This window comes from Hirundo rustica, chromosome 14, assembly GCF_015227805.2.
Source record: "Hirundo rustica isolate bHirRus1 chromosome 14, bHirRus1.pri.v3, whole genome shotgun sequence".
Lineage (NCBI taxonomy): Eukaryota > Metazoa > Chordata > Aves > Passeriformes > Hirundinidae > Hirundo > Hirundo rustica.
Window position 1 is genome coordinate 8,637,128 of NC_053463.1, and position 114,992 is coordinate 8,752,119.

Genomic DNA, 114,992 nt, shown 5'->3' on the forward strand with positions numbered 1-114,992 from the left:
TCCAGCACCGAGGAGAGCGTCCAGCGCCGCGGACAGCGGCCAGCACCGCGGACAGCACCGCGGGCAGCGGACAGCACCGCGGACAGCGGACAGCACCGCGGGCAGCACCGCGGCCATGGGCTGCCGCGGCCGCCCCGCGCCCCGGCACTGAAGCGGAGCCAGCCCCAACGCGCACATGTAAGATGCTGACCCGGGGGTGCTGCCCCTGCCCGAGCCCTCTCCTCTCAGCTCCTCTGAGAAGTGCCTTGGCTCTAATGCCGCTCCTTTGTTAGGCATTGGGAAGTTTTGTGGGGGTTGGAGACGTCTCGGGGTGACGCGGTCTCCCGCAAGCCCGAGCTGGTGAGAGTGAGGCGGGTTGGCCGCGCGTGAAAGTGATTTGGCTTTTTACCTTTCGAATTTGGGCTTGGTTTCAGTGTAACGCAGAGGGCTTATTGTTTGTTACCAGCCACATGGCTTGGAGTCACGCTGTTGTCTTCTTTCGTAGCTGGGTGAAATGTTTAAGGGTTTGTTTTTCGTGAAAGTGGTGCAGACAAGGTGAAATAAAAAAAAAAAAAAAAAAAAAAAAAAAAAAAAAAAAAAGTGAAAGGGGACACTGTATCATGCCTGTTACAGCTTGCAAAGTCTAATGGTTGTCAGGAGTCCTTCTCCCACGTTGTTTTCTGTCTTGAGATAACTATGAAGTGAGCATTGAGAAGGGTGCATCAGTAGAGGAAAATTAAATACAGCCAGAACAGAGATTACTAGTTCTTTGCAAAGCTTTTCTTTCTCTTTTTAATAGAACTGCTTGTTGAAAATCAGCGTTACACTGCCCCCTGCTTGAACAATTTGAGATTTTTTGTTGCTCTCATCACTAGTAAAATTTTATGAATGAACAGGTATTTCTCTGTTGTGTTCTCTAGTATCATCCAAGCCTGAGCTTTGAAGCACTTCAACAGTGAAGGCAAATTATTCCTAGTTCCCAAAGCCAGATTAAAAAAAAAAAGAAAAAAAAAAAAAAAAGGTAAAACTCATTCTTCTTGTGACAGTTTGCTTGGTGGTCAAAGGTAATAATGAATTAACAGCATGACAGAATGTAAAAATAGCCTTAATTTTGGTACATCTTTATCATGGGTTCTGTGATAAATTTGTAATAACTAGCCAACCTCACAACCAGAGATAAAAAAGAAGCAAGTGGGGGGGGGGGGGGGGGGGGGGGGGGGGGGGGGGGAAGGGGGGGGGGCGAAGAAAAAGCAACTTAGTAATTATTTTATAACACAAGAAGAATTTGAAAGAATTTGAATAAATAACCAAAGGTTATTATTTATCCATCTCTCCTGCTGTAAAAGACTTGTATTGGTGCATGACATTTCTATGGGATGGGAAAGAAAATGCTAATGATTAGTTTATAAGAAAGAGTAGGGTGAGACAGCTGAAAAGCAGTGGATTACTTTTTTTTCCTGCAAGATAGCAGGTAGAAAGCCAAATTCCATTTCCTTTTTTTTTTTTTTTTTTTTTTTTCCCAAACCACAAGACAGAGCTGCCTCCTTTCTAAGAGAGACCAGGGAGGATTTGAAAATGTAGCTGCTGTTAAAGATTTGCTAGTCTGTCCTAAATGTTTCTCGGCTGTTGTCCTCAGACCGTATGCTTCATGTCATGAAGATGCTAAGTGTTCGTGTGTGCCATTGATCAGCATTTTTTAATGGCACCAGAGGCCTGGTTTGTCTTTCTGAACATTCTCATGCTGCCATTCCCTAAAAAGATTTGAAAAAGTGTGGTTTTGCTAACTGCTCCTGTAATTGCACAAGGAGAGAGACCTCTTTCCAAATTTTTCTTTTATCTGTATGAGCAGTGGGAGTGATGTGGAGGGGATATTACTTCCTGCATCTGTTTTGTAGGGCTGCTCTGCAAATGAATGAATATCTGTCTGCATAGGATAAAAAATTCTATTAATTACATCTAAAAATCTATTAATTAAAAAAATCTAATAATACATCATGTACTCAACTTTTCGTGTAGGAGAATGACCACATTGCTGACAGTATTGAATTGGGGTTTTCAATGTTGGTCACAATCCAAGAATAAATGAAGTGGCACTTCAGCTTTTCAAAGCATAGAAAACTTCAGAATTAACTACTGTCAATCAAGGCAGCCATCCCAATTTATCCTGAGTCTGTTTACATTGTAAATCAGCAATATGTGTAAAAGGATACTTAAAAGTCTTGTCTTACAGGGAAAAAAGTTCGACTTAAAGTAAGATTTAGAAAGCTGATTAAGATATTTTCCGGGAGAAAAAGGGGGTATCAGAGGACTCTGGCAGTACAAGGCTGTGCAGCTTTTGGAATGCCAGAGTAGCCTATTGTATATGGGATAATAAATGCATGCAGTTTCATTCAGTCTGTGCTCCTCGCCTGAAGTCTGGAGTATACTTCAAAATAAGTTGCAATTTTTAATTAAATTATTTATCATCCTACTATTTTTTACTTGGAACAAATTGAAATGTTCTTTGTAATTGATTGGTTTATATATCAGTTTGTGTTTGCTTTTAGAAACCAATTTTCTTCTTTTTTGGTCATGTTCATAGCATATCTTGGCTGGGCAGGTTTTCTGTACGGAACCAAGGGTTAACAGAGAAAAATGGTCCTTTGATATATAAGAGCTGTGTCAATTCCAAAGAGACCTCAGGGAGTCTGCAGCCTTTATGTGCCCTGATTCTTTTCAGAAGTATTGATGTAAGTAGAAAGAAAAATAATAAGTAAAGTGTCAATTTGACTGTTTCTGAGGCTCTGCAGGAACTGAGGGTAATGCTTTCAAAATGGCTTTCAGAAACTGAAATTTTCTTTTCAACAAGGCAGAGTCAATGTCTTATCAAAGCTTGCTCTGATGGGTGCTTATGGAGCTTATAGAGCATAGTAATGGTTGCATATCCAAAGTCTCTTCTGTAGTTTCTGGACAAAGAGGGCCATTGAAAGGGCACAGGGAGACTCCTGCAACGTCTCCCCACTCAGTAAAAGAAAACCCAAAGTGTAGTCAGAGACCATATGCTCCTGAAGCTGCCTTTGTAAATGTCCTGCTTGATTTTTAGGCTTAAAGACAAGTAGAGGTTGACATCACCTGAGAATTCCAGAAATGCTGTAGTTCCTAATACCTATTGATTTCAATACCTTTTATAGACTTCAGATGTTTTAAAACCTCAAGCAGGTACTATTCAGCCTCTCCTACATACTTTTAAAGCTCTGGTTCAAAGTCATGTGTGAAAACTCCAACTCAGCTTTTTAAGGCACTTGCCTCTTTGAACATTTTTTCCAAGCCCCAGCTCCAGGTGGTAACCTGGTAATCTTTTTGTGTGGGACTAGAGAGGTAGAAGAAAGTTTGGATGGCAGAGTCTGGAGCACTATGGAAAGGAAGGTCAAGGAGAGGCTATTTGTTAGAATAAGCTCAATGTGAAACAGCTCAACTTCTTTCTTAAGTCCACCCTGTCCTACATGTCAGCACTCAGATCAGGAGAATTTCAGCTTCAGTGTGTTTCTAGTGCCACCACACTAAGAACAAATCTCATGTTATGCCATGTTCCCCTCTCAGACACTGAGTGTCTCAGCACTGTCAGAGCCAATTGCAAGGACCTGCTCTTAATCACTTTAATTAGAAACTGAAATACTCCCAGAGGAAGATTTGTTACAAGCTAAATCACCTTTCAGAAAGAGCTATTCTTCTCCATCCCCACAGGAGTCCAGACATCTTGTGGCTCCCTCAGCCACGGAAAGCTGGATGTGCTTTGCTGCAAGCAGTACTCTGTCCCTGAAATTTTTAATTTTCTTTTCCTGAACCATTTTGTCTCCAAGAGCACTGCATGCATTGGCATCCTTTCCTAGAAAAACACAGTATTTAACTGCAGTGCCTGATGATTCTGATCACTAGCTGTCTCAATAAAGTATGCAAATACAGAGCCATTTCAATCCAAAACACCTTTGAAGAAAAATGACATGATAAATGCAATCAAATCACAATTACTTTTATTAAGTGAGCACATTACACATGCTCAGTAAATATGATTAGTTGTAAATCTGCCTGCACATAACTGAAAAACAGAATAGAACAAGGTGTGGAGTACAGTCGTGACAATGTAGTAGGGTTCAGTTTCCAAGAGCTTCAGCTACTGCATACATTGCTCTTTGCACTACTTCTTCTCTTGTCATGATTCAGTGTTCAGGTCAAGCATAATTATAACCTTTTTTTCAGAAGGGGCTTTGACAGCTGAACATATCTAATGAAATTATTTGAAGTTAAAAGTGTAAATTTTTTATTCATATCTACTTCTCTATAAGGATGATAAAGTGTGATAAATGAGATATTGATCTTCTCTGCTGATGAGCAAGGACAGGGGGGACATAATTCATCTGAGGTGAAGCCCTCTGAATGATGGTGCTCTTGCCCTTACCTGCAGGGAGTGGAGATCAGCTCTGTGCTGTAGGGACATCCCTGCAGAACATTTATTGCAAGATAAATATTGGATAATTGCTATCTCTTCAAAGAGCAGGTGTTCTTTCCTGTTTCCTCTTTTTTTCTGATGCAATTTCTGCTGTTAGAAACTGTATATGGATCCAGTGTTCTCTCTGAATTGAAGGAAGTGAAATGAAGGTCCTTTTTCTCTGGCCTGATATTACATACACAACAAACAGGTGTGAATTAGCTCTAGGCAAACTCTAACCTCTTTTTAGGGCAAAAATCTTATCTAAGCCAACAGTAATATTTTATGTGGGTTTATGTTTACTTTAGGTGTGATTATAAGATTATCTGTCCCATCTATCTGGGTTGTTCTTTAGAGGTAATAACATACCTGAAGAAAAAAAATTTTCTAACAAAAAAAGTAAAGTATCGAGAACTGCATTTCTACATCAGGAAAAATATCTAATAGATTCCTAGCTGTTGGAAATTATAGATATTTCTGAGTTGCATCCAGTACTGACACTTTAATGTAACAACAAATATGAAGTTGCCAAATGTCTTACCATACATAGGTTTTGAATATCAAAAAAGCCCTGTGGAATTCCTCCAGCTTGAATCAGCTAATAAAATTAACTATCCTAAAATATTCAGGCATGTGCAATCCTGCTGCACTCATGGGTGATTACTGAGCACCTACCTGAGCTGGACTGGTTTCCACTTGAACCCAGCAGTGATGGCTGGAGTCGTCACCAGCTTGTCCTTTTAAGTTGCTTAACATTTTAAGGGATTTAATTCAGCACTCAGGAAGTCCGAAGGCTATAATTTTTTAAAGTGCTTTCTGGTTCTATAACTCCCCACATAACAAAGTCACAGTTCAGAAAAGTTTATTTGCATGTGCAGTCCTTTTTTGAACTCAGAAAAGTTTCACCACATGTTTAAAATGTAAATGCTGTCCTGAGTAGCTAAGGACAGGAGTTCTGGTTTAGAAAAGCATTTGTACAAATGGTTATTAATTTCATTTTAACCACATGTTACTCATCTCAGCTTTGCTGGAACTGTTTTGGAGATAAAAGCTAATTGCTGAGGAAAATATATATGTGCATGTGTATATGTTTCCAAAATTTGGACTCCACTGAAATCAGTGAAACTTATCATGCTGACTTCAAAGAGCCCCCAGTTTTATCCCAGGCATTTTTCAGCTTTAGAGAGCTCTATATCCCCCTCAGATATGTTAATTGCATTCTTTGTTTATGTAGCTGTTATTGTTCCCTCTTAGAGTAAACTTCATGCAGTCTAGGGAATTAATTCACTTAACTATATCTCCTTCATTATTCTTGTATCCCTCCTCTCTGTGTACTTCTTCAACTTCAAACCGTGCTGGAAGGAAATAGTTTTAAGATTCATACAGTACTTTATCTCTCAGTGGAGCCTGGAATGATATGTTTAGCTCCCACTAGCTTTTATTAAGTTGCTACAGTGATGTATCAAAGCTTAGGGGAAGAGGTTCTTGATCATGAACCTCTGTTTCAACCTTGTGTAGTCACAAAACTGATTTCTCAGGATTTGTTTAACTTTTAATGTAACTTTAAAAAAAATCTGTAAAAATTGTTTGAAACTCTTCAGTCCAGATCAGTACAAAAGTGATGAATTAAAATGAGAAATATGTATGTTTATGTTAGTTCTGTAAGAATAGCTACCTTGAGAATTTTGGTGTTCTGGATCTTTAGGTATTTTGGGTTTCTCATAACCCTGTGTTTTACTGGGTTCTTGCTGGTTCCTTTACTCTTTTGTTATCTGCTCTTGAAGGCAATGTACCTACTCCACTCTGTCTCCTGTCACAGTTCCCTCTCGTCACTCACTGTAACACTTTCCAACTTCTGTAGTAATTTTTCAGAGCAAGACATGAACTTCTCATTGGCTGAAGGTCATAACTGACTTGGAGAACAGATGGAGTGTGGAAGGATGAACCTTTGCCACCCACTGAGCATTAACACCTGCTTATTTCTTACATCTGTCCACTGCAGCTCAGACCTTCATGAAGATTTTACCCAAGTTATTCAGGATTTGCTTTTGAGCTGAGTGCAAATGCTGCCTGTGAAAGTGGTGTCATTTTACCTTTTTACTCAGACTGCACATTCTGTGGGCTTTGGATGGCAATTAACTTCACATGCTTAGACTCTAAAAGGCAATATAGATGTGTTGAAATTCTGCTGCAATAAAATTTTTTTAAAAGAGCAGCATTGAGACAGCTCTGAATGCAAAATGTGAATGCTTTAAAGGCAAATGCATTTAGGATTTCCATTTTTTTTCATACAACAGTGTGTTTTCTCACCCATGAGACCAGCTGCACATAGCATAGCATTCTTTGGGACTTCCAGAGAAGGTGGAATGAGAATAGTTTGTCTTCATCTCATCAGCTCCAAGTGAAAGACATTTCAGCCACGTAATCAGTGGGGAAATTTATGACCCTTCTTCTCCTGCCCTCTGTGGTGAGAGGCCTGTGTCTCGTTTTGCTGCAGTAGCTCTCTAAAAGGTGCTTCCTGGGGACTGGCGTGACACTATATCAGGAGTTATTCCTGTGTTTTTCTAAACTCTCCCCTGGACTTGGGTATTTGTATTTGGAGTAACCACCAACTGTATTTCAGTAAGAAGTTAGACAGTTCATTATTAAACTGCTCTATATCAGGAAGCAGAAAAAATTTTACTATGTACCTTGAAAAAAAAAGCAGGGAATGGATAGGTGGTTTGTTTGTACCAGCTGAATCTTAGCAGAATATGCAATGTAATTATCCTTGTTACCATGTGTTTAAAATTATAGACATGGTTTTCAACTTTATGGAACATAGTTTATAGGCCTGATCCAATGTCTATTGAAAAGGAAGAGTCCTGCTAAATTTATTTATTTAGTTTAGTTCTAATGTTCTTTTCGTGCCCTCGAGGACAAAATTCAAGAAGAGTAATTGAGAGAAATATTCTCTTGTGTATATTGATCCAAAATACGATTTAATGATGTTCTAAAAAATACAAACGGAAATTGGGTGTATGTGCATTTCTTTTTCTATTTGTCAAGTCAAGAATGTGCTGAACATCCTTGTTGCAACCAGGAATGGTGAACAAATCATAGGAGAGTTTGTCTTTTGTTCAGAAGCTAATCTCTATTACATGTGTGTCCTAAATGATTTTAAGTAACTGGCTCAGGCCATAAAAAGCTAGCCATATCTGTTTGTAATGACGCATTTCCAACCTTATTTCAGGTTCTGTGAAATGATGACTCTGCTAAGATATAACCAACATTCCTTTCTGGTTTTCTGCAGGCTGAGACACAGCAATTCTAAAGACATGCATCGGAGGCACGCGACCCTTCGGGAGAAGGGCCGGCGCCAGGCCATCCGGGGCCCTGCCTACATGTTCAACGAGAAAGGCACCAGCCTCACTGCAGAGGAGGAACATTTTCTCGACTCTGCAGAATATGGCAACATTCCTGTTGTGCGAAAAATGCTGGAGGAATCCAAAACCTTGAACTTCAATTGTGTCGATTACATGGGTCAAAATGCCCTCCAGCTAGCGGTGGGGAATGAGCACCTGGAGGTGACAGAGCTGCTCCTCAAGAAGGAGAATCTCGCTCGAGTTGGGGATGCGCTTTTGTTAGCCATCAGTAAAGGATATGTGCGCATTGTGGAAGCAATATTGAACCACCCAGCCTTTGCACAAGGACAACGTCTCACACTCAGCCCTCTCGAGCAGGAACTGAGGGATGATGATTTTTACGCTTACGATGAAGATGGAACTCGGTTCTCCCATGACATTACCCCCATCATACTTGCTGCCCACTGCCAGGAGTATGAAATTGTTCACATCTTACTTCTAAAAGGCGCACGGATTGAGAGGCCACATGACTATTTTTGCAAGTGCAATGAATGTATGGAAAAGCAAAGGAAAGACTCCTTTAGTCACTCTCGCTCAAGAATGAATGCCTACAAAGGATTAGCCAGTGCTGCTTATTTGTCTCTATCCAGTGAAGACCCTGTCCTTACTGCTCTAGAGCTTAGCAATGAATTGGCCAGGCTAGCCAACATTGAAACTGAATTTAAGGTAACTCACCACTGTGGCTTTTTTCTTGGGCTGAGAGTGTTTAGGCTATTGTGTAGTTTTTATGTTTGATCAAATTTTAGGTTGCTGTTTGAGGGACGGGGGAGAAAGACTGGCAGAGGCTGCCAGATGTGTTAGCTATGCATAGATTCAGATCACTGTCATTCTCCAGTTAATAAATGCTTGGAACTGAACATTGCATATTACAGCAGAAATTTAAGTTTTCTGTGTTGCACACTGTGATTGCTTAGACTCTCTAGTTTTTAGGAGGAATAAAAATTAGATTATTCAAAAAATGGAGACTCATTTTTTGTGAGAAAGGTAAGCCTTTTAATTGAGCCATCTATTTCAAAGGCAGAGTTCTAGAGGCAGTTTTAAGAATCCAGTGCATCTAGTTCTGCTACAATGATAAAAGGCATAAATCAAGAAATTTTGGTTCCCTCTAAAATAATTTAAACTGCATTAATGGTTTGGTGCTGCATCTATACATGATGGATTTCATGAAAAAGGAAAAGAGAAACAATCAATAAATTTTTATGAAGATTATCATCATGCCAAATGTAAGAACAGAGCTTGTGGAACTCTCTTACAAGTTATTTGAGATTTCCATTATCATAATGAGTTTGTAAATGTCCAATGTAATTTGTAGTATTTCTCTAAGTCATTTGCATGACATAAAGAGCATTGACTCCCTTTCTAATATAAATTAGTCATTGAACCCCTCATTTTCAGTTGCTCAGCCATCAACATAAGACTTTTTTTCTGACTTATGGCTATTGTGCAGCTACAATCATGATCAGTGACTTTGGGGTAATAAAGTCCAAGTTGTGAGTACACTGGGGTAGGATGCTCACCAGGAATCCATTATTTCTAATTTAGAAAACTATTCATGTGATGAAGCATTAACTTCAGGATTTGTATCTCTATACTGCAAAGGACTAGGGAGGAGACTATCTCTCTGCACTGGGCATTGGTAAGGCCACCTTGAATCCCAGGTTCAGTTTTGAGCCCCTCACGCAAAGCAAGATATTGAGGTTCTATAGCAGGTCCAGAGAAGGGAAACAGAGCTGGGGAAGGGTCTGGAACAGAAGTGCGATGAAGAGCAGCTGGGGGAGATGGAGGGGCTGAGTCTTGGGAAAAGGAGGCTCAGGGGGCAGTTTCTCACTCTCTCCAGCTCCCCGAGGGGAGGCCAGGTGGAGATTGGTCTTTTCTCCCAGAGGACAAGCAATAGGAGAAACAGCCTCAAGATGTGCCAGGGGAGGTTTTGGTTGGATATTAGGAAAAATCTCTTCACAGAGAAGGGGGTCAAGCTCTGGAGGAGGTTCCCTAGAGCAGTGGTTGTGTCACCATCCCTGAAAGGATTTAAGAGATGTGTAGATGTGTCACTTGGGGACATGGTTGAGTGCTGGTCTTGGCAGTGCTGGTTTTAAAGCTGGATCTTAGAGGGCTTTTCTGACCTAAATGGTTCTATGAATCTATGCTCTCCAATTTAAAAGTAAGAAGAAATCATATTGTCAGGCTTTGTGACCCTTCAGTAACTCTTACAGGAAAAAATTCCCAAACCACTGAGGTCTTTTGGGCAATAAACTTAGGGTAAAATTCTGCAAACCCTTTTCCCCCATGTGCGTCAGAATTGAAGGACACAATAACTTGGGGGAGAAGTTTTATTTGGATTCAGTCTGACTGAAGCAACATCCTTGGGCTGACTGAATCTGACTTCTTGAGTGAGGGTTGCTCTAGTGTGAAAGCACTGGAAGCTCATGCCCACACTCACCAACATTAATATCTCATTAATGCTGTGGCTTCTTTTCATAGAAAATTGTATATTGAGAGGAGCATGAGCAGCCTCAGCATTGCATGCCTGTCAGTCCTGATAAGTGTCTTGCTGCAGAAGAGTAAATGTATTTCTACCAGAATCCTTCCTTCAGTTCCTGGAGCTGCCAGCAGGGTCTGGCACTGGCAGGTACACGAATTCTCCAGGAGCAAACCAACAATCAAATGTTGAAGAGTTTCATGGTGGTTATGCCTCTGCACTGGCAAACAGATGGGAATAAATCAATACCAAGAAAACCCCAAAACATTAGAAACCATTTGTCAAATGAGTTCAATTCCAGGTTTCCCAAGTTCATTGTTTTATTGGAAGTGGCTGTGTAGCACACATCCATGTATATTAGTGAAGTACCTGCCCATAACATTAGTTTTGTTTCAAAGATTTCACATTCCTTTAGCATATTAATTCTTCCAGAAATAAGAAATTTCTCAAGACTCTTATGCACTCTCACTGTAGGAAAAAAAAAAAAAAAAAAAACCACCACCAAAACAACACCCAGAGGTATGTATTTATGAAAAAATATTTGTTCTTATTAACATAATCAGTGTGATATGAAATAGGGCATTAACAAAACAGCAGGGGTGGGGGGGTTCACAAGACATGACAATTTAGGAATTTATTTTGAGAATAGAAGAAAATTGCTGAAAACTTATTTAAGAAGCCCACAAATGAAGAAAATTTATGAAATTAGACAAGTTCTGGAGAGGGTTTTTTTTGTGACTAGAATAGTACTTTCCCCAGAATCAGATTCCTAAAGTTCTGTAATTAAAATGAGCACTCAATAGATTTATAAAATTATCACTTGGGATTATTTAAGAACCTTATTTAAAAATTATGCGCTGTTGCAGGAATACAGTTTTAAGGAAGTAGGAAGAGTCCTTGAAACTGAAAGACACAAATTTTAACAATGTAGGTGGACAAATAGTAATTTAGTAACCTCTGAAAAAACTGCTAGCATGAGCTAATTAAAACATAAATGCAGTGCCTCTCGCCTGCTGCTTGCTGCTCCAAATCTCTTACGCAATAGCACCTTTCAGCACATCAAAATGAGAAGCCAATACATGTGCTATTTTTTTTTAGAGAACGTGAAATTTTTTAAGCAAGTTGCCTCTTTGTGCAGAGAAATGTGAAACAAAACAGCCACACAGCCCACTTTGAAGAAGAAAACTTGTGTTACCTGTGGTTGGTGAATTTATCCCATTCTTTTAGTTTTTTACTATGGCAGAAGCTGAATAGATTTTTTTATCACCTTAAATTGTTAAGATTCAGTAATATGCTGCAAATCTGATGAAACAGCTTTGCAAAACATTGCCAAAAAGGAAGTTTTCTTATTATTTGTAGGAAAAAAAAAAATGCTGTGAAATAAGTAGTCCATTAGTCTAGAAATCAATAAGGTCCCTTCCCCAAAGTAAAATGAAAATATGGAAGCAGCTGTTTCTATGAAAATATATGTAGAAATGGGGTGGGTGGGAAACCCCTAAGAGATAGATTTCAGAAAAAAAGAGAAGTAAACATCAGAGTCTTGTTTGTTTGCAGGTCTTTATGTAGTGATAATCTCTTGTAGTGGAGGCAGCCCAAGCTGGAAAAAAGATAACCTTAATTAAGTGCTTTGTCATTTTTGTATATCCCACTTGAACGCTCAAAATTAAGAACCAGATCATTACTTTCTCTCTCCCTCTGGTTTTAATTTTGTGTTTAAAAAAACCCCAAACCAATATGCACTGGAGCAAAGGCAGTACAGACTGGGGGTTGATGAGAATTGCTCTCCTCTTTGGTCCAGAGTAATTAATCTCCCCCATGGCAGCTTGGTGTGAAGGCTTATGCAGATGTCTGCACAGTTACCAGCTGTTCACAGCCAGGTGACTCATTTCTAAGACTGGAATATTAAAAGCAGTCATCAGAATCGTTTTCTTATGTCCATCAAAAGCCTTAGGAGACTGAATTTCTAGTAAACAACCTGCAGGAAATGCCTTTGCAACTGTCTCTAATAGCAGCATCAGCTTAATATTACTGTCCACAATGTGGAAACTGAGTGAAACCCATAATAGTAGTTCTGTTTACTTTTCCTAAAACTGTGACTGTGTACTCCTTTTTCTGGTGAGATCCCACTCCACAGTCAGGACTGTTTTACAGCCTTGCATGCTCTCAAATTAGACCACGTGCTTGAGTTTGTCAGGAAGCATCCTTGTGATGAAGTAAATCAGGCAAATCATTCCATTCAGCAATCCAGACAAATCAAATTAGAGATTCACAAAGGAGGCTTAAAAAAGATCTCACCAACCATAAGCAGTAAATCAGATATTGGCTTCTCTTGATGAAAATGTTACTAAATGCAAGATGAAAATCGCCACCTGGAAGACATATGGTGGTGGGTCTTTGTTTACTGCTCCCACCAGCACTGTCAGTGCATTTACTACAGCATACCATGGTTTGTTTCTCACTTTTATGTTTCTTACTGGCTCTTTTCCTCTAAAGCACTTTCTCTAAAAGCTGTTGGGTTCCAAAAGCAGGTCCTGGCAGTGGGCCTGCTCTCATGTGCAGGTGAGCATCAGGTCCAGGCTCAGCTGGCTGAGGGGCCGTGCGTGGCTGTGGGTGGGTGGCTGGTGGGCAGCAAGTCAAGTGTGTGGACGCCTGCAGGGATGAGCCTGCTGGAACTGCCTCTTGTCCCACTGGGGCAGCAGTGATGCAGAGCAGCTGAGGCTCAAATCCCTCCATTCTCATGATGTTCAAAGAGTAACAAAACAGCCCTCGAGATTCAATGACTTGTAGCTATTAGGGATGATTCCTCTTGCCTCAGTGAGTCGGCTCCAACTTTTATTCTACTTAACTACAAATTGCTAACTTCACAGGACATGCTTAACTCAAAGATCATAAGAGAAATTACTTTGTCCATTTTCTTGGTATTTCTGGCTCCATGCTGCAGGGAGTTAAAAAAAAAAAACATTATTAGACTATTGGTCTTTCAAAATGAGTGATAAAAAGATAGAAAATGGCATAAAACATTGACGAGTAAAATAGTGGGAAGGGGAAATACTTTGAGCAAATGGAGGATAGCAGTGAACTTGAAAAGAGAAAAATACTTGAAAACCCTCAGACTGTAAACCAGCAAGGCTGCATTTATAAGCTGCTTCTTACCCAGACTGAATGCTCTTGGATTTGTTTGCTCTCAGAAGTGACCAATGGGAGCTGGTGCCTGCAACTCATTTTTCACTGAAACCAGAAACTGGCATGGGAGCCTCCCTAATTAGCCTCATGAATATTCTTGTAAATCCATCAGTTAATATTTCCACTCTGACCCATTCTTCCTTGAGTGATCTTTTAATCTTTTCTTAATCTCTGCCCTCATCATATTCTCTGGTAAACATCTTTCTTCTGTTATGTTTGGGAATACTTTTTATGACTCATATTTATTATTTCAGCAAGCTGCTCTTAAAGGCTTTACTGTGTTTACATGGCATTTAAGTTTTCATTTAATTTTCCAGACATTATGATCTTTTCTTTATTTTTCTTCCAGACAGGATTTGCATATTTTAAAAAGATATATTTTTTACTCAAGCAGCTTTCATTTTTGGCCTCATGTTTTACTTTTCTGAGTTTTAAGTTGAGAAGGCAGAAGGGAACTTCAGAAATTTGGTCTGGTAGGCAGAATGTATTCATTGCCTTTTACTACTGTTTTTATTTTCTCTTGCACAGCTTTCAATCTTACCTAGTGCTTGTTTTGAAAATTAAACATCACCATTACAAATACTTATATGAACAGTCACTACTTCCAACTGATTGTTTTTTGAATATTGATTTTTCCAGGTCAATCTTTAGTAATACTATTATTTCTTCTTAGGGATGGAGTCAAGGATGTGGTTTGGTGGTTTTTAACCTTTCAAAGGAGCTGATCCTTTTTTTCCCTTCTCACCTATAAGCCAATTTTCCCTACTGCCATGAAAGCACGCACATTTAGAACCTATGATTTTTTTATTTTACTTTTCACTTGTGCAAAACAAATGCATAAACAGGTACAACCAATTATCCAACTTATAATACAGGAAAGAATCAAGTCCCAGTAATGCAGAAAAACAAATTTCCTATTGTTAGGAGTTTAACTTCTTGTTGGAACAAATTAGGTATTAAAATAAGAGAGGGAATCAAAAGCAATAATGGATATAGCCTGGGAGAAGGAGAATGTATTTAAGCCTTGTAGGGAAATAAGAGTTTGGCTCGCTGAGTAGGACTCGCTCTGTGCAGAAGGAAATCATTCTCTACACTGTTCTTTTTCAGAGACAAATTCACTAATAATAGATGTTACACCAGCTTCGTCTTGAGAGCAAAATTAATTAATTGTGGTTACATTTTTCCATGGATATGTAGCAAAGACTGTGGAAAAAGGATATATATAGTCTTTCTGCCCTTAAAACCCACCAAATTTGTGACTTTTGCATTGCTCCCTTTAAATATTTATAAATTAAGAAATATCCTTTATATTTTGAGAGCTGTTATGGAAAATGCTCTTTTTAGGTTCTGTGACTAAATAATTTTCTGTCTGACACATTGCCCAAGAAAAAGGGTTTTGAAATGTTGCATGAGAAGAGAATCTTCAAAGCTTTTCACAGGGGTGTAGAACCACTGCCAAAGCTGTGATATCTGGAGCTGTCTTGAGAAATCCAGATCTGTATCTCTGTGTGTGAAGGTGCGCTGGCATCTGTCTATGTCTGCTCACAGTCAAACAGAGTAGTAGTGGCTGTGATTCATAGTGAAGGGTATAACTCAGTCATCTACAACCCACACCTGTACCTGGAAAAATTAGGACCATTTTTCATGGAAGTTGTAATTCTGTAGTGGCAGCCCAAGCCATTTAGCAGTCACACAAAATTGGATAATGTCTGCTGCCCACAAGGTTATTTCACCTACCTTAGGAGTGATACTGTTGTTGAAATCTCCCAGGTGAAAGAAAACCTCTTTAAAGTTATCAAAATACTTTATATGCAGGAAAATGTTTTCTTCACTTTCCTGGGGAACCAGCCCATTACCTTTTTTGAAAGAGGGAAAGGGGAAAAAAGACTCTTTCTACACATCAAAGCATAAACAATGCACTAGTGTAAGAAAATGTAATATTTGAATTAATGCCTCAAGGGTTTTGCTTCCCTAAAAAAACCTCCGAAATTTGAAGGCAACTTTCAACATTTGAGGATGGCAAGACAGATGCAACCCTGGAAATATTTGACTCTCCCAGAGAGTATAGCTGGGATACTTTTGTTTCCTGTGATGCTACTGCAAGAGAGATTTTTGGCAATGCCAGCGTGTACACCATCAGTGCAATGTTTATTACCTTTTATAGCTCCCTGGGAAGTCATTTTTAGTCCTACTCAGTTAAGGATGAGCAACATTGCAACGGCAGCATTTACATCTTACTGCTTCCAGCTTGATTGAACACTTCCCTGGAGCAGGATTTTAGTTTAGGTGAGCAACAGACATGATCATAAAAATATAAAATAACATGGAATACTTTTATAATCATTAAGGGGAGAAAACATCTGGGAAGTAGAGAGCAATATAAAATGTCACATAAGGAAGTAGCACAGCAGTTGCCTCACCACTGCTGAGCAATTTAGAAGCATTTTTACATATAAAACTTTTAAGCAAATCACTGTGATGTTTTAGCCAGGTAAAGAAATAAGTGTAAAATCTGGAACCAGCTGAAATTGCTTTAGAGTAATTTTCCTCCTGAGGTTGCAGTGTTTCCTCACAAATAAGCAGCCCATCCTCCATCATGAACACATTTCTGAGGAGCTGGAAAATCCCTGTTAATGGATATATTTTTAACGAACTTGAAAAGCAGCATCTGGTAAGGTGAGCAGAGTGAAGTCCCTTACACATAAATAATCTTCTGTAATAAAATAAGGGGAAGAAATCCAGCAATATAAATGTGTTTGTTCCTCCCCTGACAGAAACATCTGATGTTAAACTCCAACCTTTCAGTAAAAAGGTTGGACTAGGACTGCCAGTGTGTTTCTTTCTGTATACATGGCTGGTGACTTTTATTTTTTTCCTTCTCTAGACTGATGTAATGACTATATTATTTCCAGATTTTCCACACAGTTCTTAAATTCTGTATGTGATGAGGAATTTGGAAGTTAATTTTTCTGTTATGTGAGATGACTTGTGGTAACTAATTTTACTGAACTGTAATTTTCAGAAAATATATTTGTGTATGTGACATCTCACATACAGTAACATGAAGCATATGAAATGTGTTTAGAAGGAGTTTAGAGCTCAGGGATCTCCTTTTCATCCTTTTTAAACCTAAACTTCTGTTAGTGAATACAACAGTAATTTACCTTTGCTAAAGGCAGTTGCTGAATATTTTGTAGTTAGGGTGATGTACAATAAAGCTTGTAATGTGTCATTCATGAATGTAAAGAATTTTTAGTAAATAGAAGGAAAATAAACACTGCCACTTTGAGATAATTTGTTGTGTTTAAGGGGGACTTGTGTGAAGGCAAGGTTACATAGTTACATTAATTAGTGTTACTATGATATAAAGGAAGTGAAAAAAGGTTAAATTAAATTAATATAACGTCCATGTGTGTTGTGTAGTCACGTATACTACATATGCTGGGCAAAGGACAATAGGTCACTGCTGTGAAGATTTAAGTGGCATTTAAGTGGCTAATGGGAGCTCTTGTAGCAGAAGTGATGTTGATACCTGTTCCTCAGCCAGTTTCTTCTTCTCAGAGACAAGGAGTTAAGAAAATTCTTTGGGTTTAGAGATTATTTTGAGTTTAGGAATTAAGATGACCTGCCTGTATTGTGCCTTTTGTGTGCAAAGCACTACTCTACAGCAGCTTTTCGAGTACGGATGCTTAGAAGGTTGACTCTAACAGATACGATGACTGTAGCAGAGAAGCAACAGATAGTTCAGAAATACTTTCAAAATTTAAATGCAAAAAGGTCTGCTTACCACAATCTTATTATTTTCATATTTTAATCTTTATAACAGCTTTAATATGGGAGAAAAATTCAATAGCTGGCAAAATCATGACCCATTTGACCACTGAGTCCTCTTCAGATTTGTTGGAGCCATGATTCTCTCCTCACCCTTTGAAAGAATGATGTGCAGTGGAGCAGTGGGGTGACCAGCAGGTCTGATCCGAGGCTGACCCCTGCTCATGGATTCCTCTCTCTACACAAATGAGGAATAACACATCTCATCTCCATCACAGCACGGTGTGATTGGCTGGTGTATCGGCAGGTGGGATTTATCCCTACCACAGTCTCTCCCAGTCATCTGGATTGTCCCACAGAAGGAACATTTGTCTCCCCAGTCTCTAAGCAAAAAAGGTGAGACAAACTCCTCTGTGCCACCTCCTGCTGTTCCTTAGGCTGCCCTGTCCCAGTGCCAAGGCCTTTCTGTGGTGCTGGGCAGGAGCCCTCGCTGCCGCTGCAGAGCGGAGCACCCGCTCTTCCCTGCCAGGTCTGCTGCCAGCTGCTCAGAGAGCTCTGATCTGTAGGGAGAATGATTTGGCCAGTTGCCTATGTTTAGTTAACAGTGACAGAGTGTTTTCCTTTCTTGCCCACAGAGTGTGGAAGACAAAATGAGTCCTGGTACTCAAATTAGTGCATGCACTCGATGGCAGTGCAGCAAGGAAGGTTCCTGCTGCCCTGAGCTGGCTGCTGGAAAGGAAAGACTTACTGGGTCTTTGCATCCCAGTCACTGGGTCCTCTGCAGGGAATACAGAGCTCATCTGGCTCTGAGTTTGCCCTTACACATTCCCCATTCATCTAAGACAGCTTTCTCAGCACACTTACTGATAAAAAATGACACAGCAACACAATTCCCTTCTTCCTCCCCTCAGCAATGAGTGGGAGGGGTCCACCTTTGAGCACTAAAAATGGAGATATTTTTCAGAAAGCCAAAATCCAATCCTTGTTGAGGAAAACAGACAGAAAAGACTGCGATCACCACTGTAATATCAGTCCAATACAACATTGGTAAGCTTTGCATTTAATTAGTACCACCAAATGGCCAACAATTCAGCTGGTATCAGCACTGGGGGTTTGGGAATAGTTAGGAGCTGGGAGGTTTATTATGAGGAGATGACTGCTTTCCAAAGAGTGCTGCTCATTATTCATGTTGGGAAGGGATATCTACTGGAACTACAAATGAGAGTAATTAGGATGACTGCTCTGAATAGAATAATGATGTTAGATCAGCAGATGGGAGAATGGAGTCAGGTACATTTACCCAAGGCACTGTAGGGAATCAATATCATATTAATGAATGTAAACGTAGTAATGCATTCTGAGGATTTCAAGTCTGACATCAAATAGAATACAAATGGGAAGTGATTTAGTTTATCCCTCATTATGTTGTTAATTGTTGTTATTGTAGATAATTATGATGAACTCACTGAGTCCAGGCAGACTATGCAGACAATTGTGGTTAAACAGTAATGGTCTACAAACAATTTCATAGAGCTTTAAAATGGTGCTAGGTACTGTAGTATCTATGGGGGTTTGGTGCTTACATGATCAAAAATGGCAATTTTCTGGAATATAATTTGTGCAGGGAAATTGTGACCAGTGAAGCATGGAAATAGCTTGTTGCTCACTGGGTGTCATTTCATTCTCACAGTCCAAATCCCAGGATCTGAACTCATTTCAGAGCAAAGAGATATAATTATGCATTTTTTATATTCGTATTTCTGCTCAAGAAGGTTCTTCAGCATGGCTTCCAAGTCTGCTCTTCTTAGAGAGAGGACAATTTCCATATGGTCAAGAGGGGTCTGTGCCAGACTCAGCAGCTGGGATCACATTTTTCCAAAGTGCTTGGTTGCTGATTTTGTGCTGTGGGAACCAGAATTTCATCCACTCTGATGCTTGAGAGCAGTTTTACAAGAAGCTCTCCTTGCTGGATATTGAGAACTGTGGTAGTTGGCTGTTTCAGACCTGGGAAACATCAGGTTATTTTAATTATTAATATCACTTGCATCGTGGCTCACAGTTAAGCCAACATTCACTTGAAGGATGGATTCAGGAGGAGTCATTTTCCTGATATGCATGTGCTGCTTGTAGCCAAAATTCCTATGAGACAATGGACTCATAGCACCTTTGAACATGTGCGTTCCTTAAGCAAGTTGTAGGTGTCAAATTTACCTCAGCATAAGGGATAAATGAAGCTGTCTTGAACAATTACTTTGAATTTAGATCCATTATTTTCTCGTGGTGGTGTTTTTTGTTTGTGTTTTTTTTTGTTGTTGTTGTTGGGGTTTTTTTGTGTTGTTGTTGTTGTTGTTTTTTGTTTGTTTTGTTTTGTTTTTTCATCTGATTTTCAGGAAACAAAGAGATTTCAAGCAGCTGAGCTGAAAAGAGCTACAGAATTGAGGGAGAGGAGCTAATTCTTTTAGTGCAAGGAAGCTATTCCATCTTGAATTGTATATTAAATAGAAATCTTCCCCAGTGAATCTTGTAACAAAGAGATCAAGAATGCAATATACATGGGAAAATGTGAGAGAGAAAAGGTATGGATAGCATGGGGAATGAGAAGCTTGGCCCAGAGGTAACTTTGTGTTTTGATAAACCTCTCACACTAGATCTGCAGAATGACCTGAAAGGAGGCTGTGGTGAGGTGAGGATTGGCCTTTTCTCCCAGGTAACCAGTGATTCTCAGTGCCACATCCCCACAAGGAGCAAACAAATACTTGAATGTCATGGAGAGGGATTTGGAACATTGCACTGTATCATCATGAGCTTGATTTTACTGCTGACGTGAACAGATCCTAAACCCTTCTTCAACCAGAAAATTATCAGAGTATTATTTTGAAATGCACAGTTTGCATTTAAAGAGAAGCTGTTGACAGGACATAAGACACAGACCTTCTCCTTGGCTGAATTTGTGTATTCCCCATATTTGGCATGCACATTTCATTAATACCTCTGTCTAGCCTGTCCTGTTTATGTGACATCCAGGGACATGATAATTTATCTTCTGAAAACAGATAAGGAAATATTTAGCTAGAGAGAATCTGCAAGAAAAAAACACCTTTCACTTTGTTCAGGAATGCAAAGCTGTGGTTTATTTGTGGTATGTGTTTTAAAACAAGCTGAGGTGATAGGAAGGAGAAGTACATCAAGCATTAAATGCCATCTTATGTTGAAAAGTTGCTATGCCAACCTTGAGACTAGAAATATTTTCATTAAAAAAAAAAAAAAAAAAAAAAAAAAAAAAAAACACCAATATAATTTCTGTTCTTGGTTAATTAAATATTTTCAGAGACTTGGAATGAGGTGGTGGTTCTCTGCTGAATAACACTGATGTTCCTACACAGGGATGCTCAGTAATGGTACCTGTCAGGCTGAAGGTGACTTTGGGGGAAAGGAGTAGAGAAGATGGAGGGTTTTGGGGTTTTTTTTGGAAACTCATTAGGTATGAAAAGAAAGACTGTATTCTGTTCAGGGTGAGAACTTTGGATGAGTTAAGTCATCCATTAATTTCAGTGTAGAGGGAATTCATATGTACAGGAAACTTATTTTAAATTTCACGTTGTAAAGAAAATCAATGGAAGTAATAAAAAAGGCTGAGAGTGGACTGATTCTGGAATTCCTTGTGTTAGGGAATCTAAAACTTTGGTTGAAGAGTGAGGAATTGTACTTAGTCTCAGTTCTTAACTTTCTTTAAGGATTTTGTTCAATTCCCATCTTTGCTCCCCCAAATAATCCATCCATTAATTTTAGATTTTAAAAACCACCCAGACACCTTTTAAAGGAATTGTTCCAAGGGGAAGTCAAAGTAAAGTAATTTTCCTTTTCTAATGTTTTTATTGATGGAAAATTGGCTCCTAAAATTTATTCATTAGTTTTGGTCCCACAGAAGCTGCATTTATCAAAAATATGAATGATTTCCCAGAAGAAATTATTGGGAGAGTTGATAAATTCATAAGAGCTAGAGCAGAAACAAGCTAAAGTACAAAACAGTAGAAACAAACCAGGGAGGTGCAAACTTGTCCTTTCTACTGCTTTTGACCGTTCACTCTTTAAAATTCTTGGAATACTATTGCTGAAGATTAAACATATATCTGGACCTGCAAATGATGCTGCAAAAGCATGGTAATAAATTCTAAAGGATTTTCAACTCCACAGCTAGAATCATTACCACCATCTTGTCGAGCTTCTTCAAAGGATTTGACGTATCTACCAGGTATAAGGTAGATACATCTTGTATTTTATGTATCAATAGGTATAAATCCAAAGTGGTTTGCTCAATTCCTTACTGCTGTGTCACCTTGGTGGAGGGATATGCTCTCTTAGACGTGAGCTTCTGCAGTGTACATGAAGTGATGAATTACAGCTAGAAAGGCGAGGAGAATAAAGAGACACCAAAGAAAAAAAGGTCCTATTGTAAAGGAGTCATTGCAACTGCCATTGAAATCCTTGCCCTGATGCAAGGGATGTTATATCCATGGCTGATTGGAAGTCAGAAAATTTTTGCTCCTCAATCAAATGATCCTTTTGTATTCTGGGTTTCATTGGAGAAGAATGTCAACACAGACAGCACTCTGGTTTGTCCTTGGGCTCTTATATTGGCCGCATCTCTTAGTGTCTCCTGACAGAATCTAAAACCCCTCTTTGCCTGGAGGCCCCTCTGCTCTGCCATGCAGCAACCTGGCTCTGCTCAGAGGGAAAACCACAGCCATGTTTGCCTTGGCTCCATTTCGAAGGGTCCAAATTGCTTGGAAAGCAACAGAGCCACACTTCTGAAATGTCAAACTCTCGTGTATGAACAGATTGCATATTATATTATGCTCGCTGGACATTTAGAGGTCAAGGTCTGAATCATTTTAATAATGAACCAGGGCATCTGTTCCTACTTCTAGAAACATTTAGCAACCTGCACCTGCGTAGGGAACCTGTTCCCTGAATAGGGAAAGCCTAGTATAAGTGAGAAGTGGGCTTTAAATTCAGAGCCATGTCCACAGGTATGGCACAATGTACCCAGAGCTCCAATAATTCTCTGATATGCTACCACTTAAGAAGCAAGAGAACATAAGCCAACTGGATGTGCTTTCTGGAAAATTAACTGTACAGCCTTGGCATAGACTGTGCATGTAGGCATTTAGTCTGGAAACAATAAGAACACACTCAACTCCATTCAAAAGTGTCAGCAGCTGGCAAAGCTCTTTGGGAGGGGTGCTTAGTGCATTTCAGAGGATAACAAAGTTATGTGGTCAGGATAGCGCAGGGCCCTTCCTCAGCATCGTCTCTCATCACCTTCCCTCCCACAGGCCTCGTGCTTCTTTTCATTCCCAAGCATATGGCCAGGCAAAGACACTGCAAATACCCAGAAGAAAATCTGTCCCACAGCTTTTCTATGCAGGCTTGTGCACAACCCATGTGATACTTAATTGATAAATATTTATAAGCATTTTGAATATTTAACATGATGGTTTATTTAACAATTTCATTTCAAACCTTGCATGAAATATTTCTGCTTTTTGTCTCCCTCCTTTCTCAGTTTTGTTTTCTTTCTACAATAATTTTCACTTGGGGGAGTTTTCTGTTCATGTTTACAGAATTGCCTCTCCATATTTTTTTTTTTTACTGTCTCTTCTCAAAATGCTAATCTAAGCAATGCAATATTTCTCTCCTTGATGTATGTGTATGTGTGATGTAGATTAAATGCAAAGAGCCAAGCGCTCAAAGAAACATAAAAAGAGACTCTGTGCAATGTGCCTACAGCTTTCATTTACACAGCAAATTTAATGCTACCCAGAAATGCCAGATAGGTTCCTTGTCCTAGTTTTTCTAATTTTACTTAGTTTTTACTCAAAATCCATCCCTCTGACCTGAAACAGCTCTTTTCTGAAAAAAATCTGGTTGGTTTTGAACAGATGTGGAGACATGACAGAGTTCATTTTGAACATAATCAACAGATAATGATAGGGTACTCGGAGAAATTGCAGTGAATGACAAGTACCATCAGCCTTTTCAAAACAGCAAAATTAGACATTTTTAACTCGACATGCACAACAGTGTTAGAAGAAGCAGGAAATGACTAATTTGGAATGCTTTTATTACGTTTTAGTTTTTAAAAAACTATATTGTAACATTCTCAGGCATTATCCTGATTCTTCTCTGCTCGCTGCCTCTATTGGAAATAAAATTCTCTTCCATGTCTTATTTGAAACAGACTGTCTCTCTTGCCTACTTAGTTGTAACCCTCATCTTCCTCCCCGAGGCTTGACAGCACTCAGCCTGTGCTCAGGCCCCAGCCTCTCTCATGTGTGATTTGCAATTTTCATTACTGTAAAAATCCATCTGGTTTATGAGCCTTGTAAAGCTCGGACTTCCAAAACATGGCACCTAATTGGGGTGCTTGGGAAGGTTTGGGTTATTGTCATTGCCTGTGCCTGTGTCTGTGCGTCATTGTCATTGTCTGTGAAGGTTTGGGTTATTGTCATTGAACTGCCAGGAGAACTGAGCTGGATTTTGTGTCTCCAGCCCTGAGTTTTTTGTTGTGGTACAAGTCTGACCCTGCTTGCCACGAACTGCCTCTCCAGGCTTGCAGCCAGGATGGTTCTCCACAAAACTTATTTAGACAGGAAGGCCATGGAGTGCCTGGTTTAGGGGAACCTAAAACCTGGCTGGCAGGGCAGTGGTGAAGTGGGGACTGTCCCTTGGCACCCCAAGACACAGTGGCCATCTGCCTCTCTGTGTCCTGGCAGAGTCACAGGAGCCCTCAGGGCTGTGATCTTCAAAGACCTTGGTGTAACAAGAACCACAGAGAATCACAGAATCACAGAATACTCTGAGTTTGAAGGGACCCACACATATAATCAAAGTCCAGCTCCTGGCCCTGCAGGAGAGCCCGAAGAATCCCATCATGTTCCTGAGAGTGTTGAGTTTCTCAAGCTCTGTCAGGTTTGGTGCTGTGACCACTGCCCTGGAGAGCCTTTTCCAGCACCCAGCCACCCGCTGGGTGAAGAATATTTTTCTAATATCCAAACAAAACTTCTTGTGACACAGCTTCAGGGCATTTCCTCAAGTTCTGAAACTGCTCACCAGTGTCTGAAACTATCTGGAAATGCGTCCTTGTTCTCCTTCACCTCTTCCTCCCACCCCTTGCTAATCTGTGCCCTGGGTGGCAGCCTTCCATCCATTGTCCCAGCACTCCTTCCTGAAGGAAAAGCAGCATCTTGGATGCTTCCAAAGGTGTGAAATACAGACAAATATGTGAAATACACAGTGCTGGCACAAACACCGATAGAGCCTGGATGCTGCTTGTAAATAAATCTTCTTGGCTTCTTTGGGATTTTTCCCGTGTATCAGAACTCACAATTCAGGATTTTAGATGCAGGTACGGAATTTCTGCTTGTGTCACAGAACTGTGCTTTGCAAACCAGGATCAGGAGAAGCTTGGCTGTCAGACCTCTGATAATCTCATCTTTTCAGTAAAGAATAATGTGTGCTTGAGAGAAATACGCTGACATGAGGAGAGTCATTGAGTGTGTTCTCACCAGCAGGGTGATCAGGATTTTCTATGATGACTGTGAGCACTAAGGAAGCCAGAACAAAAGATGACAAATGATTTTGTAAAAGGGATCATCAGAAGACACAGCAGGTTCAGTGATCTTTGAGGCTTGTTTTAACAGATGAGCAGACTCCTGAGAGATGTAATCTACCCTCCTGCCTGGTTGCAGAATTGCTGGAGGGCAGGTTATTTTATGTTATTTTATTTTATTTTATTTTATTTTATTTTATTTTATTTTATTTTATTTTATTATTTTATTTCATTTCATTTTATTTCATTTCATTTATTTTATTTTATTCTATTTTATTTTATTTTATTTTTATTCTTTCTACAGCCTATACCTTGGATAGGATGTATGGCTGTTCGTGTCTACTTAAAAATTGGAGTAAAAAAACTTTGAATGAGGAAATCATCCATAGTTTCTACAAATGTACAGAACTAGTAAAAACATTAAGCTTGGAGACGTGCATAAAGTTGGGTCTTGATAGAGTTTGCCAGCTGGGAACATGCCATTTGCAGGTGCTTTGGAAGCAGTTTCCTGGTTGCTACTGAACATATTTCCTTAAAGAAAGAAGAGGGAAAATAATCTAATTTAATACAAACTAGTAGCTCAGATGATGTGGAAGTGCTGATGAGAATTACCTAAAATGTGCTGGTTAAGACGTAAGCTTGTGAGTTTTGCAAATATTACATAGAGATTGGTATTAAACCTCAGCAGAGTTCCCACCCTTGGATTTTAAAAACTGCAGGGCTAATTAAGCATCTCCATTACCTGTGGCAGCAAGGCATTTTATTCCCACCCTACACATGTATTCAGATCTATCTGTATTTGCTGTCCTTCACTATTTCTGTAGTTATTTTGAGGCTGATATTTTTGTTGGGCCATCTATTCTCTCAGTGAAGAGGCAAGATTTCAGTTTATTGAAATTCATCTTGGTGTGGGGAAGATTAAAGCATGGAATTGATTTGAGAAGAGTGCTTTGAAGCCAAAGTACAATCTGTCTTTCATTTACATTTCAGACCTTACCTCACTCTGTATTTGAAAACATTTACTCCACAAATCCCATCTATCTCCACATAATGCTCAGGTACTAGATTTAGACGTAAGTGGACCATCATTTTCTGCCTGAGACATAAGGACATCTTAAATCTTAGTGCTCTAGCTTGGCACATTTATGGAAGTCTTGGTGCCCCAGTTTCTGCAATGGAGCATTCACCCAGATAAAGATCTGCTTGTTGTACTCCTGTCTCCTCTAAATGAAGATTTGAAGTTCCTGCTCCTCTCCATTAACAACACTATTAGAACACCTGGTCAGATTAGAGCACTCAAGGACAAAAAGAGGAGCTCAGATCTAAACTTTTTTAAACATGAGAGGATGTAAATATACAAGTTTCACCTCACAGAAGGTGTCAGCAGTAAAATCCCTGCTACTCCCCAGCTGTCTTCAGCCTTTTCTCCTAAACATGGATCATGAATGGCTTGTTCCCTTTCTTGTGATTGCAGCCCTGAGGGGCTTTCTGGTTCTCTGTGATTACTCAATCATTCTGTGCTCTGCCCAGCTCCTCCATGCATGAAAAGCAAAGCTGGGACACGCAAACACATTCGCGGTAGAAGTAACCTCAGACCTACAACAAAGTCATTAAACCAACTGATTAAAAAAACTCATTATCATCTCAGTTCTGACAGGGAAAAACTGACCAATGAAGTTAAGCCACCTCTAATTACATATTTTAGACAATGCTGTTCTAACTAATTAGTGAATGTTTGTACAGTGATTTGAGATCTTTGTGTAACAAAGAAGGCTAATATGTTGCTATGTGTAAATGATAGAATTGATAATTTAGAAAATACAGAAGCACAGAGCCGGGTTACCCTTATCATTTCATCAAAGCCAGGTTTAACTCTCTTCTTCTTTTGGCTGCTGGCTTAATTAGATAAGGTACTGAATTTAATTAATTCATCAAACCTAATTTGAAAAGATCTCTCGAGTCAGTTAGAGCTTGTCTTATGCCTATTATTCCTATTTGTTGCATCGAGCCTTTAATATCATCATTTTGCTACAATGTTAATGGTAGCTTTAATTGTGTTCTAATTTACAACATTTACTCAGATGGTGGCACTTTCCTCATTTTTTAAGTGTCAAGCATGTGAAAATCTATCACAATTTAGTTTAAGGCAGGGAAATTGCTCTTCTAGCCCTCGGTCAAGTCAGGTACAGGTTATCTCTTTCCCCACGAGTGTAATTCGGGTTTGTAAGTGAAATTATTTCACAGGAAATCGTGTTGAGTTTCTGAAGTTCCATTACTTGGAAAGGTGTTGTGGCAATGATCATCTGGATGCTCTTTCAGGAAATTTTAACTAAATTCTAAGGTTTGAGGCTGAAGTTGGTATTATAACTACGTAATTCATTTGAACACATCTGTGTGTGATGCTCCAGCTTGTTGTACCTGTTTGAAACTTCTTGAAATTACAAAAGAAAGCGTTATCAAGAAATAACCTAAACTGAAAATTTTGCTGTATATTTTAACCAGTTAACAGGACTCTTTTTTTGGCCGTATTTCTACATTCCTAGAGAAACACCACACAGAGAGCAGAGATCGCTTAAAATCAAGATTTCCCTGGAAATTATTTACGTGGTCTGTAAAACTTCTCCTATTGTCATGCAAACTGTGCTGCTGATAGAGACATTGCTAATTAAGTCTGGAGGAGTTCCTGTACTTCTGTGAAAAGCCATCAACACGCTGTGTACATCAAATGCTTTCTCACTCTCCCAGGCACTAGTTTTGCAGAAGTAACCTTGTTCACAAAAGCTCTCTCTTCCTTTTCTTCATTTACCTGTTTGCAGCCCAGTTTTCCAGTGCACAATTAAACAACTTTTTTTCTGATTTCCCTCAGAACGACTATAGGAAGTTATCTATGCAATGCAAGGACTTTGTCGTGGGGGTGCTGGACCTGTGCAGAGACACTGAAGAAGTGGAAGCTATCCTGAATGGAGATGTGAACATCCATTTGTGCCCTGAGCACCACCGACCAAGTTTGAGCAGGATTAAACTTGCTATTAAATACGAGGTCAAAAAGGTAAGCTCTTCCTTTGGGCCCCTGGGGAATACATCTTCACATTTAATTTTGCTTCCTTGATGCCATCTGAAAAATATAAAAAAAGTAGATTTCAGTGGGACCAGGACTGTCCCTAGAATCTGAGCAACTTATGGCTTGATTTGCAGTTTCCCACATCCCTCAATATGGAGAAGGTTATCTGCAAAGTGAAAAATAAATTCTTCTAGAAGTATTTGAAACAACAATTCAGCCTTACAGCAGTGTGTTGTGTGAGTGGAAAATGTTATTCTGGCAAATTTTAGGCCTGGGTGGGCCCAATAAATTGCTCCTACAATATGCATTGATGGAAACTGGGCTCCTGCTACAGGACTCGAAGAGTGTTCCAATTTTTCAAGCTAACATCTGCTCTCTCTTTGCCCTCCCAAACCCACCACCTGCTTCATTTTGCCTCTTGACTGCTCTACTGTGCTGGCTGGAGAAGGTCTTTTCCTGTTATGAAAGCCATTAATTAAAGAGAATCTTAAAATGTATTTGAAATTAAAAGCTTTCATGCAGGAGCACGCAGTACCAAGCCAAATATTTTCTCCTAGGACGTTGTGTCTCTGTTTTGTTCCACCACCAAAACCAAGTAGAACATCTCAGCTGAACGTCATCAGTTCACTCCCAGTCAGATGTTCAACAAGCTGGGTCAAGTTTAGTTGTTGAAATTGTTGCTTTGGTAACAGGAGGCCAAACTTGCTCTGGGGCTCTTTCAGAAAATGAATTAATCTAAGAGATACAGATAGTACCTCATCATGGAACAGTGCCCAGCGATCCATGGCCTGAGAATCATCAGCCACAGGATCACAGAACGTTCTGAATTGCAAGAGACCTTTGTCAGAACCCCAAGCCTTTTCAGTGTGTGAATTCTGTGCTACTTTGCTCACTTATCCCTCTAAAAATTTGCGCCATCCTTTTGATACCAAGACCACGAGCTGGAGTTGCTGTGCTGTTGTGAGCACTTCCACCCTGGCTTACCTGGCTCCAGAGGGACATTCCCCCATTTCTTACCCTGTCTGTATGTGCGACTTTTCACAACACATGAACATTGACCTAAAGCACCCATGGGAGGTCATGTACAGTTGATCTTCTCATGTATAAATATCTTCCTAAGCCCAGGAAAGCTGAGCATCATTTCTGGATCACAGCAACTTGTTGCACACTGGTAATAACTGTTAAACCAATTACAGGATATGAACAGGAGCACTCAGCAGCCTTGTGATGACTCTCAGGTCAGCACTTTTCAGCACATTCTTTTCAGCAGCTGGTGTGTGTCTATGTGTAAGATGAGTATTTAACTGCTAACTCGAAAACAAGATAGTTCAATCTGTGGGAGGCAGAGACACTCAGACAAATGGCTTTGGGCTTTGGCAGTGATGTGGTAATAGACTGATGCTGGTCACACTTGCTGAACAAAGATAGTGTGTTATGGTAACAGGACAATTAATTACTTAAGAGGCAATGCATTTCAGGTGCAAGCTTTTTATTCAGTTTAGAGATATTTAGGTTTATGTGTACCAATCCTGTGCTTTGAAATCCATTTTCATTTTAAGGAAATCCTATAATAGAGAGGGGTCAGAGGGAGGGTGAAGTATTATGCATATTTAATAAACTGATTCTTGGACAGAGTCTTCAGATTTCAAGTCACTTTTTCAAAGCTAATGACTCATCCTGACTAGACCTTGCCCAGTTTTGGGCTCCTCAGTACAGAGAGATGAGCAGCTCCTGTAATGGGTCCAGCAGAGAATAAAGATAATTAGGGGACTGGAGCATCTTTCTTATGAGGAAAGGCTGAGGGAGCTGGGTCTGTTCAGACCTGAGAAGAGAGAGCTGTGAGGAGGCCTCATCAATGTCTGCCAGTGTCTGCAGCGAGGCTGTTGAGAGCATGGACCAGGCTCTGCTCAGTCTTCCAGGTAACAGGACAAGAGACTTCAGAGAGAAACTGATGCCCAGGAAGTTCCACCTGGATATGAGGAAGAATTTTTTTTCTGTTCATGTGACCAAGCACTGGAACAGATTGACCAGAGAATGTGGAGTGTCCCTCACTGGGGATATTTAAGAACTGTCCAAAAATAATCCTGTACTATGTGCTCTGGGATGACCTTGCTTGTGCAGGATTTTTATATTGAGCAACTTTAGGGACTTCAGAATGGTCTGAAAAAGAAAAAGAAACAAACAAACAAAAAAAAACCAAAAAAAACCCACCCCACAAAGGTGTTAGTGGTTATGAGTTATTTTTTTCGTTAAGTTCATATCCAAACTGAATATTTACACTTGCATAGAAAAATTTAAGAAATATTTGATGTTTCAAAAATCTATTTCTGCCATTAGCTTCTTAATTCACATTTCCATATTAATATGAAGTGCCTACAATAGGCTTTCTTTGATGAAAAATTGCACAGAACCATGAAACGCATTGAAAATTATTATTTAATATCCATTATTTTACTTTTACAGCTGCTGATACAGCCTGTATTTCATCACATTTTTATTTCTAGACTCTGGGAAAGATGTCAAGGACTCCCACCCTCAGACAGAAGATAATGTCTTCAGACAGCAATTGCATCTTCAGAGTTTCATCAGCCCTTTACAAAAATCTTTTAAAATCTTCTTTGTTCTTCCAAATTTCTTTGTTACTTCACTGTCCTTGTACAGTGCAGTTACTGCAGTCACAACTGTGCAAGGAAAATCTCATGTTCACGTCAGGGCTGAAGCCTTCTTACCTCCTCTGCTCAGTAAACCTGCAACTGGTGCCTACAGCATGTTTTTTTCCATGCCCTAAATTATCTCTCTGCATTTTTCCTTCTGTGCTTCCAGTTACGGTCCCCTGTTACTTCATTCATTTTTGACTTCAAAAAAGCTGTGGTTCAAATTCTCTGGTTAAGTGAAAGGACAGGGTTTGATTGATCATTATCTTTTTTCTTAATTTACAAAATTTGAGATGAATCTTGTAAAGTCATTCAAGAAAGCATCAAAATTTACAGGCTTCACTTGTTGGTCTCTTTTTTCCTTTTCTTCTGCAAAGCATGCTACTAATACATAAGAGATGATGGTGAGAGGCCTAAGGCTTTAATTCAAGGACTTTCTGGAGAAGATATTTGCAGAATTAAGAACCTCTGCTTTTACATATTTTGCAGCAAGGAGAAACCCCAAATTACAGTAGTTTACAAGGTTGTTTATAAAAATTCTGCATTCCTCTTATTGTTCACACTTTTTGAAGGAACTAAATAATCACTCTGTACCCCAGGATTTTTGGAAAAAATCACTCAAATGTACTCTGCCCAAGTTTTCCAGGGGAATTTTTCCATTTAGATCAATGGTCTTAATGATTTCTTGAAAATTATTAAAATGGAAAGAGTTTGTGAAGATCAAAACAAACAATTTTCAAACACTTAAACATTTACTGAGTCCTGGATTCTTTCCAGGAACTGAACTTTTAGCGCATGTTATAGAATTGTTGCAAAGAGGTTGGAACTACCCTTGGAGAGCCAATGGTGAGAAAATTAGAGTTTTGATGTCTCACAACAAAACCATTTTGCTGCTGTATATCAGCTGCACAAATGCCTTAATATTTTATGTTCTCATTTTAGTCTGTACCAATACGATCCTTTCTTGTTTCTCTTTAATGTTGGCAGGGGACTTGTGTCAACATTTACCTTTAGGTGTAAAGCTGCTGCTCCTCTGTAGGAGGTGACATTCATTTCCCTTCTTTCCCAATGGCAAAATTATCATTGCTCTATTCTTTTAATTGCAAATGTTGAGTGCCCAACTCTGTCTTCTCAGCAGCTCTGCTCATAACCACCACAAAGCAAGAGCACCTTTCTCTTTCATGAGTTTTAACTTCATTAACAGTAAGACACACAAATTGGGTTGGGGAAAAAAAATTAAACAGAACACCAGATGGCTGTGTAAATTCTATTTAAGACAGAGCTGGAACAGGAACTTTTTATAACTATATTATTAATAATTAACATATGGAGGATGCTCTGAACAGAATACTCGTGGCTGCATTAGATTATAACTTTTCACTGCGTTGGTCACACGACTCAGATACCCCAGGGCACGAGAAGTTCCAGTTCTCATTAACGGCTGCAGCAGCCTGAATGGGAGCTGGAGAAGGTTAATCCCTGAATGGACAAGAGAACCAGCCCTGCCTGTGCTGAAGAGACAGTTTTGCCCCCTAAAATGTGCAGTAACAGACACTGCCCCAAACACAGCTCCACCAGAGCATCCTTAGGTTACCTGGGACAGCTTGGCTTTTTCTCAGGAAGCACAGGAAAATAAGGTGGAGAGCAGAGGACAAGAGAAACCCAGAAGTGACAAGAAGCTCAGAGAGCAAGGAGTGTATCTGTGTCACACCATGGTGGGAGAGATCTGTGTGCTCTCAGTTATCCTGCATAATCCTGGGGATGCCCTGGGGAGGGAGTGCTGCAGGAGAAAGGGGAGAGGGACCAGGGCCTGGCCCACAGCCTGCACACCAGCCTTAACACCAATGGAAAACTACACTGGGGTAACCCAAATGAAGTTATTCACATCCACACCTTGAATTTAGGAATTTCTGGTAGGACAAACAGTGAGCGTTCAGTGCCCCAGTGGCTGTCACATGCACAGATATGGCTTGGAAGAGGACAGAGTGGTTTACCATCTGATGAGAAGCCTCAGTCAAAAGGGCTTTCAGAAAATTGTATTTTTGTTTCTGCAATCATCTTTCCCCCCGCCCCCACCCCTTTTTTAGTTTCAGGACTATTTAACTGAGGTCTTGTGAAGTCACTGATGGCTTGGACAGTGGTGGTGGGGAGAGAAGTATCTATCTCTTGATTCTCTCAGGCGAGCGACAGTGAATAGTGTAAAATGTAATTTAACATCAGTGGAAACACTGTGGTCATTCTGGACTCTAAATCTTATCCATGTGATTTTTCTTTTTACATTTTTAATTGCATGTTGCAGATGTTTTGACAGAGGTTGGAAAGGGAAGGAGTTATTTTCTTTCCTCACAAAATGCATTTCTATATCTGAGTATTTCATTAGCAAGGTTCCTTCCTCCCACTAAAATCTGTGACTCTGATTATTTCCTTTTTCCCAGATGTTTTAATTTCTTTTCTTTTCCTTGATGAATCTCATTTTGTTATTTCCTGCACATCCATCCATCCTCTTAAGGTTTCAGTGAATCATTTCTCCATCCTGAACGTTGTCTGCAATATTCCCAGTTTACTGTAATATGCAGACTTAATTATTTTCATTTGCAGAATGTCACAGGGTCTTAAATGTCTGTCAAGATACTGACAAGTAAGCACAAGAACACATCAAAACCATCGTGTCACAGATGAAAGGACTTAAAATTACCTTTATTAATAATTATTAATAAAATTCCCATAGAAAATAGCAAATTATATGCTTTGCTACAAATCTGACCTTAGCTGACTCCAGTTTTGACTTTTCCTAATTCCCCATAGGCAATAGACCTGTAAAGGTGCATTTGGGATGGAAAGTCAGATATGGATGTGTAGAACCCTTAAAATAAATATAAATAAATCAGTATTTCAAGCTATTGAGGGTCTTTTATCTAGTGGTGTTCAAATGTGGATCTTCATGGACACTGTCCCAGGGTGAGGCTCCCTGTGTGAGCTCCTTGTCACACACCTGTAGAGGTCTGCATTAGGGCACACTTTTGGGACTTTATACCTGATGGAGAGAGAAGTCTCATTCTATGAGTGAGTCTGTCTACCCATCATTTATTCCCATTCCTGCTGGGAATAAATCCATCTGCACTAGAGGCATCTGAGCCAGAGCACCAGCCCAGTGTCTTCACCATGTAGCCATGGGAAAATAATTCCTGGCTCTCCTGAGGGAGGAAGAGGTTATGGCATTTTAAATATCTCCTTCTGTGCCCTCTGTGGCTGTTTTTTTAGACACCAAAGGGGCATTTTTGTTCAGTAGTTTTTTTATAGTGGCATGTTTTCAGATGAATAATTCAATAATAAGGATTTTCAAGTGGTTTTGATTTTGCACAGATATGAAAATCCTGGAATGTTAAAGGCTGGGACTTGCAATTCCGTTTTCAGATAAATAATTCAGCTATAAGATTTATTCATATATGTAAAAAGACGAGAAATCAGACAGTAACAATAAATCTCTTCAGAAAACATGCAGCCCAGTAGAAGAAGAAGCTAAAGTTTTCCAAAGAGTCAACCAGCTTATTCCCTACCCTAGAGAAGTATGCTAAGCCCAAAAAAAGCCCAATCTTTGTCTCAAGAAAGTCAAATTATAAAGAAACTTAAGGCAAAGCAAGGTTTAAACTGAACCAATCAAAGAATTTGTGCAAACTCTACAATTTCTACTTACACACATCAAACAAATCAGACTTGCCTTTTCATTTCATATGGTAGAAAATTAACAGGAGAACAACAAAAGTCCCCTCCATTTTTATTATTAATTTTACCTTCCCAGTCAGCACTGAAGAACATTAGTGTCAAGGGACAAACTGCATTTGCAGTGGTCTTGGCAGTTTTATTTACCTCATTAGACTAATTTATTTTTATTGGGTTTTAAGTTGTGCCTGGTCAAAGCCTGTTTCCACCCACATCACTCACCCTTGCAGGATCATGCCGTGCCCTTTAAAGAGCTGAGCCACACGGGGGCTTTGGGGCAATCACAGCAGCACTGGGGTGACCTTCATGCCCTGGTTCTGTCCCCTGTCACCTTTGCAAAGTGAGATCCCAGTCCTGCTCATGCACTCACTGATTCAGCAGTGGCAGATCTGCCCCACCACTCCTGTTTTATAGAGCAGAATGAGTCACAGGAAGGAGATGTGGCTGTAAACTGGAGCTATGTGAAGGTTTGAAGTGTTCAAAATTATCATTTTGTACTGGGTAGCACAGGTCATCCAGCAAGTGGATCCGGATATTGGATTTCAATAAAACTGGGGGATGTGTGAGTATCCTGGGTTTTGATGTATTTGCCCTCTGCCAAATGGCTCTAATAAGAAAGACATTTTGGTTCAGAAGGAAACAAGGTGAAAGGTTTTGTGAAAGGTGTAATTTCTTACTAAAACTGTACTAAATCCTTGTGGGTCTATGCCTTAAAAGTAACTCAGAGGCTGAAGTTTCACAATTAGATGGGTTTTTTTCCTGATAATCCTGGCTCATCCGAGCCTGGCTTACAAACACAAATCTTTTCCCTTTGCTACAGGTTTAAAGACACTGAAGTTAGACTCCAGGTAGCAGGTCTGAATATTCACCAAGCCTGTCACAAAGCCCATCTGAGGGATGAGCAAGAACCTCATGAATATTTGTGAGATGCCATTAGACAGTCAAATGAACCCCAGGGACAGAGGGAAATCTGCAGCAATCCTCAGGGCAGGGAAATTTCCTTGTTCTCTGGGTGTCTGCAGCAATATCTCGGAGGACCTTTTGTCTGAGAGTGTTTCCTTTTATGCCATGCTTAGATCCCATTGAAACAAGACTTGATAAGTTGGACTTTCTTTCATCCATGGAAATATTTCTTTTGCATCTGGACAGAGGAATTTGGACCTGTTTTTACTCTCTCTTGTAAGGTTAGTCTGGTGCAAAGTGTTTTTAAAACAGGGCCCGTGGCCATAGGTAGAATTTAACTAAAATTAGAGCAGGTCCTCTTTTGTGAAAAGGTCCCAGTGTAAGAGCATTGATCTTTGGAATGGAACTTTAGTTGTTATTTTTAATTCATTAGCAATAGGGCATGTACTTTTCTATTTCTTAAACTTTCTGCAATTTTATATGCCTCTCTTGCAGCCACAACAGCAAAGAGTGAACCAAGTTCCAGCCAGATTTACCTTCCCACAATTTCAGCTGTCAGACTGTAATAGCACATGCATTTGCTAAAAGGAAAACTTTTTTTTGCACTCCAGAGCATGAAATAAATACATAATATAATCTACAATATCCCACCTGCTTCTGCTAAGGTCTCAGAATATCTTCTACAAAACAAAAGGCTCTTTGTTCACTTGGAGGTTCAGAGAGCAGAGTACAACGTGGAGATAAGGAAAGGCTTCTGCCTGTGCTGGTCTTTCCCTGCACTCTGTGTTTTCCAGCAAACTTCAGTAATTCCCACTGAGCTCTGTAATCTTCTGCTCTGCATCAAGGGAAACGGCTCTGTAATGGGTCTTTTACTGGATAAAAAAAATGTTTTGACACATTTTCCACCTTTTTTCCACCCCCAAAAATGTATGTTTCAGTTCAAGAAAAGTATTTTATTCAATGTAAATGCAGACCCTTCATTTAGACTTCAAGTCTTAAAAATGCCTATAATACAAAAGGAATTTTCAAAAGGGAAAAGCATTATAAAAGCAAAGAAACCATATTTTGTTTTAATACACTCATTGATTTTTTTTTTTCCCTGTCATTTGCATGTGGGCATATGTTTAACTCTTAATTCATCTGATCCTCTCTGGTGAAACGGCAGTGTATTCTTCACCCTTCAGGGGAAGAGCAGTGATATCCTGCTTTGACCTTTCCCTGAGATTCTCCACCCCTGCCAATGTTCGCTGATACTCCCACAGTCTCCAGTGACCTGCTGAAAAAGGATGATTTCATCTCTGCTTTGGTGAAGGCTTTGCTGGGAGAAACACGGCACTGCCTGTGCAGCAAGCCCAGCTTCCCCTCCCTTCCTCCCTCCCTCCCTCTGGTTCTGCTCAAGCACAGCAAAGCTGCCAAGAAAACAATTCCCCTTCCAGACCAGCCCTGGCTTTGGTCCTGCTGGGAACGTGAGCATGGCAAGCTCAGCTCAGGCTGCGGCTTTTTGTGAGGTGTCAGGAAATCTTCATGATAATTCTGATGTACTTTCAACATTCCAGAGCACACAGTGTGTGTGGTTCAGATCCCGCCTGGTTTTTCCAATGTGGGGATCCCTGCAGGAGCGCTGCTCCTCTGCTCCTGACAGCACAGAATCATGGAATGGTTTGGGTTGGAAAGGGACCTTAAAGACGTCCCAGGTCCAAACCTCCTGCCATGGGAAGGGCTGGCAAAATGAGAAAAGCCACATATGCAACCCCTTCTTTTTCACTTGTAATTCAGGGGCACAAGGGGACAAGTGAAACCCTTTGGATGACTCATTTGAGTCATCATTTTCCCTGGGATTTCTGGCATTTGAAGCATTACACACCCAGCCCAGGGTTCCTGTGAGCAGGTGCTGCAGCCTAAAACGTGTTAATAGATGTAGATGTGCAGAAGCAAAGAGCTACATCAAAAGATAAATGCTTAATAATGAACCCAGAAAGGTTGTTCCAAGGACATGAAGGCAGCTACATGATGGAGAGAGAAATTGCTCCTCTCTGCCTCTGCCAGTGTCTCTTGACATCCCCAGTGTTCTCTTGAAAGTCTATTTATGCAGCTCCTTTTATCTCACACTCCGTGATTAAACACACTGAAGTTTGCCATAAAGCTGACAGGGAAGGCACAAGCTGAGAGGACCCAACAGGAGCACCTCAGGACTTCATACTCACAGGTTCACGAGGCTAGTTCTGATATGCAGGGTTTGATCCATTTTCACTGCCTCACTGATGAGTTTCGCCTTCCTCCCACAGCCCCTGGCTATTCAGTGTAGTGTACATTAGCTAAGTGAGCTGATCTGAGTGGTGAAATCTTTTGCCTCAGTGGTAGGTTTCTGTAGTTTTAAGGGGAATATAATTATTTCAGTAATAAAAGAGATACTGGTTTCTTTCTGCACGATCAATTCCAATCATCCGAGGCTGACCTCTGTCTCTTAGCTGTCTTGCTGTAAGTTTCCTTGTTTCTGCTGGCACCATTTTGCTGTCCAAGATAGAGCCTCTCCTCTCCTCTCCTCTCCTCTCCTCTCCTCTCCTCTCCTCTCCTCTCCTCTCCTCTCCTCTCCTCTCCTCTCCTCTCCTCTCCTCTCCTCTCCTCTCCTCTCCTCTCCTCTCCTCTCCTCTCCTCTCCTCCCCTCTCCTGAAAATAAAAAATAGAAGTCTCTCTATTTCAGTGTTTTCTATCAGGAGTAACTTTTTATATGTTTATACAATATAAAGGTGCTTTACCATCTGTGGAGTGAAACTTCTGCTTTTATGAACAACTGTTCTAAGGAAAAAACTCTCATTCTGTTGTAAGAGCTCATAAGTGTTTCCCTACAATGCATACAACATGGTAAGCTACTAGAAAGAGCTGTCACATCAAATTAGACAGAAATGTGGAAAAGTGATCACTCAATCCACAGTGGTATCTGAAACACCCTCTTTATTCCTATATGTAAAACTCTTCCTTTGAGTCCTTTCAATTCTTACTGTAGCCTTCAGGAAACTTTTTTCCATATTTCAGATATATATTCATGTCTCTCATTTAATCCCCTGTAGCACAGGACAGGGGCTTTTGGAGGTGTCAATACTTCCCTGAGCCTTTCACTGCCTCACAAAAATAGTGGCTTCATTATTTGAACTGATTGATATGTGGTTTTATTATGGGTTTTTTAGTCTTTTTTAACTTAAAAAGCTGTGTGACTGATAGGCTGGAGGGAAGAACAATTTCCTTCCTGTATCAAGAGGTACCAGGAAAAACCACTGCCATCTGCTGGGGTCCCTGGGCCAGGGGACCAGCAAAGCTTCCGCCGTGGTTTCTGAATGCAGAAGCACTGGAAAACATTTTGCTTGAGCTCACAGATCCTGATGCATTACCTTACTGGCTCTGCCCAGGAGATAAAGCACTCAATGCTTTTAAGTGGTTGGTTTTGGAGCCAGGCAGTCCCCTCCACTGCCAGTGCTTCCATTTCAATCAGAGATATCCTGCCCCTCTGCACAGCCCTGGTCACACCGCTCTTTCTTGTCTGCAGCACAGGAGCAACCATGGTTTGTCTCTAAAAGCTCCTCGCCTCATTTTCCAGCACTGAAGAAAGGAAAATAGCGTTTAATGGGAACATTGAAAAAGCACTGCAGCATTCAATCCTCTGAAATTCAATATCACACATCACCATTTGTCATTGTGCTTTGAAGCATTCTGCCTTGAAGCTTTTGTCTCAAGTTCTGTTCTTCTCCATGCCTAAGTCGCTAACCAAAGCATTAGTGCAATCTTTAACTTGGCATCGGTGCCCATTCCCAGGGAAAAGAGAAAATTAAATGCTCTGTAACATCTCTGAAGAGTTCTAAGATCAGTTTTTGAAATGTTGATAGAGAGAGGGCTGGCAATGCCCAAGGGTCACCGTGTGTTTCATTAATGTCTGATAGAGAAAACAATGAAAACTGTACTGGTTGCTGTAAGCAAAATACAGAACAAATCTCATTCATGCTCAGATCTTCCTGATCCTTAACTTATTTTTCCCTCATTTTTGTAATAATCAGAGTAAGATGATGTCCTGGGGTGACTTTATGATGCTGAATTGTATCCCCATTCATCTGTTTAGCCCAGAAATAAGTTTTGTGCCTTTAAAACTAGAGCCCAGAGCAAAGGCAGGGAGAAGGAAAAGCAGTGGAATTTTTTCACGGTTGAATTCAAAACCACAGAGAACCTCAGCTCTCTCCCTCTCTCGGACTGTGCTGTCTGCAACACAGACAGGGAGGAGGAGAGAGCTCTCCTTTGATTTTACTTAGGTATTTTGAGTTAGCTGAAGCCAGGAGGTTTTTTGGAACTCTTCAGCTATTGTTCAGTCTGGGAACACCAGGATTATCATCCAGAGCCCCCCAAGCTGCACTGTGGCTGGGACACCAGACTCAGCCCTGGAGAGACTGACAAAATACTGAGGACACACCCTGGAAAAGGACACTCTCTCTCGGATCCACAGATGGAATTTCTGAATTTGCCACTTCTTCAGAACAACGAGTGGTTCCATTGTTTAATATTATTCATTATTTCATGTTTGCTAGTTAAATAAACAGCTTTTTTCCACTTCTCTCCAAGGAAATCTTTCCCAAACTGGTGAGGAGGAGGGTCAGCTTGAATTTTGCTTTCTAGAGGGACCCATCCAAAGGTTTCCTCCCAAATTTGCCCTAAACCAAGACAAATATTTTCTTGGAACCCAGTGTGGGGACAGAAAAGATCCTGTCCTGATTGCATTTTGGTTTTACTTACTCTGTATTGGGATAAAGCAGTAGTATCTATGCTCCTTGAATTCATGATGTCTCTCAGGGTGGAAACCTTCATGTGTCTCTGGTCCCTAGGCTTTTTTGATGTTTTAATACCTGTCTGGTCCCTAGGCTTATTTTCTTATCTGGAGATAACTCCAATATTGTCCCTAACACGTGGTTTTTACAGTAGAGGGGCAGAGATTTGAGTTGCTATTGTGCTGGGCTCAGTGATAATGATTTATAAGGAGTTTACAAAGGTACTGGAGTTTGTTCAAGATATGAATGGTTTATGGTTTCTTCATCCTACCCTGTGTTCCAGTAGCATGTTTTGGGGGTTTATTAATAATTGCACTCAGTTTGTTAGAGGAGGAGCAGGGGAGGAAGCTTTTCAGATTTTCCTTTCCTTCTTCTTCTTTAATCTGTTACATCACTTGTAGAGAAGGTTCAGCTTCCCCTGAAGGTTAAAGAGATCACCTTCCTGGTATTTCATCTTGTGAGCTTTCCCTAAATGGTCTGCAGTGTGCCCAGAGTGAGGGCTGGTGTGTCCAGAGGAGCTGATGAGACCCCTGACCCAGGAGTGGACCCGGTGGTGGCAAATCCGGAGTGGTGTGGGGAATGGGAAGGTATGGGCCAAACAGATGACAGATGAACACCATCCAGGCTCTATGGTACTCTGCCTGTTTTTATTGCCTTGTGCAAAATGAATTGTTCCACTGAACTGCGTTTTATGACCATTCCTTCTCAATTTTCCTATATTTGTGTTTTCATTGTAACTCTTTCCAGACAAAGTGAAAAAATGGACAGATTAAAATGTCTGATGAAGTCTCTGAAATGTCAACCAGAAGCCTTTGACTGTCTTATTGCCAAGGACAACTGAATTTCTTTGAATCAATTCTCATAATGCAGTAAACAATTGCAAGGAGAAGAGGAAGTCTGGATATTACTTGTGCCCTTCATCCCAGAAGTCTGCATATCCACCAGTGTCATTTCCCTTTCTATGAGACACTACGAGTGTTGTTGAATTCATGATATCTGAAAATAAAATTTGCAGAAGGGATCAGTTATCTACTCAGCTTCTTTTCATTTTTCTATCCATTTGCCAGGAAGATAGCAAGTCCAGGCAGCATTAGGACAAACATAAACACCAGGCATTAGGAAATGCCTCCTTGTAATACTGCTGGCATCACCTCAACCTTAAACTTTAAATGCTCAGAAGGACTACGACTCGTGATTTATAATTACCTTTTTTTGAAAGGTTTCTTTTTCATGAAAGCAGCTTAAAATAAAGCATCTTAAAAAGCTAATATTTCCAAGAAAAAAATCTAAAAACAAAGGAAGTTAAAAGTACCAATCAATTTTCTTTGTTCTGATCGATTTATTCAGTGGAAGGGGTAGAGTATCATTTTCTTCTCTCTCTCTCTCTTTTTTTTTTTTTCTTTTTTTTTTTTTTTTGGGGGGGGGTGTTTTTTTAAAAAATGTAGACCCCAAAGCCCAATTCAACTCAAAAGCATATTTTAAACAGCTGCTATGAAAGAAAAGTGTTACTCCAGAGCAATCCTAATTACTGTGCCACTGTATTTCCTCCTAAACAATAACAGTTTTGTTATGCAAACATCTCAAAAAGAGTCCATTAAGTTCCCAAATCGATCATCATTCACAGACAGTGAAGACGAAAGCATAGTTAGAATTTTCCTCTGCTTTTCAGTCACAAGAAAAATACAGAAACTACAGATGACAGCTGAATTCCTCCAGCCGGGTGACTCTTAAAGGGCTGATCCAGGGCGAGGGGCAGCTGCCAGGAGTGGTCCCTGTCCCTGTCCTGTGGCTGCCAAGCCATCAGCATCCTCTGCTTTCCTCCTCTCTTTTTTCTTGACCCCCTTCATCCTCCCCTTCACCTCCAGAAAGTTCTGGTCTTTGAAAGCTTAGAGCATTTTACATTTCCCTCCTAGGAATATTTATTCAGCCACTGCACTAAGAAATGAAACCCTTGGTTCTACTAATGCAATTAGCTGCATCAGCAACATATTTATTTTTCATTTTATTCTTTCTGTTATTTTGCATTTTAATTATCCTTCTTTGTGATTAAAGATAGCCACATTCTAAATTCAATCACCTCAAAGAACAGTAAGAACTAACAAAGTTTAATCTTTTATTATAAAACTGTTAGGTAGGATCTGATGGTGCTGTAATTTTGCCATTAAGAAATTGTCTTTTTCACTTTTCTGCCACTCACCTTTTACCTCTTTTTTTTTTACTTCTGAACAGTAAACTAAAGAAGAGTCTCAGTTACAGGGTACAAATCAGGTACTTTCTGTACCAGAGCACCACAGCTTTTCCTTCTCCTTTTGAATTTGTCTTTTTGTCCCATCAGTAAAGAATGAGCTGTCATATTTTGAAAGGTACTCTGAGATAAAGCATTTAAAGTAGCAAAATACCAGCCAGATCTCATAATTTGCAGGAGAGCCCTGCAGAACAGCTCCCTTTGGGTCTTTACAAAGTGAACAGAACAATATAAGATTAGCGCTGTGATAAGCTGCTGTGTCAATGGCCTCTGTCCTTAACAAAGTCATCACGGTGTTTTTCAGCTTGACTTCTGAGCACCTCTGTGTCTTTTCTGAATCTCAGGGTACACTGTCTTACCCCAAGAGGTGACTTGCTCTGAGGCAGTTTGGCAGCGCTGACCACTGATGGATTTTGGGGTTTGGCTCAGATATTCTGCTTTTTAATCATACAAAAATAGCTTTTCTCTAGGGAAGACAAGGAGCAGAAGCAATGCACATTCTGCCCGTACCTGTGTTCCTGTTTTGCAGTTTTCTGTTTGTTTGTTAGACAACAAAGACATGACCTGTCGTCTTCCATGGGCAAGTCGAGAAGGTTATTCCCTGAAATCTCACCCTCTTCAGACAATGTTACTGATGCTTCTGTTTCTGGTTTCCTTACAGTTTGTTGCTCACCCCAACTGCCAACAGCAGTTGCTCACCATGTGGTACGAAAACCTCTCAGGCTTACGGCAGCAATCCATAGCTGTGAAGTTCCTGGCTGTCTTTGGGGTGTCCATCGGGCTGCCCTTCCTCGCCATAGCCTACTGGATCGCTCCCTGCAGCAAGGTACAAACTCCTGAGGGTGGGTGGGCTTCACAGGGCCTGGAACAGAACCCCAGAATTTCTATAAAGCTGTTGGGAAGTGGTTCATGCTATCCTCTAGGATTGCCCCAGGGGAGAACAAGCTTGAGGTGTTATTGATGGACACAAATGGAACTGTCAAGGTTTGAGATTCGTCTTTACAGGGAAAAACATTGGGGTAGTGGGCAAAGAGAATGAGGGAGTGGGTGACGAGAAAACAAAAAGAAAAACAAATGTATAGGAGATCACGACATAAGAGTGGAGTGAAGAAAAATAGAAGAACCACCAAAACTGGAAATAACTAAAGGAGAAGATTCTTGCTTTAGTTAACTCAAACGTTTAAATTCTTGTTCTTTTATGCACTTTTTGTTGTGGATTCCTCCCTTCTCCAGGGCTCCTTTGTTACCTTTCCTCCTTCTTTCTGAGCTTGTAGTTTTAATTAGTGGAGCATTATTTTGGTTTTACTTAATGCAGCATTATTGTGGTTTTAATTAGTGGAGCATTATTGTGGTTTTACTTAATGTCAAATTATTGTAGTTTTAGTTAGTGGAGCGTTATTGTCGTTTTAGTTAACAGAGCATTATTGTGGTTTTAGCATTATTATGGGCCTGAAACTTTGGAAACACATGGGACTGAAACTTTGGAAAGCCCCAGGAAACTTTTTAGTGTTGCAGCAAAGACTAGACTAAATCATAAAATCTTTATGGTTTTGAGGGAAAGATGATGAAACTTGGAATACTGCTGTATACCTAAATATAGATCAGATGGAGGAGGAAAGTTTGTTGAGACCTGGAGGTCAAAGGACCAGCGTCCATCATTAGCTCAGGTAAAATCTCAAGTTGTTTGTGGTATGAAATCTGCAGAGGTTTCAACCTGAAAGGGTCTGCTTAAACAAGTGGAGATAAATCAATGTATCTGAGTGATAAATAGCTTTGTCACTGCTCTTGCCACAGAAAAAGAGGTGGCAGGGGAGATCATTTCGCATTCAGCAATAGCCAGCAACACCATCCCTTACAAGGTAGATGTCTTCTGCAGGAGGCTTGTCTCAGGTACTTAAATTTGATCAAAATGACTCCTGGCACTGGTATTGTATTCAGTCTTGAAAGTATCTTCTCCCATTTCTTCTAAAAACTGGTGAGGAATCCTTTTTAAATTTATCAAACTCAAGTAGTTATAGATCCGTCAATTAGTATTGAGGAAAGGCTATTATCTGAAATATATTCATACAATCAGAAAAACAGTCTTTTAATACATCTGAGATAATAAAACATGTTTAAGCCTTGGTCTCCTCCAAAATAGCTCCAAGAGGAGTACTTAGAGTGTACGAGGATGTAACTTCATCTCCTCGAGGTCTGTATCAACACAAAGCCCCTCATTTTTCATGGGTATCAGGCAGGACTCCAGGGGTGCTCACAGAGGAGTGCATCTGGAAGCCAGGCTGTGCTGCGGGTGGTTTTGGCTGGGTTGTGAAGGGAATTATGGTGTGGAATTACCACCTTGATTCCCTCATGTCAGACCCCATTCTAGCAGGGATTTATGAAGCTGTCTAATTTCCTTCACCTCTGTTGAATGTGTTGGGAGTTGGCACACCAGCCAACAGCAACATTTGCGGCGTAGTCTCAGAATTGCAGAGGCCACATTTGAATATAGCAATAGGTGGGAAGAACAGTTATATCAGAAATAAGTGGAGAATTTAGAAAAAAAAAAAAAAAAAAACAAAAACATAAAAACTAAGGGGAAAGAAAATGAGGCAAAATCCCCTTAAAACTAAAATAGTTTTACATCAGAAGCAAGAAATTATTGAGAAAGTTACTTGGTTTTAATTTCTTGAGGCAGGTGTATTAAAATTTAAAAATGGAAGTGGGGGGAATACTGAACTTTTCATCAGCTTTGATTTCATTACCCTAAACCTTTCATGCATTCTCATTCTTCAATGTTTCCTCCTTTTCCCCCCACTAGACTGTGAAAAACCACATGTAACCTTCTAGCACAAAGTCCAATTGGAATTTCTTTCAAACGGGTATTTTCTTCTAATGCATGGATTTGCCTCAATCAGAACAATGTGGTCTTGATTTTTGATTGGGGCCCGTGATAGAAATAACTGAATAACAAATGCAATTTTTCCCCTAAGAATTGGTACCTCACCCAAAATCATGACTGTTAATTTCAAGGGCTGCTGGTTGATCCAAGAGCCTGGTATCCTCCCACTGTGTTACTGCAGAAAATTCTACACAGGCAGCTTCTCCACCGTGAGCAGCCCAGTTTTGTCCTGGTCAACTTTACAAGTGTTCTATTGGGTTTTTTTTACTGATGGAAGCAATCTTGATGTTACACAAGTGGCAAAGAAATAATTTTCCCACAGTAACAATCAGTTAGGATATTTAATTTAAATCAGGCCTCTCTTCAGAGACACACAGGTGCCCAGGCATGAGTCAGGGGCTCATTTCTGGGCCAAGGAAGTGAGAAAAATGAAGGTAATCTCTAATGTGGAATGCTGAAATAGGAGCTGTCCTGAGAAACACTACTGTGTGTCACGTTCTGATGATGATCAAATTCTGCAGCTTCCATAAGGTAATAGAGGAATCCATATTCAAAATTCTTGCACGGATGTACAGGAATAGCAGGAACATACTTTAAAGCCTGTCCTCCCCTACAGAAAATTTTCTTCAATAAAGCTCTGTGGGGTTAGAATTGGGACATAGTATTGACTGGAGTTTGTACCTCAACCTTACTTTTTTTTTTAACTTTTTTTTTTTTCTTCTTCTTTTTTTCTTCTTTTTTTTTTTTTTTTTTTTTTTTTTTCATTCAGTTCCACAGAGCTGACTTTATTAAAACTAATTTTAGTATCAGTTAGTCATTCATTCACTTCTGGAAGCACAGACAGTTGACATGACCATGAAGTTTAAGCCTATCCTATCCTGAAATATCCTTGCTGACTCATTCTTGCCCTGGAGACCATGACTGAAATAAACTGTTGTTTTATATGTTAGTCTCCAAAATTTTTTTCATTGGTGATCAAAAGAGAAAAGAAATTGGATTAGAAAAATTGCACAGTTTGTTGCCCAAAATTGTAATGACAAGAGCAAGAGAGGCTGTTTGGATTGTGTGCAGAGCTTCAAGATGTATTTTCTTTCTTCTTGGGTTGGTTGAAGTGCATATTCAAACACTGCAACACTGAGAGGTCAGTCTTACACCGCCCTCATTGCCCGGGCTGTTCTCTCATTTTCCTGAAGCCACTCTGGGGATTTGTGACCTGCAGCTCCCACTGCAACAGACTCTGCACTGTTTAAGCACTGGAACTTTAATGGTTGCCTCTGCCTAAGCCATATCTGTACCTTTTTACCCCTAAAATACATGAGATCCCTACAATAGTATCCCTCATGCTTCTGCTGTGGGCATAGTACTGAGCATAGTAATAGATTTTTTTTTTTGTTCTGGTGTTTCTATCCATTTTTGTTTCCATCTCTTTGAGCATTTGGAAAATTTTGTAATGATATCACACCATGTATTTTTTGTTTTGACATGAATGTATGCTTCATTATTTTCCTATCATAGAGATAGGATACTAAGTCATGAAATGATCTACTCTCTTAAGAAAGAACCTTTGTATTCACACACTGTCAGTGTTCCTATCTTAGCAGTAACAGCCAGACATTACCCTGCAATCCTGCTTTGATGAAAGGTGGCATTTTGATTTTCTAAAACAATCAAGAAATTGATACAGTCATGCAGTTACACACCTTGAGTTTAGCTGCATCATGTTGTTTGAAAAATCATATTGCTATAAGGTGTTTGGCTGGAGGAATGGACACTTCATTAATTTTTTACAGAATATTTTGGTCAACACCTTCTGTAGCTCTTTGCTAAAAATCAGATTTCTGAGGAGATATAAAGAGCATCAGCTCAAGAAAATAATGGTAAGCTTTCTGCAGTAATAAATGGGACAAATGGCTGAGGTAATGCTAACTAAATGAAAATTTCTGTGAAATCATGAGAGAAGTAAGGGTAATTACCCATAGAATTCATTTGGTTCTGTAATACCCAGGATTATTTCTCTGATAACTGAGACTATGCTACTTTAATCTAAGGCCTTTACTTTTTACGTTTCTATAGACAGCAGAAAAAGTCTAATTATGTGGAGAGGATTCATGATTCAATAGGTAATGCTTTTTCTCTTTTAGTGGATTCAGGGTAGAAATGAGTCTCATACAGTTTGCAAATGCACTTTTGTAAAAACTTCTTGCTAAGTATCCATGGCTGTTCTTACAATTTGCTCTTGCAATCTGAACCCTCTCAGGTCATAGGAGGAAAACATCTGAGATTATTACTGTGTGATTTCAGACCTATCCCATCACCCCATCAGCTCAGTACTGGAATTATAAATTCTACTATAAAGCATAAATCTACACAACGTCAACCATAAAAACTGTTGAGAACTACACCAATGGTGACAGCACTGGAGGTGAACCAGAACTGCAAGTGCTGAGACTGGTTTTAACACACTTCATCCGCTCCTATGTCTGCCATATTATTCCCAGACAAGATTAAATAAACTTGGGTTTCAAGTCAGTGCAATATCTACCCAATTAAACATGTCCTTATGGACCTCAGAGAATGTTAATAAGGACCTCAGGAAAGAGCAGGTATTTTCATTTTCTTTAATGGCAAGTATCTCCAGTATATAGAAACATGTACATTTTCCAATAGGATTTCCTATTCTGTCAACTTTATAAAATATTTTATTGACATTTTAAAAACTCTGATAAGAAAAAGAAATAAACTCCAGAGTCCTAGGACTTCCTTTATTTCTACGAGACCTAGAGATGTCTGGTTTTGAAATATTTCCTGTTCTGCCATAAGCAAAGACCAGGCCTCCTTGGGATTAATCTGCTATTGAAGATAAATACAAAAACAAGTAATTTCCTTTTTATGTTTGTTTTTTTTTTTTTTTCTATGAAGTTTTATTATCAAATCAGTGGATATTAAGGAAAAAAAATGGATGATACCTTAACATCAAGGGGAATGAATCAATTAATAATATACTGAAAAAAAAAGAAAAAATCCAGTCTTTGAGGGGAGCTTGGAAAGGCCCCATCCAGGCCATTGCCCTCTGTTGTGTTCAACACTACCGGCTTCAGCTCTAGTGCTCCTGAAAATGCTTCTACTCTTTTCTGTCTTTCTGGAGTAATGTTTCCTTGGTTCACAGAAAACATAAAATTAAAAGAGTTATATTTAAATTCATTAACAAAGAAAGCTTTTCAGGAAGAGCAGAACAATTATCTGTAGTGAAGAGACCTTCTGCTCTTGTTCTTGGCTTAGTGACTTGAAATAAATCCTTGTGTTCTGGGAGTAATTCTCCAGCTTTTATACTAATTATCATAGCAAAGCATATGAAAAGCTTTACTAGAGAATTTTTAAACAGAAGGCTATTTCTTACACGTTGATAATGAACCAAGAATTCACCATTAATAAAAAATTCTAACATATTATAATGATTTAAGGATGAGGATTGTGTCCATCATTAGGATTTATATTGACACATAAGTGCATTCATATAACACATACACAAACAAACATGTCTCTCATATAAATGTCCTGTCTCTTCATTTTCCACTCACCATATGGCCAGGACAATTAGATTTCACATGTGGGTTTAAAGGGGCACTGTAAGACATTGCCATGCATAGAAAATTACCCAATGCATAATGTCTAGGAATAGCAAATAGCAACTTGAACAAATCTAAACCCTATTTAGCTAATGATCCAGAATCAATTACTGAATCCTTTTCACTGTGGGCAAAAGGTTTCAAATTTTTATAGTGAAAAAACTTCTAGGAGGTGGGTAAATAACCTTATGACTGTGTCTCTTCCATTGCAGCTGGGACGTACCCTTCGAAGTCCTTTCATGAAGTTTGTGGCTCATGCAGTTTCTTTCACAATCTTCCTTGGACTGTTAGTAGTGAACGCTTCGGATCGGTTTGAAGGAGTCAAAAATCTCCCCAATGAGACCATCACAGACCATCCAAAACAAATATTCAGAGTCAAAACAACCCAGTTCTCATGGACAGAATTGCTGATCATGAAGTGGGTATTGGGTAAGTAAAACCAAAATGCCTAGAAGTTCTTTGTGGAAATCCAACCTCATTAGGAATAGCATGATACACAGAGACAAGAAAAAAAAACAAACAAACAAACAAACAAAAACAAAATAACCCAAACAAAAAAAACCAAAAAACAAAAAAAAAAAAAAAAACAAACAAAAAAGAACCAAACCAGACAAAACTCCAAGCTAAACAAACAAAAAAAACCAAAACCAAGAAAACTCCCTAAAACTGGAGCAACCCACTATGAGTCTAGAGGTTGATGTCAAGAGTTTTGATTAAAAGAGGAGCATTGAAGCCTTTGATCTTGGTCACCACTTTTGGAAACATTGAATGATGCTTAGTAAATTCTCATTGACCTGATTTTTCTACTTTCCATCATAAATGCTGTGGACATTTCTTATTTACTTCCGTTGGTTTAATCATTGCATCTTAAAGAAGGTAGTAATAGAAACTTGTGGCTTCTCCCTGGGACAAAGTGAGCAGAAAGAGGTGTGGTGAGTCTGTGTGATTTATTACCCTGCTGTGCTGTAATTCACTGAACCTCAGTGTCTTTGTCTGCAAAATTAGTATAATGTCATTTGCTTTTTTGTAACACACTCCAAGATCTAGTGATGACACCTGCTAGGCAAGTAACAGCTGGATTTTTTAAAATTCGTAGTATGAAATTTTTACTGGTGAGAGGACAATGCAGTGCTCAAATGTTATAAAAGAAATTAAGTTATTCAACAATTACAAAGTAAGGATTCAAGTGGGGGAATCCTTTGAGTACAAAAGTGTGCCACACACACAAGTTAAATTTCTAAGGAGTTTCAGACAAATTCATATGTCTCTCTTTTCCTACAGACATCATTTACTCCTGGCAGGTCACTTAGTTTGAACCAGTAAGCTAAACAAGCTCAGGAGAATTTATTGGGAAATTGAGCTTATCAACTCTGTAGAATCTTTGTCTACCTCTTCTGTTGCTATTTTTGCTCACCACCATGATTCTGATTCTTTTCTTGCAAAAAAGAATTCCACTGTTCCATAAGTATTGATGGCATTAAATTCCCCTGAAAAATAGGATATGGCTGCTCTATCTGATGACTTCCTGGCCAATGTTTCTTTGTTCCCTGTCTCCGTGATAATCAGAATCCCATACAGGATATTAGGCTAGAAAATACTGAATAGATGCCAGACTAGATGGAGTAAGACTGTAAGATATATTTTTAAAATTATATTAAAGCAGTTGGACAAGATGATTAGATTTTAAACTAGGTATTCTTTTCTTATAGGCAGTAGGTATCTGTCTGCTTGTTGAGTTCCTGAGAGATGAAGAAGAAAACATTTCATTTAAAGTGAAGGTTTTCACTTTTCTGGGAGAAGAAAGGTGATTCATTGTACAGACTTCTGAATATAATGAGATTTTCTAATGACTGTCTACATTTGTACTAACAATCTTCTCTGGCCATTTTACCTGCCTGTCTCCATAAAGCTTCAAGTAATGTTTCAGCAATACTGAGGTGAAAGTTTGGTGCACCTGGCCTGCAGACACTTGCCCTTGTGGAGACCCTTGTGTGACCTTGAACTTCAAGGATTGTAAAAGCACTAAGGGTAGCAACTTCTGGTGTTAAAATCTTACAGTTATTATAAATACCTATATGCAAGTAGAAGCATGATTAAAGTGACCAACACAGACCTCCCTAGTGGCCTTCTCTGATGGAGGGACAAGTGCACAAGGACAGGCTGCAGATGTCATGTAACTGGACTTTAACTGGACTTCTGTAAAGCGTTTTTCATGGATCCCCACAACATCCTTCTCTCTAAATCAGAGAGAGATGTATTTGATGGTTGGACTGAGAGATGGATAAGAAAGCTGTTGGAGGGTTGCGTGATCTGTGGCTCAGAGTCCACTGATGGCCACAAGTGGTGTCCCTCAGGGGTCTGTACTGGCACCAGTGTTATTTATACCAGCATTAATGACATAGACAGAGGGCTCAAGTACACCCTTAGTGAGCTGGCAGAGGGTAAATGCTAATGCCGACACACCTGAAGGATGGGATGCACCATCCAGACAAGTTTAAGGAATCATGGGGATTTCCTGAGGTTAAACAAGACCAACATCTCCTTTGAACATGGTGCACAGCAATTTTGGCTCATGGATCCAGGGCCCATGACACACCTTGGCTGCCTCTTCCTTGTGGACAGGTCTTCCCATCTCTTGCCTTCAAATGAGGAAGGCTGGAATATCCTCATGAACAGTATGGACAGAAATGTGCACTGAAACCAGAGGGGTTTATTTCTAAATCCCCATTGCAAAAGCAGCCAGGTTAGCAGTTAAACTCTGCACAGATGCAATCTGAGAACTCTTAATCTCTTAATCCAATAGCCTTTGGTGGACCCAGGAAGGCTCAAAGGCAGCTCTGCAGCATCAGCTGCTCCCGATTGATGTATCAGGCCAGAGGATATAAAAATCTGACAAACTGTTCCTTTTTGTGCACAGGTGGTGAACAGCACTTCTTGCACACTCCATTTTTCTTCCAGATGGGCTGTGCCTGTATCTTGACTCTCCTTCCCCTGCTGAAACCAGAGCTGCCCATCAAGGTGGCATTTCTGATTATCCCTGCTGTGGGAATGAGAGACATGCAGAAGCAGGACCCAGGGAGCTGCTCATATCCTGCATCTCTGAGTATCAAACTCAGTGAAATATCCCCTGTCAGAGCCATTGGGGGCCTCAGAAACGCCACACTGGAATGCAATCATATCCTGGCAGACCTGCTTTGTCTAACAGCTTCTCCTTGTTTCTTAAACCTCACCTTATGCGTTATCCGCTGAATTTTATCTGATTTTTTTCTTCTCAATGCTTTTACTAAGGGCAAGTTTGGAATCACTCTCTCACAATGTGTACACAATTACCCAGCAGTACTGACCAAGTAATCACTGTAAATTTTCTACTTGTCCTGAATAGACATTTTTAAAAAATGACTGCCACATATTTGGGGGAAAAAAACACGTGGAAATTATAGGCCAATAGCATGTTACTTTCACGGAAGGATTCTAATTTTAGTCAGACTCCTCAGTTTTAGACTCTTCTTACTTCATTAATCTGTGATTTAGTTATATTACGTGAGCAAGATTAGAAATAAATTTGGATGGGAGTCATTTCTGGTCATCAGTGAACCAGTGTTTTGTTGAGTAATGCTGCCATGCATGTGATATTTCCTTAAGTGCTTTAGTACCTTTATAAAACACGTGTGTAATGCACAGGGCTAATGGCTCCTATCCACCACTACTAGAATGCTTTTTTTAAAAGCTAGAAGTGTTTCTTTAATTATTCATCCTCGCTCCAGGAAAATTCCTGAGAAACCAATTCTTCCACCTTCTCCCTTAGGCTATTTATTATTAAATCTCACTCATGGTGAGTGACAGTGTGGGATGAAGTTCCTGCATTTACACAGCCAGGCACCGCAGGGGAGGAGAGCTGGGAACTCCTCCTGCCCTCCCTCTGCCTCTGCTCAGCATTCTGCAGATCTCAGCCTCTCTCCCAAGACTGCACTAGGATAACCTATATCAGAGTGTATCTCCAGGGACATTCCAGGGCTGTGGGGGCCACGGGCTCACTGTGACATTGGCTGCTATGGATAGCTCAGCTCTCCTTTTTCCCTTTAAGTCCTTCCCCACGCACAAGGGCTGACAGCAGCATTTCTCCACTCCTCCAGCCTCAGGGTAAATTCCCACTGACCTGTTTCCCTCCCTGCAATCCGGCTTCCCCGTGCACCTCTGGGGACACCCTGCGCTTCCAGGAGGCTCAGAAGTAGCCAAGCATATGCATTTACATGCCACACCATGAGAGCTTCCAGCAGAGAGGATGAAAGAGTTCACAGAAAGGAGAAGATTGCAGGAGGTCACATGGAAATTGGCAAGCCCTGCTCCGTCTTGATTAAATGTGAATTTTTCTGCTGCTATGGAAACAGGACTGGGTAGAGCGCCAGAAATATTTATCAGTGGGTTAAATATTCCAACACTTTAGCTACTCAGGAGCAAGATTTCAGCCCTGGAGCCCTGCTGGGGTTGAAAATTGGGCAGATTGGTGAATCCGACCTGGGCACTTTGACTGAATTCACTTGTCCATCCCAGCTCTTTCCAGGAGGACATGGATGTCAAATATTTGAATTCACTGGATTTGGCATTTGGGTGTATTTCTAAGTCTGCTGTCAGAAATAATAAATTACAGTCAAACTCAGTGTTTTCAAAGTGGTAGATCACACTTTAATATATGGAAATTCATGAAGACAGAAGCCTTTATGAAATTAGAAGGACAGAACTTCTGTCTTATCCTTTTTTAATCATACTAAACTTACTCTTGAACAGTTAGTTCTGTTTGCATTCTCAAAATGAACACTCCCACTATTTTAGGGAAGGAGGAAAAGAGCAGCAGAGCAAACAGTGCCATCTTTAGTGCCCCAGTGGAAAAAGGTCATTCTGGGGACAAGAGAGGAACTCTACATTTTTTCTCATTATATAAGCAGTAGAATTTTCTGGTGTCATCAGAATTTCTGAATGGCGTTTTTTTCTGTCATCATCATCAGAAATCAGCCTTTCCATTGATTTATATAGTGACATTTTGAGAATTCTGCTTCATAAGAACAAAAGGACATACAGACTAAAAGGTTGTATTAATTTTTAAGAAAAGATGACATGAGCGAATCTCAATAAATCTGATTAATTAAAGAGCCTTTTGCTTCGGTCTTAGAAGCCACTGCAAAAAGGAAACAGATCCGTCTGAATATAAAAACTCCTTCTGTGATTGCCAGTTAAAGATTCTCTGATCTCTCCACAGGTATGATATGGTCAGAGTGCAAGGAGATCTGGGAAGAGGGCCCACGTGAATATGTGGTGCATCTCTGGAATCTGCTGGACTTTGGGATGCTGTCCATCTTCGTGGCATCATTCACTGCCAGGTTCATGGCTTTTCTTAAAGCATCAGAGGCCCAACAGTACGTAGATCAGTACGTTCAAGATGATGACCTCAATAATGTCACCCTTCCCCCTGAAGTTGCTTATTTTACCTATGGTAAGATGCTTCTTTGCTATCTAATATTTCCTGTTCTTTTAGGTTAATGTGTGGCAGATCTGAAAGCAGCTTTATTTTTGTGATATTTATATAGTTTTTTTGGAAATAATCCAAATTATTTTTTCCCTAGAACTACCCATTCCAGCCATCTTCCTAACCAGTCAGAAAAGTTCTGAACCTCATTCAGCCTCTGCTCTTGTGCTACAGCTACATTCAGGTCAATCACGTCCTGAAAATGTAGCTTGAGCAACAGATAATCAGGAACTCAGAGTGAGCAGAATTACAGATTTATTAATCTGCTTGGTTTTCCAAATGAGAGAGAAGGGAGATGTATGAACAAACACAGAATCTGAGGCTGCAGTAACAGCATTTATGTTACATCCAGCATCTCTATAAAAATAAATTAAAAATATCAATACAAAAAGCTGCTGCTCATCAAAATCTACATTTTTGTAGGGCCTGTGTCATCTATAAGTGCTGACATTGAGAAATGCAAGCTGCAGCAGTGCCTTGAAAATGGTATTTTGGATGGCTGCAATGGTTTTCCTTTGCTATACAGAAATGAGTAGAGCTTCAGACCTGTGTGGGGACTGGAGCCACTGCACACTTCTGCAAGCTCTAGATGGCACCCTGGGCAAAATCCATGGGGATTTCTGCTCACAGGGGGGCTGCAGGAGCTCCAGAGCTGGGCAGCAAGGGTCACCACTTGCTCCTTAGGGCTGTAGGGGGGTTGTTCTAGTGCTGAGCTTGGGCTGGAGAGGAGAGCTGGGGTAGCACTTCCTCCACTGTAGACAAGGCTCACACAGCCCCAGAGCCATTGCCTGACCCACTGCAGTTCCAGAGCCACAGGATCTGGGTGGCCTCACCAGCTCAGGCTCTTGCATCCCTCCCTGCCCACACAAGCAAGAGGCCAGGGAGACAATGTTGTGGCTTCTCCCTTTCTGGCTTGCTGCTCACACATTTAAAGTGAGTTCATGATACAAAGGTGCAAAGGGTCCAGAACAGAATATCCGAATGAGATCCTGTGAATTCCTCCATCTGCTGCTTCTCCTTTGGTTCAGATTATTGCAAATAATGCCTAAGTTTACTGCTGTGGCCCTGAAGATGTCACACGTATTGATTGTGAGTCACTCTTTCCATCAAGAACCTCAGCTGATGCAAGGACAATTACAAGCCATATTAATATTAAAGTTTACATTTTGAGCAGCTTAGGTAAATGATGAATATCTGAAGCTTTCTAAAGTAAAAATATTAAAGTAACTAGATTTAAGAAACAGGTTTTAATTTAGAGATAACATGAAACGGTACATGGTGTATACCTGCTTTATCTGAACAAATCCTAACTTTCTTATGTAATGGTGGGGATAGGGATCTTGGTCTCTCTAATGCTTCTTTTCCAAATAATAACAGTGTCCTGTATCCATATACTCCACTGTGTTGTGGTTTTGGTTCTCCATCTCAAGAGCTTCAAATAAAGAAGACACAGCACTGATATTCAGCTAGGAAACAGAAAATATCAGGGTTGTTTAAAATCATGCTGGTTTTTTTCACTGTGTGGCTTCAGTTAATCCCAGTGGCTTGGTCATTTCCTGCCTTTATCATGTGAAAAATACAACTAATTCACCATATTTATACAGCATGTTGTAGTCCTGCAAACAATTGCCCCAAAGTTGTTTATTTTTCTCCTTAACTCCCACCCAAATGCAAGATTGAGTCTGGAAAAGGGTCATTTATGGCAGCAGCTTCCATCTAACCCTTTCTGTTACTAACACCCCGTGTACGTGTATTGTTTTAGCCAGGAACAAGTGGCTCCCCTCGGATCCTCAGATCATTTCAGAAGGCCTGTATGCAATAGCTGTGGTACTCAGCTTCTCCCGCATTGCTTACATTCTTCCAGCCAACGAAAGCTTCGGCCCCCTGCAGATCTCTCTGGGGAGGACTGTGAAGGATATCTTCAAGTTCATGGTCATCTTCATCATGGTGTTCCTAGCCTTCATGATCGGGATGTTCAACCTTTACTCTTACTACCTTGGTGCAAAGTACAACCCTGCGTTTACAACGTGAGTACCCCTGGGAGAGAGGCTGCTCCACCGCTCTCTGTCCCTTCTGGTCCACTGCTGGTGCAAGCTCTGCTCGGGTGGTTTCTGCTGCAGCTGCGTGGGGAAATCACACCCAGGTTCTGGCAGGGAGACTTGTACCACAGCCTGCTGCCCTGGCAGCCAGCTGGAGGCCTGAGTGTAGGGAGAGGAGCAGTTCACAACTGGTTATTTCTGGAAATCAAAATAGCAGATCTGGGAAATGTTTTGTGAGATGTTCAGTTCAATGTGTCAAGAGAAGCAGGGGAGGAGTTAAACCTAAGATTACTGTTCTTAAACCTGTAAGATTAAATGCAAGTAAAATAAGGAAGACTTTGCTTCTCTGAGAGCCAAAGTTGTGGGTTCAATTCCCACAGGCGCCATTCATTTAAGAGTTGGACTCAATGGTACTTGTGGGTCCCTTCCAACGCAGAATGTTCTATGATGGTGTGATCTGTTTTAGGACATCATCTGAGTGCAGTTGTGATTATTGGGTGTCCTTCTGAGATTATTGCATGTCCAGCTACTGGTCATGGTACTCCAAACAGAGCAACACCACCCAGGGTGCCTGGGATGTGGGGTTTAAATTCTGACTGGTAACTCCTCCCATGTGAAAGCTGCACAGAGCATCCCAATAGGTTCCTCTCCACAGTGGATCTGCCTGGGCCATGCTCACAGCCCTGTAGAGCTGTCTGTGCAGGGTGTCCCCCCTTCACCTTGTCAGGGATGTTGGGAAGAGATTGGCAAATGCCAATGGAATGAGGTTCAGAGTGAGACTGTTTTTAAACTTACAGCCCTTTGGTGACAGGACAAAATGTAGTCTCGATTCTCCAGGACCCCAGGAACATTAGTTCCAGTCCTGTGGAGGAGAGTTGAGGTCCTGAAGGAGTTTTCAGGGCAGGGGACAGTCCTGCTGAGTGTGAGGGATGTGTCCACACATCCTGGGGAAAGCCTCCTCCCTTGCAGGGCAGTGTGGCACCAGCACAGCTCTGAGACAGCCAGTTTTGTGTCTCACAAACCCAAACCCACCTTGACTTGCCTTAGGGCCACAGTGTGGGCTTTCCTTCCCTCACACCTCTCTGTGGGAAGCTTGGCATGATGTTTTCCCCTTGCTGTGAGCTGACTTCCAGGAAACAACTGCAAAGCCACAGTGCCTGAGCCCACAGTGGTTACTGTGTGCACAGCAGACATTCGATGCTGCGTTTGATGTGTCAGTTCTGGAACGTGTCACAACCTGAGCCTGGGGCTAAGCTCATCACTCCTCCTGGAGAAATGACATTTCCAGCATCATTTCTGTCCTGCAAGTGGCTGTCGCCTTCCAGTTTTACCACACCACCCTTTTGTGGGACTTGTAACCCATAACACAATGTTTACTTTCCCTTGTTGAGACCAGTTTTCCTTCCAGACCTCTCCTAAAGCCTCAGGGTGCATTTTAATGGAAGGGTTAGTGAGACCAGATGCATTTACATCTATCTGTGCTCAGCACTTAGGGAGAAGAGAACTGAGTGTGTGACTTGCTTCAGATTTGAAAAGAAGAAGATGCCCTTGAAGCACAAGACTTAATGAGAATCAAGTCAGCACCATCCCTGACTGCCTGGTGGCACAGCAGCCCTCACTTGTGGCACCCCCCAGGCACATCCCTGGGGGACAGCACTGACAAATTCCAGTCGCTGGTGCAATTCAGCGCAGGAGCTCTCTTATTAACACTCATTATCTAAGTGCATCTTCCAGTTGCTACTGTCTTTTGATTGAAATAATGATCAAACATTCACTAAAATGATGACTACTCACTGGAGTAAAGAGTGTTTTAAATGCCCAAGGGATATTTGGACTGGGGAGAGATCCTCCTTAACTTCAGCCTGGAGGGACTTCATGTCGATATAAAGAGAATTTTCCATGAGCATAAATTTTCCTTTCAAGAATTTGGAAGAGACTTTAAAAACACTTTCTTCTGATAATTTAAACATACAGGAGTGGCAAAAGATGATCAGTGAAAATGAGCCCTTTCATCATGTGAAACAAAGAGAAGAGATTTACATTCATTCCAAAAATCCTTCTTAGACATTCCATGAAACAAACCAGAAGCCCTGAGGTAGACAGTCTCAAACAATTTTAGTAAGCTAATTGGAAGGCTATTTTGGCAGGTGGGCAGACACCAGTTGTAGAAATGCTTCCTGCTCTATTTTTTGTGGCTGCTGGTTGGCCTTGCTGAAAGTGGTGGTCTCTGCTGCCATTAACTTGCTCATAGAAAGGAGGAAGATTTGAATATTAGAGCTGGATACAAAACTGCGCTGTTCATTCACTGAAAAATCACTGGAGCAAAAAGGGGTAATGCTTACTCTGATGTCCTCATGTCCTCATGTCCTCAAGTCCTTCTGTGACTTCAGCAACATCACAGAAGGCATTTCCTGGGAGCATGTTTGTGAATTCTAATGAGGATGGGTGAAACTTTACAGTGAGTTTCGTAGTCAGAAATGTGACTATTTAACTGTGGGACCTGATTCTCAGAGGTCACTTGGACAGTTGTGACAGAAAAAGCCCCATTTGGATTTGGGCGCGTAATTGACTGTGGCCAGTTCCAAAGAGCATTGGCAGCTCCCTGGACTGCCTCTGTGGAAAACCCTAGACAAACCCTAAAATAACTCCAAATTGCACATTTAAGAAAAGCACACTTTCCCAGAGCAGTATGTAAGCAAAAAAAAAAAAGAATATACACTGAGGGAATTGCTTGTTTAGTTCTAACGATAATAGTGAATGATTGGTTTAACTTTCACCCTCCCTTGTTACTGTACTTTGAAATTGTGTACTCAATTTCTCCTCTGTTGTCAGCTACAGAGCAAGCACATGGCCCCCCAGTGGCCTCTGATTTGAGTTATTATACCAAGTTTCTGTCATTTCTTTCATTTTGATGTTCTGGAAGCAAAGAACGTAAGAATGCCGTTGTCTTTACTCCACACAGTTAAATACAGAGATTATTTAACTAACCACATTTCCAAATATTTTTGGAATTCTTCAGTGCTGAAGAGCAGATCATTTCCAGAGCAGTTGCCGCCACGCCAGCTATGTTTATCTGTTTATCAGATGCTGTGTACAGCACACAGCTCTTGAAACAGCCTGTAATTAAGAACATGCTATGCAAACAAACTCGAAATAGAGGCAAGGCTGATTGTGTTCATCTTGCTTTCTGCATCACAAATCAGGCTGAAGGCTACAAGGCAAGGTTTTCTGTCTCACTCTCCCCAAAGGGGAATGTGACTCACTGTTCAGTGCCAAAGCTACTTCGAGGCTTGAAGGTTTTTTCTGCTTGTTTTGTTTTGTCAAAATGTGATCGTTTTGTAGATTACATTGACTGCATTGCTTTTTTGGCAGAGTTAGTTCTCAAACTCATTTAAGGAGATAAATCTGAGGGGTGCCTTAAGCTTTCTTAAATAGGAGGGCGCAAGACTGATATGAAATGAGAGCCTTGCCATGGTCCTTCTTGATGAACAGCACACTGCTGCTTACAAAAGTGAGGGAAATCTGCAAATAAATAAATGGTTATGGTCTGTTAGGAAGCATCACTTTCCCCAGTGCAAAATTTTTAAGTTTTACTGAAATAAGTGTCATGAAACAAACAAACAAAAAATCTCTGCGGTCTCCCCAGTGCAGCAGAGTTCTACCACAGTAAAGAGGGTGATTGCTGTGTACCCACCTCCACAAGGAGCATCAGCCAATCTGTCACTGCCAGACCCTCCTGCTGCCAGGAGCTGTCAGTCTGGGCAGGACTCCTGACTTCCTAAATCCTTCATTTGTTTGCCTTTGAGAAGGATAAAACACCTGCTGACCTGGCAGGAAGGGGGTAAATTGCTTAGCTGGCAACGAGGAGCCACATTGGCATCTTGGAATCCTTGAGAACTCAGCTCCCAACATCCTCCTCTCATGTTTTAGTGAGATAGTCTTGGAAAAAAAAAAAAAAAAAAAAAAAAGCCCATCTGATGTTCCCTGCAACCTGTGCCAAATCTCGTGCAATCTGGCAGTAATCTAAAATGGAGAAGAAAAGCGTAGCGCAGCCTTTTTGAAGGGTAGGTATGGACGAGTACAAGGTCTCCTTAAATCATTTCCTTGGACAGAGGGAGACCTTCATCTGCCTGGGGGCACTGCTAAATGGTTTTGGTGCTACAGGTTAGGTCAACCTCTCCACCAGCAGCTCCAGTCCCACCACCAGCGGCACTGGTCCCGTGGGTGACACCGGAGGTAAGGATTATGGACACTACAGAGGAACCTGGCACACCCACCCCTCCTCTGGGACTCAGGGTGGTCAAGGCTGCTCTCAGCTCTCAATTAACTTTTCAAGGAGAATCTGGCGCTGCTGGAGTGTGGAGTTAATGTTTGAGCTGTGGAAAAGGAGCAGAGCTGACACATTTTATTAAAATCTGCCAGCAGCGGGGAAAACTGAGGGAACCTTTCTAAATTAAAAAGGAAGGCTAATAGCGGGGTGCAGCTGGGCTCAAGGCTGGGGGTTATGGTTTGTATTGGTTTGGGAAATCACTTCAGGGGTGGGTTTCAGTGCCAGGGATCATTGGTGTAATATGTTCCTTAACTGGAAAGTGCAACATCTCTCGAACAAGCAGTGGCCAGATTGTTACTGTACAGTGGAGGGAACCTGACAGATTAATGCCAGGTCAGCTTGGCTGCAGATGAGGGCAGGAGAAAACAGCGGAGTGTTACAGGAGAGGAAATGTGCAGCAGGTGGAAAAGTGATGGCACCTGAGTGTAGCACGGTCAGAGATCATCCCCCAAGGGTGTCTTTGCAGCCGTGCAGAGCAACAGGGGTCAGGGACTGTGGTGTCAGGGACTCTGGGGGTCAATGAAGATGTGCAACATTTATTTGTAACATCACCGAAGGTTACCCCACACAAGACAATGTACAGAGTAAATAATTATACTCTGCTGCGGTTTTACTGCTACTTGTAAATGAAATATGGAGTACCAGAAATAACAATGGAAATTAAAAACCAGCTTGCTGCAGCAGAAAGGAAATGCCCAGGAATCCACACCAACCTTTCAAAGGGTGGAAATTAATTTCTCTTGCTTTTATGAATGATGTAATTGATGCTGGAATTGATGTAAAGTTTTTTTTTCCTGTTGAACATGCCATGGTTTCTGTCTATAATCTGTTTTTATAAACAGATTTAGCAGGATTAGTCTGCCACCCTAGTAAAAAACATTTAATCAAAATAATTTTTATATGGCATTGTTTCATTTGAAGGTGTTACCTCCTGGCAGGCAGGAGGAGAAAGGAGGCAATTAACTGTTAATGGGCTAAGGATTGCTGGGCAAAGGCAAAATGCCTCCTAAGTTAAATATTAGGCAAAATGCTTCCAAAATGTGCCAGCATCCCTCCTCTTCTTCCTCCTTCTCCTTCTGTCCTTCCCAGCTGTGGCTGCTCCTCTCCCCTGTTACAGCCCCAACTCCTTGGATCAGACTCTCCTTTTGGCTTGTTAGTCCAGCCACTTTCTTTCCAGGCCCACTTCTCTTTGTCACTGGCTTATTCCCCTTTTTCCTATCTCTCAGCCTTTTAATTTTCCTCTTGTTCATTTCTACTTTCAAGCAAGGAAAATAACCAAATCAAAATGCCTCTCTGCAACATCTTCTACCACTCTTAAATCCAATTTTTTCCTACAAATACTTGGGTGTCTGACACGTTTGCAGTCCCAAAGCAGGATGGGAACAAAATCAGACTATGGTCTGGCTATATTTGCACTCTGTCTTCCTTATATCAATGCTACAAAGCAGAACTTTTCAGTCCCTTCTCCTGGGTAAAAGACATGCTTCTCTTCTGCCCTGGAAACTGCACAGAAGGAGGTCAGACTTGGCTCTATCTTCTCGGGATGAAAAAAGAGTGAGGGAGTAGAAGCAAAAGCCCTACATAAAAAGTTTCAAACTGCAAGTTGCCCATGGATTTGTCATCCCTATTAGGCACACAAAATCCAAGGGTAATGCACCTGATAAGAACAGATGGAGCAAATCAGGACACACTGTAACTTTGTAGTATTAATCAGAAATTGTATTTCTTTATCCAATCAGGAAACATGATTTGGCGCATCCCTGAGTGATGGATAATGGATTACAATAACTGTGCCAAGACATATTTATATTTGTGCATTGCTGCTTTTATTATTAGCATGTGGCCTGGCTAACCAAGTGTCAACTCTATAAAGTGATTGTTTGCTTTATTTTTAGGGTAGAAGAAAGTTTTAAAACCTTATTCTGGTCAATATTTGGCTTATCTGAAGTGATATCTGTGGTGCTGAAGTACGACCATAAATTCATTGAGAATATTGGATATGTACTCTATGGAGTATATAATGTGACTATGGTGGTTGTGCTGCTTAATATGCTAATAGCCATGATCAACAACTCCTATCAGGAAATTGAGGTAAGATAAATCAGGTTACAAACTCAATGTACTTAATTATAATTGATAATGAAAATGCTAAAAACCCAAGGAGGCTGTAGCTTACTCTACATCCAAGGTTAGAATCCTGAAAGCATCTTACACGGTATGAGTTAAGCTGAGTCTGTCCCCAAATCATGATTGAATTAATATTCAACAATGAATCATTTCTATAACTATTTCAGCTTCCTTGTTCTTAATGACCCTGTGTGAGTAAACCAAATTTCCTTTACATGTATTTAATGAAAGTGGTTTGTGATATTTTTTATTTCCTTTGTTGGTTATAATAATTTATCCCCGTGTGTTGCCTTAGCGGCATTGTTTGCTTATGACAGAGTAATATTTCTTCTGACTTTTTGTCCTGTTCTCTACTGCTTAAACACTCCAACCCTTGCAGGTCTGAAGCTCATGTGCATTCATGAAAATATTTAGAAATTCCATATCTTCCAATTACCAGGCATAAAATTTGGTACAATTTTTTTTTTTTTTTTTGAGGAGTCTCTAGGACCTGCAAAACATGACTTTGTGGACATTTAAAAAACCCATCTTTTAAATCATATAAACAGAGCTCTCAAGGAATATGAATAGGTTTCTGCAGAAAGGCAATTGCAGGGTTCACCCAGCCCTGCTCCATAGTGTGGCTTATTAGCAGAGTGGATTTTCTGAATGCTTAGGACATAAACAACTCCCTGCTAATCTAAATAAAGGCAGAAAAAAAATACATTATTTGGATAATGTTAATGTTGAGTCACCTTTTACTTCTGATTTGTTAAATGTCAAACTTCTGTAGTTGGGTTTGTGTTAATTACTTGTCCTAATCTCCCCTCAGAAACTGACATTGAAAAAGGCCAGGGCTGAAAATATTTTCTCACTGTACTGTCTGATTCATCCATGAACTGTAGTACAAATATAACTCTATCCTGTGCGTGCTGTAACTGACTCTAAATGTCAGAGAGACCTTACATGTGCTCTCTGCCCCAGAATCTTTCAGGATTACAGAAAGCAGAACCTTTCTCCAAAGGTTTCCAATCACTTAGGGTCAAGCAATTCCCTGAATCCTATTCACCTGAAGCAAGCTTTACTTCAGAGGGGGTCTCAGACTCCTACTGCATTTTCTAGTTTATTGTAGTGGACAGAGATGCTCTTGAAGGAAAAAAAAAGATCTCTGAAAATATCTGAATAGATGGCCTATATTAACTTTCCTGTTTAAACTTTGTGATGGGCGTTTTCTTGGCAAAATGCTGTGTCATCCTGTCAGGTTGTAGTTAACTCCTACCTGTATGTTTGTCCTGTCATAGATAAATTCCTTCCTTTTTACTAATTTGAGTGTTGATTTGTTTTTCCTTCTTCCCTTCCCAAGGAGGACGCGGATGTGGAGTGGAAGTTTGCCCGTGCCAAGCTCTGGCTATCCTACTTTGACGAAGGAAGGACTTTACCTGCTCCTTTTAATCTAGTGCCAAGCCCTAAATCATTTTATTATCTCATACTGAGAATAAAACTGTGCCTCATAAAACTCTGCAAATCTAAGGCCAAAAACTGTGAAAATGACCTTGAGATGGGGATGCTGAATTCCAAAAAACGGGTAGGTTTTATCTCCTCAGCTTCTTTGTGGAAGGGATTCCTGCCAGGGCGCTTCTGCAGGGGGCTGTGTGGTACTCAGGGAGTGCAGGGACAGCCCAGCCTCTCCCAGCCCCTCGGCACCGCGCGTTGTTGGTATCACACTGCAAGCAGAGGGTCCTGCCAAAGGTGTGGCCTCCTTGCACCAGGCAGCCTTTATAAAAGCAGGCTCTTCCTTAACTTTTGTAAAAGAGGCACCCCAAGGCCAAAGAAGCAAGGTCAAAGAGAGGGGCAGAAGCAGAGGCACAAACACTCTCACAGCTTGTCTGGCCCAGGCTCATGGCTCCAGGCTCTCCCAGCAGAGCTGTGACACTGCCCAGGGACAGGAGAACAGGGTGACACTCTCCAGCTGAGATGGGAGCAGCCCACCCTCAGCTGTAACCTTGAAAGAGAGACTGAGGAGAAGGGGAGGGAAGCTGAGGAGGCTTTGCAGAATTTGATTTTGGGAGACGTAGCTGCTTTAAGGTCTGCCTGGATCTCTTGGAGGAGCAAAGATCTGAGCCACCCAGCTTGTGGTGAGCCACCCATCTCCAGGCAAAGCTCGTGGCCTCCAAAGAGGATCATCCTCCCAGGAGTCTGAGAGAACTGCTCAGGTCTGGTGCTCACCCAGCCTCTGCCAGCACTGAAATTAAAACCATGGGGTTTACTCCACATTATCAAATAATTTCACTACCGACATGGGGAGCATTGCCAAGATAGACAAGCTTGTCCACAAAATCATTTAACACTGCTATTGATGACTGTAAGAAGCACGAACAGTGGAGTCTCGAAATGAAAGAAGTGTTTCTCCTTCAACTACCTCAAGTAATGATTTAAAAATGTTTTTAAAAACTTATTTGAATCAGACTGCACTAAGTTTGCTTTGTTTGAAATTTAATTTCTGCTTCAAAGACTAAAACAAAGTAATAAAATTTTCTCTAAGCCTCTCCTTCCCCAAGCCAGATGAGTGAAAGTGTCTGGCTTGACCTTTTTCATGGAACTCATGCAAAATTCATTTTTTCCATGGCTTTAGCATAAACAATTAAGAGTATCAGTCATTTCTCGCTTGCCTATTGATTTTGTTCACATATCATCTTCAAGTGTCTCTGTAAGCTCATGACACACATGATGAGTAAGAAAGAATTTTTTTAAAAAAATTACATTATTACTTCAGATTTTTAATCTAACGATTATAGACATTCTGATTTGAAAGAAAAAAAAATAATCAGGATCTCTGGTTCAACCAGGGGAGAAAAGCCCTTCCCTCTGCATACAATTGTATATATGTCTATGGTAGTTCTTCCTCTGAATAAGTGATTTTTTTGTTGTTATTAGTGTTGACCAAAAACCTCAGAGGTGGATTGCAGTCAAAGAAACCTCCAACAAATATTGTGTGTAGTGTCCCGAAAGGTCTCCTTGGAAGCTTCTAGAGCTGTGATATCTCTGATAAAAATAAAACGTTCTATTTAAAAAATACTTTTTTTTCTTGAGCCAAAAGAAGTAGCAAAGGGTACTGCTGTTTTAAAAAGACCAGTGAAAATCGATTGTGTTTCAGAATTTGGTTTTGCACTACAATCTTATTCTTTCCAAATACAAGTAGTTATCTTTCTTAAGTAGTGTTCCAAACTGATAAGCATCAACCTCATTAAGATGGAAGTATTTTGTTCTTCTTAACACCTTGTTGTCTAAAACTTGTGTGTGTGTACCATTTTTGTCCAGATAATTTAGAATCTAGATTTTTCCATTAATTTGCTTGTTTTTTTGTTCTTTTCTGTCTTCCAAAAATTTCCTTTTTTAGCCTGAATGTTCTGGCTTTTACTCTACTGTACATAGAACCATTTCCTACTGTTTTTCTAAAGCTTAGATTGGGGCTGTCTGGGTATGAGAAGCTATCATTGATTTTAATCGTATCATGATGTTTTATAATTTCAGAAAGTTCGTTTTCACTCTAGCATTCAAAACACAGAGAGTTTTTCTGGGAAGAACGCTTATAACAAGCCCACAAGATACCAGGTAATCACAGCATGAAAGCAAGGGCCAGGGGAGAGGTCTGGCAGTGCCCAGCCCTTACCTGCAAGGGTCACGTTTGCCTTCTCCCTGCCAGTGCCCGGGCGGTGCCAGGCTGGGGCACTGGCACAGGGCTGGGCTGGGGTATGTCAGGGACAAAGGCAGCCTGTCACCCCTGGAAATAAGCACGGTGTTCGCGTTTGTCATGCTAATTAATTCCACTCGAGGGTGTTTAACTTAACGCACATCATCCAACTTTTACTCCTCCCATCTTCTGCTGACAGCATTTCATTCCCCAGTCATCCCTCCAGCTGCTGCATCACCATTTGCATGTGCTGCCTCTGGCAGCGGCTGGTCCTGCCAGGCTAAACCTGCAGTGTGCTACTGTTCAGAGCTCCCTGTGGCTGCAGAGGTGGCACAGGGAAGCACAGCTGTCTGTCCAGCGTGAGCGTTGTGCCAGCACATGTGTTATTTCTTGTGCAAACGTGTCCCAGGGCAGTACAGCAAGCAGACTGGGCCCCGCAGGAGTTCTGCTTTCTTTTTTAACATAAAGTGAAATGGAATCTGATGGCAAGTGATGTGTCTGAAGGGACAGACATTAAAGACAGATGAGGGAAATAATAGTTAAATGGGCTAAAATGTGCAATGGCAATCCTAGAAGTGGTTTTTCTTGTGTTGGTGCAGCTTACAGCATAAGGGGCTCCCAAGATCAGTAAGAAATTCCTACCGGTTTCTAGTGGGTTTAGAATTTAGAATAGAAGGGGAGTCTAAAAATCTGAGTTAGAAATGGGATGTATTCACTCTAGCTGGTTTGATTCCATCAAAGGAAAAGAGATGAGAGATTTTGTCCAGCTCAAAGCAGCATTTCAGCACTTCTGACACGTTCCCATCCATTCAAACCCACAGGTGACATGTCAGCCTCTGCTGAGTGGCTCTTTTCCTGTAGCTATTATTTCTCATAGAGACCACCTAGTGTTTGTGGTAAATTAGAACCTTATTTCCAATACTGGAAAAGCCAGAGGTGACAGTGAAAAATAGATAGAAAAAGATAAGTACCTGTTATTTCGTTTTAATAATGCCAGGTTTGTCTTCAAATTACCTTAGAACATTTTGATTGCTGCAGGGAGAAATTGCCCAAACAGTATAAGGAGAATATAATAGTCTTGATTATCTAAACATTGAGAAGAAGGAACAGTGTGATAAGCTGGCTGGCAAGCTTTTCTTCTACACCTGGGAAAACCTTTGAAGGAGTTGCTTCTTGCTGAACTGTTTTCTCCAGCAGTGTTTATCGAGTGATCTACAGCCTGTGCAGTCTGTGTACTTAAAACTACATATGGACAGTGCTCTAGAGGGATAACAAAAATATACAGCTTAAACATGCAACATTTTGAAAAACATTAGGAAGAAGCCAACACATCTGGAAATAAACTAGCCTAGGAAAAACTATACATTTATTAAAGAGAATGTGGGAACTGGCATAAAGAGAGGTGATGTATCATTTTTTTTCCAGGTAATAAGAGCCTTTGTTCTGACTCCTTGTTTTAGTCTAAATTTCCTCTGACTTCTGCTCTGGAAAAAATTACTTATTTTTGGATCCAGGATCTCCCTACTTTCCCCAAACATTACTTCATTTATGTTTTCTCAGGTGACAACCCTACTTCCCTCTGGATTCTACTACCCTGGCCATCTCCAACACACCGTAGGTGCACTGTGCCTCATCTCTGTTGCCTTAGTGACTCACCTGCTCAGCCAAATGCCTCTGACATACAAGGACAGTCTTAGCCACCCCATATTCCATGGCTGCATGGCATATACAGATGGCTGGATCCTTCTTTTTGATCTTCACAAGCCTTTTGCACTGCTACAATCTTTATTTGGCTACTCAGAAAAAAAAAAAAAAAAAAAAAAAAAAAAAAAGAGCAGGTGTGGGGTTTTCTTAGTCTTTATTTCAGACCCTTTGTAGCATTTCTGAGAGATGTTCCAAGCAGAGCTGTGACAGTTCTGTGAAGAAGTGAGTCTATGCTGGCAAAGGCTTCTCCCTTAACACTGGACATCTGGTCAATCAAAGACACTGAGCTCTCCTGTGTTTGCAGAGGATGTATTTAAATCTCTGTCTCTGAGAGGGCAGTTCTTTTTATGTTTATAAATTTTTATTCCTTTTTTCCTGTGTAGGATTTTCTTATGAGATTTTTTCCCCACTGGAGTGTCTTTTCTGCAGTGAGGACGAGGCCATCAGCTGTACCTCAGCAGCCCATAACTGCCAAAGTTATTTTCCTTCTAGATAAATGGAACTTAGACATTCGTGGAACAATAGCACATTGCAAGCTCATATCCATAACCATTTTCTATTTCCATACATACTCTTCCTTACTAACAGTCATCTTCCATTTTGTGGTTTTACATGGCTCTATATTTTTCACCATATATAAATCCACCATTTCCATAAGAAACTTTTCTCACTTAAGCCAAGTTCCCCATCATTGTTCAGACTCTCTTTTCTCTGTCCTTCTCTGAATTTATTTTCTCCTAAAGACCCAATGACAAAGCTAACAGAATCTTTCTGTGAACCTCAGATGAGCCGCCTTGGGAGTGAGTTTACTAACATCATTAATTAATCACTTGCTTCTTCCTGTAAAGTACTATTAGACAGCAACATGCTAAAAGGCGGCTCTGGAACACATTTCCTTAGCTTTCTATTGGATCATCTGTGTTTTCTTTCTGTCTGTGGAACATGCTCTACATTCACATGCATCCCACAAAGTACCCTAAAGTGCTCCATGTGTGGGGTCGTGGTTGAGTGGCTGTCAATCAACTACTGTAGTACAATGCTCACAATATAAAATGTAAAATAATTGGGAAATAAAAATAATAATCCCTAGTGAAACCAGATGTTTGAATTGCTAATAGTAAGTCTGGAATGTGGACAGTCTCCCACTGAAGGAGTGTTTCTCTTCTCCTTTCAGAAGATAATGAAGCGTCTGATTAAGCGCTATGTGCTGAAGGCTCAGGTTGACCGGGAAAATGACGAGGTCAATGAAGGCAAGTGGAATTTTATAATTGATCCACCTAACGAGCATGTGCTGTTATTGCTGCTGATCTGGCCAGTACGAGGGCTGAGCTTAGTTAAGATCCTCTGTGGAGAGAGAGCTTGCTCGTGCTCACACTCAGGTGAGCAGTGCTGACTCTGAGCCACCCTCATGCCCTCAAAATTCCAGATCTTTATTTTCCCTTAGCAGAACACAGATCTCACAGGACTTCACCCAGCCCTGCTCACCCCTGTAGCCCTGACTCTTCTTCCTCTACAACTACCAGGGTATTGCCAGCACCCAACCTTACCTTGGTGTCGCCATAAAACCTTTTCTGACTGCGCTGCCCAGGCCTGCCCCAAGGACACTCTTTTGAATGGGATCCAGATTCGCATTGCTGTGGTGCCATGTGGGATTTGTGTGCAGATGGAAAAGAACCTCTAACACCTTTTAACTGCTACCCTCCTGCAAATACCCCTGTAGGTGGAGATCAATTTGTGGAGAGAGAACAAATTTGAGAAAGAAACCTGAACTCTCCACAGGTATTTTCTGTAGCTGTTGGTACCACTACTGCAAGTACAGGTTATTCCCTATAACTACAGATATTAAGTGCTTAATGCAGGGAGATCAAATGCAGCTCCACACACATTCCTGACCAAACACACTGAAATTATTGCTCTCTCAGGTCTTGGAACCATAGGGATTACTGACTTGGTTCAGCATGAGTAACAAGAACATTTTCCTCTTTCAGGAGAACTTAAAGAAATCAAACAAGATATTTCCAGTCTCCGCTATGAGCTCTTAGAGGAAAAGTCTCAAGCTACTAGTGAGCTGGCAAAACTAATACAACAGCTGAGTGACAAGTTTGGGAAGACCTTAAATAAGGACATTTGATGGCAATTACAGAGAAAGACAACTTGTTTTCTAAACACTGTTCATTCTCAACCAGCATCTTAGGAGGGTAAAATACATGTGAAAGGTGGGTACTGCGCACTCAGCTTCTGCTGATAAGCAAATGTTGGTTGGAGCACTTTGCATTTCTCCCACACTTGGTGAGTGACCAATTAAGTCTTTTCTGATACAAAAGTGACTTAATGATAAAAATCTATGCCCCTTGACATCAGAAACACTGTAGAGAAAGCACCTCCAATTAAAGGCAAAAAAATCCAGATCTTCATTCATCTGACTCCAGAGAAGACAATGAAATTGTGCTCATTAACACCAACAGAGCCTGTACTGACCAGAAATGGATGAAGTCTGAAGAAAAAAATGTGCCAAGCATACTCCCTACAAAGTTTTTTAAATTCCTATTCTTGGGTGTGTACTCTTCTTTTATGTTTACATTGGCAACCCTGAATATAACTTTGATCAGCACTGTGGCTAATGAAAAACTAATGAGAAATCATCTGTTGAAGTGACCAAGGCAGAGAATTACAAGTAGACACTGACAGCATTGGAAAAATGAAATCAAGCTTGTGGGGTAAATTATCCTTTAATCTAATGAAAGGATTTCCAGCCAAACACTCCTGTCCACCTTTTCCAGCTGTATTAGCTAGTCTGCTGATGGATATGATCTCTTTGTATGCACTTAGCCTCTCTTTTATCCTTAGTCAATCCCATCTCGACAACAGCGTGCTGAAATATTCGTAATGATGTGAAACTCACTTTCCAGGAATACCCAGAGATAAAACACCTTGTGCTAATGTGTTCAGTTCAAAGAACAGCATTAATCCAGAGACAGCGATGCAACTGAGCTCAGCTTTCAGATTCCAGAGGTCAAACTGAAAGCCATAGGGAGAGATCAATCACGAAGAACATTGCCCAGTAGTTTCCAGTCTCTTGAAATCAATACAAAAAGGCTTCAATTGAACATTCTGACCAAAAAAAAAGGAAATAAAGGAAAAATCATTGTAGAAATTATTGTCACTTTTTGGCTCTTACAGAGTATGGGAAAGGGATTCAAACTGTTCTAAGGCTGTGGCAATACAAGGATCACACTTTTTTCAACAGGCAAGTTGTAAGTCGGTGCAACACAACTACAAACATGGATGGCTTGGGTTTTCACGGTTGGCAAAATGATTTCAACTACTTAAAGCACACCTTACTACTTAGGAACCATGGAACTGGACTGTTTGTTTACATGAGACACCTATAAAATGAACATGACATCTAGGTTTCAGCTGAGACAAACAAGCAGAGCCAGAAGGTGACCTGTGATCAGTTCTTAAGTGCCAGATGAGAATACATATAGCCTATTAGAATAATAGTTATATTTGTACAAAAATGAAAGAAAACAAAATAAAAAAGTGTACTGTACGTAGATCTGTTTAGAGAAAAAAAAAAATACTGTATTTTTACCTTTAATAAAATTATCTTGTATACTGTAATATTTTTACCTAAAAATGGAAAAAAATAAAATTACCTCATAATATTTTGTTGTACACTGAGTGAAATATTTTCTTGATCTTTTGACTACGTACTACATGGCTTTTTTTTTTTTTTTTTTTTTTTTTTTTTTTTTTTTTTTTTTTTTTTTTTCCTGCAATATGTGAACAATGAAAACAATTTTACCATAGGAATTCCAAAACCTGAAAGAGCCAAAATGCAACACTTAAACAAAGATAGATTAAAAAAAAAAAAAAAAAAAACAAAAAACTAAGGAACTAAAGGCTCTGTGACCAACTACAGTCCACAGAAATGACTCATCATTTATGGTTAATTTGAAATTATTTTGTCATTTGTAAAATTAACATCTGGGGAATTCAGCTCTGCTGGCTTCAGACAAACATTGTGGTGGAATTGAGTGAGCAAACCAAGCCAAACGAGCAAGAAAAGCTTTGGAGGCTTTGGGTGGTAGGACAAGTGAGGGGACATCTGCTCTGATCACCTCATCTGGGTGGGTGGTGCTTTGCTCCCCAAAACCTTTGTTTGCAGCTGTAGGAAATCTGTCCCGTTGTGTGACAGCTCCTGCAAAGTGGTGTTGGCATGGAACACTTAAAGGCCAGCATTCAGCAGAGAGCACCCAACACCAGTGGGAGAAATCAGACACTGCAGGTGATGATATTTACTCAGCACTTTGGGCTGTCTCCCACAGCAAGTGTTGTTGACATATATTCAGTTTTCCCCATAAGAAGAAGGAATATATTTCATGGCAATACTATTTGTCCCCTCCCCATCTTTCCAGCCACTGTGTAATTTTTTTTTTTTTTTTTTTTTTCCCATTTGACAAACCAGCCCTGTTGTCAAGGCACTGTCTTAAAATTTAATTTGATTACAGCTCTACACCTGGCTCCTGATCAAAGCATTCCTTCACCCTTCCCATTTTGTGTTTTAGGGATTTAAGGAAAATTGTTCTAGGTAGAACTTACAAGGACCACCATAATTTAAATTTCTAATGATATTGAATGCAAGGACCACAAAAATGTTTAGTTGAAATGTTATGATGCACTTATATTTGTATAATTAAATGCAGCTCAGCAAAATGCCCGACCTGCAGTACAGCAGCACCTACAGGAATAATTTTTTACTGCTAAACATTGCAATCAATGTATGCTCTGGTCAGCACAAAGAACACTGTACTGTGGATAACTTTGCTGGCTTTGGGGGTCCCAGCTGGAGGTAGAGCTGTGCCCATCAGCTCCTGTCCTTCCAGCCTTGGCACAGGTGAAGCAGTGCAGTCCTGCCACAGGGAGTTAGCATGCTGCTCTCACTCGGGGACCTGCCAAGGAAGAGCACAATATTCTCTAGGACTTCAAAAGTAGACTGAAAAATGCATTAAAAATGCTGTTTAAAAAAATTCTGCTTCCTCCCTTTTTGCATTTACATTCTTGAAAATATCAAAGTGCAGAGACTTTATATAAATACTCATGACAAGCAAAATCCCACTACATCAGGGCACTTTTTTCATCTGGTCCCAGCAACACACCCAAGGAAGTTGATCACTGTGTATTAATGGGCTGTTGGCAGAAGCAGAGTTTATTCTCCAAGGTCAGTTTATAAGAAGTTAAAATTAAGAAGCTTCCCTGAAAGAGTAGCCTGAGAGAACTTAGAGAGTTTGAAGAAGAAAAATCAAGGTAGGTGAGTCCCAGACTGGATTAGACCTGAGACATGTGGGTCCCTGTCCCTTTCCCATCCCCTGGTGGAGCTCCTGGCAGAGCAGTGGCACAGCAAACACCTTATTGAATTTGCTCCAGACTGTAACACCTCTGACCTCTGGTTTTGTCATGTAGGTTTTTGTATTCCTTGGACAAATTCATACTGTGAAGGGATGGAACTTTACCCAAATAATATGTAGACACAGAAATATAACTTTTTGTGGCAAATAAGAGAGGCCACATTAAAATAGAACTGATCTGAAGTCATCCACACAGAGGTGAATATTCTCCAAGAGATGGTCATAATTCTGCAAATACTACAGGCCAATCAAACTGGAACTTAAATAGACATCCTGAGGGAGACCAGAACAAAGTCATTCACTAACCAGTATTGATTTATTGACTGCCCAAGTCTCTAGACTGTTGTTTCACACCTTGCAAAGGCCAAACCAGTCAGCTGCTGCTAACAGAGCAGAAAAAAACAGCAGGAAGAATTTACAGGACTTGATATTTAATGGGTCTGAACTGCCTGAACCAGGGACTCCTGCTGCCCAGAGGTGCAAGTCCCAAAACAAAGGAGCTGCCCAAGGGCATCTGGCACCATGCCCCTGCTTTCAGCAGCAAGGAATGGGCTGTGCAGGCACAGATGTGAGGTTTCATGTGCATCTTTGCTCTCCAGCTGGATTAATTCTGCCTGTAACTTTGTGGAGAATGACTAACAAATACTGTCCTCAGTTCCCGAAAAGCTTGGTTCAAAAGTAAATATTAAAAAGAATATGAATGGTGTAATGAATAGTGGCTTACGGGGTTGCCTGCATCCTGACCAAAGCTCATATTAAATTGTCGGAGCTAGGCTTTATTTTTAATTAATCTATATGAGGAAAACATTTCCAGCAGCCCCAAAGAAATTGCCCTAATTAAAAGATGCAAGAAATGAATGATCACTCAGTAAGGACAAGCCAGGACACAGTCCATCACCACAAAGGCAGGGAGGGTTCCAAACACTTCTCCAGCTGAGAGCAGATCTCTGCTGCACCACAGCCAGGTCTGGGGCTGCAGGTGGGGAGGGAGGGACAGGAGCACAGAATCACACAGAATCACAGAATAATGAGGTTGGAAGAGACCCCTAAGATCATCAAGTCCAACCTATGCCTTAACACCTCAACTAGACTATAGCACTAAGTGCCATGTCCAGTCTTTTTTTAAACACATCCAGAGATGGTGACTCCACCACCACCCTGGGAAGACAATTCCAGTGCTTTATTATTCTTTCAGTGAAAATTTTTTTCCTAATACCTAACCTGTACCTTCCCTGGAGCAGTGCTGCAGCGTGAGCAGGGCAGCACCCTGCCACACAACATCTCCGCTGCCTGCCACAAAACACCTCTGCTGCCTGCCAGCCCCGAGCAGGAGCCTGACAAACAGGACATTTCATTCCTCAGCTGGCTTCCCTGACTAACCGACAGGCAGGGAAAGAAAAGCCAAAACCTCATAGCCAAGGCTGTGCTCAGATGGGCAGGATAGGTGTTTCCTTCATCCAGACACTATAAATGCATTCCCTGTGACCTGAGAAACACTTCTGCCCTTGCTTCGGCCACAGGTCTCTCACCAGTCCAGAGTCAGATGCTGCAGGCAGCAGGTCCCATTGCTCCCTTTTCACCCTGACTGTGACTGGGCTGTAAAACCTGCAGTACCACACCTGGTGCTGGACAAACTGCACAAACTACAGCCTTAAGGAACTCCCATTTTTATTGAGAAAGGATGAAGATTGCACACAGGAAATGAAACAGCCTTAGCTTCCAGTGAAGGAAGGCAGATGCAGAGATATTCAGTGATTTGTCTTATTGACCTGAAAGGAAGGGGCCAAAAAATGAGGCTGTGGTTCTGAATCTCATTAGAATGAAAATATACTCATTAGCTTTGCCCTCTTTTTGTCCCTGTTCTGCATCTTTGTAGGGCATATACTCCTCAGCGAGGGTTAAGATCTGCCAATGCCTAATGCCAGCAGCACAAGAGCAACAGGAAAAAAAAATTAATAATTGCCTCAGTGATCATATATAATTTTGGGAAGTCATTCCCTTCAATCCCTGGGGGATTTTATTTGCTCTATATCTATGTCTTCACTATTGTTGAATTTAAATAAAGTCAAATAGAAAGGGAGATTATAACCAAAGGAGCAAAATAACTACACTGGTTCTGGAATGTGTGATGCTTTTTTTTACAGCAGGTAAAAGGACACTCACTTCAGGTCATTTGAGACAGACATTTAACACAAACCTGCAGTGTGACAAAGGGGATTTTGAAGAGCTTAAGCAGTTAACGAACAGCTAACGATCCTGTTAATATACAACTAATGTTTACTACAATACAGACTAATATTTAATTCCCTTACTAATGATCAATTATTGTGCCGCGAGGTTTTATTAGGCTTACACAGCAGGAGCGTGGGGGATGTGATGAGGAATGAATTTCTGTGTGAAGTCACTGTCCTGACTCCAGGCTCTTCTCCAGCAGCTGCCCCTGCGGAGGGCACAGCTTTGGCAGCACAGCACGTCCATGTGGCCACGGAGCAGGAGATGAAAGTTGTTCCCTTGCACTTCCAGGTGGGTGCACGCAGACTCCACAGCAAGCTTTGAAATCAAGCTGATAGGAACCTGTCCCTGGGCTCTATCAGCTGAGAGCATCCTGCACTGTGCCGTGCTCTCCCCTTGGAGCAGGGCTCCAGTCTCACTGTGCTGCACCTAGCATCCCTGCAGATGGCAAGGACTCTGGATTGCAGTAACTCACTCCAAGATTTTCATTTGAAAATGAAAACTTCCGTGAAATTAAAAAGATGGTTTGATGCAAAAGTGCTCTCTGTACAATAATGTGCTTTGGGCCAAATCTTCATCACGATTCCTAAATGCAATTTAAAAATTGAGCTCATCTTAAAAAGAAGTTTGTTGGGCTCGTGTTTTAGGAGCAGTACTGACTGGTTTTGTCAGTCATTCCTGCAGCCAGCCAGGACAGACAGACAGGGCTTTGGCAAGATACTCAGAAGACCCTGCTCCTACTCCCAGCTCTGCATTTGCAGCCAGCCAAGTGAGCCCATCCTTTAGGGACTCCTGTTTGTGTCACAGACTCCAGGCAAGCCTTTGGGTGACTAGAGGCCACAGGCTGGTTGGAGGGACAGCCTCCAAGCACCCCTAGGAGCAGCACTGCAGCAGCAGTGCTCCAGCTCCCGGCTCTCAGCAAAGCCTTAGCCAGATCAAAGAACGACAGGGGATGAATAACACGCACCCCATCACTCACTGCAGAGTGAAAAGACACAACTACGGGGAGGTTTGGTGCTCATTAAACACCCTGAAGTGTGTGTTGTGTACCTGGGAACACCTGGCTGGGTCCCTGCTGCCATCTGGGTGTGGCACCAGAGCCACCTTTGTCGCGATGCCCCGGAGTCACCATCCCTGTCGTGACAGGAATCCTTGTGGGAGGCACGGTGGAGGGGTGTGATGGCAGAGGCAGCCCAGCACAGGCATAACAGCTGCAGAGAGCAACGCGGTCTTTTGGGGGGAAACTGCTGCCACTCTCCTCCAGGGTGGGATGGAAGGGATGATATCACAGGCTCGAACCACAAACTTACAGCAGGTTTTGCTTTCAGAGCAGGACACGGTGGGAGCAGCTGTCTGCAGGCAGAAGGATGAGAACGAGGGAGGAAATTTGCACTCACAGCAGCTAAAGTGAAGCAGGGAGGGTGAGGTGTGCATCACCCGCCTGTGCCTCATTACCCTTCAGGGTGAATTACAGTCCACGCACTCTGAGTTTTACTGCTGAGTTTCTTCAAATATTTAGAAAAATATGGAGGGGAGGGATGGGGCTCGTGTTCTGCATCCATCTTGAAGTGAAAATTATGAGGAGGGAAAGGTGCAACTAAAATTATAATTAAAGGAGAGGAAAAAATGCGTGCCAGCAGGCATAAGAGAAAATAATAACCCTTTCTCAGCTGGAGTTACAGTCACCAGCACGAACTGCTGCCTGTGAACAGCTTCACCCGAGCTGTGCTGGCTCAGGGCTCACCCCTGGGGACAAACAAAGCACGGATACACCTCCAAACCACCCCTGACCCCAGACACTGGCTATGGTGCTCTGAGAGGAGAGAAATTATATTGGCTGTTTGTTTGTCTTTTACAGGAGTTTTTTTCCTGGCTTTTAACTGTTTGAAAGCTCCTGTGCCTGCAGAGAGCTGTGAGGAGTTTCCCTATATTTTCTCCATGCTTTAGAATAAACTGCGGATGTCTCATAAGGATTTCAGTGGGAATGAGTATTCCCGAGGGGAAAACACAATCCAGAGCACTCCCAAACACAAACTGCTCTGGATGGAAGAGAAGGGAGATGGACCCGTGTCTCTTGCTGCTGGTTGCAGTGGGAGCCAGCAGGTTGTGCTCATGAACAAGAAATCCACGGTTCTGCCTCTGGGATGCTCCGCAGTAAAAGCAAAGGTACAGGGAAAAAAATTTTCCTCTTTCTGCAGGGTTTTTCTCCAGCTCATTACAGCAGCATGCCTACATAAAGCCCATAAAGCCACAAGGATCTGGCACTTATTAAACTCTGTTTTTTTAAAAATAGAAATGTTGAACTGATGATTTTCTTGTTAGAAAGTCAATATTTCTTCAATATTTCTTCAGCTGACTTTGATGTACTCAAAGAGAAGTTTCCTGCTTTTTACTGTCTTACTCTCCATTTTTTTAAGTGTCTGCTGGCTCCCAGGGGACAACACCTTTCAGTATCTCTCATTTGTACCTGCACAAAACATAGTGATCCAGGAGGAAATTCCCTCTTCATCTGAATTTTGTGTGTAGGACTTACTGTGGCCAGAACTGCTGCTCCCCTAATGCAGGTGTTCTGTTATTTAAACTTATTTAAAAATAAAAAGTTCTCTTCCAATTTGTATCTACATAAGCCAACACCAAACTGATTTAAATTAGAAAATAAAAACATGTTTCTGCTATCATCTCACATGCAGGGTTTCCTTAACCCATTCTTCTAATTTTACTAGTATTTCTAACAAAATGTGGACAATTCTTACATCTGAGGTACCAAGATGTTTGTGATAGGAGAACGATTGACATTTTGTTCCAAAATCTGATGGGGAATCCCTCCAGCATTCATCCTTCTTGGTGCTGGAATTGAGCCTTAAGCCTCTTTCTTGTTCCCCTTTCTAGGCACAAAGCCTGGCCTTGATTAAAGACAGCTCTTCAGTCATAACCTGAGTTCCAGAAGTGCAGTAGTTTATTTCTCGCTAGTCCTCTTGCAGCAGTGACTCAGAAATCTTTGTGTTATAACAGCTTCAACCAACGACCTTGGCGCTCTCAGAAGCGTAAGAGCCAGGTGAAGGCTCAGCAGCCAAGTGCAGCTCTCCAAAACTAGGATGAACTTATTCCTGGTGTTCAGGGCTCCAGCAGTACCTGGGATTCTCTGTCTGTAGGAAGGGACTCCTCTGGGGCTGGGGTGAAAGGCAGGAGTGATACAGAATTTTGGGGATGGCACATCCACCACACTTCCATTTATATTCACTATAAAAAACCTGAGCTGGCTCAGAGAAAGGAGTTCAAATATTTCTCGAAAAAAAGGAATAAAGCAGGCATAAAAGCATGCTGTAACTGAGTTAGTGAAGATCAGAAAAATCAGAACGAGTCTATCAACAGCTCTGTGTGTCAGTCCCACCGCTCCCCGTGCTTCCCACAGCCCTGGGCTGCAGGGACCTGGAGCCACCCCCACGCCACGGGCACCCCCTGAATGTGACGTGCTCAGCCTGGGCCACAGCCTGCATCTCGTTCAGGTACAGGGCTGTGGTTCAGAAACATATTGTTATCTAAGTCAATCCTCTCAACCAACCAATTCCAGCAACTCATTTTGCAAACACCACCCACGTTCTGTAAAAATTCAGATTTGAGATGCAGCCCACAGAGATTAATGAGGATTTGAATTTATGCCTTAAGAGCTTCCAATGGTTTGGTTTTTCTGCTATACCATTATAATCTTCCTATACATGAAGGCTGCTCACATTCTTCCAGAGAGGGCTTGATTTCACAGCTAACAAAAATTGCATCCAGGAAAATGAAATAAATGAAGCAGTTGCTATTACTCAGGCTGTATTTTAGCACAAGGTGATGCAAATTAGCATGCAGTGGCCAAACTGAGTTTCAGGTGGTATTTTTCTCAGCTGAAGCTCTGCCGTGTGCAGGTGGGCCCCATGGAAGGGCCCCAGTGGGGTGGGGGCTCTGCACAGCCCCTCCACCTGTCCTGGCGCTGGGGGGCCCTTTCCAGCAGCCCCCAGAACGTGATGGGGGTGTCCCCTGTGGAGAGCTTTTCACTTGAGCTTTGAGGAATAGCAGAAGCCAACAAGACCCTTCCAGTGTTCCTCAGCCTAGTGACAGTTCCAGCAGACCTAGTGACAATTCCTCACCACTTCAGCACTGCTGGAAGCCATCCCGCCGGGTGCACCCACAAAAAACAATCAAGCAGAGCTCTGCACATACAAGGCACTGCAGAACAAACACTAAATGAGGTGTTAGCTTGGGCACAGCAGCTGGAAAACACCTCTGTGAATGTATAGTTCACTGTTGTGCTATAGAGGTGGCCCCAGCAGAGCACCAGAGTTCTGCCTTTCTGTGGGAGTGTTGCTTTTCAGATTTCATTTTTATCAAGTTTGAATTGGATGCTCTGGGGAAAAGGAGGGGCAAGAATCCCAGTGCTGGCTGAAAAGCCCAACAACCTTGTTCACACAGACTATCAGAAAATGTCTCTGTCCTCTCCACCTCTCCCAGAAAGGACAGAGAGAACATTTACCTTTTCATAACACCGAGTATCTCCTCATACATATTTCTGAGTGATCCAGGAATATGTAAAGCTGTAGGAAAGAAAAGATATTCTTCCTCTTTACACATTACATGTGAGACACTGTGAAACAGCTCTCAGGATTGTCCCACAGACCAAGCCCAGAATGACAGAGTGGGCCACCACTCTGTCCCTTGTGATATTCCTGCTTCTGCATCCGTTAGAGCCTCACTGTGCACAATCCAGCACAACTGTACACAGTTCATGGTTAATGTACTCAAAATAAGCATTACTCAGACTGATGACTAGGTCTTCCCTTACAGCCATCTGGATGGTTTATTTTAGAAAGTGATTTGGAAAACAGTGCTTTATTCATAATTATTCCGAGGGCTCCGTTAGAACACGGGGCGGTGCAGATCCAGCTCCTGCCGGTGCCTTGCTTTTCTCTCACTGGCCTCCAGCTTCACATCCCCCTCAGTAGTCCCCACAGTTTTGGAAGGAGGAAGATCACATTTATCATTAACCACGGCACCCTCTAATCACCAGACTTTGGACTGCAGCACCATGCAGGTCCCAGAGGTGACCCACCATAAACTCACTGACCCAGAGCCACCACACACACCTCTAGCACATGGCACCTTGCACTGGGCTGCAGCCACTGTGAGCTGCAGAGCTGCACTTTACATAACCACAAATTTAACTGCAAATTGCTCACTCAGGCCTCTGCTGGCATTGCTGCCTTTCAGTGTGTGCCACTTGCTGCCCTGGAGCCATGATGGGCAGTGGCAGGTTCAGGATGCCACCAGCACAGGTCCCAGAGGCTGATGCCATCCTGCCATGCAGAAAGGGAGAGGCACTTTCAATTTAGGAGGGGTTCTTGTGCATCTCATCCAAGCCCCACGGTGCCTAAATTATTTATTGTGCATTTGCTGCATTATTTATTGAATCCCTTTTGCCCATGCATGCGAGGAACATGAGCCAGTGGCTCTGCCACAGATTTCATACGCCATCCTAGCCCCAACATTTCCTTGCCATCTCTTCCAAAGGACAGATTATCATGCTATTTTCAAGGTAAGTATGTTTCCCCTTGGGTGCAGAGTTCTCCTTGGGTGAAAGGGTCCCAACCAACCTCTGGAGAGGCAGGATCTTCCTCACCATCAGCTCAGCAGCTGTGGCAAAATGAGCTGAAATTATCCCAAGAGATCACAGAAAGAGTTTTTCTCTAAAAGTGGTTCTGTGAATAAGGAGGCATCCTCCTACCCCCGGGTATTCACATGCCCTGGAGGGCACTGCTGACTCTGCTGCTGCTGCTGCCTCTTCCCTGAGGCCATCACAACCACGGAGCATTTCCCCTGTTCGAAGCACTGAAGCTGTCAGGGGCTGGCGTGAAGCTCTGTCAGGGGAGCTTTAGGTTGGGTATCCTCACCCAGGGGTGTCTGGGCACTGGAACGGGCTCCTCAGGGCAGTGGTCACAGCACCAAGCCTGACAGAGCTCGCTGAGTGCCTGGACAGCCCCCGGGGACAGGGTGGGACTTTTGGGGTTGTCCTGTCCAGGAGCTGGATCCTTGTGGGTCCCTCCCAGTTCAGGATATTCTGTGATTCCATGACGGGCTTTGCTTTCCCACGTCAGGGCAAAGCTCCTGTCTGCTATTTCACCGAGCCAGCGCTGCCTTTTCCGAGAACATTTCCATCGGTAATTACTGCACAATGGGACAAAGTGAGGGTGCTTTGATCATATATTCATGATATCTCCCCTGCTTTGAAGATAACTCTGAGGAGTGACAGCAGCTGTTTTAATCTCCCAGGTGGTGCCAATAAATACAGGAACCGGTAGTTTAACACAACGCTCTCCGTGCTCTCATATTCCTCCGATATCTAATAATAGAACAAAACGGTGGAATATAGCAATGATCCCACAGCTGCAACCACCTACCAAAGCAAGACAAGTCATGTAAAGGATGGGTGTTAGCACCCTCCGAGCCAGTGAATCGTCAAATGCCGTCCCATCTGCAGAAAGGATTGCAGATTTCATTTATCTCTCCAATACCTGTCAGAGCAGGAAAAAAAGGAAGGATATTTTAAAAGGGTATCAAAAATCATCACTGCCTGGACCAGGATCTAACCTCTTAAATTGTCAGGTTTCACAGCAGAGTCTGCATGATGTTTTTGCCGGTCTTTTGTAATCCTGCCCTGTCAGGAGGTCGTAGGGCTGCTTGTGATTTGATCTCTAAAGTAATTGCTAGTTGGGAGAAATAAGCAAGCCCATTCATTATAATTCACAAAGAACAAAACAAAACACAGAAATAACAAGACAGAGGATAGATTTGGCTTGTTGAAACAGATGGATATTCCCTCAACCGCATTTCAAGGGCAGGAAGATGAGCCCGTCTCTTTCCCACTACGGATTTTTATTAAAAGAATCTGAAGCAAAAAAGGAGGGCTGATACCATGAGGCTGCAAAGGCAGCTGCAGTCTCAAGAGAGACAATTTTGCCTACAGTTCGTGCTGGGTGGTCTCCAGGGATGTATTCTTTGCTGGCATTAATTGGCATGGAAAATCAATACAGCCATGTGTATAAGCTGCAGTTGTTGCCCGGGTTTTTCTTTCCTTCCCCTCCGCTCGCAGAGATGTGCTGCACATTGACAAATTGCTCCTTGGGATGATATGTGCTAACTCCCCAGTTCCTCGAGTAAACTCATTTCTCTCTAAGTCCCCTCTGGTGCAGAGGTTTATGAAAGCAGTTGTGATTCCTGGATCTCTGCCTTTGGCTGCACCTGTGATTAATGGCATTCCCAAGACTTGCAGATTTGGGATGTTGAGAATATAGTGGGAGAAAATTTGAATTTGTCAGGCCTCAGGAGTCTAAAGTGTTTTGTGTCAGATCTTCCCTGTGTGGCATTAGATTATCCCCATTTACACATTATTTTATCCAGACTTTGCATTTCAAATTGTGATTCCTTAGGGGTCCCTTGAATCCATTTTTTGTTAAAGATGAAGAAACACACTCAAGGTTTTTTGCTGCTCTTTCCCTTGAGGCTCCATCCATTTTTGCCTGTACTCTCCTGCATATTCTTTTCTTATTTAAACATGAATGGTTTACTCTTCTTTTTTATTTCTACTCAACTTCTCACTGTTTTATTATTGGTTTTTGCATTTGCTGGTGTGACATCCCAGAGGGAACAGGATGGATTCCACACAATCCCAACAGAGTTGTCCACTCTTGCTGAACCTCTGGGACTGAATACCACTCCTTGCTCCTTACTGGAGATCTACTGGGCTGCAATGACAATAATTAAATAAATCAATCCAAATCGAGACCATGCTGTACATGGTTAAGGGCGAGTTAAGCTGGCTGCTGGTTTTCCCTCTCGGTGGCTTTATCTCCAGTCCAACATCAAAGGGATTTGTTTGACAGCAGCCCAGCAGATAGGAACCTGTAGTTCAGATAAACGATATAAACAGGGAAACAATAAAATATTTACATGGATTGCACTCACACAGGAATGAGAGCAGTGACAGGGGTGTAGCCAGAATGGTGCAACACCACAAGCGTGAGTTTGTAAGTGTCCTGAGGACTTTCTTTTCAAAACCTTCTGTTTTCCCAGAATTATCATCTAGCAAAAGGCTCTGCCTTTCCATGAGGATTTGGTGTCAGTTGTAGATGACATTTGATGCCAGGTTGAGTGTTAGTCCTCAGCTCTCCCTGTGTGAAAGGATGCCCCTGTTGGTGTCTCTCCAGACATGTGCCAGAGAAGGAACACGTAAGGCTGGGAGAACTGAGATTCAATTGTTCAATTGAACATGCAATGGATATTCACTGTGCAGAGGGAGGTTCTGAGGTGGCCTTTTTGTGGCCTTTGAGTATCTGAAGGGGCTACAAGAAATCTGGAGAAAGGCTGTTTACAAGGGCTTGTAGTGCTAGAACAAGGAAGAATGGCTTCAAACTGAAGGAGAGAAGGTTTAGATTGGATATTATGAGGAAATTCTTCCCCGTGGGAGTGGTGAGGCACTGGCACAGGTTGTTCAGAGAAGCTGGAAGTGTTCAAGGCCAGGCTGGATGGGGCTTGGAGGAACCTGGGATAGTGGCAGGTGTCCCTGCCCATGGCAGGTGGTTGAAATAAGATGAGCTTTCAGGTTCTTTCCAACCCAAACCACTCTGATTCCATGTTCAGGCCTGACTCTGACACTACAAAACAAGGACAAAATTAATCCAACTTTGTGGTGCTGCTCAAAAAGGAATTGCTCATATGTCTGAGGATTTAAATTATTCTGTCAGACATTGCTGCTGGCATGAACTGTTGGCATGGAGACTGATGCGAAATTTAATACAACATAAATAAAATATTAATGACATGGGAGAAATCAGTAGCGATTTAAAGAGATACTGAGCTGCCAACCGAGCTATGGTTTGGAGTTCATCATACGAACCACAGGGAAAACAGTGATTAAAGCTACAAAAGGCAGTGAGGAACAGCCTCATTCTGCCAGAGTCTTCTGGCCATAATAAGTACTCAGAAAAGCTGGATTTGGCAGAGGGATGAAATTAAGAACTTCCTTAATTTTTTTTTTTTTTTCTTTTTCCCAACAGAAATTAGTGGAAGGTTTCAGAAGCAGCAAGGCCAGGCCAGCAGGCTGTGGGACATGGCTCGGCGTGCACCAGATACATCACAGCACTCACTGAGGGCAGAAAAACTCTTGCCTCAGTCTGGGGTTGCCTTTGTAAGAGGACAAATACCCAGAGGAGAGGAGAAAGGGTATTGCTGGAGAGCAGTGCCCAGAGCGAGGAGACATTGTTGATTATATTAACATGGGTATAGTCTGAGAGATTAAGGCTAAAATCCCTGTTTCAGTAATAAAATTGTTCCAAAAGGTTCAGCTGATTCTGATACCAACCCAGACGTGCAAGGATTGCATTAGAGTGTTTACAAGAGGCAGTTTGAAAAATGTATCCCGTTCTCCAGTACCCTGAGCACACCTTTCCCAGTACAATTGTTGGATTTAGTGCTGCATTGCCAGTTTGAGAACTGCTTTTCTTCTGCAAAGCTACTTCATTGAAAAGTTCCCATCAGTCCCTCATTCTGAATACTCACACTAAGTCATATTTGTAATCACACATTTCCAAAACATGCAAAGATAAAGAGCACTGAGTATAACCTAGAGCATGATGGAAAACACTAAATGAAATCAGATACTTACACGAGCTTTTCACTGGCTCAGGTAATTGAAAAACTCTCAGTAAACTGTCAGAGAGAGTCAGCAGAGAGGCAGGAGTGAGCAGAACAGGTCCTGAGCTGGTGTAACCAACTGCTTGGCAGACCAACTTTATTGAAATAGCTGGTCTTGGTGGACATGGAGGCAGAATTTCATCCCAAACCAGCATGTTTATTATTTATTAATGTCTAAATGAATGGGAAGTACACCCTCCCTGCTCAGGAGTTTTCTCTTTACAAGGCTCTGTTATCCACATCCCTCAGTCCAGATTCTGTTACTGCTTGTATGTAAACAATATTAAAAAATAAAAAAAAAATCTGAAGCCTGATAATTTTCTATTTACATAAATCATAAAAATTTCCCTAGTGTGCATTGGAAGAGAAAGGCTGAGTGGTTTGGGAGTAATATAAGTATATCTGTGCTAAATATCTGAGAGAGAGCTGGAGATGAAAGACTCCCAGATACCATGTATTAGTCATAATTTAAAAGCCCTGTCTCCAGGAGATAAAATTGTCCCAAATAACTACTATAAATGCTGACTTTCTAATCCAGAACTTACAGCACTTCTTACTGAATGCTCTGTGCATCACAAGGCATCATCACAAAGAGCTACAGGAGGACATTTTGTTGGGTGACAATGGAGACCAGCGCATAATCACTGGGGATTTGTGCTCTATCATTAACTTACTATTCAAAATGAACCAGAGAAAACAAGAGACAGACATCCTCCAGAGCCACAGGGCAACAAATTCAAGGGCCCTTTTCTGTCTGCAGGTGCAGATCAGTCGACCGGGCATTTGCGCATGTGCAAAAATTATCACAGTGCCTCTAAACAAATGGGTATAATTGTATCTGAAATATTTTAAGCATAATCTCGTTGTAGGAAGCATACACAGGGATTAGTGGGAATAGTCACTGAGACAATGTACACGGCACAAAATCAGTTCACATCTCCATCAATTATTCAGTGAATGAGAGCTGATGTTCGGGCTGGTCCGTGGCTGTATCAGTTTATTGCTCACTATCTAGAAAGCTGCATGAGGTGCTTATTGACTCATGGGGATGTGGGGAAATGCAGGAGAATGGTGTGGAAGTGCTCATTAAAGTGTTTAGCACATGCACCTATTGTGCTTGTTTTCCTTCTATTGTCTCTTGGGCAAGCCCAGAGGATGGGCCGTCTCCCAGAGAGGATGTCTGAAGTCAACATCAAAAATATTTTCCTGGGAAGTGGATACTGACTTATAAACAAAAGTACTCCTGGGCAGAGGCCAAATGTCCTCATTGCCTGGTTAAAGTCACCTCTGCACCTTCCACGGACCCTCTGAACCTGTCCCACAGAGGATAAACCTCCAGTCCCACCTGCTGGGGAGGGGCAAAGGGCTGTGCCCTGCACCAGTGACCCTGAATACCTGTTCCTCTGTACCTTCTCCACAGAGCTCCCCTCCATGGGAAGCTTAGAACTTAGAAAAAAATGGTTTCTTTCTCTTGGTGCCCATGACCCCTATAGCCTGACAGTGCTTCTAAAAATGGGTCCTGGTCTCCTGCATTCTCCTCTTTTCTACATCCCTACCATCTCCCTTGTCCCCATGCCCCTTGCCTGTCCACACTTTAGAGCAGTTCCTTGCATTGAGAGCTCCTAACTACACATCTGGGATCTTGACACTAATCCCTCTCAGGTCAGTCCTTTTAGTGGTGTTATCATGTCACATTACATTTTCATTATTACAGCCTCAGATGTCCCTTTGGTCCCAGTAAGTGCTAACAAAATAATTTGTGAAAGTACTTGCAATTAGGTAAATAATCATAAACACATTTATAGTAACTCACCTAGAAGCAGAGCATCGGGCTGCTCAGGGGAAGCTCACTTCCAGGAAAATAGGTTTAAACATTAGTTCCTCCCCACTGCAGAAGGGGAGGGTGATTAGAGATGGATACCTGGGAGGAATGGTCCCAGCTCTGCCCCCAGCCTGAGCCCATCTCCCAGCCTCGGTGAAGATTTTGGACAGCCAGCAGAGAGGACAGTGCCTCCACTGCTGACCTTGGGAGCTCCCACAGCCGCGGGATGTATTTTTCTGGAGCAGGGTCTCACAGGACTGTGTTTTCTTGGCTACCATCTGCTGTACTGGGCAGGGCACCAACAGCATCCATCAGAGGGGCTGTTGATAAAAATCAGCAAGAGGGCACAGGATTAGCACTGGAAGAGAAAACTATCAAATATTCAGTTTTAAGCAGCAACAAGGTCAGAGTATGCAAGAGGTGCAATTTTTCTTTTTTTTTTTTTTTTTTTTTTTTTTTTTTTTTTTTTTTTAACATCATGTAAAAGCGAGATCTTTCAGCAATCCTACCAGAAAGTATTCCCTAAGCTGCCTGCCGAGCAAACTTCAGAGACCACAGGAGTCGGCTGCCACCTACTCCCCTAACAGCAGAGGTGCTGCTCTCTTCAGGCATTCACCATTGTGCTGTTTTTAAAAGATGACTAAAACACCTCAAAAGCATCCATGTTATGCCAGATTTCTCTAGAGGAGACTTGCCTAGAGGAATTTAAGAAGTTGCATGCGTGCCCTCCTTCCAGCCCAGCCCTAGGGCTGTTTGCTGTTACCTGGAGATGCAGACACTGCCTGCACACCTTCCCCCTGCCACCCCCTCGGTCCTAGCTCAGCCCACGGGGTTTGGTCACCAATCCTACCGATGAAGGTTGTTAAAATAAACCAACTGATTTGTACAGAAACATTAGCCTTTGTGTAATTTTTGTCAACTTTGGCTGTGACAGTGGTTATTATCAGCCGAGGAGTTGTGAGCATCAAGTGGAGATGTTTTCTGCAGCTGCTTCAGCGAGATCACAGACGACCTCCTGGTGCCGTTTAAATGCTTCTCTCATTGAACATTCAAAAGCTGAAGGGCTCAGACACATTCTTTGCCCTTCATTTCATCACAGCTGACCCAATAACACACAAAGGGAGTTGATTTGCCTTTGGAATGCCAGATTTTGCAACCATGGCAATACGTAAATGTGTTTCCCTTCCCCCTCCTCAGAGAAAGTAGCTGAAGTACAAAAGCCCCAGGAGAATGGAGAAGTTTGCCTGCTCAGTGAACCTGGAGTGAGCAGGCAGTGCCAGCCGGGAGGGACTCGCCAAGAGCCCCCAAAGTGCCCCATACAAATCCTGTGCGAGGGACTGACAGCTCGCAAGATTCACACATGCTAATCTACTTAGCCGAATTTGCTATAAGCTTGGCCCAGGCTTTAAGGTTTACTATAAGCTACCAAACAAGCCTGTCTGATTAGGTTTAGTCATTCCAGCACAACTTTCTGAGTCAGAAGAATTTAGTGTTTCTATGGCAGAAAATGAGAAGTTCCAATTGGACAAAGCTTGCGTGCAAGGAAGTTCAGAGCCTGAGAACATCCTCAATGTAATTTTCACCTTGTGCATTCTCCAAATTTCGTGTGTTTGTTTTCTTTAATGAGAAAATATTGATACTTCAATAGACGTTTTAGCACAGCAGAGCAAAATATTCACTCACACCTCTAATGAAATATGTTCATGTAGCCTGTGGCTCACTCTGGATGTTCATCCCACTGGTGATTCCTGCCCTAATCTTGTCACACGCCATTTCTCTGGGTGATTGCAGCCTATTTTCCAAAGGAAATGGAAAAGCCTCCTCGAGACGTGCAACAAAATCCCTGCAGCTAAATAGGAAAAAAAACTTTCACGGCTGCTTTGTGGCTGCTCTCCAGGCTTTCCTTTAGCTGTGCCGGTAGCACTGTGAACAAGAGCTGCTCTTTGCTGAAGCTGCTCCTGCTGTGCAGCGTCCCACCCTCTCACAGCCAGCATTCCGCCGTGTGCATCTGTTCTCCTGCTGCGGATGCAGGCGGCAGACGCGAGGATGCCGGGAGGGCAGGGCCGATGTTGGGCTCCATTCCATCCCATCCCATCCCATTTCATTTCATCCCATTTCATTTCACCCCATCCCATCCCATCCCATTCCAGCCCAGCCCCCCGGTGCTGAAGCCGGCACCTGTGACTGGGAAAGGTAAAGCTGACGCCTCCTCTGGTGCTGCTTTATCCATCCTGGCAGGAAGCATTTCCATCCCCTGTGCCTACCGGGAAGAGCTGCAGGGACACACTGGCAGACCCTGCTCTGAACAAGAACTGCCCCACAGGTGTTTTCCTGTGTTATCTCACCCCTTTGCTTTGCAGTGTCCGTCTGTCCTGGCTGGCTGGGAGGAGCAGGACACACAGCAGGGCCCTGGGCACGGGGCTCAGCCACACTCGCCTCTGCTCCTCTCGGGCTGCCAGGCACATCCCTGGCTGACCAAACGCCGTTTTACAGGAATTTTATTGGAGGTTTGCAGAGGACGGTAACTGTAGGAGTTGTGCTCTCCCATCTCTGCCACTGACAGTAACCTTCTCTCCTGTACCAGCCCCTTCCTCACCATACAGACCCCAAACTTCCCAAACCCACAAACTCAGTTTAATAATGAGATGTTTAAATGCACCAACACACACTTACATGAAGAAGCAGCTGTTGCTAATAGAAACAGATGCTCCATTTCTATCGAGGCAGTTTACTCTGAAATTGATGCCAACACGGGGCCTCATCCTGCATGGTGCTGTTTCTCAAGGAGAACAAAGAACCATTGGAGGTGCTGAGCATCTTTCCATAAACACCTTGGAAACAGGCAGTGTCTGTTGCAGTTTGGAAAGCAGAGTTTGATTTCCCTATGGTATGAAACAGTTACAGGAGAAAGGAAAGCACTCCCCCATCAACAGGACATCTGAGCAAATGCTCTGAAAGTAGTCACTCATTTAGAGCACATAAGCAATGACACTCCTCTGATCTCACATCTGATATTGTGGTGACTCTTCGATACTATTGCCCATTAGCTTCAACACCAAAGTCTAAAAACCCCATGGGAATTAAATACTCTTAAGGAGTTTATCTAAGAGTTTATCAAATGGCATGTGAGCGACACAGCTCAGGCTGTGTATATACCCACCTGGGAATCTCAAGGCATCCCTGAGGGCTTTTCTGACGCAGTGGAAAATGATGGAAACTCGCCCAGTTGTGACATGGATGCACGCACAGCATGGGATTCCCTGGGCTTGCAGGTCCCAGGAGGTTGAGGAACGAGAATGAGCAGGTGGAAGCTGGAAGGCATGAAATATCCTGCCACTCTGGGGCTGTGGGTCCTTGAAATCTGCCCCTGGCTGCAGGATCTCCAACCTTCCAACCACCTCAGCATCCCAAGCTCTTCATTCTCTCAAGACACCTTGTGCCCATCTCCAGGCAGGAGGCAGCTGTCCAGGCTGCAGCTTGTGCCCCCCAAGCCATGCAATGCATGATCCCATTCTCATCCATTAACAAGAATATCCCCTTCTGGGTTACCTCAACTGTCCAGATGTGGCCAAGGTCAAGCCTGAATTTCCCATTTCCCTCCTTGCCTGTCTCTCCCAGCCAGCAGGCACAAAGGTCACAGGAGCCTGAGACTCCCTCAGGAAAACACCCAAGACACAGAGCCCTTGATGAGATGTTGTTCTCACTGCTCACCAGTACGACACCTGCTTCTTTCCCTCCCATCATGGTCTAAGAGACACACATCCAGGTAAGCTCTTAGCAACTGTCCTCTATTCCTATTCCATTCTGAAGGTTTCTGTTCCCGCTTACAAGCACTTGGATGTTGAAAAGCCCTTGAAATTTTCTGGTAATACTAGATCAATTTTTTAAAAAAATTGCCTGCAGATATTGCACTCTCTACATATGGTCTACTCTTGATTATTGGTCAGTATAAAATCCAAAATTACAATATCAGCATTTAGTCTGGTTTCAATGGTGGATTCTCCTCTGATTTCTATAGGTCTGGCATCACTCAGTAAGAAAAAATGTGATTTCAGGGAGTTGGGGTTCTTTTGGTTTGGTGGGTTTTTTTTGTTTTTTCCTCTTGTTTGGTTAGTTGGCTTTTGGTTTTTTTTGTCTCCAGAGATGATGTGAAGCTCTATTACATTTTCCTCCTTCTGCCCTCAAATCTGCTTTATGCCTCCCATAAAAGAGCAGCTCATTATTCTGCTGGGAGCTAAACAGAGAGCAGAAACTCTGGCTAAGTGCAGGATTGTCTCTCCTGTAGCCCCGGGAGAGGACACAAGGTCCTTGTAGGACCACAGCAGCCACCACAAAAGGTCATTTGCTCAGTGAAGGAAGCCTCTGAGGGATGAGGGTTTGGAGCACTCCCCTGCACACACAGATGCTTTATGAACATGTTTTATGGAGGTGCCAGGGATTCCTACCCCAGCCCCAGCACAAAGATGTGCTTACATGGTATCTGCTGCCAGATAACCACAGCAGGACAAGAGCAGCACATGCTGCAGCTGGCCCCGGGCTCTGTGTGTGCTCAGGATGGAGATGCTGTTGGTCAGGCAGGAGTCTCCAAGATCTTCCTGCATCTGGCTGCCTCCTGTGTGAACTGGCGAGGGACCCAGGAGAAGATCTGGCCTGTAAAATCTCCACCTGCAATCCCTCTGGGTGAGGGGAGGGCAGGCACATGGGGCCATGGGATGCCTGAGCACCACCAGAGCTGGAGGAGACCTCCAGGCTCTTCTCATCCATCTCCACCTCAGAGATCAATGACCACACCAACATCATGCCTGGGAAATGTTTCCCCAGCCTGGCCTCAGAGCCCCCAGGAACAGTGTCTCCAAACCCACCTCCCCAGCTTCACATCTGTGCTGTCACCCCCGTCAGTCACTCAGCCTTCTTCTGCCACCCTCCCTCCCAATCAATCACATTTTGTCTGTCTTCTTTGGTTTTGTTCTGCTTCTTTTTCTGTTCCCTCCCTGCCTGTTCTTTCTCTAATTTCTGACATTGATTTCAACACCTTTTGTTCCTCCTCATCTTTGTCTTCCTTTCCCAGATCCTCTTTGTGCCTGTCTCAAGCACAGTCCAGGCTGTGCAAAGCAATCAGCTCTGAAAACCTTTCCAAACTGTATTTTCCTTCTTGGAAAGAATCTCAAAACCAAATAATAGAGGTTTATTTTAATTAATGATGGACCACAGCTTAGTATTAAAATCACCTTCTGCTGACAGAATGCACTTGGCTGATTCCTGATTTGCTCACTCAATGATAATGCTGGATTCTTTCATTAAATCCAGCCAAGAAAAGTATCCCACAGCAGACTTGGCTCTGCACATAAACAGCACTGTAATTATGGAGCACATCTGTAGTTAAGGTTAAGAAAGTCTGCTGCTGCAACCCATGATTTTCCAGGCTTCTAACCAGGCAATGATGGGACCTGCTGAACCAAAACTTCTGCACCTTACTCCTTGGTGAGTGTCTGGAGCAGCAGCACTCCAGAGAGGCCAGATAAACTGATAACTGAGAATCCTTCCCAACATTCACATTAACCTTTCCATCAGATAACTGCAGTGAGCTGGGGAGCTCAAACCCTCAGTCCTGTGAGTCCTGTGCTGTCACTTCCCTGAGACTGAAAGAAGTCCTCCCCTGATGTCTGGGAAGACAGAATATCTCTGTCAGGGTCTGTCTCAGACTTCTTCCATGGACAAAAATAAATTGTGACCCAACTGAATGGTCTTTGACTCTCTAGGGCAAGGCAACTCATTTGTTTAACCTCTGCAAGCATCTTTTCTTAGTACCAGTACTTCATAGAACTGTAGAATCACAGAGTGGTTTGTGTTGGGAAGAATCTGAAAATATCATCTTGTTCTAATCCCCCTTCCATGGGCAGGAACACCTTGCACCATCCCAGGTTGCTCCAAGCCCCATCCAACCTGGCCTTGGACACTGCCAGGGATGGGGCAGCCACAGCTTCTCTGGGCACCCTGTGCCAGGGTGTCACCACCTTCACAAGCAAGAATTTCTTCCTAATACCGAATCTAAAGCTATTCCCTACCTGTTTGAAACCCCTCCCCCTTGTTCTATAGCTACAGGCCTTTAGAAATTCCTTGGTTTCCCTATGAAGGTTTTTTGATTGTTTGGAAGGAGGTTTTTTTGAGGTAAATATGTAAATAATATTTAGACTGAGAATGGAGTTAATGGCTGTTAACACCAGCACACTGCTTCCCCCTCTGCCTGGATAAAGACACCAGTGTAAGTTCCCAGTGCTGGGCAGGTATCCGGAGTGCCTCCCTTTTGCCATCCCCATGTCACATCCCCTCTGGTGACCTTTGTCACGCTGCGTGCATCTCCACATCCTCTGAGCAGTGGGCAGGCTTCTAGGTGAGGTTTGAGCAATTGCTGCTGCCAGTTCCTGGTGTTCCTCAGGAAATCTCCATCCAGCCCTCGCTGCTTGTCTCTGAGGGCAGGGGAAACAGGATTCATTGCCTGAATCTGACCCCAGAGGAGACGCAGCCCGGAGCTGGGAAAAGCAGACAGACTCGCCTCACTGCAAGGCACCGTGTGCTGCAGCTGCCAAAATCCCCGAGGGGAGACGACAGCAGCACGTTTCTCTCCAAGCCTGGCAGAGCCCGGACCGGGGCTCTGCAGTGGGGTGGTGATGGGGCCGAGCCCTCGGGCAGCGGGGGCTGCGCTGTTCCTCGCAGCCATGGCTGGGACCAGCCCACAAACGAGCCGGGCTGTGCCGCTGAAGCTGCCCCGTGCCGGCCCGGGCGGCTGAAACACCGGCAGTGACACCCCTCGGAACTGCTTTTCCAGACGCTGTTTGCAATACACCCACTCGGAAAACAGGAGATGCTGCTTTTGGCAGGACTGCTGCAAGCTCACATCATGCTGCAGCAAACCTCCTCCCAGGCAGAAGAGTTTCTAACCTGTCTAAAAAAGGTTGAAGACAGACTTAAACAGATATCCTTCCCCCACGCCAAATTTGTTTAAATTGCTCACTTTTTACATCCCGAATTAATGTTAATATTTCTCCTTTTTTAATACAAAAAGCCTGGATCTGAGACATCAGCCAGCCTTCTGCTGGCTGACACATCCCTAGTGAGTCTACAAAAGAACAAAGGTCTTTAGCAGAAAAATTATTTTAAAATATAAGCACGTTTTTCACAAGGAGCTGCTCTCAAAATCAAGTGCTGAAGTTCTATTAAAATTAAACCCTTAAACCAAACACCAGTCAGGTCCCAGCCACTTGCTGGGGAAACCATCACTCTCAAGAATCAACAGAGAAAAATCTGCAGCCACTCTGCCACACACACCCAGGGAAGGAGGAGGATTGCCAAGGCTGTGTCTGCAGCTTGCCTTTCCCCCAGCCAGGCACCAGGTAACGTTTGGGAGCCAGCAAGTGTCAGGCCAAAAGCTCTGCTGCTGACAGGCGGCTTGGAAAAGGTCAGTGCCTTATTAATGAAGCCATACCCAGCACCAGCACCGAGAGGACACAAACGACAGGCAGTGCTGGAAGCAGCAGCCACTGCGCTGCCCGTGCCACTGGATCTGTCAGCAGCAGCCCCAGATTTTAATTTGCTCCCTGCCTCAGTGAAGAGAATCAGAATAAATCAGGGAGTCAGGATGGGAAGGCTTCTGTCCTTGTTTCTTCTGTTCCACGTCAAACCAGAACCTTCTGTGAGGCTCTCTAGGAAAAGGTTCAGACAGGGATCACAGACTGAAGCCACTGAGCTTCCACCCTGCCCTGGAAACTGGGACACACACACGAGGTCTGCCCTCCCCTCCCCGCACTGGTGTCTCTGATGTCTGATTTCAGTCCCCTCTTGTCCTTATCAGGAAGAAAGCATCTCCTTATGTCTTGTGAGCCAGAGGAAATCCTCTTAGAAGCAAATGCTGTGGTGACACATTCCTGAGGATGGCACACGCACAGGGATAGTGCCACACGTCACCTTGCAGCAGGTGCACCTGTGATGGCTGTCCATGGCTCTGACGGACCTGTGCAGACCTTAGCTGGATCAAGCCTCACTCCTGGAGGAGTGAGGAAAGAATTATCTTTCTCTTGGTAAACATATCTACGTACACAGATATATGTGTATGTGTATATATAAATACATATATACATAGATTCATACACTGTACAAAAATACAGACATATTGTATAAAATAACTGATAGCATTGGACATGAGGATGGGTTACTGCATACCTGGAATAATCAAAGAAGGCAACAATTTTTTTTTTTTCCCCTACAGGAGAAGGGTATTTAATGAAATTACAATTGAAACATTATTTATAGGGCAACCTTATCACCAAAGCCTCTTGCAGTGGAAATAAATTAGGGCTCATCCATCAAGAGCAAATGCTGCTGTTCCAGTCTGCTCTGGTGCAGTTTCAAACCAGACTGAGCAATTTCCCAGCATTTCTCCAAGCACCTGGAGCTGATCCGATCTCGGCTGCCTTGGGCCGTGCTCAGCTGCCTGGTTAATCACCCTTTCTGCGCCACATTAAGGCAGTCTGGAGCTGCCTGATTCAGATAATCAAAGTCACATCCCCAGGGCTTGCCTCCACCTAGAAACCAATAGGAAACAACCAGGATGTGAATTATCAGTGCCACAAATGTTTGCCTTAAGTCTTCCTTCTCCCCACCAAAATTAATATCTCCCTGTTCAGCCTAACCCAGTTACCACAGCGAGCTGGGCTCAGGGACCTGAAGGTATCTTCAGAGTGGAGGGAAGGTGTGGTGATGGAAATTAGTGTAAAAAACTGTGACTCGGCAGCATCAGCTCTGCTGCTCCTTCAGACAGTCCAGGTTGGGTCTTTGGAGATAAAGAGTCTTTCACTTTGGAGGTAACAGAGTCACCTTCTTCACTTCTTCACTTCCTACCCCTCTCTTATTTTAGTAAGGAACCATGTTTTACTTTTCCCTCTTTTCGAGTCCTTCAAAATTCCAGTCTTTTGCAATAGCAGCAGCAAATAACCTCTGCTGCTATGCAATGTTATTTTATCATTGCTAAGTGTCATTTGTCATAGAAGAATGACACTTCAGATTTCTTAAAATGTTCCCCATGTGAGAGACCTCGGTTTCCCCCTAATTAGCAATTTCCTTTCTGATATTCAGAAATAAAGGACATATTACACTCCGAAATTTCAGGATTAACTGGAGGTCACATCCAGCATGGCTGTAAACCTCCTGAATCATGGAAGAGGTGAGAAGACCGTGGACAGTGTTGAATCATTTTTGTCAGAGAAAGATGATTTTATAGACTTTTATAATAGGACACAAGACCTTGGAAATTATTTCTGTTTGAGAAAATGACAGGGAAAAGCAAAGCAGCAAACCAAAGTGCCCCAGAGCTGATGGCTCATCCCCAGAGCAGCATGTCCTTCAGATGACAGCAGTTTCATTAGCAGCCAGGCACGCTGCATTTGCTCCAAGGTGCCTAAAACACACCAGACTGACAGCCCTTCACTTTGCTTTATCGGGCCTGTTAGCGAGAGGAACAGGGAATCAATTAGCAGACAGGCTAATTAAGTTGTGTGCAGCAGTGTGGACAAACATCCCAAAGCGACTCTCAGCCTGCTGTGGATGCTGGACCAGCAGCCCATCACCCTGAGGCTGCAGGAGCTTTAAGGGAGAAGTCAGAGACAAACAAGGACAAATTTGGGCAAATGGTGTGAGATGCTGCTCCATTGTGCAGATAGATCCATTAAATCCAGTCCACCCCATAGAGGAGGGATTTGCTGTGGGGCAGCTCTACCCATGGCCAGCTGCCAGAATTCATATTCCCTCCCCACCCCATCTTCACGGTTTTTGTAAAGTTCTTCTCATCCTCACAATTTTTCAGGGTCTTCCCTGGTGTGAAAAACCTATTTGGACTTGGAGGAGAGAGTTTTCTAGTTGAATCCTATCAGTAAACCTCCTTTTACAGGCAGTAAATTACTGTCCAGCATGAAAAATATGAAAACCCAGGAGGAAACAGAAGGTAGGAAATCCAGGAAAATAACCACCCACTTGGCCAGACTGAAAACAGCAGATTGCTTTGCAAGCTTATCCAGACCATGTGCAAGTATCCAAGATTTTTTTTTTCCTTTTAACTGTAAAGTAATCAATACCTACCCACTTGTGAACTTTAGTGAAAATAATGATCTGGCACATATTTATAGCAAAAGTCACGGCACATTAGGTATTCCAAAGGACTTATGTAAGCGTCACTTTAATACGGCTTTAGAGAAAATGCTCTAAGAAGCTTTATCAGCATAAAACATATTTTGAATTTAATGGAAATTAGTAATTGGCGTGGCGAAGTCAAAGTCATCTGAGTGGGATGACTTTACCCTGTTGGACAGTATTTTTCACTAACTATAATGGTTAATCTGCCAGTCGAGAGAGGAAAATTCTCTTCTATTGTCAAATGCGGTGAAACAAAGGAGGAAATTTCTGCAGCCGATGGAGACTTTTGGAAATAAATGGAATACTGTAAGTTCTATGGAATAAGGTGCATTCTTCAAAATAAATCCAATTAACCCTAAATTGAGGAAACTGACTCAGAGCAATGTCCCTGTGACTAAAGGAAGCACTGGGATTTAGCCTGGCCTGTCTCCTGAGCAGGTATTTTCTTCTGACCAGGCCGGTGGTGCTGTGTGAATTTCCCATTGCAGTCCTCTGCTCTGAAATAGTTGCACCTTTTTCACACCCATTCAGTGGTTGATCCCAAAATACATTTTATATGCAAATGACAGAGCCTAAGGCTTGGATTTCCTTTCAGGAGTTGGTAGCAGAGTCCAGGGCAGCCTAGTCCTGTGTTATTACACATTCCTGAATTTGTTTAATTAAATATATGAATTTAACATATATTTACACATGGAGAAACCTGACAAGGCTTTGTGGAGTTTAATTGATGCCCTGAAATTTGTTGAGCTTTGTCCCTTACCCTGCCATTCTAGCAAAGAACATCCAACCCCGCTTATCACAGCAGATGAATTGAGAAGAAAACCCCTCTCTCTTGGGTCTCAGGTTAATTTTGTCATTTGGGTAGTTAAGGACACCTCGGGCTTGGGATGCAGCCTTCTGTAGCTGCAAGCCATCTGCTGACAATCATGCCTTCACAAATTCACTTCCCTGCTATCATCAAATATATCCTTATTAACTGGAAAGAATGCTCCCTGCAAAACAAAAACAAAAACAAAAACAAAAACAAAAACAAAAACAAAAAAAAACAAACAACTGAACTATTTTTGCTTAAAACCTACAACATACCTTCAAACTCCATCCTACCAAATACAAGTTAATGAAACAAGACTCTTATTTACACCTAAATAAATAGGTACTGCCAGGCTGGGCTGACCACAGCCTCCTCCTGGCCAGTCCTTCTGGCTGACTCGTGTTGCTCCCTCCTACTCAGACTGAAGTTGTGCTATAAAACCTTCCTGGAGCTGTTTGAAAAGAGGTAATTTTGGATTGCAAGACTTTGCCTGAATTCTTCTCTTTTCTGGCACTTTTCACTGATGAATTTTTGTCTTCTTCATTGGAAGCAGCAACCATACCAAAGCAAGAGTTGTTACCAAGGATCATCAGGTTCCAAATGAAAGCCCAAATCCCACAGGAGTTAGAACAGTGAAGATTTGCAGCCTGCTAAAATCTAAGATCTAATGAAATCTCCAGCATCCCTGTGCCACTAAAATGAATCCCTTCCCTTCAACAAAATGAAACTGCCATAGTTCCAAGGTTTTCTTGTTAGTGGACTCAGCCAACTGTAATTTCTACTTTACATATATATAATTTGCTTTTGTTATAAAACTCTGAGAAACATATTGTCCATCTGTCACTGTCTTCCAGAACCTCCAGCACTGAACTTATGATGCAGCCTTTCATACAAAGTCTTTACACTCCACCATGAGCTCCTTGGGGCAAGAAATGATTTTTTCCCCCTTTTTTTGTGAGTAGTGCCAGACACAGCAGGGACCAGATTCACATTAAGCAGCACATAATAGGATCTAGAGCATAATGAGTGATAACAAGCAGAGTGGTAAATGATGTCATTTAGTGGATGCTATCCCCGTGGTTCCCTGTTGGCAGATTTTTTTTTTTTTTTAATTGAACAGGCTTTTCTTCACCGTTTCTTACTGATCTAAAAGTTTGTCCCTATCATTATGCCTGTGTAGGTCTCTATTTAATGCTTTCCTGCTGCAGGTCTTCTTTTCCTGTCCCTCTTTCTCAGCCTGCTTCAAGGAGCTGGAGACTTTTTGCTGTGTATCCTTTTCTTTTCCTTTCCTTTCCTTTTCCCTTCTTTTCCAGTTTCACTTCACTTGGTAAGCAGTATGGACAGTGAAGTGCTTCTGAAGGCCACAGCGGGACTTCTCCCACAGAGAAGCAGATTTGCCCCTAAACCAGAGATGATCCTCACAATCACACACTTCAGAACACGCAGCAGGAGCTCATACGGGGCTGCTTGGTATATTGCTATTAATCATCCTGCCCTCATCCCATCTGCCACCTCCTTGCTTTGGTCTGGCTCACCCAGCTCTCAATTTTAGAGCACTCAGTGCAGAAGAGCAAATTGAATCCAATCTCTCAGCACAAGCTGCAGCATCTGCTGTTCCACACGGGGATCCCAGCACAGGCTGCTCAGTCCCTGCCTCATCTCGTTTGTACCACAGCTCCCATCAGACCCAATGAAAAACATATTAATTAATTTGTACCTGAACTTGGAAGTTTCACACGCATTGTTAGAAATAAACAAAACAGCTCTGCTCTGTGTGGAAACACCTTTTGACTATGTCTTCTCATTATGTGCAGGGCAGAAAAGCCAGGAGCCCCAGCTCACCCTGGGAGCTCATCTCTGCAGGTCAGAGGCAAGTGAGAGATGCAGGTGAATAGATGGAGGATGGGAAAGCAAAACAGGGAAAGATTCCATAGCTTATACCATGTGTTCCTTGGAATAGCACTGATATGAGTGTGGTTTTCATTACTAACATTTTTTAAAAGCTAGTGAAATTTAAACAGAAGTAAATAATCAGAGCATTGTGTCTACCTCTATCAGTCTTACCTGTTTTTTATTACAGAATTTCTCAACAGTTCATAAGTTTTAAAGAAGATGCTTTTAACATCATAACCATGGTGTTTGATTTATCACAGATGCTGAGGCCAGGGTGTTTTCTGGCACAACAGCCACTGCAGGACGCCAGGGCAGGAGGAGCCAGCACTGGAGCCAGGCAGTTCTGAGCACTGTCTGATGAAGAGGGTGAAGTCCCAACAGCCCCAGGCTGCCTTTGATACCACAGCCAGCTGTTTGCTGAGTTCTGTCCATGTGTTTCCCCCTGAGGAACACCTTGTCCTGGATGGCCTCTCTCTGCACTGGCCTTTCATGGATTTCAGCAGGAAGAGGTGCACAGCAGATCTCTAAATGAGACAGGATTGTCCTTTTTGTACCAAAATCAACTCACTGAAAGGATGAGCCTGGGAAAACCAATGGAAAACCCATTATCCACCAGCCCAGCTCCACTTCTGCTTTCTTTTGGAGGATGGTACCTCAGGCATTCACTTATTTGACATTCACCACATTTCCTGGAGCCCAGCTGCATTGGTTCTACCCTTCAACGCAAATCATTTTGATGCCTGCATAGGTCTGATACAAAGCAGCCATTTCTTCCTGCTCTGCTCAGCCTGGTCCTTCTGCTGGAGATAATTCATGTGCCTACTGTTCTCATCCTTCCCTGGAAAGGGGGAGGGCTGGGCTGTGTTTAATAAAAAATGTCTTACACTGTTTACTGACCAACGAGTTGTTCGACAGATGCTCCATTCTTAGCCATGCTTAAATTATTCCCTAAGCAAACAATACAAACTGCACACTTCATCTTACCCAACACAAAAGTAAACAGAACACACAAAATATATGGTTCCGGTTCTAATTCCCATATAAAGAACACTGATTTCTACTTTGCTTAAATATTTTCTCCATAATGTTTGCTCGGTATTTTTTTTTTCTTTTGCTGGCTACAACAAATTAAATGTCAAAACCTGTTTGTTTTATGAATTTTTAAGACTAATAGCGAGTCTCTTATTTCAGCTTAAACAATGTTGTTGATGAGATACCTCTTGATGGATTGTATAAATGAAGCCAGATACAGAGATTAAAGAAACAATTTTTCCCCACATATTTCTTAGTTTACCAAAGAGGCAAGTAAATGAAAAGAACACCCTTATTTTCCCTAAAACTTCCCAGGGGTTTAGGTCTCTTGTAGAGGTAAAAAAAGACACTACCTGCAAGATCACTGCAGATCTGCTTTGCTGCTCTGGGGTCCTTCCTAGCACATCCCACTGTGTGCTGTCTCAGATGCAGCCATGAGGCCAGAGGGGATGGGGTGAGGCTGGAGCTGGGATGTCCCAAGGCACTGGGACCAGCCCCCTCCATCTCCCAGTGTGGCCCAAGCTCCAAGGGCCCCTGGGAAACCAGGCTGGGAGGCACTGAGGCCAGTGCAGGGCGCAGAGCCCCTGTTCCTTGTGGCCAGGGCCGTCCCTGGGTGGGCTCTGCCCGTGCTGGGACAGTCCAGCCCCCAGCCCCCTCACGGGTCATTCCTGCACAGCACCGCACACACTGCCACGGAGATGGGTTGGAATCACTTTTCACCCTGACCCTGTGTCAGAAATACCAGACAGCACATCTCATCTGGAGTGAAAATGTCCAAGGAAGGACCTGACCCATCATGGCCCTTTATCCTGGGCTCCCTCTGGGCTCTCCAGGGCTGCCACATAGCTTGGAATAAGATCCTGGCTGAAGTTTTCAGATGCACTCAGTATAAATATTTCCCACTAATTAAAAAATTTGCTCAGGAGCTGTAAATGGATTAAGCCTGTCAAAGACCTTTTGTATCTCTACAGCCACCTTATGTTAATTCACAAACAAATTATACCAATTTATTTCACACAAGAAAGCAGAGGGAGTAAGAATCAATTTAGAAACACCCTGGCACTACCAGCAGCCTACAATGATTTTCATTGCAAAAGCAGATGTTCCCTGGCTTTCTTGTAGCTAAAATCCAGAGCAATGTGTAACACAGGTTTCCAAAGGCCCAGAGCTGCCATCCACCTGCTGCCAGCAGCCCCTGCCAATTGCCATGTCCTTGGAGCCCACCTGGGATGAATTTTTGTATTAAGACTTTTGTAACAGGGTCAGGGACAAGCTCCTGCCTTGCTTCCACTAGTGACAGCCTCAAAATTGCCAGCAGCAAGGAGTGGAGGGGTTGGCAGGGCCCAGTGTGGGTGAAAGTCACACACTGCAGCGGGGCTTCCCCTGGGCACATGTCAGTCCTGGCTTTTTGGATCTGTCTCACCGTGTCACTTCCCACCAAAGAGATATAAAGAGAAGTCAAACAAAAGAATAAAACATCAGGGAACTAATGGGTTGATTCATGGGGGTGTTTCTCCAGATTTAGGCAATTCCACCCAAAACTCTGCTTCTGAAATGCAGGAAAACTGAATGCAGAGAGCAACAGTAGGAGCAGAGCAATTTCTGTGAGTAGTGATGCAGGAGCAGTGATACAGCCCTGGAGGGAAATGAAGGATGCAGGTGGAAAGACAAGAAAGGAGGTTGCCTGAGTTTATCAGTAATGTAATGAACAGAATTAAGAAAATGGGGAAGGCCTGGGGATAAGGAAATGGTGTTGTGGCTGTTGCTGAGCTCTGCTGTTCCCACTGGGATCCACAGTGGGTCATGCAGGGGTGCTGGGTGCTCAGCAAGGGCACAGCTGGGTGATGGGGAGGGATGAGGACAGGAGATAAGCTCTCCAGGAGGGACCAAAAGTGCAGCTCTTCAGGTATCTGAGGTGTTTCTCTGGCTCTTGGTGAGGGTGCACCAGCGACAGCCCCTTTTGTTTATGCTTTTGGTCTGAGGATGAAAGGGCATTTTTGGACACCGAAGGGGCAGGAGGGGTGACACAGACACCTTCCCAAAGAAGACAAACATAACACAACACAACTGTCTCTCACATCAAAGAATTGTTAGACTCTACCATTTTTTGTACCAGTGGGTGCTCCCAAAGCAAGTGGGGAAATACTGCTCTGATTTCTCTCCATAGCCAGGGGAGTGCTTGTCCTGGCTGGGCAGCAGGGATGAGACAGCTGGGCACAGAGGTGTTTCTGCTGTTTGCCCAAGGCTCCTTGGCAAATCCCACCTGTGCAAAGCCTGCAGGGCTGCACCCTGACCCTCCCAGGAACAACCTGCCCAAGTGGCCACTCTCCAAATGAGGAGTAGGTCAGAGGAGTGTTAAGGAACACAGAATTGTGGTGGTTTGCGTTGGAAGGGATCTTACAGATCATGCTGTTCCAACCCCCTGCCACGGGCAGGAACACCTCCCACCAGACCAATTTGATCAAAAACAACAACAAAGCCGACGGGATCAACGCAAAAATGGCTCCTTCATTTGAACAACTCTTTCACCGAAGTTTATTATTTATGCAGCAGCAATGCTAAGAGGGAGGGAACAACTCTTGGAGCTTCTTCTCACTAAGAAATTCCAAACTCAGGAGAAAAAACCCGTAACTGAGACAAAGAGGTTTTACTTCAGTGCTTTCTGTGTCCATGTAAGTTGCTGAGTCTTTTCTCAGTGAATTACAATAGATCATTCAGCTCGGGATCTCTTTACAGTCTTCTGGAATTAGTTCCAATAACAAGTGATGGAAATATTCCATTCAGGCAAAGGATTAGGAGAAGATACACACGTTTTGTGTGAAAATTAGTAGCTTATAAGAAAAAAAAATATTTCCTCTCCACCCTGTCACCAAATCTGCAGCCAGTAGTGGGTTCCGCCAGCTGAAATTAAGGGCTGTTTCACGTTTTATGGGAGCTGAAAGGAGTCACCCACTGTGCCCATCATCTGTCGGGGGGTCAGATCAGACGCTGAGAAGACCTCAAGGCACGAGTAGGAGCTGGGATCCCAGCAGGAGGTGGGTACAGCCCTTGGGAAGGAGCTGAGGCCCAACATCCCCTGTCAGAGCACAGCTCCCTGTGCCTGCCCCAACCCCACACACAGCTCATGGTGTGAGGAAGCAGTGGGACCCCACAGCAGTGGCTCTGTTGTGCTTCTCAGTGCTGGGAGGGGAAAGCTGAGCACGCTCCCCCATTCCTGTGCATCGGTCACGTCGTGAAGCACTGCCACGGATCTGCTCTCCACTGAGGGACTGAGCTGTGTGAGTGCAGAGCCAAACGCTGCCCCGGGGCTCAGAGCTATCATCGAGGGGAGCAGCACATTCAGGGCTGGTTCACTCGGACCCAGAGCTGGAAAATGCCTTCAAAATGCACTGAATAGAAATATAGATCAGCAGAAGAAATACTTCATAAAATGACTCTTCAAACATCACTGTCAATGGACCCAATACCACAAATAGTGTTATGGCATGTTTGCTTGGGAAAGAGGCTGTGAAAGGCATTATTCTGTGAATATTGTTATATTTTCTTCTGCAGGATGACACAGCACAGACCTATCAATGCAGGCCCCAAGGCTGGAGCAACCCAGATTATCTTGACTGTCAAAATGTACAATCATGCATCGCCTGCAAAGGCAAAAAGATCACTTGGCATTAACTACAGCCTCATTATCACTGTAACTTAATTATTATTTTTACTGCAAAGCTTTTCCCAGTGTCAGACCCACAATCATCTCTAAGTAAGAGGTTTATATTCCTCTTCCTGTAAATCAGGCTGGGAACAAATAAAATCTTGTGAAATTTTGCTGACCTCCTGCTGTTGCCTTTGCATTAGCCTGCCCCAGCCAAATCCCCGCGTGTCCTCTCGGACAAACAGTTCGACTCCTCCCACCAGAATTACACACTAAACTTGCAGACCCCTTGTTTTTCACTATTCCATTAGAGAGTAGAAACAGTGTAAGACTTATATAAGGAGTGACCCCAAAACATGGGAAACTTGCAACCTCTGCACGGATCATCTCAGAACTTGAGAAAGGGCTCAGTTAGCTGGCTAACAGAAATATTTACCCAGCTAGAGGGAAAATACTCAGCCACAGATTTTTATCTAACAGTGTCTCTAGTGACAGCTTAACATGGAATTTGTACTCAAAGGGGTAATTTAACTTCAGCAAGCTTTTCCTACAAAGAACACTGAAAATTGCACTTTCTCTGGTCGATAGATGCTTTCATTGTTTCTGGTATAATGTTCTCTCAGCGTATAGAAGATTACTCATATTTTTTACTCATATTATTTACAGACATAGGTCTCAACACATACACAGGTATTGTGTGTACCACTGAGGTGCTGGAAAGAAAATCTGCTGAGATTTCCACCTCTCCGAGAGAGAGAGGTTTGAACCGGTTCCCAGATGTCACATGACAGTTAAAATAGAACTATACTCATGTTTTTATTCAAATAACTACTCTAAAATTACAAAAGATAAGTACTACCTTTCAGCATGAATAAACTTGAATACATGCTAAAAATAATCCCACATTAACTCCTGAAGTCGCTGTCTTCTGGAAGGTGTAAATGGGTAGACTTTGCAATTAGATATTTTATATAACCATATGTCAAAAAATCCAATAGAATGAAAATTGCATATCTGAAAAGTGAATCTGTAGCATTTGGAGAGGTAGTGTCATTTTTTTTTTTTTTTTTAAACAGCAACTAAAATCTTTTATCTAAGATGAAGAATTTTGATGCAAATAATTTTCTTACTCTGGTGGCATAAAAATTTAGTGGATGGACAAAGAGGTCAGAAACAGCCTAGGGGTTAAGGGACAATTCTCTCACCCTCCACTTAGAACTGTTTGTAGTTAAGAATGTGAGCAGCCCCGATGAAGTCCATGATCTCCACTGCAGAGAAAGGGACAACTCAAAATGAGGAGGGCAAGTAGTGTCTGAGCCACTTCTAATAAACGTCCTTCAGTGGCACACTGTGGTTTCAGCCATAAACCAGAATCCTCTCTTTTTTTTTGCCACTTTTTGCCACTTTTGCATATCACAGCAGATTTGTACCTCAGCCAACTGGTAGGAACAGCACAGGACATCACCTTTTGGCTCTGCTGCCATGGAGGATCCTGCCTGAGGCTCCTGTAAGCTCAGAGAGGAGTTATTTACTATCTGTCACTTATTTCTTATAAAGTTCTCTGAACAGAGTGTGTGGCACAGGGTGGAGGGACAGCACAGCAACACTTCAGCAGCTGTCTGGGAGTTTCTTGAGGAAGGGCAGTGCTAGGCTCTGTGTGTTTCTCATAACTCGGGGGACAATTTTCATCCCTGATTCAGGCACTGCTTTCAGAAAGCACAGCTGCTGAGCTCCACAAGGAGAATGTCTGGAACTGTGAATAATAAAAGCTGTATTAGCCCAAGTACACAGATGACAAGATGCAGCACAAACAGCTTTTTCTATATGCAAGGGAGAGTTCTGTAAATCCAAGTCAAGGAACACTATAAATAAACAAAATACAACACAGAATAAATTTGTAAGTACTAAGCCTAAGCAAAGAGTTTGAGAACTACAGCAAATGGCAACTTCTGATCATTTAGAAAGAGGAAGATTATGCCTTACTGGAACAGAATTCTTTAATACTCATCTTTTGGACTGTAGTGTCAAACACAGGATCTCTGAATACCTTGGCCTTCACTCTGCCACTTCTGTACCCATCTTAATTAAAAAAACACACATTTTCAAAAATTATGGTATATATTATTATAAAACAATTCTGCTTCCCAACAGTATAGTGGTATCCAAATTTCAAGCTGATAAATGTGCAGTGAGACTTCTTAATGTTACTCAAAGTTCCAGTGTCAGGGAGGAAATTACATACTGGACCAGTTCCCAGAGAAAGTTTGTAAATTCATTTGGGGTCCCTAAACACTGTGTTATGTGAGCTGCTTTTCCAATATGCTACCAGGCTTGACAACATTGAATCATTTTGGGGCAAGAAATCCCCAGCAGAACTCCCAGGAGTGGATATCCTTTCCAACACAGAGTCTTTCCCTGTAGTGTCCAACTCAACATCCACAACTTGTAGGACAGACTGACTTAATTTTTTGTTAACTGAGATCTATTCAGCACATTTCTTCAGAGTTCTCCCTGCTCTAAGCTGGTTCTGCTCTGATGACTTCACCCTCTGGAAGGATAAATGCCTGCCTCATTTGGACCTCAAATACCATGCACTGGGGGTGGCAGGGTTTTAAATGTCCACAGCTTACCCCTCTGTCTTCTGACATGCATCAGAAATTTTCCCTCCAACTGGAGCAGAGAAATCCCAGCACAGGCTTTATTTCACAGCCAGTCACTGCAGTCATACATTTGTAAATAATTCTCAGCTGTGGATATTTATGATTCAAACATCTCTTCTTTTATCAATAAACATCCTTCAAAGCCGAGTCTTTTCTCAGTAACAAACTTGAATTCAACAAGAAAATCTTTGGCTTTTTTTTTAAAGATCCAAACAATATGAATGTACAGTTAAGAATCTTTATCCTTGCAATCACTCATTTGCCATCGTTTTCTTTCTCTCTGTTTTCAAGTTTTAGCAGAACTGTGTGATATTATGTCTTACATAACACAGACTGGATAATTACCAAATGTCCCATATGTTGTAGGTCATTCCCACAGCTGTTGATGCTTAAACTCTTGCCTCCTGTTTCTCCATGAGCAGGCATCCTACCAAGTTCTGATACACACAATAGATCGGGTAGAGAAAAAGGATTCCTTTCCATTAACAAAAAAATAAATAAAAAAAAATTAAAAAAAAAAAAAAAAGTCTTGAACTACCAGAGCAAAACATTTTAATTAGGCTGACAAATAAATTAGTCCAAAAAAACTCAGATTCTTTCGTGAGATGGCAAAATTTATCCAGCTGTGAATTTGAGGAGTGGATACTGAGGGCAGCCTGGAATCTAGAGCAGAGACAGGAAATGTTACAAACCGCTGCTGTCGAAGAGGGGTTATTTTATTTACGTGAGACACGCTAAGCAGCACACAGGGATTCCCAAGGAAATCCACATTGCAGGACTGTCAGTGGCTGACACTCAGGAGCTCGAGGTGCAGAATTCCTGAGTCTCCTGCAGCCTCGTGTTTGGGAGAAGGTAACGAGAGCATTTTGTGAGCGAAGTGGGTCACGGCTCAGCGGGAGAGGCACGTTGTCGTGTCAAACTAGGGACATGCACAGCTTCCAGGAGGGTTTCTTTCTTCCTGCAGTTTTGTTTAGCCAGGTACAATCTGTATTTTACGGCAAACAAGATGGTGGTAGCTTATGGGTCACCTCATTCTCCTGCAAGGGCTCTGTGAAAGGGGAAAGTGATTGCACTGCCTCACCAGAAGAGATGGTGATTCGAGCAAGTAAGCTCAATTGTCTGAACAATATTCTGCAAATGTGCGAAAAAAAAAATTGTATCAGAGAACAAAGGATGAGTCACACGGAATTACTCAATAAGAAACAGCAAGTCAACTTTCATAAGATTTGGGTGATGTGGTTATCTCCTGAAATTATGCTTCACTGCAGCATCAGTCATGATGGAAACAAGACACACAGAGCAGTGAAAATACCCTGTCGTTCCATAAGTGGAAAATTTCAGGTGACAAAAACCAAAGCAAAACTCAGTCACACCGTATTTCAGAGAGCTCATGTAAACTCTGAAAGTGAGACCAGAAATCTCCCAAAGAAATCTGAGGAGCAGGGATGTTTTACCCGCTACCCCAGCAGGAACAAGAGACTGATGACAGGAATGATTGAGGCTGGATTTTGACACTTGAGCATACATAGAGTAGGAGTAGAGAAGATTACAGTTATGCACACAGATGGAAGAAGTAGATCACTGGAGAACAGAAGTGTGACAGTATTAAGACAGATAAAGTAATTTATTTTATAGGAAACGATTATACAGTTGAGAATCGTGGGGTGCTTTCTTTTCCATCAGAGTGAAAAGGAAAGAATATCTGATTTTATTCCACATGATCCACAAGAGGTGTCATGTGCTTCTGATGGAGTCAGAGACATGAAATGGTTTAGAGAGTGGGTGAACATTTGGATTTCTACCTGATTGACAATATGCAAGTCAGGGAATTGGCCCAGCATCAATGAGTATCTCATTAATTTTGGCATTAACTACTGTCAACACTGAGGGAAGAAAGTCATGTAATAGGTTCAGAATCAAAATGTTGTCCTATATTTGAAGCATCAGCATTGAAATTAATATAATTTTACTAATTTCCTGTCCCAGGCTCTGCCCTGTGGAAGCTGGAACAATTCTTATGTTTATGAGTGTTTTGGGTTTTTTTTAACCAGTGTTTCTCTGTATCCATTTAATCTAGTGACCAAACATAAAAAAATCCCAGACTCTGGTAGCAGTCACCCACTGGCAGTTACCTAGATGTTGTCAAGAACTTCCAACCAAATCTGGCAAAATATGGCCTTCTGCTTAGAATTACAGGATTTTGTATTGCTTTGCAGCAGTGACACCATGCACAGATCAGAAAATATTCTGAATTCTGGTGCTAATGCTTCTCTCTTCTGTCCCAGGTAAGGTGTGCACGAAGCAGGGCTGATTCCTAGCAGCAGAATGGTTTTTAATCTTTGTGTTCGGGCATGCTGAGGCCAAATTCTCTTGTACACACAATCCAGAAATTCTACAGAAATTAAAATACGAAATCTGAAATTCTACTTGAACAGGATGGAAGAAAATGAGTCTTTAAGGAGGAGAAGCAATTTGAAGTAGCTCAAAATTATTTCAGAAATTAATCGACTTGGAAATAATTGGCAAAGCTATCTAGGCACCAGGTAGGGAATTATTTATTTTATAAAGTAAGAGTTCTAAGGGATGTTGAAATTAGAAGCAGAATACTTGTATAAAATATATGGGTTTTCCTGCTAGTTTTCCATAATGTTATCTGTAAAACACATGCAGACAGTACAAAGGCATCAGAGCCTTTCAAAGTCTTTTGTGTATTCTTCCTCTGCACATCAGAGAGGGAGATACTAAGAGCTGAGCAAATCATCAAAAGAAATGTATGTGCCTAAATTCTCTTTGAGTAGACTACATATTTTTGGAGGATCTGAGTCCAGAGACACCAGATGGCTGTTTTTCTCAGATATTTAGGCACCTACACATGCAAATAGGTGCCCAGAAGTATTTTCAACATGTCCAAACACTTCATTCTCTAAATAACCATTAAAATATTGATGCAACATTTTCATTCTATGATTTTTTTTTTCTAAAATATCGAAGGAAAAAAAAAAATACTTCTGTAGAAATTTGAAACTGAAGAGAAGAGCATCCCCAAGCTACAGAGTGGGGACCACACAGATCTGGATTATCTCTGCCAAATGCAAACGTAGACACTGGAAAGCAATGGCAGCAGCTCTAGGAACAACCTGGCACTGGAGGAGTCAAAAACTGCAGTCAAAGAGAGATTAAAATCTACAGCCAAATGTAGTTGTGTTGTGACCATGTAGTTAAACACCTCTGTCCCTCCCTACCTTCCAGGATTCCCCGAATCTCCATGGGGGCACAAAAATACACTAGGGAGGGGACACTTGAGAGGGGTGATTTAAAGAAATTCAGCTGACATTTACCCTACAAAAATTCAGCAGAGAGTCCTGAACACCAAAAAGAGAAAACAGGAGCAGCACAGAGAGGAGAAGATGAGAAGTATAAACACTAAACAAAAAAACCAAATTAACTCCCCCTTTCCTAGGAACATGGATCTTGTGTAGGTGAAAGGCAGCAGAGCTCTCTGAAAACCAAACAGCCTGTACTGGGTTCTGCTGAAGAGGAACAGGGCGTTACTTCTGTTCTCAAGAAGAATATATATTAAGAAGAATATATGATGTTTTGTCCTAGAGATATTTTTTTTTTAGATTCCTGACACTTCAGTAAATTAGTTTATAGCAAAATACAAAGGAAGATGGTCTTGGGGAATAATTATGGAGTTTTAAAAATGCAACAAAAAGTTACAGGGAAAAATGTCTTTGCTATAATTGATAGTTTTGTCTCAAAGGGAAAGAACAGAATTTTATGACTTTGATCTTCTAAAGAATGAGGTTCTTGACTTCATTAGTCATTTTGCTTCAGTTTCAGTATGGATGCCACAAGAGAGAAACCCCCAGCCTTTTAAAAGGGGCATTTCTCCTACATTTGTCACAGCTGCCCTACTGAAGTTCATTCAAGAGATCAGTTAAAGAGATTTTTGTTGCAGAAAATCCATTATAATTAATGAGCATTCATAATTAATGGCTGGCCTGATGTAGCCTTTGAGAAGGATCACAGCTTTTCTCCTTATGATCTTAATGCAACAATTTCTCTTCATGATCACAACCTTTCTCTCCACTTAAAAACTTAGCAGTGGGTTAAATGATAGCAAGAGTTAGGTAATTCCACTATTAGCCAAAGTTAAAAGCTCTTTAGTTTGCTGTTCTCAAAGACTGTACTAACTGTTCTGATTATAAAACATGAATTTTAATAACAATACTGCACTGTACTCCTCACGTGCATAGGTTTAGAACTAATTAAAATACAACAGGAATGTATCTGCTTCCATCTAGGCAACATCTTCCATCAAAAGAACCATCCCTTGCTAACACTGTTTTCCTCTGAAAAGTTAAAAATCAGGTGAAGGTTTTTTATTTTATTGATGGGGAAAGTCAGTAGCAAATATTTCTATTTGCTTTATATTTCACGAGGTTTTACGAGCCCTGTCACAGGCGGAAAAAAGAAAATGTTGCTTTTCGAAATGACAGCGGAGTTTGAGTTTTTCAAATTTATTTCCGTGAAATTACGGCCACGAAATTAAAACCAATTTCCTTGCTCCGCGAAGGAGCAGAGGCTCTAGAGGCAATAAGACTTTAGATTATTAAAACAACCCTTGTTTTATGGCAGATTTTATTTCCAGGTTCATTCCATAAGCACGAGGACGTTCTCCATCCTTCCCGGCGTGGCAGGGTGGGAGCAGGGCACCCCGCGCTCGTGGATGAGCCGTGGTCCTGCCATGGAGCGTTTCTCCAGGGCTTCCCAAAGCACAGGCTGCTCCAGCACGCTGCACTCCCATCCCCTCTGACAGCGTGGGCAGGCACCTTGCCTTGACTGCTGATAATTACAGGCTCAGGCAATGAGAGCCAAAGGCACGGAGCTGTCACAGCTCGGGGAGAGGACGCAGAGGACTCGCAAGGAGAAGCTGTGCCAGGATGAGCAAGGGTGGGTTCCCTCCTGCGGGCATTGACAGCTGGCTTCCCGCTCACAGAGCTCCTTTTCCAGCCCTCCTGGAAGCTGGGCTTGCCTTTCTTCTGGCTCTCCCCAAAGGTGTGACCAGCAGCCTCTCGCAGAAACAAGGAGAGGGTGTTCTGAGGTTTGTGGAGGGGTTAGAAATCCGGATCGCCAGAAAAAATTCGTCTGATTCGAGGCTGGGGCTGCTCGGGCAGGGACAATGCATTGTCACTACTATAATAAAATGTATCTGAAATAGAAAGTGCTGACAATATGTGTCAAATCCTCCTCTGGGATTCAGACTCCACCACAGAACAAGGAATAAACAGACAGAAACCTGATGTACAAGGCTAAGAGCCTTTTGTCTCCCTTTTTGGGTGAATACCTTCAGCGAACGGCACAAATCTTTCAGGTCAGCTCTTCTGTAGGAATGGAAATGATGAATTTACCCACTCCTTGTACGTCTGTGCAGGTGTTTTTAGAGAGCAGAAGAATAGGGAAGAGTTTGCTTTTCTCAATTAAGAATTTAATAAAAAGAAATTGAAACAAAGTTTTTGTTCTGCCATCTACAGATAATTTGCTTCAGTTTGGGACGCAAACAAGATTCCAGCTGATGGAAACCTTGTCTCTGTTGAGGACAGACCATGCCCTGCTATGGACAGGCCCTGTTTTCAGAGGTGCTCCGTCTGCTTTAGAAAAAGTTTCTATCATAACACCAAAGAGACCCTGGAGTTAAAAACAAGCAACGTGATTTCTTGAGTCAGACAGTTCCGAATGACAAATTAAAAATCACAAAGCTGTTTTTCTTTATCAAGCAGCACAAAAGTAATTAAACTCCCCAGTCCTGGCCTGCTGGGGAACACTGTGTTCAATGTTTCTTTAATTTTTTCACAGTCATAGGTGGAAATATGTCTTAAAGCAGTAGCCAGCCATGCTGAGGGACTGGTACTTCAGTGAGATGATGGTTTATCTTTCCAGAGAGTGTCAATAGCTTATTAAGATTTTATCTTCATCACCCCCAGGGTTCAGCTCCATCTTTCACCCTGTTTTAGAATTATTTTTTTTTTTTTTTTTTTTACCACTTTGCCACCTTTACTGGATTAATCCCTGGATCCCTGATCCCTGCAGGGTAAGGAAGTATTACCAAATCTGTTTTTCAAACTGAGGAGGGGTTTGAAAATGAAAATATTACAAAAGAGGTATCTTGTTGCACAGAACATGACCAGAGATATCCAGGCTTGACATGCATGCAGGGGAGCAGGAACATCTCTGATTTGTTAAAAAACCTTCCATCTATGTCTAGGGAATTACCCCAGTTTAATAATTCACCTTATTACTTGGTGTTGACTTCCCTCAGAATTTGCAGTTAATATCAGCCCTAAGAAAAGCAGCCAAAATCAATAACCAGAGAAGAAAGAGGAAGCCCATCATCCCCAGGCTGTCACCTGCTGCCTGACAGCCACAGCTGCCCACCACTGACAGACCCTGCCAGGGGTCAGAAAGAGAGGAGGAAACACTTCTGACACCACACAGGTGAGTTGTACAGCAAGAAGCCATAAATAAAGAGAGATTCTGGTAATAAGGGAACGCTGTGATGATCTGTGAAGCTTCACAAACAATCCTTGGCTCATCCCAAATACCTGATACTGGCAATATTAATGTAGGGAGAAGGAGGGCAGTGCCAGAGGATTTCTACCTGAGTGTTCAACACTTCAAGAGATGATGGGGACCCCCAGCCACTCCTGATCTGCATGCCCTACAATGAAATTAACATTACAGTTAAACTGTAATGAAGTTTTGCAGCACACCAGTGAAACAGGCAGGAGGAGAGCTGTACACACAGGTGGGATGTGTTTTGTACAGCAGCCTGGGAAAAGACTGCCTTTAACCCTTTTGAGAAGAGACATGAATAGGGGAGAGATGAGAAGCACAATTTTCCACAGCCTCCCCAAATCTCCTTCTGATGCCCAGAGTATCTACTTGGGATGGGACTGATACTGCCATTTATCCATGTTGCAAATTGGTGAGGGACTGCTAACACCAGAAGCAAACAGTATTCTAAACTGAAACCTTGTAGGGAGTCATAACCCTTCGTCCTTTCTTTTCTTAACTAAAATTCAACCCCCAATAGCTGGGGTTAAACTCTGGGAATACAGACCCAGGGAACAGCACCCTGCCTTGTTACTGCACATACCTGTCCTTGGATGTGCCTCCTTGTCCAAGAGAGCACCAGGCTGAGCCAGGAACAGCCTCAGGGAGCATCCCTGTGCTGCAGGGGCAGGGTAACGGGGTCCTGAGCCAACACACGCCAGCAGCCCCCCAGAGCAGCACCGCTGTGTCCATCTGAGGACTGAGCTGACACCCCTGAGCTGGGTGAAGCTTCTCTCCTGCCCAGAGCTGGGCTGCTGCAGAGCCCAGCACAGCATCCACAGC

General features: G+C 42.1%; 1 protein-coding gene across 1 annotated transcript; it reads left to right on the top strand.

Moving 5' to 3' along the window:
• Window positions 1-7,743: 7,743 nt before the first annotated feature.
• Window positions 7,744-71,731, top strand: TRPC7 (transient receptor potential cation channel subfamily C member 7). The gene is made up of 11 exons (XM_040078278.2): window positions 7,744-8,514; window positions 27,757-27,939; window positions 42,940-43,104; window positions 48,998-49,214; window positions 54,040-54,273; window positions 56,069-56,333; window positions 62,571-62,766; window positions 64,145-64,366; window positions 66,313-66,393; window positions 69,351-69,426; window positions 70,165-71,731. The coding sequence occupies exons 1-11, from the start codon at window positions 7,762-7,764 to the stop codon at window positions 70,305-70,307; spliced, it is 2,535 nt and encodes an 844-aa protein (XP_039934212.1). The 5' UTR covers window positions 7,744-7,761; the 3' UTR covers window positions 70,308-71,731.
• Window positions 71,732-114,992: the final 43,261 nt, after the last annotated feature.

Coding starts and splice junctions, on each gene's coding strand:
- TRPC7 (XM_040078278.2), top strand. CDS start 7,762: ATGCATCGGAGGCACGCGACCCTTCGGGAGAAGGGCCGGCGCCAGGCC. Junction 54,274..56,068: donor AGTTGCTTATTTTACCTATG/GTAAGATGCTTC, acceptor GTATTGTTTTAG/CCAGGAACAAGTGGCTCCCC. Junction 56,334..62,570: donor TACAACCCTGCGTTTACAAC/GTGAGTACCCCT, acceptor CTTTATTTTTAG/GGTAGAAGAAAGTTTTAAAA.